Source organism: Triticum aestivum, chromosome 6D, assembly GCF_018294505.1.
Source record: "Triticum aestivum cultivar Chinese Spring chromosome 6D, IWGSC CS RefSeq v2.1, whole genome shotgun sequence".
Classification (NCBI taxonomy): Eukaryota; Viridiplantae; Streptophyta; class Magnoliopsida; order Poales; family Poaceae; genus Triticum; species Triticum aestivum.
In genome coordinates, this window is record NC_057811.1 from 85,402,026 (window position 1) to 85,546,204 (window position 144,179).

General features: G+C 43.4%; 1 long non-coding RNA gene, 5 other non-coding genes and 5 pseudogenes across 6 annotated transcripts; all 11 read right to left on the reverse strand.

Annotated features, from left to right (window-relative positions):
- Window positions 1-39,871: 39,871 nt before the first annotated feature.
- LOC123146509 (uncharacterized) lies at window positions 39,872-39,954 on the reverse strand (annotated as a pseudogene).
- Window positions 39,955-63,688: 23,734 nt separating this feature from the next.
- On the reverse strand, window positions 63,689-67,354 carry LOC123143737 (uncharacterized; annotated as a pseudogene).
- An 8,894-nt stretch (window positions 67,355-76,248) lies between these two features.
- Window positions 76,249-76,331, reverse strand: LOC123146513 (uncharacterized; annotated as a pseudogene).
- A 100-nt stretch (window positions 76,332-76,431) lies between these two features.
- On the reverse strand, window positions 76,432-76,528 carry LOC123146519 (small nucleolar RNA SNORD96 family). Its single transcript, XR_006472774.1, has one exon. It is a non-coding gene; the product is annotated as a small nucleolar RNA SNORD96 family (small nucleolar RNA).
- A 273-nt stretch (window positions 76,529-76,801) lies between these two features.
- LOC123146493 (small nucleolar RNA SNORD14) lies at window positions 76,802-76,921 on the reverse strand. The gene has a single exon (XR_006472756.1). It is a non-coding gene; the product is annotated as a small nucleolar RNA SNORD14 (small nucleolar RNA).
- An 80-nt stretch (window positions 76,922-77,001) lies between these two features.
- Window positions 77,002-77,122, reverse strand: LOC123146492 (small nucleolar RNA SNORD14). Its single transcript, XR_006472755.1, has one exon. It is a non-coding gene; the product is annotated as a small nucleolar RNA SNORD14 (small nucleolar RNA).
- An 11,599-nt stretch (window positions 77,123-88,721) lies between these two features.
- On the reverse strand, window positions 88,722-90,691 carry LOC123141184 (uncharacterized). The gene is made up of 3 exons (XR_006470196.1): window positions 90,516-90,691; window positions 89,942-90,079; window positions 88,722-89,333 (listed from the first exon to the last, which is right to left on the reverse strand). It is a non-coding gene; the product is annotated as an uncharacterized lncRNA (long non-coding RNA).
- Window positions 90,692-96,657: 5,966 nt separating this feature from the next.
- LOC123146514 (uncharacterized) lies at window positions 96,658-96,740 on the reverse strand (annotated as a pseudogene).
- A 103-nt stretch (window positions 96,741-96,843) lies between these two features.
- LOC123146518 (uncharacterized) lies at window positions 96,844-96,941 on the reverse strand (annotated as a pseudogene).
- A 271-nt stretch (window positions 96,942-97,212) lies between these two features.
- On the reverse strand, window positions 97,213-97,332 carry LOC123146495 (small nucleolar RNA SNORD14). Its single transcript, XR_006472757.1, has one exon. It is a non-coding gene; the product is annotated as a small nucleolar RNA SNORD14 (small nucleolar RNA).
- An 80-nt stretch (window positions 97,333-97,412) lies between these two features.
- LOC123146490 (small nucleolar RNA SNORD14) lies at window positions 97,413-97,533 on the reverse strand. Its single transcript, XR_006472753.1, has one exon. It is a non-coding gene; the product is annotated as a small nucleolar RNA SNORD14 (small nucleolar RNA).
- Between the last annotated feature and the right edge of the window lie 46,646 nt (window positions 97,534-144,179).

Consider the following 144,179-nt stretch of genomic DNA (forward strand, 5'->3'; position numbering starts at 1 on the left):
GCTTAAAAGCAAGTTCACATACTCAACTATCTTGTAGTCTCCTATAATTGCTAACACTCACGAAATACTTGTGGTTATGGAGTTTCAGCCGGACACTGAGAAAGATAGGGGCTTATTGTGTTGCCTCCCAACGTATTCACCTTTAGGTGATGTCAACAATAATAACCCATGCTAACTTACATCCAATTGGATATATATATCATGATCTTTCAAACACGAGGAGCTTGCCAAAGGATAAAATGAAAAGGGAAAGGTGAAGATCACCTTGACTCAAGCATAAAGCAAAAACATAAAGTAAAAGATAGGCCCTTCGCAGAGGGAAGCAGAGGTTGCCATGCGCTTTTATGGTTGGATGCACAAAATCTTAATGCAAAAGAACGTCACTTTATATTGCCACTTGTGATATGAACCTTTATTATGTAGTCCGTCGCTTTTATTTCTTCCATATCACAAGATCGTATAAAGCTTATTTCTCCCACACCAATCAATCATACATATTTAGAGAGCAATTTTTATTGCTTTGCACCGATGACAACTTACTTGAAGGATCTTACTCAATCCATAGGTAGGTATGGTGGACTCTCATGGCAAAACTGGTTTAAGGGTTTTTGGAAGCACAAGTAGTATCTCTACTTGGTGCTGAGAATTTGGCTAGCATGAGGGGGAAAGGCAAGCTCAACATGTTTGGAAGGTCAATGACAATATACTTTAACTGAGATGTGAGAAAACATAAACCATTACGTTGTCTTCCTTGTCCAACGTCAACTCTTTTAGCATGTCATACTTAATGAGTGCTCCCAATCATAAAAGGTGTCCAAGATAATATATTTATATGTGAACCTCTCTTTCCTTATCACTTCCTATTAATTGCAACGATGACCAAAACTATGTTTATCAACTCTCAACAACTTTTATGCCTCATACTTTCTATGTGTGAAGTCATTGCTTTCCATAAGATCAATATGAACTATTTTATTCTTTTTATTCACTCAAGATCATGGCAAAAATAATCAAGCCCTTTACTCAACACTAATCTTTATTATATAGCTCACGGACTCGATTACATAGAGGGATCATAAAGCAAAACTAAAAACTATATCATGCCATAAACTTTATTCTACTAGATCAAAATACTACTAATAGGATCGAACTAAGAAAAACGGTAAAGATAGGAGATGTGGTTGTGATACGATACCGGGGCACCTCCCCCAAGCTTGGCAGTTGCCAAGGGGAGTGCCCATACCCATGTGATTATGTCTCCTTCTTTGTTGTTGGTGTAATGTTCTTGGCGATGATTCCTCTTAGGATACGGTTCTCTTCCTCGAGCTTATTGACTTGCTGCTTGAGGTCCATTATTTCCTTACGAAGCTTTCCTATGACGGGTAAAGCTCCTTGCACCCAAGGGTGTTGCATAGCTGCGGGAGAACAAGTGACACTCCTCTTCATATTTTCATAAGAAAGAAATCTAACATTGGAAGGGATAACTGAGTTTGGAATAGCTGAGCTCTGTAGTTCCCCCATCGCAAACCCAGCTCGGAAGCGAGAAGTGACTTCTTGATCCTCCATGGCATCTACTCTCATCAAGTCAGCCTCCATCTCCTCCTCCGTTGCTGGCCCAAAGAGGTCATCTTCGCTGTTCGCCCTTGGTTTCGGTGCCGGATTAGATACCCGGCTCTCCCCGACTGACTCTTGAGAAGACATCTTGATCTGATCTGCAGCAGCAATAGCTCAAAACGAAAACAGAGGAAATTTGCATGATACGGGAGTCAAAACCTTCGGGAGAATATATAATGAATTTTTACCGACCAAAATACGTAGCGTGCAAGAAAACAGAGTCCGGAGGGCACACGAGGTGCTCACGAGGTAGGGGGCGCGCCCAGGGGGGTAGGGCACGCCCTCCACCCTCGTGGAGCCCTCGTGTCCTTCCCGGACTGCTACTTATTTTTCTATTTTTCTAAATATTCCAAAACGGAGAAATATTGCCTTAAAAATTGTTTTTGAGTCGGTTTACTTACCGTACCACATACCTATTCCTTTTCAGAGTCTGAAACGTTCCGGAAAGTGTCTCTTATGTATTCCTCCGGGGTTACGGTATCAATAACATTGGTTTCAACATTTATAGGATTACCTGAGATATAGTGTTTGATTCTTTGACCGTTTACCACCTTCGGATTTGTGCCTTCGAAGTTGTTGATTTTTATGGCACCGGAACAATAGACCTCCTCGATAACGTAAGGGCCTTCCCATATAGAGAGAAGTTTTCCTGCAAAAAATCTTAAACGGGAGTTGTATAGCACTACATAATCACCTACATTGAACTCACGCTTTTGTATCCTTTTGTCATGCCATCTTTTAACTTTTTCTTTAAATAACTTGGCATTTTCATAGGCTTGGGTTCTCCATTCATCAAGATATCTAATGTCAAATAACCTCTTCTCACCGGCAAGTTTGAAATCATAGTTGAGCTCTTTAATAGCCCAGTAAGCCTCATGCTCTAGTTCGAGAGGTAAGTGACATGCTTTTCCATAAACCATTTTATACGGAGACATACCCATAGGATTTTTATATGTAGTTTTATAGGCCCATAATGCATCATCAAGTTTCTTAGACCAATTCTTTCTAGACCTATTGACAGTCTTTTGCAAAATTAATTTGAGTTCTCTATTACTCAATTCTACTTGACCACTAGACTGTGGGTGATAAGGGGATGCAATTCTATGATTAACATCATACTTAGCAAGCATTTTTCGGAAAGCACCATGAATAAAATGTGAACCACCATCAGTCATTAAATACCTAGGGACTCCAAACCTCGGAAAAATAACTTCTTTAAGCATCTTAATAGAGGTGTTATGATCAGCACTACTAGTTGGAATAGCTTCTACCCACTTAGTAACGTAATCAACAGCAACTAAAATATGTGTATATCCATTAGAGGCAGGAAAAGGTCCCATATAATCAAAGCCCCAAACATCAAATGGTTCGATAACAAGTGAATAGTTCATAGGCATTTCTTGACGTCTACTAATATTACCAATTCTTTGACATTCATCACAAGACAAGACAAACTTACGGGCATCCTTGAAGAGAGTAGGCCAATAAAAGCCAGATTGCAATACCTTATGTGCAGTTCTGTCTCCAGCGTGGTGTCCTCCGTAAGCTTCGGAGTGACACTTACGTAGGATCTATTCCTGTTCATGCTCAGGTACACAACGTCTAATAACACCATCTACTCCTTCTTTATAAAGATGTGGGTCATCCCAAAATTAATGTCTCAAATCATAGAAAAACTTTTTCTTTTGCTGGTATGTGAAACTAGGGGGTATAAATTTAGCAACAATGTAATTAGCATAATCAGCATACCATGGAGTACTACGAGAAGTATTTATGACATTTAATTGCTCATCAGGAAAGCTATCATCAATAGGTAGTGGGTCATCAAGACCATTTTCTAACCTAGACAAGTTGTCTGCAACGGGGTTCTCAGCTCCCTTTCTATCAACAATATGCAAATCAAATTCTTGTAGAAAGAGAACCCATCTAATAAGTCTAGGTTTAGAATCTTTCTTTTCCATAAGATATTTAATAGTAGCATGATCAGTGTGGATAGTTACTTTAGAATCAACAATATAAGGTCTGAACTTATCACATGCAAATACAACTGCTAAAAATTCCTTTTCAGTAGTAGCATCTTTGAGCATTGTCTAGAGTCTTACTAGCATAATGGATAACATTTAATTTCTTATCAACTCTTTGCCCTAGAACAGCACCTACAACATAATCACTAGCATCACACATGATTTCAAAGGGTAAATTCCAATCAGGTGGTTGAACAATAGGTGCGGAGATCAATGCTTTCTTAAGTATTTCAAATGCTTCTACACAATCATCATCAAAGACAAATGGTATATCTTTTTGTAATAAATTAGTCAGAGGCCGAGAAATTTTTGAGAAGTCCTTAATGAACCTCCTATAGAATCCGGCATGACCAAGGAAACTTCTTATACCTTTGATGTCCTTGGGACATGGCATCTTTTCAATAGCATCAACCTTGGCTTTGTCAACTTCAATACCTCTTTCAGAAACTTTATGCCCCAAGACAATACCTTCATTAACCATAAAGTGGCACTTTTCCCAATTCAATACAAGATTAGTTTCTTCACATCTCTGCAAAACTCGATCAAGATTGCTCAAGCAATCATCAAAAGAGGATCCATAGACGGAAAAGTCGTCCATGAAAACCTCACAAATCTTTTCACAAAAGTCAGAGAATATAGCCATCATGCATCTTTGAAAGGTAGCAGGTGCATTACATAAACCAAAAGGCATACGTCTATAAGCAAAAGTACCAAAAGGGCATGTAAAAGTAGTCTTTTATTGATCCTTAGCTGACACAGGTATTTAAGAGAAACCAGAATAACCATCTAGAAAGCAATAATGTGTATGTTTGCATAATCTCTCTAGCATTTGATCAATAAAAGGTAAGGGGTAATGATCTTTCTTAGTAGCTTTATTTAATTTGCGGAAATCAATTACCATCCTATAATCTGTAATAATTCTTTGCGGGATCAATTCATCTTTATCATTTGGAACAACAGTAATACCTCCCTTCTTAGGGACATAATGGACAGGACTTACCCACTGACTGTCAGCAACGGGATAAATTATACCTGCCTCCAGAAGCTTGAGTATTTCTTTTCTTACCACTTCTTTCATTTTAGGATTCAGACGTCATTGAGGATCACGAACTAGTTTGGCATCTGCTTCCAAATTTATTTTATGTTGACATAGAGTGGGACTAATGCCCTTAAGATCATCAAGAGTATATCCAATAGCAGCACGGTGCTTCTTCAGAGTTTTCAATAATCTTTCTTCTTCATGCTCTGAAAGGTTAGCACTAATAATAACAGTATATATTTTCTTTTCATCAAGATAAGCATACTTAAGATTATCAGGCAACGGCTTAAGCTCAAACACGGGATCACCCTTGGGTGGAGGAGGATCCCCTAGGATTTCAACAGGCAGATTGTGTTTCAGAATAGGTTCCTGTTTAAAGAATACTTCATCTATTTCCCTTCTTTCATTCATAAACATATCATTTTCATGGTCTAGCAAATAATGTTCTAGAGGATCACTAGGAGGTACGGCAATAGAAGCAAGACCAATAATTTCATCCTTACTAGGCAATTCTTCTTCACGATGTTGTTTACTAAATTTAGAGAAATTAAACTCATGAATCATATCATCCAAGCCAACAGTAACAACATTCTTTTCGCAATCTATCTTAGCACTGACAGTATTCAAGAAGGGTCTACCAAATATAATTGGACAAAAGCTATCTTGTGGGGAACAAAGAACAAGAAAATCAGCAGGATATTTAGTTTTCCCACACAAGACTTCAACATCTCTAACAATTCCCACTGGTGATATAGTATCTCTATTGGCAAGTTTAATTGTAACATCAATATCTTCTATCTCAGCGGGTGCAATTTCATGCTTAATTTCCTCGTATAAAGTATGTGGTATAACACTAGCACTAGCACCCATATCACATAAGCCATGATAACAATGGTCTCCTATTTTAACAGAAATAACAGGCACGCCTACCACAGGTCTATGTTTATCTTCAACACAAGGTTTAGCAATTCTAGCAGTTTCACCACTAAATTGAATAACATGCCCATCAATATTATCAGACAAGAGATCTTTAACAATAGCAATATTAGGTTCTACTTTAACTTGCTCAGGAGGTGTATAAGTTCTAATATTGCTTTTACAAACCACAATTGAATCTTTAGCATGATCCTTCATTCTAACAGGAAAGGGTGGTTTTTCAACATAAGAAGTAGGAACAATAGGATCATTATAAGTGACAGTCTTTTCTTCAACTTTAATAGGTGCAGCTACTTTTACTTCTATGGGAGGATGATATTTAAACCACTTCTCCTTGGGGAGATCAACATAAGTAGCAAAAGATTCACAGAAAGAAGCTACTATCTCAGAGTCAAGTCCATATTTAGTGCTAAACTTACGGAAAATATCGGTATCCATAAAAGATTTAACACAATCAAACTTAGGTGTCATACCTGACTCCTTACCTTCGTCGAGGTCCCAATCTTCAGAGTTGCATTTAATTCTATCCAATAAATCCCATTTAAATTCAATAGTCTTCATCATAAAAGAGCCAGCACAAGAAGTATCGAGCATGGTTTGATTATTGTGAGAAAGCCGAGCATAAAAACTTTGAATAATTATTTCTCGTGGGAGCTCATGATTGGGGAATGAATATAACATTGATTTAAGCCTCCCCCAAGCTTGAGCGATGCTTTCTCCTTCACGAGGCCAAAAATTATATATATAATTGCGATCACGATGAACAAGATGCATAGGGTAATACTTTTTATGAAATTTCCAATTTCAATCTTTTATAGTTCCATGATCTCGTATCATCACATAGCCTATACCATGTCAATGCGTCTCCCTTCAAAGATAAAGGGAAGGCCTTCTTCTTATTAACATCATCGGGCATACCTGCAAGCTTAAATAATCCACAAACTTCATCCACATATATTAAGTTCTCATCAGGATGCTTTGTTCCATCTCCTGTAAAAGGATTAGCTAGCAGTTTTTCTATCATACCCGTAGGAAATTCAAAAGGAGTTTCATTTTCAATAGGTTCAGTAGGTTGAGGAGCAACTCTTTGCTCTACTGGACAGGGTGAAGATACCCCGAACAAGCCCCTCAGAGGATTACTTTCCATAGTAACAAGTGACAGTAAATTTCAGCACACTATATAAATTTTTCCTTACCAAATTCCACCTACCAAAGGCGCTTCACTCCCCGGCAACGGCGCCAGAAAAGAGTCTTGATGACCCACAAGTATAGGGGATCTATCGTAGTCCTTTCGATAAGTAAGAGTGTCGAACCCAACGAGGAGCAGAAGGAAATGATAAGCGGTTTTCAGCAAGGTATTCTCTGCAAGTACTGAAATAAGTGGTAACAGATAGTTTTGTGATAAGATAATTTGTAACGAGCAACAAGTAACAAAAGTAAATAAAGTGCAGCAAGGTGGCCCAATCCTTTTTGTAGCAAAGGACAAGCCTGGACAAACTCTTATAACAGGAAAAGCGCTCCCGAGGACACATTGGGAATATCATCAAGCTAGTTTTCATCACGTTCATATGATTCGCGTTCAGTACTTTGATAATTTGATATGTGGGTGGACCGGTGCTTGGGTGCTGTTCTTACTTGAACAAACATCCCACTTATGATTAACCTCTATTGCAAGCGTCCGCAACTACAACAAAAGTATTAAGGTAAACCTAACCATAGCATGAAACATATGGATCCAAATCAGCCCCTTACGAAGCAACGCATAAACTAGGGTTTAAGCTTCTGTCACTCTAGCAACCCATCATCTACTTATTACTTCCCAATGCCTTCCTCTAGGCCCAAATAATGGTGAAGTGTCATGTAGTCGACGTTCACATGACACCACTAGAGGAAAAGACAACATACATCTCATCAAAATATCGAACGAATACCAAATTCACATGACTACTAATAGCAAGACTTCTCCCATGTCCTCAGGAACAAACGTAATTACTCACAAAGCATATTCATGTTCATAATCAGAGGGGTATTAATATGCATAAAGGATCTGAACATATGATCTTCCACCAAATAAACCAACTAGCATCAACTACAAGGAGTAATCAACACTACTAGCAACCTACTAGTACCAATCCCGGACTTGGAGACAAGAATTGGACACAAGAGATGAACTAGGGTTTTGAGAGGAGATGGTGCTGGTGAAGATGTTGATGGAGATTGCCCTCTCCCGATGAGAGGAGCGTTGGTAATGATGATGGCGATGATCTCCCCCTCCCGGAGGGAAGTGTCCCCGGCAGCACAGCTCTGCCGGAGCCCTAGATTGGTTCCGCCAAGGTTCCGCCTCGTGGCGGCGGAGTTTCATCCCGAGAGGTTGCTTCTTATTTTTTTCTGGACGAAAGACTCCATATAGCAGAAGTGGGGCATCGGAGAGCCACCAGGGGGCCCACGAGGTAGGGGGAGCGCCCTAGGGGGGCGCCCCCACCCTCGTGGACAGGGTGTGGGCCCCCTGGCCTTCATCTCTGGCGAGGATTTTTATTATTTATTGTAAGATATTCCATGGAGTTTCAGGACTTTTGGAGTTACGCGGAATAGGCCTCTAATATTTGCTCCTTTTCCAGCCAAAATTCCAGCTGCCGGCATTCCCCTCTTCATGGTAAACCTTGTAAAATAAGAGAGAATAGCCATAAGTATTGATATATAATGTGTAATAACAGCCCATAATGCAATAAATATCAATATAAAAGCATGATGCAAAATGGACGTATCAGCATGCAGTATCAATTGCCTCAATCCAGAAACGACGAGGCGCCTTTTATTCATCAAGCATAGTGCGAGCCATCTCAACAAGAGTCCTGTTCTTGCGCTCCACGACGCCATTCTGCTGAGGAGCATAAGGAGCAGATAACTCATGAGTAATACCAAGTTCATCAAGATAGTCATCAAGACCAGAATTCTTGAACTCAGTTCCATTGTCACTTCTGATGTGCTTGATCTTCACACCAAAGTTGGTTGAAGCCCTCGAGGAAAATCGTTTGAAGACTTCCCGCACCTCATGTTTGTAAGTGACAATATGCACCCATGTGTAACGAGAGTAATCATCAACAATAACAAAGCCATATTGAGATGCATCATTTGTAACTGCAGAATAATGGTTAGGACCAAAGAGATCCATATGAAGCAATTCAAATGGTCGAGTGGTAGTCATGATAGTCTTCGCTGGATGTTTGACCTTGGTCATTTTCCCAGCTTCGCAGGCTCCGCATAAGTGATCCTTGAGGAATTTGACATTCTCAATGCCAATGACATGCTTCTTCTTCGCGAGCGTGTGTGGATTCCTCATGCCAGCATGACCAAGTCGTCGATGCCATAGCCAGCCTTCTGAAGCTTTCTCAAGTAGACATACATCTGGTTGAGGTCCTGTAGAGAAATCAACAATATACAAGTCTCCTCTCCTAAAGCCTTCGAAGACTTTGGAATTGTCATCTTCCATCATCACAACACAATGATACTTGCCAAAGACAACAACCATATCAAGATCACAAAGCATTGAGACAGACATGAGGTTGTATCCTAAGGACTCGACAAGCATGACTTTGTCCATGTGTCGATCCTTTGATATCGCAACCTTACCTAGACCCAATACCTGACTTTTGCCTTTGTCAGCGAAGATGATATGCTTCAGATGCGATGGAGATAAGGGAACATCCATCAATAGATTCTTGTCACCAGTCATGTGGTTTGTACATCCACTATCAAGGACCCACTCATTGGCTTTGGGTTGATCATCCTGCAGATGAATTAGTGCAGCTTACGAACTCATATACTTCATCAGTGAAGAATATGGCATCAATTTCATCAGATCAATTTCATCAAGCAATAGAACAGATAAAACAGTATGAGGACGTGAGAAATGAAAGTTCATTTCTTCATGATTAGCCTGCGTCCTTTCAGGCATTTTCAGGTCTCCAGCAAATTCTTCAGACGTTTAAGCACGTCTGGAGACCTGACCCTGAATAAGAGATTAGTTATTTTTCTTCACCACCCACATCTGAAGGGGTGGCAAAGAGTTCATCACTATGCGAGCTCCATATGAGAAAGGTGGCATAGAAGCCAGTCCACTTCGTTTCACATAAGAGGAGTTAGGGTAAGCATATGAATAAGCATAGAAATTCTTCGAGAACTTATGAACATAATGATTAGAAGAATAATGCTCATATTCATAGCCCTTAGCTCTTCCCTGCGAAACAGAAGGATTAGCACGATGATGATCATATGAGGACTTTGGTCCTTTTGAGGAATTTGATCCACATGAGGAATTTGGTCCGTATGAGGACTTGGATCCATATGAAGAATTTGGTCCATATGAAGACTTTGATCTGGGGTTCCTATTCTTCACAGGTGGTGTCATGATGACATTCACCTGAAGACTTTCAAGGCCCCTTTTGGGAACCCAGATTTTCTTCACAGGGGAACCGTTCCTGCAGTTAGTGCCAACATATCTAGCAAATACTTCACCATTCTAATTTTTGAACAGTTTATAGTTGGAGTCAAATGACTCATAAGAAGAATGAGGAGATTCACATGTAAAGCCAGATAAAGTAGATGGATCTACTGGAGGTCCCTTTGCAGAAACCCATGAGGTTTTGGGGTACTACTCAGGCTTCCAATATGTTCCATCAGCATTGATTTTCCTCTCAAAGGCAATACCCTCTTTCCTAGGGTTCCTGTTGAGGATATGCTTTTAAGCACATCACAAAGAGTCTGATGCCCTTTGAGGCTTTTGTACATGCCTGTCATGTACAATTCCTTCAGCCCTACATCATCAGTGATACTAGCAATGTCCTCAGGTGAGGAATTAGTGATAGCAGAGACAGGTGAAGAATTTGTAGCATTAGAAGCATTTGAACATTCAGGTGAAGAATTAGCAGATTCACGTTCAATGCACTTCAAACATGGAGGAATGAATTCTTCCTGGGTAGCGCTGATATGTTGAGCAAGTAATGAATCGCACTCCTTCTGAAGATCTTCGTAACTCTCCCTTAGCTTTTCAAGATCTTGCTTTCTTTGAAGAAATTCATAAGAAAGCTTCTCATGATCAGATAAGAGAGTGTTATGATGACCTTGAAGGTTGTCAAACCTAGATTGAAGTCTCTAAAGATTTTCAGTCAAGGTTTTAGTGCGATCCATTTCTTCACCCAACATATCATCACTTTTTTCTACCATGTTTTGAACCTTTTCAAAAGCCTTTTGTTGTTTCACAGCAATCTTAGCAAGTTTAGAGTAGCTAGGCTTGAGGTTTTCATCAGATTCATCCTCACTAGATTCAGAGGAGGGGTATTTGAGTACCTTGGCACCCTTTGCCATGAAGCAATAGGTGGGAGCGTAGTCATCATTGCCTTCATCAGCCTTGTTGGTGAAGCCATTTTCTTCAGAGTTGAAGATAGACTTGCTGACGAATGCAGTAGTGAGAGCTAGGCTCACCACACCAGACTCGGACTCCTCAGATGCCTTCTCTGTTGGGGAACGTAGCAGAAATTCAAAATTTTCTACGCATCACCAAGATCAATCTATGGAGTAATCTAGAAACGAGGGAAGGGGAATGCATCTACATACCATTATAGATCGCGATGCGGAAGCGTTGCAAGAACGCGGATGAAGGAGTCGTACTCGTAGCGATTCAGATCGCGGTTGATTCCGATCTAAGCGTCGAACCACGGCGCCTTCGCGTTCAACACACGTGCAGCCCGGTGACGTCTCCCACGCCTTGATCCAACAAGGCGAGAGGGAGAGGTTGGGGAAGACTCCATCCAGCAGCAGCACGACGGCGTGGTGGTGATGGAGGAGCGTGGCAATCCCGCAGGGCTTCGCCAAGCACCGCGGGAGAGGAGGAGAAGGGAGAGGGGTAGGGCTGCACCGAAAGAGAGACGTTCTCGTGTGTCTTGGGCAGCCCAAACCTCAACTATATATAGGGGGGAGGGGGCTGCGCCCCCTCTAGGGTTCCCACCCCAAGAGGAGGCGGCCAGCCCTAGATCCCATCCAAGGGGGGGGGGCCAAGGGGAGGAGAGGGGGGCGCCACCAGGGTGGGCCTCAAGGCCCATCTGGACCTAGGGTTTGCCCCCTCCCACTCTCCCATGCGCTTGGGCCTTGGTGGGGGGCGCACCAGCCCACCTGGGGCTGGTCCCCTCCCACACTTGGCCCACGCAGCCTTCTGGCTCTGGTGGCCCCACTTGGTGGACCCCCGGGACCCTCCCGGTGGTCCCGGTACATTACCGATATCACCCGAAACTTTTCCGATGACCAAAACAGGACTTCCCATATATAAATCTTTACCTCTGGACCATTCCGGAACTCCTCGTGACGTCCGGGATCTCATCCGGGACTCCGAACAACATTCGGTAACCACGTACAAACTTTCCCTATAACCCTAGCGTCATTGAACCTTAAGTGTGTAGACCCTACGGGTTCGGGAACCATGCAGACATGACCGAGACGTTCTCCGGTCAATAACCAACAGCGGGATCTGGATACCCATGTTGGCTCCCACATGTTCCACGATGATCTCATCGGATGAACCACGATGTCGGGGATTCAATCAATCCCGTATTCAATTCCCTTTGTCTATCGGTATGTTACTTGCCCGAGATTCGATCGTCGGTATCCCTATACCTTCTTCAATCTCGTTACCGGCAAGTCTCTTTACTCGTTCCGTAACTCACATCATCCCGTGATCAACTCTTTGGTCACACTGTGCACATTATGATGATGTCCTACCGAGTGGGCCCAGAGATACCTCTCCGTTTACACGGAGTGACAAATCCCAGTCTCGATTCGTGCCAACCCAACAGACACTTTCGGAGATACCTGTAGTGCACCTTTATGGCCACCCAGTTATGTTGTGACATTTGGTACACCCAAAGCATTCCTACGGTATCCGGGAGTTGCACAATCTCATGGTCTAAGGAACTGATACTTGACATTAGAAAAGCTCTGAGCAAACGAACTACGCGATCTGTGCTAGGCTTAGGATTGGGTCTTGTCCATCACATCATTCTCCTAATGATGTGATCCCGTTATCAACGACATCCAATGTCCATGGTCAGGAAACCGTAACCATCTATTGATCAACGAGCTAGTCAACTAGAGGCTTACTAGGGACATGGTGTTGTCTATGTATCCACACATGTATCTGAGTTTCCTATCAATACAATTCTAGCATGGATAATAAACGATTATCGTGAACAAGGAAATATAATAATAACCAATTTATTATTGCCTCTAGGGCATATTTCCAACAGTCTCCCACTTGCACTAGAGTCAATAATCTAGTTCACATCACCATGTGATTAACACTCACTGGTCACATCACCATGTGACCAACATCTAAAGAGTTTACTAGAGTCCACAATCTAGTTCACATCACTATGTGATTAACACTCAATGTGTTCTGGTTTGATCATGTTATGCTTGTGAGAGAGGTTATTAGTCAACGGGTCTGAACCTTTCAGAACCGTGTGCTTTACGAATATCTATGTCATCTTGTGGATGCTACCACACGCTATTTGGAGCCATTTCAAATAATTGCTCTACTATACGAATCCGGTTTACTACTCAGAGTCATCCGGATTAGTGTCAAAGTTCGCATCGACGTAACCCTTTATGACGAACTCCTTTTCACCTCCATAATCGAGAAAATTCCTTAGTCCACTAGATACTAAGGATAAGTTCGACCGCTGTCATGTGATACATTCCCGGATCACTATTGTACCCTTGACCAACTCATGGCAAGGCACACTTCATGTGCGGTACACAGCATAGCATACTGTAGAGCCTACGTCTAAAGCATAGGGGACGACCTTCGTCCTTTCTCTCTCTTCTGCTGTGGTCAGGTCTTGAGTCTTACTCAATACTCACACCTTGTAACACAACCAAGAACTCCTTCTTTGCTGATCTATTTTGAACTCTTTCAAAATCATGTCAAGGTGTGCGTTCTTTGAAAGTATCATCAGGCGTCTTGATCTATCTCTATAGATCTTGATGCCCAATATGTAAGCAGCTTTATCCAGGTCTTCCTTTGAAAAACTCCTTTCAAACAACCCTTTATGCTTTCCAGAAATTTTACATCATTTCGGATCAACAATATGTCATTCACATATACTTATCAGAAATGTTGTAGCGCTCCCACTCACTTTATTGTAAATACAAGTTTCTAACAAACTTTGTATAAACCCAAAAACTTTGATCACTCCATCAAAGCATATATTCTGACTCCGAGATGCTTGCTCTAGTCCTTGGAAGGATCGCTGGAGCTAGCATACCTTTTAGCATCCTTAGGATCGACAAAACCCTTCTGATTGTATCACATACAACCTTTCCTTACGAAAACTGGTAAGGAAACTTGTTTTGACATCCATCTGCCAGATTTCATAAATGCAGCTAATGCTAACATGATTCCGGCGGACTTCAGCATCGCTACGGATGAGAAAATCTCATCGTAGTCAACTCCTTGAACTTGTGAAAATACTCTTTGCCACAAGTCGAGCTTCATAGACGGCAACATTACCGTCCACGTCCGTCTTCTTCTTAAAGATCCATTTATCTCGGATTTCATGGCTTCTAACCATTTGTCGGATATGGGCCCACCGTCGCTTCTCCACAGCTCATAGGTTCATCGTTGTCCAACAACATGACTTCCAAGACAGGATCTCGTACCACTCTGAAGTAGCACGCATCCTCGTCGTCCTACGAGGTTTGGTAGTGACTTGATCCGAAGTTTCATGATCACTATCATAAGCTTCCACTTCAACTGGTGTAGGTGCCACAGGAACAACTTCCTGTGCCCTGCTACACACTAGTTGAAGTGACGGTTCAATAACCTTATCAAGTCTCCACCATCCTCCCACTCAATTCTTTCGAGAGAAACTTTTCCTCGAGAAAGAACCTGTTTCTAGAAGCAATTACTTTTGCTTCCAGATCTGAAATAGGAGGTATGCCCAACTGTTTTGTGTTGGGGAACGTAGCAGAAATTCAAAATTTTCTACGCATCACCAAGATCAATCTATGGAGTAATCTAGCAACGAGGGGAAGGGGAGTGCATCTACATACCCTTGTAGATAGCGATGCGGAAGCGTTGCAAGAACGCGGATGAGGGAGTCGTACTCGTAGCGATTCAGATCGCGGTTGATTCCGATCTAAGCACCGAAGAACGGTGCCTCCGCGTTCAACACACGTGCAGCCCGGTGACGTCTCCCACGCCTTGATCCAGCAAGGAGAGAGGGAGAGGTTGGGGAAGACTCCATCCAGCAGCAACACGACGGCGTGGTGGTGATGGAGGAGCGTGGCAATCCCGCAGGGCTTCGCCAAGCACCGCGGGAGAAGAGGAGGAGGGAGAGGGGTAGGGCTGCACCGAAAGAGAGATGTTCTCGTGTATCTTGGGCAGCCCAAACCTCAACTATATATAGGGGGGGAGGGGGCTGCGCCCCCCTTAGGGTTTCCATCCCCAAGAGGAGGCGGCCAGCCCTAGATCCCATCAAGGGGGGCGGCCAAGGGGAGGAGAGGGAGGGCGCCCCACTAGATGGGCCCTAAGGCCCATCTGGACCTAGGGTTTGCCCCCTCCCACTCTCCCATGCGCCTTGGGCCTTGGTGGGGGGGCGCACCAGCCCACCTGGGGCTGGTCCCCTCCCACACTTGGCCCACGCAGCCTTCTGGGGCTGGTGGCCCCACTTGGTGGACCCCCGGGACCCTCCCGGTGGTCCCGGTACATTACCGATTTCACCCAAAACTTTTCCGGTGACCAAAACAGGACTTCCCATATATAAATCTTTACCTCCGGACCATTCCGGAACTCCTCGTGACGTCCGGGATCTCATCCGGGACTCCGAACAACATTCGGTAACCACGTACATACTTTCCCTATAACCCTAGCGTCATCGAACCTTAAGCGTGTAGACCCTACGGGTTCGGGAACCATGCAGACATGACCGAGACGTTCTCCGGTCAATAACCAACAGCGGGATCTGGATACCCATGTTGGCTCCCACATGTTCCACGATGATCTCATCGGATGAACCACGATGTCGGGGATTCAATCAATCCCGTATGCAATTCCCTTTGTCTAACGGTATGTTACTTGCCCGAGATTCGATCGTCGGTATCCCTATACCTTGTTCAATCTCGTTACCGGCAAGTCTCTTTACTCGTTCCGTAACTCACATCATCCCGTGATCAACTCCTTGGTCACATTGTGCACATTATGATGATGTCCTACCGAGTGGGCCCAGAGATACCTCTCCGTTTACACGGAGTGACAAATCCCAGTCTCGATTCGTGCCAACCCAACAGACACTTTCGGAGATACCCGTAGTGCACCTTTATAGCCACCCAGTTACGTTGTGACGTTTGGCACACCCAAAGCATTCCTACGGTATCCGGGAGTTGCACAATCTCATGGTCTAAGGAAATGATACTTGACATTAGAAAAGCTCTGAGCAAACGAACTACACGATCTTGTGCTAGGCTTAGGATTGGGTCTTGTCCATCACATCATTCTCCTAATGATGTGATCCCGTTATCAACGACATCCAATGTCCATGGTCAGGAAACCGTAACCATCTATTGATCAACGAGCTAGTCAACTAGAGGCTTACTAGGGACATGGTGTTGTCTATGTATCCACACATGTATCTGAGTTTCCTATCAATACAATTCTAGCATGGATAATAAACGATTATCATGAACAAGGAAATATAATAATAACCAATTTATTATTGCCTCTAGGGCATATTTCTAACAGTCTCCCACTTGCACTAGAGTCAATAATCTAGTCCACATCACCATGTGATTAACAGTCATAGGTCACATCACCATGTGACCAACATCCAAAGAGTTCACTAGAGTCAACAATCTAGTTCACATCACTATGTGATTAACACTCAATGAGTTCTGGTTTGATCATGTTATGCTTGTGAGAGAGGTTATTAGTCAACGGGTCTGAACCTTTCAGATCCGTGTGTGCTTTACGAATATCTATGTCATCTTTGTGGATGCTACCACGCGCTACTTGGAGCCATTTCAAGTAATTGCTCTACTATACGAATCCGGTTTACTACTCAGAGTCATCCGGATTAGTGTCAAAGTTCGCATCGACGTAACCCTTTACGACGAACTCCTTTTCACCTCCATAATCGAGAAAATTCCTTAGTCCACTAGGTACTAAGGATAAGTTCGACCGCTGTCATGTGATCCATTCCCGGATCACTATTGTAACCCTTGACCAACTCATGGCAAGGCACACTTCATGTGCGGTACACAGCATAGCATACTGTAGAGCCTACGTCTAAAGCATAGGGGACGACCTTCGTCCTTTCTCTCTCTTCTGTTGTGGTCAGGTCTTGAGTCTTACTCAATACTCACACCTTGTAACACAGCCAAGAACTCCTTCTTTGCTGATCTATTTTGAAATCTTTCAAAATCATGTCAAGGTGTGTGTTCTTTGAAAGTATCATCGGGCGTCTTGATCTATCTCTATAGATCTTGATGCCCAATATGTAAGTAGCTTTTATCCAGGTCTTCCTTTGAAAAACTCCTTTCAAACAACCCTTTATGCTTTCCAGAAATTTTACATCATTTCGGATCAACAATATGTCATTCACATATACTTATTAGAAATGTTGTAGCGCTCCCACTCACTTTATTGTAAATACAAGTTTCTAACAAACTTTGTATAAACCCAAAAACTTTGATCACTCCATCAAAGTGTATATTCTGACTCCGAGATGCTTGCTCTAATCCATGGAAGGATCGCTGGAGCTAGCATACCTTTTAGCATCCTTAGGATCGACAACAACTTTCTGATTGTATCACATACAACCTTTCCTTACGAAAACTGGTAAGGAAACTTGTTTTGACATCCATCTGCCAGATTTCACAAATGCAGCTAATGCTAACATGATTCCGACGGACTTAAGCACCGCTACGGATGAGAAAATCTCATCGTAGTCAACTCCTTGAACTTGTGGAAATACTCTTTGCCACAAGTCGAGCTTCATAGACGGTAACATTACCGTCCATGTCCGTCTTCTTCTTAAAGATCCATTTACCTCAACAGCCTTACGACCATCAAGTAGTACTCTCAAAGTCTATACTTTGTTTTCATACATGGATCCTCTCGGATTTTATGGCTTCTAACCATTTGTCGGAATATGGGCCCACCATCGCTTCTCCATAGCTCGTAGGTTCAGTATTGTCCAACAACATGATATCTCAGACAGGATCACGTACCACTCTGAAGTAGCACGCATCCTCGTCGTCCTACGAGGTTTGGTAGTGACTTGATCCGAAGTTTCATGATCACTATCATAAGCTTCCACTTCAATTGGTGTAGGTGCCACAGGAACAACTTCCTGTGCCCTGCTACACACTAGTTGAAGTGACGGTTCAATAACCTTATCAAGTCTCCACCATCCTCCCACTCAATTCTTTCGAGAGAAACTTTTCCTCGAGAAAGGACTCGTTTCTAGAAACAATTACTTTTGCTTCCAGATCTGAAATAGGAGGTATACCCAACTGTTTTGGGTTTCTATGAAGATGTATTTATCCGCTTTGGGTTCGAGCTTATCAGCTTGAAACTTTTTCACATAAGCTGCGCAACCCCAAACTTTTAAGAAACGACAACTTAGGTTTCTCTAAACGGTGTCGTCTCAACGGAATTGCATGTTGCCCCTTTTAAAGTGAATGCGGTTGTCTCTAATGCCTAACCCATAAACGATAGTGGTAATTCGATAAGAGACATCATGTTATGCACCATATCCAATAGGGTGCAGTTATGATGTTCGGACACACCATCACACTATGGTGTTCCAGGCGGTATTAATTGTGAAACACTTTCCACAATGTCTTAATTGTGTGCCAAACTCGTAACTCAGATACTCATCTCTATGATCATATCACAGACATTTTATCCTCTTGTCACGACGATCTTCAACTTCACTCTGAAATTACTTGAACCTTTCAATAATTCAGACTTGTGTTCCATCAAGTAAATACACTCAGCATCTACTCAAATCATCTGTGAAGTTAGAACTTAACGATATCCACTGCATGCCTCAGCACTCATTGGACTGCACACATCAAAATGTATTACATCCAACAAGTTGCTCTCTTGTTCCATCTTACTGAAAACGAGGCTTTTCAGTCATCTTGCCCATGTGGTATGATTTGCATGTCTCAAGTGATTCAAAATCAAGTGAGTCCAAACGATCCATCTGCATGGAAATTCTTCATGCATATATACCAATAGACATGGTTCGCATGTCTCAATCTTTTCAAAAACGAGCGAGTCCAAAGATCCATCTACATGGAGCTTCTTCATGCGTTTTATACCAATATGACTCAAGTGGCAGTGCCACAAGTATGTGGCACTATCATTACTATCTTATATCTTTTGGCATGAACATGTGTATCACTACGATCGAGATTCATTTTAGGTGCAAGACCATTGAAGGTATTATTCAAATAAACAGAGTAACCATTATTCTCCTTAAATGAATAACCGTATTGCGATAAACATAATCCAATCATGCTCAACGCAAACACCAAATCTCGATGGTAGAGGGAGCATGCGATGTTTGATCACATCAACCTTGGAAACATTTCCAACACATATCGTCATCTCACCTTTAGCTAGTCTCCGTTTATTCCGCAGCTTTTATTTCGAGTTACTAACACTTAGCAACCGAACCGGTATCTAATACCCTGGTGCTGCTAGGAGTACTAGTAAAGTACACATTCATATGACATATATCCAATATACTTCTGTCGACCTTGTCTGCCTTCTCATCTACCAAGTATCTAGGGTAGTACTACTTTAGTGACCGTTCCCCTCATTAAGAAGCACTTAGTCTCGGGTTTGGGTTCAACCTTGGGATTCTTTCACTAGAGCAGCAAATGACTTGCTGTTTCATGAAGTATCCCTTTTGCCCTTCTAGACTAGTGGTTTTACTAACCATCAACAATTGATGCTCCTTCTTGATTTCTACTCTCGCGGTGTCAAACATCGCGAATAGCTCAAGGATCATCATAACTATCCCTGATATGTTATAGTTCATCACGAAGCTCTACTAGCTTGGTGGCAGTGACTATGGAGAACCATCACTATCTCATCTGGGAGATTAACTCCCACTCGATTCAAGCGATTGTGGTACTCAGACAATCTGAGCACATGCTCAACGATTGAGCTTTTCTCCCTTAGTTTGCAGGCTTAAGAAACTTGTCAGAGGTCTCATACCTCTTGACGTGGGCACTAGTCTGAAATCCCAATTTCAGTCTTCGGAACATCTCATATGTTCTGCGACGTTTCAAAAACCGTCTTTGGTGCCACAATTCTAAACCGTTATCATTACTCACTGAACTATCACGTAGTCATCAAAACGTGTATGTCAGATGTTTCACAACATCTACAGACGACGCTGAGGTTCAGCACACCGAGCGGTGCATTAAGGACATAAGCCTTCTGTGCAGCAATGAGGACAATCCTCGGTTTACGGACCCAGTCCGCATAATTGCTACTACCAACTTTCAACTAAATTTTCTCTAGGAACGTATCTTAAATAGTAGAACTAAAGCGTATGACATAATTTGCAAAGATCTTTTGACTATGTTCATGATAATTGAGTTCATCTGATTAATGAACTCCCACTCAGATAGACATCCCTCTAGTCATCTAAGTGATACATGATCCGAGTCAAACTAGGCCGTGTCCGATCATCACGTGAGACGGACTAGTCATCATCGGTGAACATCTCCATGTTGATCGTATCTCCTATACGACTCATGTTCGACCTTTCGGTCTCTTGTGTTCCGAGGCCATGTATGTACATGCTAGGCTCGTCAAGTCAACCTAAGTGTTTTGCATGTGTTCCGAGGCCATGTCTGTACATGCTAGGCTCGTCAACACCCGTTGTATTCGAACGTTAGAATCTATCACACCCGATCATCACGTGGTGCTTCGAAACAACGAACCTTCGCAACGGTGCACAGTTAGGGGGAACACCTCTCTTGAAATTTCATAAGGGATCATCTTACTTACTACCGTCGTTCTAAGCAAATAAGATGCATAACATGATAAACATCACATGCAATCAAATAGTGACATGATATGGCCAATATCATTTTGCTCCTTTGATCTCCATCTTCGGGGCACCATGATCATCTTTGTCACCGGCATGACACCATGATCTCCATCATCATGATCTCCATCATTGTGTCTTCTTGAAGTTGTCACGCCAACGGTTACTTCTACTTCTATGGCTAACGCGCTTAGCAATAAAGTAAAGTAACTTACATGGCGTTATTCAATGACACGCAGGTCATACAAAAATAAAGACAACTCCTATGGCTCCTGCCGGTTGTCATACTCATCGACATGCAAGTCGTGATTCCTATTACAAGAATATGATCAATCTCATACATCACATATATCATTCATCACATCTTCTGGCCATATCACATCACATAGCACATGCTGCAAAACAAGTTAGACGTCCTCTAATTGTTGTTGCAAATTTTTACGTGGCTTGTATAGGTTTCTAGCAAGAACGTTTCTTACCTACGTAAAACCACAACGTGATATGCCAATTTCTATTTACCCTTCATAAGGACCCTTTTCATCGAATCCGTTCCGACTAAAGTGGGAGAGACAGACACCCGCTAGCCACCTTATGCAACTAGTGCATGTCAGTCGGTGGAACCTGTCTCACGTAAGTGTACGTGTAAGGTCGGTCCGGGCCGCTTCATCCCAGAATGCCGCCGAAACAAGATAAGACTAGTAGCGGCAAGAAGAATTGACAACATCGATGCCCACAACTACTTTGTGTTCTACTCGTGCATAGAAACTACGCATAGACCTAGCTCATGATGCCACTGTTGGGGAACGTAGCAGAAATTCAAAATTTTCTACGCATCACCAAGATCAATCTATGGAGTAATCTAGCAACGAGGGGAAGGGGAGTGCATCTACATACCCTTGTAGATCGCGATGCGGAAGCGTTGCAAGAACGCGGATGAGGGAGTCGTACTCGTAGCGATTCAGATCGCGGTTGATTCCGATCTAAGCACCGAAGAACGGTGCCTCCGCGTTCAACACACGTGCAGCCCGGTGACGTCTCCCATGCCTTGATCCAGCAAGGAGAGAGGGAGAGGTTGGGGAAGACTCCATCCAGCAGCAACACGACGGCGTGGTGGTGATGGAGGAGCGTGGCAATCCCGCAGGGCTTCGCCAAGCACCGCGGGAGAGGAGGAGGAGGGAGAGGGGTAGGGCTGCACCGAAAGAGAGATGTTCTCGTGTCTCTTGGGCAGCCCAAACCTCAACTATATATAGGGGGGAGGGGGCTGCGCCCCCCTTAGGGTTTCCACCCCCAAGAGGAGGCGGCCAGCCCTAGATCCCATCAAGGGGGGCGGCCAAGGGGAGGAGAGGGGGGCGCCCCACTAGATGGGCCCTAAGGTTTGCCCCCTCCCACTCTCCCATGCGCCTTGGGCCTTGGTGGGGGGGCGCACCAGCCCACCTGGGGCTGGTCCCCTCCCACACTTGGCCCACGCAGCCTTCTGGGGCTGGTGGCCCCACTTGGTGGACCCCCGGGACCCTCCCGGTGGTCCCGGTACATTACCGATTTCACCCAAAACTTTTCCGGTGACCAAAACAGGACTTCCCATATATAAATCTTTACCTCCGGACCATTCCGGAACTCCTCGTGACGTCCGGGATCTCATCCGGGACTCCGAACAACATTCGGTAACCACGTACATACTTTCCCTATAACCCTAGCGTCATCGAACCTTAAGCGTGTAGACCCTACGGGTTCGGGAACCATGCAGACATGACCGAGACGTTCTCCGGTCAATAACCAACAGCGGGATCTGGATACCCATGTTGGCTCCCACATGTTCCACGATGATCTCATCGGATGAACCACGATGTCGGGGATTCAATCAATCCCGTATGCAATTCCCTTTGTCTAACGGTATGTTACTTGCCCGAGATTCGATCGTCGGTATCCCTATACCTTGTTCAATCTCGTTACCGGCGAGTCTCTTTACTCGTTCCGTAACTCACATCATCCCGTGATCAACTCCTTGGTCACATTGTGCACATTATGATGATGTCCTACCGAGTGGGCCCAGAGATACCTCTCCGTTTACACGGAGTGACAAATCCCAGTCTCGATTCGTGCCAACCCAACAGACACTTTCGGAGATACCCGTAGTGCACCTTTATAGTCACCCAGTTACGTTGTGACGTTTGGCACACCCAAAGCATTCCTACGGTATCCGGGAGTTGCACAATCTCATGGTCTAAGGAAATGATACTTGACATTAGAAAAGCTCTGAGCAAACGAACTACACGATCTTGTGCTAGGCTTAGGATTGGGTCTTGTCCATCACATCATTCTCCTAATGATGTGATCCCGTTATCAACGACATCCAATGTCCATGGTCAGGAAACCGTAACCATCTATTGATCAACGAGCTAGTCAACTAGAGGCTTACTAGGGACATGGTGTTGTCTATGTATCCACACATGTATCTGAGTTTCCTATCAATACAATTCTAGCATGGATAATAAACGATTATCATGAACAAGGAAATATAATAATAACCAATTTATTATTGCCTCTAGGGCATATTTCTAACATTTTGGGTATTCTATGAAGATGCATTTATCCGCTTTGGGTTCGAGCTTATCAGCCTGAAACTTTTTCACATATGCGTCGCAGCCCCAAACTTTTAAGAAACGACAACTTAGGTTTCTCTAAACGGTGTCGTCTCAACGGAATTGCGTGGTGCCCCTTTTAAAGTGAATGCGGTTGTCTCTAATGCCTAACCGATAAACGATAGTGGTAATTTGATAAGGAACATCATGGTATGCACCATATCCAATAGGGTGCAGCTATGATGTCCGGACACACCATCACACTGTGGTGTTCCAGGCGGTATTAATTGTGAAACACTTTCCACAATGTCTTAATTGTGTGCCAAACTCGTAACTCAGATATCTCTATGATCATATCATAGACATTTTATCCTCTTGTCACGACGATCTTCAACTTCACTCTGAAATTACTTGAACCTTTCAATAATTCAGACTTGTGTTTCATCAAGTAAATATTCTCAGCATCTACTCAAATCATCTGTGAAGTAAGAACATATCGATATCCACTGCGTGCCTCAGCACTCATTGGACTGCACACATCAAATGTATTACTTCCAACAAGTTGCTCTCTTGTTCCATCTTACTGAAAACGAGGCCTTTCAGTCATCTTGCCCATGTGGTATGATTTTCATGTCTCAAGTGATTCAAAATCAAGTGAGTCCAAATGATCCATCTGCATGGAGTTTCTTCATGCATATATACCAATAGACATGGTTCGCATGTCTCAATCTTTTCAAAAACGAGTGAGTCCAAAGATCCATCTACATGGAGCTTCTTCATGCGTTCTATACCAATATGACTCAAATGGCAGTGCCACAAGTATGTGGTACTATCATCACTATTTTATATCTTTTGGCACGAACATGTGTATCACTGCGATCGAGATTCATTTTAGGTGCAAGACCATTGAAGGTATTATTGAAATAAACAGAGTAACCATTATTCTCCTTAAATGAATAACCGTATTGCGATAAACATAATCCAATCATGTTTATGCTCAACGCAAACACCAAATAACAATTATTTAGGTCTAACACCAATCTCGATGGTACAGGGAGCATGCGATGCTTGATCACATCAACCTTGGAAACACTTCCAACACATATCGTCATCTCACCTTTCGCTAGTCTCCGTTTATTCCGCAGCTTTTATTTCGAGTTACTAACACTTAGCAACCGAACCGGTATCTAATACCCTGGTGCTGCTAGGAGTACTAGTAAAGTACACATTCATATAACGTATATCCAATATACTTCTGTCGACCTTGCCTGCCTTCTCATCTACCAAGTATCTAGGGTAGCTCTGCTTCAGTGACCGTTCCCCTCATTACAGAAGCACTTAGTCTCGGGTTTGGGTTCAATCTTGGGATTCTTCACTAGAGCAGCAAACGATTTGCTGTTTCATGAAGTATCCCTTTTGTCCTTGCCCTTCTAGAAACTAGTGGTTTTACTAACCATCAACAATTGATGCTCCTTCTTGATTTCTACTTTCGCGGTGTCAAACATCGCGAACAGCTCAAGGATCATCATAACTATCTGTTGGGAATCGTAGCATAATTTTAAAATTTTCCTACGCTCACCAAGATGCATCTATGGAGTATACTAGCAACAAGGGGAAAGGAGTGCATCTACATACCCTTGTAGATCGCGAGCGGAAGCGTTCCAATGAACGTGGATGACGGAGTCGTACTCGCCGTGATCCAAATCACCGATGACCGAGTGCCGAACGGACGGCACCTCCGCGTTCAACACATGTACGGTGCAGCGACGTCTCCTCCTTCTTGATCCAGCAAGGGGGGAGGAGAGGATGATGGAGATCCAGCAGCACGACGGCGTGGTGGTGGATGTAGCGGGTCTCGGCAGGGCTTCGTCGAGCTTCTGCGAGAGAGAGAGGTGTTGCAGGGGGAGAGGGAGGCGCCCAAGGCTGTGTATTTGCTGCCCTCCCTCCCCCCCTTTATATAGGCCCCCTGGGGGGGAGGCCCTGGAGATGGGATCTCAAGGGGGGGCGGCGGCCAAAGGGGGGAAGGGGGTGCCTTGCCCCCCAAGGCAAGTGGGAAGCCCCCCCTAGGGTTCCCAACCCTAGGCGCATGGGGGGAGGCCCATGGGGGGCGCCCAGCCCACTAGGGGCTGGTTCCCTTCCCACTTCAGCCCATGGGGCCCTTCGGGATAGGTGACCCCACCCGGTGGACCCCCGGGACCCTTCCGGTGGTCCCGGTACAATACCGGTAACCCCCGAAACTTTCCCGGTGGCCGAAACATGACTTCCTATATATAATTCTTCACCTCCGGACCATTCCGGAACCTCTCGCGACGTCCGGGATCTCATCCGGGACTCCGAACAACTTTCGGGTTTCCGCATACACATATCTCTACAACCCTAGCGTCACCGAACCTTAAGTGTGTAGACCCTACGGGTTCGGGAGACATGCAGACATGACCGAGACGCCTCTCCGGTCAATAACCAACAGCAGGATCTGGATACCCATGTTGGCTCCCACATGTTCCACGATGATCTCATCAGATGAACCACGGTGTCGAGGATTCAATCAATCCCGTACGCAATTCCCTTTGTCAATCGGTATGTTACTTGCCAGAGATTCGATCGTCGGTATCCCAATACCTTGTTCAATCTCGTTACCGGCAAGTCTCTTTACTCGTACCGCAATGCATGATCCCGTGACTAACGCCTTAGTCACATAGAGCTCATTATGATGATGCATTACCGAGTGGGCCCAGAGATACCTCTCCGTCACACGGAGTGACAAATCCCAGTCTCGATCCGTGCCAACCCAACAGACACTTTCGGAGATACCCGTAGTGCACCTTTATAGTCACCCAGTTACGTTGTGACGTTTGGCACACCCAAAGCACTCCTACGGTATCCGGGAGTTGCACGATCTCATGGTCTAAGGAAAAGATACTTGACATTGGAAAAGCTCTAGCAAACGAAACTACACGATCTTTTATGCTATGCTTAGGATTGGGTCTTGTCCATCACATCATTCTCCTAATGATGTGATCCCGTTATCAATGACATCCAATGTCCATAGTCAGGAAACCATGACTATCTGTTGATCAACGAGCTAGTCAACTAGAGGCTTACTAGGGACACGTTGTGGTCTATGTATTCACACATGTATTACGATTTCCGGACAATACAATTATAGCATGAACAATAGACAATTACCATGAACAAAGAAATATAATAATAACCATTTATTATTGCCTCTAGGGCATATTTCCAACAGTCTCCCACTTGCACTAGAGTCAATAATCTAGTTACATTGTGATGAATCGAACACCCATTGCGTCCTGGTGTTGATCATGTTTTGCTCTAGGGAGAGGTTTAGTCAACGGATCTGCTACATTCAGGTCCGTATGTACTTTACAAATATCTATGTCTCCATTTTGAACACTTTCACGAATGGAGTTGAAGCGACGCTTGATATGCCTGGTCTTCCTGTGAAACCTGGGCTCCTTCGCAAGGGCAATAGCTCCAGTGTTGTCACAGAAGAGAGTCATCGGGCCCGACGCATTGGGAATTACCCCTAGGTCAGTAATGAACTCCTTCATCCAGACTGCTTCCTGTGCTGCCTCCGAGGCTGCCATGTACTCCGCTTCACATGTAGATCCCGCCACGATGCTTTGCTTGCAACTGCACCAGCTTACTGCTCCTCCATTCAAAATATACACGTATCCGGTCTGTGACTTCGAGTCATCCAGATCTGTGTCGAAGCTAGCGTCGACGTAACCCTTTACGACGAGCTCTTCGTCACCTCCATAAACGAGAAACATATCCTTAGTCCTTTTCAGGTACTTCAGGATATTCTTGACCGCTGTCCAGTGTTCCATGCCGGGATTACTTTGGTACCTTCCTACCAAACTTACGGCAAGGTTTACATCACGCCTGGTACACAGCATGGCATACATAATAGACCCTATGGCCGAGGCATAGGGGATGACACTCATCTTTTCTATATCTTCTGCCGTGGTCGGGCATTGAGCCGTGCTCAATTGCACACCTTGCAATACAGGCAAGAACCCCTTCTTGGACTGATCCATATTGAACTTCTTCAATATCTTGTCAAGGTATGTACTCTGTGAAAGACCAATGAGGCGTCTTGATCTATCTCTATAGATCTTGATGCCTAATATATAAGCAGCTTCTCCAAGGTCCTTCATTGAAAAACACTTATTCAAATAGGCCTTTATACTTTCCAAGAATTCTATATCATTTCCCATCAATAATATGTCATCCACATATAATATGAGAAATGCTACAGAGCTCCCACTCACTTTCTTGTAAACACAGGCTTCTCCATAAGTCTGTGTAAACCCAAACGCTTTGATCATCTCATCAAAGCGAATGTTCCAACTCCGAGATGCTTGCACCAGCCCATAGATTGAGCGCTGGAGCTTGCATACTTTGTTAGCATTCTTAGGATCGACAAAACCTTCGGCTGCATCATATACAACTCTTCCTTAAGGAAGCCGTTAAGGAATGCCGTTTTGACGTCCATCTGCCATATCTCATAATCATAGTATGCGGCAATTGCTAACATGATTCGGACGGACTTCAGCTTCGCTACGGGTGAGAAAGTCTCATCGTAGTCAACCCCTTGAACTTGTCGATAACCCTTAGCGACAAGTCGAGCTTTGTAGATGGTCACATTACCATCCGCGCCTGTCTTCTTCTTAAAGATCCATTTGTTTTCTATGGCTCGCCGATCATCGGGCAAGTCAGTCAAAGTCCATACTTCGTTTTCATACATGGATCCTATCTCGGATTTCATGGCTTCAAGCCATTTGTCGGAATCCAGGGCCCGCCATCGCTTCTTCATAGTTCGAAGGTTCACCGTTGTCTAACAACATGATTTCCAAGACAGGGTTGCCGTACCACTCTATTGCGGAACGTGTCCTTGTGGACCTACGAAGTTCAGTAGTAACTTGATCCGAAGCTTCATGATCATCATCATTAACTTCCTCCCCAGTCGGTGTAGGCACCACAGGAACATCTTCCCGCGCTGCGCTACTTTCCGGTTCGGAAGGGGTGACTATCACCTCATCAAGTTCCACTTTCCTCCCACTCAATTCTTTCGAGAGAAACTCCTTCTCCAGAAAGGACCCGTTCTTGGCAACGAAGATCTTGCCTTCGGATCTGAGGTAGAAGGTATACCCAATAGTTTCCTTAGGGTATCCTATGAAGACGCATTTTTCCAACTTGGGTTCGAGCTTTTCAGGTTGAAGTTTCTTGACATAAGCATCGCATCCCCAAACTTTTAGAAACAACAGCTTAGGTTTCTTCCCAAACCATAATTCATACGGTGTCGTCTCAACGGATTTCGACGGAGCCCTATTTAAAGTGAATGCGGCAGTCTCTAAAGCATAGCCCCAAAATGAGAGCGGTAAATCGGTAAGAGACATCATAGATCGCACCATATCCAATAGAGTGCGATTACGATGTTCGGACACACCATTTCTCTGAGGTGTTCCAGGCGGCGTGAGTTGTGAAACTATTCCACATTTCCTTAAGTGTGCACCAAACTCGTGACTTAAATATTCTCCACCACGATTTGATCGTAAGAATTTTATTTTCCTGTCACGTTGATTCTCAACTTCACTCTGAAATTCCTTGAACTTTTCAAAGGTTTCAGACTTGTGTTTCATTAGGTAGACATACCCATATCTACTTAAGTCATCAGTGAGAGTGAGAACATAACGATATCCTCCGCGAGCCTCAACACTCATTGGACCGCACACATCGGTATGTATGATTTCCAATAAGTTGGTTGCTCACTCCATTGTTCCGGAGAACGGAGTCTTGATCATCTTACCCATGAGGCATGGTTCGCACGTGTCAAATGATTCGTAATCAAGAGACTCCAAAAGTCCATCTGCATGGAGCTTCTTCATGCGCTTGACACCAATGTGACCAAGGCGGCAGTGCCACAAGTATGTGGGACTATCGTTATCAACTTTACATCTTTTGGTATTCACACTATGAACATGTGTAACATCACGTTCGAGATTCATCAAAAATAAACCATTGACCAGCGGGGCATGACCATAAAACATATCTCTCAAATAAATAGAACAACCATTATTCTCGGATTTAAATGAGTAGCCATCTCGAATTAAACGAGATCCAGATACAATGTTCATGCTCAAAGCTGGCACTAAATAACAATTATTAAGGTTTAAAACTAATCCCGTAGGTAGATGCAGAGGTAGCGTGCCGACGGCGATCACATCGACCTTGGAACCATTCCCGACGCGCATCGTCACCTCGTCCTTCGCCAGTCTCCGTTTATTCCGTAGTTCCTGTTTTGAGTTACAAATATGAGCAACTGCACCGGTATCAAATACCCAGGAGCTACTACGAGTACTGGTAAGGTACACATCAATTACATGTATATCACATATACCTTTGGTGTTGCCGGCCTTCTTCTTGTCCGCTAAGTATTTGGGGCAGTTCCGCTTCCAGTGACCACTTCCCTTGCAATAAAAGCACTCAGTTTCAGGCTTGGGTCCATTCTTTGACTTCTTCCCACTAACTGGTTTACCAGGCGCGGCAACTCCCTTGCCGTCCTTCTTGAAGTTCTTCTTACCCTTGCCCTTCTTGAACTTAGTGGTTTTATTCACCATCAACACTTGATGTTCTTTTCTGATCTCCCCTTCCGCTGATTTCAGCATTGAATATACCTCAGGAATGGTCTTTTCCATCCCCTGCATATTGTAGTTCATCACAAAGCTCTTGTAGCTTGGTGGAAGCGACTGAAGGATTCTGTCAATGACCGCATCATCCGGGAGATTAACTCCCAGCTGAGACAAGGGGTTGTGCAACCCAGACATTCTGAGTATGTGCTCACTAACAGAACTATTCTCCTCCATTTTACAGCTGAAGAACTTGTCGGAGACATCATATCTTTCGACCCGGGCATGAGCTTGAAAAACCAGTTTCAGCTCCTCGAACATCTCATATGCTCCATGTTTCTCAAAACGCTTTTGGAGACCCGGTTCTAAGCTGTAAAGCATGCCGCACTGAACGAGGGAGTAATCATCAGCACGTGATTGCCAAGCGTTCATAACGTCTTGGTTCTCTAGGATTGGTGCATCACCTAGCGGTGCTTCTAAGACATAATCTTTCTTGGCTACTATGAGGATGATCCTCAGGTTCTGGACCCAGTCCGTATAGTTGCTGCCATCATCTTTCAGCTTGGTTTTCTCTAGGAACGCGTTGAAATTGAGGACAACGTTGGCCATTAGATCTACAAGACATAGTGTAAAGATTTTAGACTAAGTTCATGATAATTAAGTTCATCTAATCAAATTATTTAATGAACTCCCACTCAGATAGACATCCCTCTAGTCATCTAAGTGTTACATGATCCGAGTTTAACTAGGCCATGTCCGATCATCACGTGAGACGGACTAGTCAAGATCGGTGAACATCTCCATGTTGATCGTATCTTCTATACGACTCATGCTCGACCTTTCGGTCCTCCGTGTTCCGAGGCCATGTCTGTACATGCTAGGCTCGTCAAGTCAACCTAAGTGTATTGCGTGTGTTCCGAGGCCATGTCTGTACATGCTAGGCTCGTCAACACCCGTTGTATTCGAACGTTAGAATCTATCACACCCGATCATCACGTGGTGCTTCGAAACAACGAACCTTCGCAACGGTGCACAGTTAGGGTGAACACTTTTCTTGAAATTATCATAAGGGATCATCTTACTTACTACCGTCGTTCTAAGCAAATAAGATGCAAAAACATGATAAACATCACATGCAATCAAATAGTGACATGATATGGCCAATATCATTATGCTCCTTTGATCTCCATCTTCGGGGCACCATGATCATCTTCGTCACCGGCATGACACCATGATCTCCATCATTGTGTCTTCATGAAGTCGTCACGCCAACGGTTACTTCTACTTCTATGGCTAACGCGTTTAGCAACAAAGTAAAGTAGATTACATGGCGTTATTCAATGACACGCAGGTCATACAAAATAATAAAGACAACTCCTATGGCTCCTGCCGGTTGTCATACTCATCGACATGCAAGTCGTGATTCCTATTACAAGAATATGATCAATCTAATACATCACATATATCATTCATCACATGTTCTGGCCATATCACATCACATAGCACTTGCTGCAAAAACAAGTTAGACGTCCTCTAATTGTTGTTGCAAGTTTTTTACGTGGTTTGTAGGTTTCTAGCAAGAACATTTCTTACCTACGTATGACCACAACGTGATTTGCCAATTTCTATTTACCCTTCATAAGGACCCTTTTCATCGAATCCGTTCCGACTAAAGTAGGAGAGACAGACACCCGCTAGCCACCTTATGCATCTAGTGCATGTCAGTCGGTGGAACCTGTCTCACGTAAGCGTACGTGTAAGGTCGGTCCGGGCCGCTTCATCCTACAATGCCGCCGAAACAAGAAACGACTAGTAGCGGCAAGAAGAATTGGCAACATCAACGCCCACAACTTCTTTGTGTTCTACTCGTGCATAGTAACTACGCATAGGCCTGGCTCATGATGCCACTGTTGGGAATCGTAGCATAATTTTGAAATTTTCCTACGCTCACCAAGATGCATCTATGGAGTATACTAGCAACGAGGGGAAAGGAGTGCATCTACATACCCTTGTCGATCGCGAGCGGAAGCGTTCCAATGAACGTGGATGACGGAGTCGTACTCGCCGTGATCCAAATCACCGATGACCGAGTGCCGAACGGACGGCACCTCCGCGTTCAACACACATACGGTGCAGCGACGTCTCCTCCTTCTTGATCCAGCAAGGGGGAAGGAGAGGTTGATGGAGATCCAGCAGCACGACAGCGTGGTGGTGGATGTAGCAGGTCTCGGCAGGGCTTCGCCGAGCTTGCGCGAGAGAGAGAGGTGTTGCAGGGGGAGAGGGAGGCGCCCAAGGCTGTGTATTTGCTGCCCTCCCTCCCCCCCCTTTATATAGGCCCCCTGGGGGGCGCCGGCCCTGGAGATGGGATCTCAAGGGGGGCGGCGGCCAAAGGGGGGAAGGGGGTGCCTTGCCCCCCAAGGCAAGTGGGAAGCCCCCCCTCCTAGGGTTCCCAACCCTAGGCGCATGGGGGGAGGCCCATGGGGGGCGCCCAGCCCACTAGGGGCTGGTTCCCTTCCCACTTCAGCCCATGGGGCCCTCCGGATAGGTGGCCCCACCCGGTGGACCCCCGGGACCCTTCCGGTGGTCCCGGTACAATACCGGTAACCCCCGAAACTTTCCCGGTGGCCGAAACATGACTTCCTATATATAATTCTTCACCTCCGGACCATTCCGGAACCTCTCGCGACGTCCGGGATCTCATCCGGGACTCCGAACAACTTTCGGGTTTCCGCATACACATATCTCTAGAACCCTAGCGTCACCGAACCTTAAGTGTGTAGACCCTACGGGTTCGGGAGACATGCAGACATGACCGAGACGCCTCTCCGGTCAATAACCAACAGCGGGATCTGGATACCTATGTTGGCTCCCACATGTTCCACGATGATCTCATCAGATGAACCACGGTGTCGAGGATTCAATCAATCCCGTATGCAATTCCCTTTGTCAATCGGTATGTTACTTGCCAGAGATTCGATCGTCGGTATCCCAATACCTTGTTCAATCTCGTTACCGGCAAGTCTCTTTACTCGTACCGCAATGCATGATCCCGTGACTAACGCCTTAGTCACATAGAGCTCATTATGATGATGCATTACCGAGTGGGCCCAGAGATACCTCTCCGTCACACGGAGTGACAAATCCCAGTCTCGATCCGTGCCAACCCAACAGACACTTTCGGAGATACCCGTAGTGCACCTTTATAGTCACCCAGTTACGTTGTGACGTTTGGCACACCCAAAGCACTCCTACGGTATCCGGGAGTTGCACGATCTCATGGTCTAAGGAAAAGATACTTGACATTTGGAAAAGCTCTAGCAAACGAAACTACACGATCTTTTATGCTAAGCTTAGGATTGGGTCTTTGTCCATCACATCATTCTCCTAATGATGTGATCCCGTTATCAATGACATCCAATGTCCATAGTCAGGAAACCATGACTATCTGTTGATCAACGAGCTAGTCAACTAGAGGCTTACTAGGGACACGTTGTGGTCTATGCATTCACACATGTATTACGATTTCCGGACAATACAATTATAGCATGAACAATAGACAATTACCATGAACAAAGAAATATAATAATAACCATTTATTATTGCCTCTAGGGCATATTTCCAACAGTATCCCTGATATATTATAGTTCATCACGAAGCTCTACTAGCTTGGTGGCAGTGACTATGGAGAACCATCACTATCTCATCTGGAAGATTAACTCCCACTCGATTCAAGCGATTGTGGCACTCAGACAATCTGAGCACATGCTCAACGATTGAGCTTTTCTCCCTTAGCTTGCAGGCTTAAGAAACTTGTCAGAGGTCTCATACCTCTTGACGTGGGCACTAGTCTGAAATCTCAATTTCAGTCTTCGGAACATCTCATATGTTCTACGACATTTCAAAACCATCTTTGGTGCCACAATTCTAAACCGTTAGCATTACGCACTGAACTATCACGTAGTCATCAAAACGTGTATGTCAGATGTTTCGCAACATCTACAGACGACGCTGAGGTTCAGCACACCGAGCGGTGCATTAAGGACATAAGCCTTCTGTGCAGCAATGAGGACTATCCTCAGTTTACGGACCCAGTCCGCATAATTGCTACTACCAACTTTCAACTAAATTTTTCTCTAGGAACGTATCTTAAATAGTAGAACTAAAGCGTATGACATAATTTGCAAAGACATTTTTGACTATGTTCATGATAATGAAGTTCATCTGATTATGAACTCCCACTCAGATAGACATCCCTCTAGTCATCTAAGTGTTACATGATCCGAGTCAAACTAGGCCGTGTCCGATCATCACGTGAGACGGACTAGTCATCATCGGTGAACATCTCCATGTTGATCGTATCTACTATACGACTCATATTCGACCTTTCGGTCTCTTGTGTTCCGAGGCCATGTCTGTACATGCTAGGCTCGTCAAGTCAACCTAAGTGTTTTGCATGTGTTCCGAGGCCATGTCTGTACATGCTAGGCTCGTCAACACCCGTTGTATTCGAACGTTAGAATCTATCACACCCGATCATCACGTGGTGCTTCGAAACAACGAACCTTCGCAACGGTGCACAGTTAGGGGGAACACTTTCTTGAAATTATTATAAGGGATCATCTTACTTACTACCGTCGTTCTAAGCAAATAAGATGCATAACATGATAAACATCACATGCAATCAAATAGTGACATGATATGGCCAATATCATTTTGCTCCTTTGATCTCCATCTTTGGGGCACCATGATCATCTTTGTCACCGGCATGACACCATGATCTCCATCATTGTGTCTTCATGAAGTTGTCACGCCAACGATTACTTCTACTTCTATGGCTAATGCTCTTAGCAATAAAGTAAAGTAATTTACATGGCGTTATTCAATGACACGCAGGTCATACAAAAAATAAAGACAACTCCTATGGCTCCTGCCAGTTGTCATACTGATCGACATGCAAGTCGTGATTCCTATTACAAGAATATGATCAATCTCATACATCACATATATCATTCATCACATCTTCTGGCCATATCACATCACATAGCACCATCTACAAAAACAAGTTAGACGTCCTCTAATTGTTGTTGCAATTTTTTACGTGGCTTGTATAGGTTTCTAGCAAGAACGTTTCTTACCTACGTAAAACCACAATGTGATATGCCAATTTCTATTTACCCTTCATAAGGACCCTTTTCATCGAATCCGTTCCGACTAAAGTGGGAGAGACAGACACCCGCTAGCCACCTTATGCAACTAGTGCATGTCAGTCGGTGGAACCTGTCTCACGTAAGCGTACGTGTAAGGTCGGTCCGGGCCGCTTCATCCCACAATGTCGCCGAAACAAGATAAGACTAGTAGCGGCAAGAAGAATTGGCAACATCTACGCCCACAACTACTTTGTGTTCTACTCGTGCATAGAAACTACGCATAGACCTAGCTCATGATGCCACTGTTGGGGAACGTAGCAGAAATTCAAAATTTTCTACGCATCACCAAGATCAATCTATGGAGTAATCTAGCAACGAGGGAAGGGGAGTGCATCTACATACCATTGTAGATCGCGATGCGGAAGCGTTGCAAGAACGCGGATGAAGGAGTCATACTCGTAGCGATTCAGATCGCGGTTGATTCCGATCTAAGCGCCGAACCACGGCGCCTCCGCGTTCAACACACGTGCAGCCCGGTGACGTCTCCCACGCCTTGATCCAGCAAGGAGAGAGGGAGAGGTTGGGGAAGACTCCATCCAGCAGCAGCACGACGGCGTGGTAGTGATGGACGAGCGTGGCAATCCCGCAGGGCTTCGCCAAGCACCGCGGGAGAGGAGGAGAAGGGAGAGGGTTAGGGCTGCGCCGAAAGAGAGACGTTCTCGTGTGTCTTGGGCAGCCCAAAGCTCAACTATATATATGGGGGGGAGGGGGCTGCGCCCCCTCTAGGGTTCCCACCCTAGCGTCATCGAACCTTAAGTGTGTAGACCCTACGGGTTCGGGAACCATGCAGACATGACCGAGACGTTCTCCGGTCAATAACCAACAGCGGGATCTGGATACCCATGTTGGCTCCCACATGTTCCACGATGATCTCATTGTATGAACCACGATGTCGGGGATTCAATCAATCCCGTATTCAGTTCCCTTTGTCTATCGGTATGTTACTTGCCCGAGATTCGATCATCGGTATCCCTATACCTTGTTCAATCTCGTTATCGGCAAGTCTCTTTACTCGTTCCGTAACTCACATCATCCCGTGATCAACTCTTTGGTCACATTGTGCACATTATGATGATGTCCTACCGAGTGGGCCCAGAGATACCTCTCCGTTTACACGGAGTGACAAATCCCAGTCTCGATTCGTGCCAACCCAACAGACACTTTCGGAGATACCTGTAGTGCACCTTTATGGCCACCCAGTTACGTTGTGACGTTTGGTACACCCAAAGCATTCCTACGGTATCCGGGATTTGCACAATCTCATGGTCTAAGGAACTGATACTTGACATTAGAAAAGCTCTAAGCAAACGAACTACGCGATCTTGTGCTAGGCTTAGGATTGGGTCTTGTCCATCACATCATTCTCCTAATGATGTGATCCCGTTATCAACGACATCCAATGTCCATGGTCAGGAAACCGTAACCATCTATTGATCAACGAGCTAGTCAACTAGAGGCTTACTAGGGACATGGTGTTGTCTATGTATCCACACATGTATCTGAGTTTCCTATCAATACAATTCTAGCATGGATAATAAACGATTATCGTGAACAAGGAAATATAATAATAACCAATTTATTATTGCCTCTAGGGCATATTTCCAACATTCTCTTCCTCATGTTCCTTAGATTCAGCCTCAGAGTCCATTTCCTTGCCAATGAATGCTCGAGCCTTCTTGGAGCTGCTCTTCTTGTGAGATGAAGACTTTGAGGATTTTGATGATGAAGACTTTGAAGATTTCTTCTTCTTCTTCTCATCATTAGAACTGTAATCCTTGTATTTCTTCTTCTTTGATTCCTTTTCCCACTGAGGACAATCTTGAATGTAGTGACCAGGTTTCTTGCATTTGTGGCATAGCCTCTTCTTGTAGTCACTGGATGAGGAATCATTACTCCTTGTGGATTTTCCAAAGTGACCACGTCTTGAGAACTTCTGAAATTTCTTCACTAGCAGTGCTAGTTCCTGGCTCAGTTCTTCAGGATCACCAAGGCTGCTACCAAAGTCTTCATCTTCAGACTCAGAGACTGCCTTGGCCTTCAGGGCACGTGATCTGCCATAGCTCGAACCATAGAGATCTCTCTTCTCAGCAAGCTGGAACTCATGAGTATTTAGCCTCTCGAGGATATCCGTGGGATCAAGTGACTTGTAATCTCCACGTTCTTGTATCATCAGTGCCAGAGTATCAAATGAGGAATCAAGCGATCTCAGCAACTTGTTCACCACCTCATGGTCGGTGATGTCAGTGGCACCGAGTGCTTGAAGCTCATTTGAGATGTCAGTGAGGCGATCGAAGGTTTGCTGAACATTTTCATTGTCGAGTCTTTTGAAGCGGTTGAAGAGATTGCGAAGAACGTCAACTCGAGAGCCACGTTGAGTTGAGACTCCTTCATTGACCTTGGACAGCCTATCCCAGATAAGCTTAGCAGTTTCCAAAGCACTCACTCTTCCATACTGCCCTTTGCTCAGATGGCCACATATGATGTTCTTCGCTTGGGAATTGAGTTGCTTGAATCTCTTCACATCAGTAGCGTTTAGTGAAGGTGAGACTGAGGGAACACCATTTTCCACAACATACCAGAGATCGCTATCAATTGCCTCAAGATGCATTTGCATCTTATTCTTCCAGTAGGGGTAGTCTGTCCCATCGAAGGTAGGACACCCAGCAGAGACCTTGATCATACATGCGGTCGACATAACTAAAACTCCAGGCGGTTAAACCAAAATCACACAGAACAAGGGAGTACCTTGCTCTGATACCAATTGAAAGTGCGTTATATCGACTAGAGGGGGGTGAATAGGCGATTTTTATGAATTCTTCACTGAGGAATTTCAGGGTGAGGAAATTCCTAAGCGAAGAACTACTTGCAGCGGAATAAGTACTCAGATGCATACATGGTAGGACATAAACATTATCATCATGATGAAATGAAAGCAAACACAGAGTACAGAAAGCGTAAACACAGGATAGCACAGGATGAAGAAAAACAGACTGAAGAAATTGAACTGAGGAAATTGAGAAAGTCTTCAGTCAAAGTCTTCAAAACAGATATGAACAAGCACACAACAACTGTAATGAGGAAATGAAAGAGTTGAGGAAATAGAACCAGTAGGCTTGGTGAAGACAATGATTTGGTAGACCAGTTCCAACTGATGTGACAGTTGTACGTCTGGTTGGAGCGGCTAGGTATTTAAACCTGAGGACACACAGTCCCGGACACACAGTCCTCACCGTATTCTCCTTGAGCTAAGGTCACACAGACCTTGCCCAATCACTCGTGGTAAGTCTTCAGGTGACTTCCAAACCTTCACAAACTCGGTCACTCGGCGATCCACAATTTCCTCTTGGATGCTCTAGACCATGATGCCTAACCGTCTGGAAGATGCACAGTCTTCGAAGGTAACAAGCGTCGGATCCACGCAGGATCAATCTCTTCGGTGATGCTCAATCACTTTGGGTTTGTAGGTGTTTGGGTTTGGGTTTCCTCACTTGATAATTTTCGCTCAAAGTCCTCGGAGGATGGGATGCTCTCAAATGACAAGTGTCGGTTTCTCTCGGAGCAGCCAACCAGCTAGTGGTTGTAGGGGGCGGCTATTTATAGCCTAGGGAGCAGCCCGACATGATAAGACATAAATGCCCTTTAGTGATATGACCGTTAGGTGGGGTAGATATTTTGGGACAGCTGGCGCGTAGCACAGCAACGGTCGGATATTTGAGGCTCAATTTCCTCAGGGCTATCATGTTCCTCACTATGTAGGCAATCCGCACTGGCGAATTCCTAACTCCTCAGTCAGAACAAATTCCTCAGCAACCAGAAGAACTTCGTCTCTGTCACTGAAGAAATTGACTGAACTGTATGAGATTTCCAATGGCTTCACTCGAAGGGATTGGTAGGTGTAGGATTTTGAGTTGAGCATCACATGGAAATTTTTCCTTAGTATTTCCTCGACCCCCTTTAACAGTACGGTGTTTCCTATGACACAAGAAAGAGAAAATGAAACTATGAAAACAAAAGTCTTCACGCTTCATGTTCCTTGAATGAATGCCAAGTCTTCAAGGTCACACCAATTTCTTCACTTTCAAAGTCTTCAGAAAGTCTTCAGAAATACAAAGTCTTCAGTCGAAGATATTCATTTTTAGGGGTCGACTTTCTCTGTAAATATCAAACTCCTCATAGATTAATAGACCTGTGTACACTCACAAACGCATCAGTCCCTTAACCTATAAGTCTTCAATACACCAAAATCACTAAGGGGCACTAGATGCACTTACAAAGGGATTTGCAGAAGCAACACAATGGATAGAAATTGGCAAGGTTGTCACAAAGAAATCTTTCAAGCCCACGGCGCTGTTTGAGACGCTCGAGTTTGTAGGGAGGCAGGGGACAACGTGTTCATCTTCTAGATGTTCCAATTGGGGGATTGGAAGAAAGTTGTTGTGGCCAAATCTGCAGACCACGATTCTAGTTCCTGTTGGTTTAACGATTGACCTGATATGATCAGGTCCATTATCTGTAATGAACTATGAATGAATGAGAAGGAGCTGCCCATTTCTCAAAAAAAAAAACTCACGACGATGCCACCGCTTGACACATCATCTTCGATTGACCAATACATATGAAAGAACTATGGATTGTGCAAGTGAAGAATAAACAAAGAATAGAAGACACATGAACTAACACTCAAAAACTGTTGAATTTGTACTCAGGATTGCAGAATGACACATAGCAACCAATCAGTCCCGAAAGATGGTATGATTAACAGCTTTTTCATCACCGGACAAAGAGGGACACTGTCGGCGTTCTGGGAATGGGGGTCCCCAGACTTGCCTGCCTGCGGCCTGCAGCATGGCTCAACCAGTGGCCCAGTGCGGCCCGTCTTCACCAACCAAACACTCAAGACCCTCGCGAGGGGCCAAGCCTCACGGGGCGGACGACGCAAGGCCTCCTCAGGAGTGGCCTCACCAGGCAGGCTCGTGAGAAGGCGGAGAGATCAAGGCAAGGGGTACCTCGCGAGGTGCCCGTGACGCAAGCCATGCCGATCAAGACCAGGCGGGCGCCAGGCAGGCGCCAGCCCGCGCAGTGTCCTCGTTTCCTCTTTGGTGCAAAGGGGGCAAGCGCAGGCGCGGAGTACCGAGGCATCAGGCAAAGGTTTCCTTATCGGTGCAACGAGACCAAGACCAGCAGGACGGCAGGACAGAGGTCACCGTGGAGCCCAAGACGGCGTCACCACCAGTGCCTTTGGCAGGTGAAGACCACCTTTAGTTAGGATAGCTTGTACTAGCTGTCCCCCTTCAAAATGGCCGTTGTTGGATCCCTTCCTGCTCAATATTTGGGAAGGGGACCAGGGCCTCTATAAATAGGGCTAGCCACCACAGTAGAAGGCAAGGAATCTATTGGCAACTAATCTAGAGGCATCTGATCCAGAGAGACGGATCAATTCCTCCCCCAAGCACACCACCAAGCACAAGAACACCTCTCCTCGCGAGGCTGTTCTTCCCCTGTACTGTTCATCATCAACCCAAGAGACAATCCACCACCACACACAGGAGTAGGGTATTACACCACAACGGTGGCCCGAACCTGTATAAATCTTGTGTCTCTTGTGTTGTTCATCGATCTAGCTTAGGGATCATGGCAAGGCTAAGGCGTGTTTCGGTAGGGAGAGATCTTCGTGCACACCCCAGTGTTCGAACCTTAAGGGTTTTGCCGGAACCCGTTATCCGACATTTGGCGCGCCAGGTAGGGGTGCGCCGAAATCTTCTTTCCGCTGATCTGCGTCCCATCTCTTCGTCACATCCATGGCAGATGCTCGCCGAGCCCACGCCGAGCACCGAGCTGCTCTCGCCGCCCGCGTCACCCAGACGGCTCCCGTCGGTGGGCCTCCTCGTCGTTCTCCGTCGCCTGCCGCCAACGCCGCCACCGGCCCGGCGGGGAATGATACGTCTCCAACGTATCTATAATTTATGAAGTATTCATGCTATTATATTATCCATCTTGGATGTTTTATGGGCTTTACTATGCACTTTTATATTATTTTTGGGACTAACCTATTGACCCAGAGCCCAGTGCCAGTTCCTGTTTTTTCCCTTGTTTCAGTATTTCGAAGAAAAGGAATATCAAACGGAGTCGAAACGGAATGAAACCTTCTGGAGAAGTTACTTTGGAAGGAAAGCAACCTGATAGACTTGGAGTACAAGCCAGGGGAGCATCGAGGGAGCCACGAGATAGGGGGGGCGCCCACCCCCCTGGGCGCGCCCTACCCTCTCGTGGGCCCCTCGAGGCTCCCCCGACCGACTTCTTTCGCCTATATAAGCCTATGTACCCTAAAAACATTAGAACAGAAGATAGATCGGGAGTTCCGCCGCCGCAAGCCTCTATAGCCACCGCAAACCTCTCGGGAGCCCGTTTCGGCACCCTGCCGGAGGGGGAACCCATCACCGGTGGCCATCTTCATCATCCCGGCGCTCTCCATGACGAGGAGGGAGTAGTTCACCCTCGGGGCTGAGGGTATGTACCAGTAGCTATGTGTTTGATCTCTCTCTCTCTCTCTCTCTCGTGTTCTCTCTATGGCACGACCTTGATGTATCGCGAGCTTTGCTATTATAGTTGGATCTTATGATGTTTCTCCCCCTCTACTCTCTTGTGATGAATTGAGTTTTCCTCTTGAAGTTGTCTTGTCGGATTGAGTCTTTAATGATTTGAGAACACTTGATGTATGTCTTGCCGTGCGTATCTGTGGTGACAATGGGATATCACGTGCCACTTGATGTATGTTTTGGTGATCAACTTGCGGGTTCCGCCCATGAACCTATGCATAGGGGTTGGCACACGTTTTCGTCTTGACTCTCCGGTAGAAACTTTGGGGCACTCTTTGAAGTACTTTGTGTTGGTTGAATAGATGAATCTGAGATTGTGTGATGCATATCGTATAATCATGCCCACGGATACTTGAGGTGATAATGGAGTATCTAGGTAACATTAGGGTTTTGGTTGATTTGTGTCTTAAGGTGTTATTCTAGTACGAACTCTTGAATAGATTGATCCAAAAGAATAACTTTGAGGTGGTTTAGTACCCTACCATAATCTCTTCGTTTGTTCTCCGCTATTAGTGGCTTTGGAGTGACTCTTTGTTGCATGTTGAGGGATTGTTATATGATCTATCTATGTTATTATTGTTGAGAGAACTTGCACTAGTGAAAGTATGAACCCTAGGCCTTGTTTCCTACCATTGCAATACCATTTAAGCTCACTTTTATCATTAGTTACCTTGCTGTTTTTATATTTTTAGATTACAAAAACCTATATCTACCATCCATATTGCACTTGTATCACCATCTCTTTGCCGAACTAGTGCACCTATACAATTTACCATTGTATTGGGTGTGTTGGGGACACAAGAGACTCTTTGTTATTTGGTTGCAGGGTTGCTTGAGAGAGACCATCTTCATCCTATGCCTCCCACGGATTGATAAACCTTAGGTCATCCACTTGAGGGAAATTTGCTACTGTCCTACAAACCTCTGCACTTGGAGGCCCAACAACACCTACAAGAAGAAGGTTGTGTAGTAGACATCAAGCTCTTTTCTGGCGCCGTTGCCGGGGAGGTGAGTGCTTGAAGGTATATCTTTAGATCTTGCAATCGAATCTTTTTGTTTCTTGTTTTATCACTAGTTTAGTTTATAAAAGAAAACTACAAAAAATGGAGTTAAGTTTGTCTCATACGCTTCGTCTTTTTAATATCTTTCGTGAGTTCGATGAAAAAGAAAATTGTGCTCAAGTGCTAGAAGAAGAAATATATAGAATGTTTGATACTAAATCCTTGAATGATGAGCATGATTGCAATGTTGTTAGTATGAACTCGTTGAATATCCATAGTACTAATGATGATTGCACTAGTTATGATGAAAATGTCTCCTATAAGCATGTCAATTTTTGTGGAGAGCATTGGGTTTGCATAGATACACCAATTAGAGAAGATAGATATTGCAAGAGGCATAAGCATGTAGAAACTAGATTGTTACAAGAAAGGCTAGATAAGAGTGCTGAAAAATTATATTTCCTTGGCCGTACTTGTGAACTTTGCAATGAAAGTGGTCATTTACATCTCCGATGCAATTTGTTTCATGATCGAATCGTGTCCAAAAATTGTGATGATTTGATTTCCCTTGCACATTATAATGAACTTAGTTTTCTTATGGGTTATGAAGAAATGAATCGTTTAACTAAACACCTTCCAGAATTTGCCCATTATAAACTTCTTGATTTTGATCTAGAGACGATTTATATGTTTTGTGTGGAGAATTGCATTGAAAATCCTTATATTGCCAATTACCTAAAGAAAAGAAAGCAAATAGAAGATGATGAGAATACTAATGAAAGGGAAGAGACTTCCCAATATCCTCCTATTATTTCTTATGATGAATCAGGTAACGAGGAGGAGCTTTCTATTCAACCAATCTCGTCAATAAGGAGCTCAAAGAGGAAGGTTGCACCCACACATAATGTGAAGAAGAAAAAGAAAAGAAGGAACAACAAAGGTAGAAAGGTATGCCTCCCAAATGATGTTGCTCCTACTACTCATTATGATGATGATAATTGCTATACTATTGGTGCTATCAATATTTTTTAATGATGAGAGTGACTATGCTTATGATATGAAAGAGCCAAAGCTTGGGGAAGCTATGTTTGATGAGGATGACATATTTGAGAATATATTTGCTGAAATTAATGTTTGTCCCAAGCTTGGGGATGCTACGTTTAATGAAGATAATATTTTTAGCATCCCAAGTTTTGATATGCAAAGTTGTTATGATAATAGCATGCCTCTTACCTATGGTGATTATATTGATGAAAGTGGGTTTGGAAGAGTATCAACTTTAGGGAGTAGTGACCCCACTATTTTGGAGGATGTTGAATTTTATTGTGATGAATATGAAAGTGGATTTGGAAGAGTGTCAACTTTATTTAGTGATTCCACTACCTTGGAAGATGTTTCAATTGATTATGATGAGAACAAAGTTGCTACTTATGATGATTATTGTGATGAAACTTATGCTATAAAAAGTAGTGATGATTATATTTATAAAACTTGTCATGATTATGATTACCCTTTTTCTGAACATCACTCTTTTAATGTGGAAACAATTTTTAGTGTTCAAGTCTCTTATGATACTCCCACTATTCCGAATGAGAAGAATTTTGCTTATGTGGAGAGTAGTAAATTTTCTATGCAAGTAGATCATGAAAATAATGCTTTAGGTGCTGGTTATATTGTTGAATTCATTCATGATGCTACTGAAAATTATTATGAGGGAGGAACATATGCTTGTAGGAATTGCAATAATATCAAGTTTCCTCTCTGTGTGCTTAAAATTTTGAAGTTATGCTTGTTTTGCCTTCCTATGCTAGTTGATTATTGTTCCCATAAGTTGTTTGCTCACAAAATCCCTATGCATAGTAAGTGGGTTAGACATAAATGTGCTAGTCATATTCTTCATGATGCTCTCTTTATGTTTCAATTCCTATCTTTTATGTGAGCATCATTGAAATCATCATGCCTAGCTAGGGGCGTTAAACGTTAGCGCTTGTTGGGAGGCAACCCAATTTTATTTTAGTTTCTTGCTTTTTGGTTCTGTTTAGTAATAAATAATCCATCTAGCTTCTGTTTAGATGTGGTTTTGTGTTTTAATTAGCGTTTGTGCCAAGTAGAACCTTTGGGAAGACTTGGGTGAAGTCTTTATGATCATGCTGTAAAAAACAGAAACTTTAGCGCTCACGAGATTAGCTTAAACTTTTTACTGGAGAGTGCTATTTAGTTGATTATTTTTGCAGATGATTACTATACAAATTCCTCAGGTCCACCAATTTATTTTAGAATTTTTGGAGTTCCAGAAGTTTGCGTTAGTTACAGATTACTACAGACTGTTCTGTTTTTGACAGATTCTGTTTTTCGTGTGTTGTTTCCTTATTTTGATGAATCTATGGCTAGTAAAATAGTTTATAAACCATAGAGAAGTTGGAATAAAGTAGTTTTAACACCAATATAAATAAATAATTAGTTCATTACAGTACCTTGAAGTAGTGTTTTCTTTTCTTTCGCTAACGGAGCTCACGAGTTTTCTGTTAAGTTTTGTGTTGTGAAGTTTTCAAGTTTTGGGTAATGATTCGATGGACTATGGAATAAGGAGTGGCAAGAGCCTAAGCTTGGGGATGCCCAAGGCACCCCAAGGTAATATTCAAGGACAACCAAGAGCCTAAGCTTGGGGATGCCCCGGATGGCATCCCCTCTTTCGTCTTCGTTCATCGGTAACTTTACTTGGAGCTATATTTTTATTCACCACATGATATGTGTTTTGCTTGGAGCGTCATTTTATTTTGTTAGTATTTGATTTATGTTATTTAGAATAATGTTTTGCATCTATATTTTCAATAAAAATGTCAAGGATAGCCTTTACCATGCTTATTTTGCTAGTATACATGTTGCTGTTTGAAAACAGAAAGTTTACCGCTGTTGCAAAAATTCCTTAGAAAAGTCAGAATGTGATAAAATGTTGAAACCTTTTGCATAATAAGCTATGATAAATTTACTACAGTGGTAATTTTATTTTATAATTTTTGGAGTTAGGGAAGTATGATGAATCTTGCATTCTTTACAGACCATACTGTTTTGGCAGATTGCTGTTATGGTTGCATTGTTTGCATATGTTTGCTTGTTTAATGATTCTATTTGAGGATAGGAGTGTTAAATATGCAGAGGCATTTAGTATGAAATGTTGAATAATAATTTTTGTGATTTGTTACAGTAGAGTATGATAAGGTTTTTGCATTGGTTTATACTAACTTATCTCACGAGTTCTTGTTGAGTTTGGTGTGTATGAAGCTTTTGAGATTTAGGAAACCGAGACATAAAAGGAATTAAGGAGACACAAAAGCTCAAGATTGGGGATGCCCAAGGCACCCCAAGATAATATTTCAAGAAGTCTCAAGCATCTAAGCTTGGGGATGCCCCGGTAGGCATCCCACCTTTCTTCTTCAACAATGATTGGTTAGTATCGGTTGAGCCTAGGTTTTTGCTTATTCACATGAGTTGTGCTATCCTTGCAATGTCATTTTATTTTGTTTTGCTTGCTGTTTGAATAAAATACCAAGATCTGAAATTCTTAAATGAGAGAGAATCTTCACATAGTTACATAATTATTTAACTACTCATTGATCTTCACATAGGAAGACAACGTAATGGGTTATGTTTTCTCACATCTCAGTTAAAGTTTATTGTCATGGATCATTCAAACATGTTGAGCTTGCCTTTCCCCCTCATGCTAGCCAAAATTCCTTGCACCAAGTAGAGATACTACTTGTGCTTCCAAATATCCTTAAACCCAGTTTCTGCCATGAGTGTCCACCATACCTACCTATGGATTGAGTAAGATCCTTCAAGTAAGTTGTCATCGGTGCAAGCAATAAAAATTGCTCTCTAAATATGTATGATCTTTTGGTGTGAAGAAAATAGCTTTATACGATCTTGTTATGGAAGCAATAAAAGCGACGGACTGCATAATAAAGGTCCATATACAAGTGGCAATATAAAGTGATGTTCATTCGCATTAAGATTTTGTGCATCCAACCCTAAAAGCGCATGACAACCTCTGCTTCCCTCTATGAAGGGCCTATCTTTTACTTTATGCAAGAGTCAAGGTGATCTTCACCTTTCCCTTTTTCATTTTATCCTTTGGCAAGCACCTCGTGTTGGAGAGATCCTGATATATATATATATCCAATTGGATGTAAGTTAGCATGAACTATTATTGTTGACATCACCCAAAGGTGAACACGTTGGGAGGCAACACTATAAGCCCCTATCTTTCTCAGTGTCCGATTGAAACTCCATAACCATTAGTATTGCGTGAGTGTTAGCAATTGTAGAAGACTATATGATAGTTGAGTATGTGGAGTTTGCTATTCCTGAAAATAAGATGAATTGCAATTGTTTAATGACCGAGAATGAAGTTTGCTAGTTTTCAAGAAAGTTTATGGTCTATGCTTTGACATGTGAATTGCTTGTTACTTTATCGTGAGAAGTTTTATGAGATGAACTACTGTTATGACATATTATCATGCTAGAAAAGGTGATTGAAATTATCATTGATCAAACTTGTGCACCTTCTAGCATTCACACTTCATAAATTCTTTCTTTTATCATTTACCTACTCGAGGACGAGCAGGAATTAAGCTTGGGGATGCTGATACGTCTCCAATGTATCTATAATTTATGAAGTATTCATGCTATTATATTATCCATCTTGGATGTTTTATGGGCTTTACTATGCACTTTTATATTATTTTTGGGACTAACCTATTGACCCAGAGCCCAGTGCCAGTTCCTGTTTTTTCCCTTGTTTCAGTATTTCGAAGAAAAGGAATATCAAACGGAGTCGAAACGGAATGAAACCTTCTGGAGAAGTTATTTTTGGAAGGAAAGCAACCTGATAGACTTGGAGTACAAGCCAGGGGAGCATCGAGGGAGCCACAAGATAGGGGGGCGTGCCCACCCCCCTGGGCGCGCCCTACCCTCTCGTGGGCCCCTCGAGGCTCCCCCGACCGACTTCTTTCGCCTATATAAGCCTACGTACCCTAAAAACATCAGAACAGAAGATAGATCGGGAGTTCCGCCGCCGCAAGCCTCTGTAGCCACCGCAAACCTCTCGGGAGCCCGTTTCGGCACCCTGCCGGAGGGGGAACCCATCACCGGTGGCCATCTTCATCATCCCGGCGCTCTCCATGACGAGGAGGGAGTAGTTCACCTTCGGGGCTGAGGGTATGTACCAGTAGCTATGTGTTTGATCTCTCTCTCGTGTTCTCTCTATGGCACAACCTTGATGTATCGCGAGCTTTGCTATTATAGTTGGATCTTATGATGTTTCTCCCCCTCTACTCTCTTGTGATGAATTGAGTTTTCCTCTTGAAGTTGTCTTGTCGGATTGAGTCTTTAATGATTTGAGAACACTTGATGTATGTCTTGCCGTGCGTATCTGTGGTGACAATGGGATATCACGTGCCACTTGATGTATGTTTTGGTGATCAACTTGCGGGTTCCGCCCATGAACTTATGCATAGGGGTTGGCACACGTTTTTGTCTTGACTCTCCGGTAGAAACTTTGGGGCACTCTTTGAAGTACTTTGTGTTGGTTGAATAGATGAATCTGAGATTGTGTGATGCATATCGTATAATCATGCCCACGGATACTTGAGGTGACAATGGAGTATCTAGGTGACATTAGGGTTTTGGTTGATTTGTGTCTTAAGGTGTTATTCTAGTACGAACTCTTGAATAGATTGATCCGAAAGAATAACTTTGAGGTGGTTTCGTACCCTACCATAATCTCTTCGTTTGTTCTCTGCTATTAGTGGCTTTGGACTGACTCTTTGTTGCATGTTGAGGGATTGTTATATGATCTATCTATGTTATTATTGTTGAGAGAACTTGCACTAGTGAAAGTATGAACCCTAGGCCTTGTTTCCTACCATTGCAATACCGTTTACGCTCACTTTTATCATTAGTTACCTTGCTGTTTTTATATTTTCAGATTACAAAAACCTATATCTACCATCCATATTGCACTTGTATCACCATCTCTTTGCCGAACTAGTGCACCTATACAATTTACCATTGTATTGGGTGTGTTGGGGACACAAGAGACTCTTTGTTATTTGGTTGCAGGGTTGCTTGAGAGAGACCATCTTCATCCTACGCCTCCCACGGATAGATAAACCTTAGGTCATCCACTTGAGGGAAATTTGCTACTGTCCTACAAACCTCTGCACTTGGAGGCCCAACAACGTCTACAAGAAGAAGGTTGTGTAATAGACATCAAGCTCTTTTCTGGCGCCGTTGCGGGGGAGGTGAGTGCTTGAAGGTATATCTTTAGATCTTGCAATCGAATCTTTTTGTTTCTTGTTTTATCACTAGTTTAGTTTATAAAAGAAAACTACAAAGAAATCCCCCGGCCCCAAGAAGGCGCCCACGTGCTCCCTGCACCAGCACGACAAGACCGCGTCCCGGCACGGCAAGACCGTGTGCTACCCCTGGCGGTAGCGCGCGGGTACCATCAGGAGCAAGCTCCGCATCAGCAAAGGGCTCCGGTGACCACAGCAGGTTGCTGCGCCTTCACCACCGAGCTGCGTAGCGTCGCCTGGCTGGGCAAGTTCAAGCCGGACCTGCCTCCTCGCTACGACGGCTGCCGACCCCGCGGAGTTCCTGCAGCTCTACGAGCTGAGCATCGAGGCGGCCAATGGAGACGAGAAGGTCATGGCGAACTGGTTTCCCATGGCGCTCAAGGATGGTGCCCGCACCTGGCTCCTGAACCTGCCTCCCGGCTCGATCTCCTCCCGGGACGAGATGCGTAGCCGCTTCATCGCCAACTTCCAGGGCACTCGTGATCGTCCCCCGTTCGCGGGTGACCTGCGCCGCATCAAGCAGCAGCCTGGAGAGACCCTGCAGAAATATATCCAGCACTTCAACAGCGCCCGCCTCAAGATCCCCAAGGTGACGGACGAGGCCATCATCTCAGCGTTCTCTGATGGCGTCCGCGACGTCAAGATGAAGAAGGAGCTCACCATCCACGAGGAGTTGTGCACATCCCTGGAGCTGTTCAACCTAGCGACCAAGTGCGCAAGAGCCGAGGAAGGACGCCTCTCCCTCCTAGAGCTTCCAGCTGCTGACCCAGAAGAGAAGAAGGCCAAGGCCAAGGACGTGAAGCGCAAAGGAGCAGTCGTGCTTGCAGCAGAACCAAACACGAAGCACGGCAGGGACCAGCCGGAGTCGTCCAAGGGCAGTCGGCCGTTCTGCGCCTACCACAACCTCCACACCCACAACACCAACGAATGCCAAGAGCTCAGGGCCGTTCGAGAATGACGCTTCGGTCGACGCCCCGAGCGCAATGACCGGGGCTACGACCGAGGCGGAGGGCGATGGGACGACCGTGGCCCTCGCCAGGAGTGGCGTGACCGACCTCGTGAGGATCGCTGGCAGGACCAGCCTCGCGAGGGCGCCTGGAGGGATCAGCCTCGCGAGGACTGCCCACAGGGCAACGCGGACCTTCCTCCTCTGCTGCCACCAAGAAGGAATGACGACCACCACCAGGACGAGGGGGCTGGGGGCTTCCAGGAGCCACGTGCTATCACTTGCATCTTGGGCGGAGCTCAGGCCCTAGCCTCTCAGCGCATCTTCAAGCAGTTTGCTCGCGAGGTGAATGCAATCCTCCCCAGGCTTGAGGCCACGCGCCCGCTCAAGTGGTCCAAGTGCGCCATCACCTTCAGCTCAGTAGATCAACTTAAGTGTGCGGCTACTGCTGGCGTTCTCCCGATGCTTTGTTCCCCAGTCATCAGCAACGTGCAAATCACCAGGACCCTCATTGATGGCGGCGCAGGGCTTAACGTCCTGTCCGTGGAGATGTTTGACAACCTTCAAATGCCATATGATCAACTTCAGCCTACCAAGCCTTTCTCAGGAGTTACTGACGGCTCCACCACCTCGACAGGGCAGGTCCGCCTCCCTGTCACCTTCGGACAGCGCAACAACTACCGCACCGAGCTCATCAACTTCGACATCACCCACATCCACCTGCCATACAATGCCATCCTCGGGTATCCAGCCCTGGCCAAGTTCATGGCGGTGACCCACCATGGCTACAACGTCCTCACGATGCCAGGAAGCAGCGGGATCATCACTGTCTCCTACGAGAAAAGAGATGTGGTATGCTCCCTGGAGTGTGCCTTCCAAGCTGCATCAATCAAGGACCCGGACAACAAGGGCGAGAACCCTCCTAAGGCAGTCCCCAAGAAGAAGAAGCAATCTCTCAGCACAAGGCCTCAGGAGGTTGGCATCTCAGGTGGTGCCGCATCAGGATCCGCGCCCGTGCAAGGGGCGCCTCCTTCCATCGCATAGGAAGGCGCGCCCGTGCAAGGGGCGCCTCCTTCCATCGCATAGGAAGGCGCGCCCGGCGCCCTCCTCGGGCAGGGCTCGGGGGCTCTCTTCTGGAGGGCCTCGGACTTTGCCAACATCACGAGGGAGGCGCTCGGGCACCACTTGGAGGCGTGCTTCGCAGCACGTTTCCCTCAGGAAGGCACAGGGCGTGGAAAGCCCAACCCTCAGGAGTTCATCACCAAGACCACTCAGGAGCTTCAGGAAGCAAGAGCCATACGCGGCGATCGCCGTTTGCCTGGCGTGACTCCCCATCCAGGCGAGGATGGTGGGCTGCGCGTCTGCATCGACGTCCCAGGGCTCAACCGAGCCGCATCTCAGGAGCGCCTCTGGCCTTCGCGCGTGGGACGCTGCGAGGGTCCGCCGCACAGCTACGTTTGCATGCCTTTCGGCCTGCCGAACGCAGCTGCTACCCACCAGCGTCATCTGCGGAGCATTCTGGTGGCTCGGGAGGCCAAGCATCACGCGGTCCTAGCGGAGATGGAGATGGTCCTCGAGGAACCGCCTGGACCCCCAGAGCTGAAGGAAATATGCCCTAGAGGCAATAATAAAGTTATTATTTATTTCCTTATTTCATGATAAATGTTTATTATTCATGCTAGAATTGTATTAACCGAAAACATAATACATGTGTGAATACATAGACAAACATAGTGTCACTAGTATGCCTCTACTTGACTAGCTCATTGAATCAAAGATGGTTAAGTTTCCTAGCCATAGACATGAGTTGTCATTTGATTAACGGGATCACATCATTAGAGAATGATGTGATTGACTTGACCCATTCCGTTAGCTTAGCACTCGATCGTTTAGTATGTTGCTATTGCTTTCTTCATGACTTATACATGTTCCTATGACTATGAGATTATGCAACTCCCGTTTACCGGAGGAACACTTTGTGTGCTACCAAACGTCACAATGTAACTGGGTGATTATAAAGGTGCTCTACAGGTGTCTCCGAAGGTACTTGTTGGGTTGGCGTATTTCGAGATTAGGATTTGTCACTCCGATTGTCAGAGAGGTATCTCTGGGCCCACTCGGTAATGCACATCACTTAAGCCTTGCAAGCATTATAACTAATGAGTTAGTTGCGGGATGATGTATTACGGAACGAGTAAAGAGACTTGCCGGTAACGAGATCGAACTAGGTATTGAGATACCGACGATCGAATCTCGGGCAAGTAACATACCGATGACAAAGGAAACAACGTATGTTGTTATGCGGTCTGACCGATAAAGATCTTCGTAGAATATGTGGGAGCCAATATGAGCATCCAGGTTCCGCTATTAGTTATTGACCGGAGACTTGTCTCGGTCATGTCTACATAGTTCTCGAACCCGTAGGGTCCGCACGCTTAAAGTTCGATGACGGTTATATTATGAGTTTATGTGTTTTGATGTACCGAAGGAGTTCGGAGTCCCCGATGAGATCGGGGACATGACAAGGAGTCTCGAAATGGCCGAGACGTAAAGATCGATATATTGGACGACTATATTCGGACTTCGGAAAGGTTCCGAGTGATTCGGGTATTTATTGGAGTACCGGAGAGTTACGGGAATTCGCCGGGGAGAAGTATTGGGCCTTATTGGGCCATACGGGAATAGAGGAGAGAGGCCAAAAGGAAGGAGGCGCGCACCCCCCCCCCCTCTGATCCGAATTGGACAAGGGGTGCAGCCCCCTTTTCCTTCTTCCTCTCCCCCTCTTTCCTTCTCTCCTACTCCAACAAGGGAAGGAGGAGTCCTACTCCCGGTGGGAGTAGGACTCCCCCCTTGGCGCGCCCTCCTCCTAGGCCGGCCGCCTCCCCCCCCCCCTTGCTCCTTTATATACGGGGGCAGGGGCACCCCATAGACACAACAATTGATCGTTTGATCTTTTAGCCGTGTGCGGTGCCCTCCTCCACCATAGTCCACCTCGATAATACTGTAGCGGTGCTTAGGCGAAGCCCTGCGTCGGTAGAACATCATCATCGTCACCACGCCGTCGTGCTGACGGAACTCTCCCTCAAAGCTCGGCTGGATCGGAGTTCGAGGGACGTCATCGAGCTGAACGTGTGCTGAACTCGGAGGTGCCGTGCGTTCGGTACTTGATCGGTCGGATCGTGAAGACGTACGACTACATCAACCGCGTCGTGCTAACGCTTCCGCTTTCGGTCTACGAGGGTACGTGGACACACTCTCCCCTCTCGTTGCTATGCATCACCATGATCTTGCGTGTGCGTAGGAAATTTTTGAAATTACTACGTTCCCCAACAGTGGCATCCGAGCCTGGTTTTATGCGTAGATGTTATATGCACGAGTAGAACACAAGTGAGTTGTGGGCGATACAAGTCATACTGCTTACCAGCATGTCATACTTTGGTTCGGTGGTATTGTTGAATGAAGCGGCCCGGACCGACATTATGCGTACGCTTACACGAGACTGGTTCTACCGACGTGCTTTGCACACAGGTGGCTGGCGGGTGTCAGTTTCTCCAACTTTAGTTGAACCGAGTATGGCTACGCCCGGTCCTTGCGAAGGTTAAAACAGCACCAACTTGACAAACTATCGTTGTGGTTTTGATGCGTAGGTAAGAACGGTTCTTGCTAAGCCCAGTAGCAGCCACGTAAAACTTGCAACAACAAAGTAGAGGACGTCTAACTTGTTTTTGCAGGGCATGTTGTGATGTGATATGGTCAAGACATGATGCTATATTTTATTGTATGAGATGATCATGTTTTGTAACCGAGTTATCGGCAACTGGCAGGAGCCATATGGTTGTCGCTTTATTGTATGCAATGCAATCGCCCTGTAATGCTTTACTTTATCACTAAGCGGTAGCGATAGTCGTAGAAGCATAAGATTGGCGAGACGACAACGATGCTACGATGGAGATCAAGGTGTCGCGCCAGTGACGATGGTGATCATGACGGTGCTTCGGAGATGGAGATCACAAGCACAAGATGATGATGGCCATATCATATCACTTTTATTGATTGCATGTGACGTTTATCTTTTATGCATCTTATCTTGCTTTGATTGACGGTAGCATTATAAGATGATCTCTCACTAAATTATCAAAGTATAAGTGTTCTCCCTGAGTATGCACCGTTGCGAAAGTTCTTCGTGCTGAGACACCACGTGATGATCGGGTGTGATAGGCTCTACGTTCAAATACAATGGGTGCAAAACAGTTGCACACGCAGAATACTCAGGTTAAACTTGACGAGTCTAGCATATAACAGATATGGCCTCGGAACACGAAGATCGAAAGGTCGAGCGTGAATCATATAGTAGATATGATCAACATAGTGATGTTCACCATTGAAACTACTCCATCTCACGTGATGATCGGACATGGTTTAGTTAATTTGGGTCACGTGATCACTTAGAGGATTAGAGAGATGTCTATCTAAGTGGGAGTTCTTAAGTAATATGATTAATTGAACTTAAATTTATCATGAACTTAGTCTTGGTAGTATTTTGCAAATTATGTTGTAGATCAATAGCTCGCGTTGTTGCTTTCATATGTTTATTTTGATATGTTCCTAGAGAAACCTGTGTTGAAAGATGTTAGTAGCAATAATGCGGATTGGATCCGTGATCTGAGGATTGTCCTCATTGCTGCACAGAAGAATTATGTCCTTGATGCACCGCTAGGTGACAGACCTATTGCAGGAGTAGATGCAGACGTTATGAACGTTTGGCTAGCTCAATATGATGACTACTTGATAATTTAGTGCACCATGCTTAACGGCTTAGAATCGGGACTTCAAAGACGTTTTTGAACGTCATGGACCATATGAGATGTTCCAGGAGTTGAAGTTAATATTTCAAGCAAATACCCGAGTTGAGAGATATGAAGTCTCCAACAAAGTCTATAGCTAAAAGATGGAGGAGAATTGCTCAACTAGTGAGCATGTGCTCAGATTGTCTGGGTACTACAATCACTTGAATCAAGTGGGAGTTAATCTTCCAGATAAGATAGTGGTTGACAGAGTTCTCTAGTCACCATCACCAAGTTAGTAGAACTTCGTGATGAACTATAGTATGCAAAGGATGACGAAAACGATTCCCGAGCTCTTCGCGATGTTGAAATCAGCGAAGGTAGAAATCAAGAAAAACATCAAGTGTTGATGGTTGACAAGACCACTAGTTTCAAGAAAAAGGGTAAAGGGAAGAAAGGGAACTTCAAGAAGAACGGCAAGTAAGTTGCTACTCAAGTGAAGAAGCCCAAATCTGGACCTAAGCCTGAGACTAAGTGCTTCTACTACAAAGGGACTGGTCACTGGAAGCGGAAACTACCCCAAGTAATTGGCAGATAAGAAGGATGGCAAAGTGAACAAAGGTATATTTGATATACATGTTATTGATGTGTACTTTACTAGTGTTTATAGCGACCCCTCAGTATTTGATACTAGTTCAGTTGCTAAGATTAGTAACTCGAAACGGGAGTTGCAGAATGAACAGAGACTAGTTAAGGGTGAAGTGACGATGTGTGTTGGAAGTGGTTCCAAGATTGATATGATCATCATCGCACACTCCCTATACTTTCGGGATTAGTGTGGAACCTAAATAAGTGTTATTTGGTGTTTGCGTTGAGCATGAATATGATTTTATCATGTTTATTGCAATACGGTTATTCATTTAAGTTAGAGAATAATTGTTGTACATGAATAAAACCTTATATGGTTACACACCCAATGAAAATGGTTCATTGGATCTCGATCGTAGTGATACACATATTCATAATATTGAAGCCAAAAGATGCAAAGTTAATAATGATAGTGCAACTTATTTGTGGCACTGCCGTTTAGGTCATATTGGTGTAAAGCGCATGAAGAAACTCCATGCTGATGGGCTTTTTGAATCACTTGATGCTTGTGAACCATGCCTCTTGGGCAAGATGACTAAAACGCCGTTCTCCAGAACAATGGAGCGAGCAACAGAGTTGTTGGAAATCATACATACTGATGTATGTGGACCGATGAATATTGAGGCTCGCAGCGGGTATCATTATTTTCTGACCTTCACAGATGATTTGAGCAGATATGGGTATATCTACTTGATGAAACATAAGTCTGAAACATTTGAAAAGTTTATATAATTTCAGAGTGAAGTAGAAAATCATCGTAACAAGAAAATAAAAGTTTCTACGATATGATCGCAGAGGTAAAATATTTGAGTTACGAGTTTGGTCTTCAGTTAAAACAACGTGAAATAGTTTCACTACTCACGCCACCTGGAACACCACAGTGTAATGGTGTGTCCGAACGTCGTAACCGTACTTTATTAGATATGGTGCGATCTATGATGTCTCTTACTGATCTACCACTATCGTTTTGGGGTTATGCATTAGAGACAGCTGCATTCACGTTAAATAGGGCACCATCAAAATCCGTTGAGATGACGCCTTATGAACTGTGGTTTGGCAAGAAACCAAAGTTGTCGTTTCTTAAAGTTTGGGACTGCGATGCTTATGTGAAAAAGTTTCAACTTGATAAGCTCGAACCCAAATCGGAGAAGTGCGTCTTCATAGAATACCCAAAGGAAACTATTGGGTACACCTTCTATCACAGATCCGAAAGCAAGATATTCGTTGCTAAGATGGATCCTTTCTAGAGAAGGAGTTTCTCTCGAATGAAGTGAGTGGGAGGAAAGTAGAACTTGATGAGGTAATTGTACCTGCTCCCTTATTGGAAAGTAGTTCATCACAGAAATTTGTTCTTGTGACTCCTACACCAATTAGTGAGGAAGCTAATGATGATGATCATGTAACTTCAGATCAAGTTACTACCGAACCTCGTAGGTCAACCAGAATGAAATCCGCACCAGAGTGGTACGGTAATCCTGTTCTGGAGGTCATGTTACTTGACCATGACGAACCTACGAACTATGAGGAAGCGATGATGAGCCCGGATTCCGCAAAAAGGCTTGAGGCCATGAAATCTGAGATAGGATCCATGTATGAGAACAAAGTATGGACTTTGATTGACTTGCCCAATGATCGGCGAGCCATTGAAATTAAATGGATCTTCAAAAGGAAGACGGACGCTGATAGTAGTGTTACTATCTACAAAGCTAGAACTGTCACAAAAAGTTTTCGACAAGTTCAAGGTGTTGACTACGATGAGAGTTAATCACTCGTATCTATGCTTAAGTCTGTCCGAATCATGTTAGCAACTGCCGCATTTTATGAAATCTGGCAAATGGATAAACAAAACTGCATTCCTTAATGGATTTATTAAAGAAGAGTTGTATATGATGCAACCAGAAGGTTTTGTCAATCCTAAAGGTGCTAACAAAATATGCAAGCTCCAGCGATCCATCTATGGACTGGTGCAAGCATCTCGGAGTTGGAATATACGCTTTGATAAGTTGATCAAAGCATATAGTTTTATACAGACTTGCGGTGAAGCCTGTATTTATAAGAAAGTGAGTGGGAGCACTACAGCATTTCTGATAAGTATATGTGAATGACATATTGTTGATCGGAAATAATGTAGAATTATTCTGCAAAGCATAAAGGAGTATTTGAAAGGAGTTTTTCAAAGAAGTACCTCGGTGAAGCTGCTTACATATTGAGCATCAAGATCTATAGAGATAGATCAAGACGCTTGATAAGTTTTTTCAATGAGTACCTACCTTGAAAAGATTTTGAAGTAGTTCAAAATGGAACAGTCAAAGAAAGAGTTTCTTGCCTGTGTTACAAGGTGTGAAATTGAGTAAGACTCAAAGCCCGACCACGACAGAAGATAAAAAGAGAATGAAAGTCATTCCCTATGCCTCGGCCATAGGTTCTATAAAGTATGCCATGCTGTGTACCAGATCTATTGCATACCCTACCACTGAGTTTGGCAAGGGAGTACAATAGTGATCTAGGAGTAGATCACTGGACAACGGTCAAAATTATCCTTAGTGGAATAAGGATATGTTTCTCGATTATGGAAGTGACAAAAGGTTCGTCGTAAAGGGTTACGTCGATGCAAGTTTTGACAGTAATCTAGATAACTCTAAGTCTCGGTCTAGATACATATTGAAAGTCAGAGCAATTAGCTAGAGTAGCTCCGTGCAGAGCATTGTAGACATAGAAATTTGCAAAATACTTATGGATCTGAATTTGGCAGACCCATTGACTAAACTTCTCTCACAAGCAAAACATGATCACACCTTAGTACTCTTTGGGTGTTAAATCACATAAACGATGTGAACTAGATTACTGACTCTAGTAAACCCTTTGAGTGTTGGTCACATAGCGATGTGAACTATGGGTGTTAATCACATGGTGATGTGAACTATTGTTGTTAAATCACATGGCGATGTGAGCTAGATTATTGACTCTAGTGCAAGTGGGAGACTGAAGGAAATATGCCCTAGAGGCAATAATAAAGTTATTATTTATTTCCTTATTTCATGATAAATGTTTATTATTCATGCTAGAATTGTATTAACCGGAAACATAATACATGTGTGAATACATAGACAAACATAGTGTCACTAGTATGCCTCTACTTGACTAGCTCGTTGAATCAAAGATGGTTAAGTTTCCTAGCCATAGACATGAGTTGTCATTTGATTAACGGGATCACATCATTAGAGAATGATGTGATTGACTTGACCCATTCCGTTAGCTTAGCACTCGATCGTTTAGTATGTTGCTATTGCTTTCTTCATGACTTATACATGTTCCTATGACTATGAGATTATGCAACTCCCGTTTACCGGAGGAACACTTTGTGTGCTACCAAACGTCACAACGTAACTGGGTGATTATAAAGGTGCTCTACAGGTGTCTCCGAAGGTACTTGTTGGGTTGGCGTATTTCGAGATTAGGATTTGTCAATCCGATTGTCGGAGAGGTATCTCTGGGCCCACTCGGTAATGCACATCACTTAAGCCTTGCAAGCATTATAACTAATGAGTTAGTTGCGGGATGATGTATTACGGAACGAGTAAAGAGACTTGCCGGTAACGAGATTGAACTAGGTATTGAGATACCGACGATCGAATCTCGGGCAAGTAACATACCGATGACAAAGGAAACAACGTATGTTGTTATGCGGTCTGACCGATAAAGATCTTCGTAGAATATGTGGGAGCCAATATGAGCATCCAGGTTCCGCTATTGGTTGTTGACCGGAGACGTGTCTCGGTCATGTCTACATAGTTCTCGAACCCGTACGGTCCGCACGCTTAAAGTTCGATGACGGTTATATTATGAGTTTATGTGTTTTGATGTACCGAAGGAGTTCGGAGTCCCGGATGAGATCGGGGACATGACGAGGAGTCTCGAAATGGCCGAGACGTAAAGATCGATATATTGGACGACTATATTCGGACTTCGGAAAGGTTCCGAGTGATTCGGGTATTTATCGGAGTACCGGAGAGTTACGGGAATTCGCCGAGGAGAAGTATTGGGCCTTATTGGGCCATACGGGAATAGAGGAGAGAGGCCAAAAGGAAGGAGGCGCGCACCCCCCCCCCCTCTGGTCCGAATTGGACAAGGGGTGCAGCCCCCTTTTCCTTCTTCCTCTCCCCCTCTTTCCTTCTCTCCTACTCCAACAAGGGAAGGAGGAGTCCTACTCCCGGTGGGAGTAGGACTCCCCCCTTGGCGCGCCCTCCTCCTAGGCCGGCCGCCTCCCCCCCCCCCCCCTTGCTCCTTTATATACGGGGGCAGGGGCACCCCATAGACACAACAATTGATCGTTTGATCTTTTAGCCGTGTGCGGTGCCCCCCTCCACCGTAGTCCACCTCGATAATACTGTAGCGGTGCTTAGGCGAAGCCCTGCGTCGGTAGAACATCATCATCGTCACCATGCCATCGTGCTGACAGAACTCTCCCTCAAAGCTCGGCTGGATCGGAGTTCGAGGGACGTCATCGAGCTGAACGTGTGTTGAACTCGGAGGTGCCGTGTGTTCAGTACTTGATCGGTCGGATCGTGAAGACGTACGACTACATCAACTGCGTCGTGCTAACGCTTCCGCTTTCGGTCTACGAGGGTACGTGGACACACTCTCCCCTGTCGTTGCTATGCATCACCATGATCTTGCGTGTGGGTAGGAAATTTTTGAAATTACTACGTTCTCCAACAGTGTTTCTTGTTTGGACAAAGATAATTACGAATGTTATTTTGGACATGGCAAATGTGCCATATGGTTGAATAATGCTTATGTGGGTGATGCTTTACTACATGATGAGCTTTATTTGTTATCACTTCGTGAAAAAGTTTATTCCGTTTGCAATGTGAAAGAACATGTTTCCGCGTCGAATAAAGAACAAAAGAAAAGAAGAAGAACATTCGACTCATCGAAATTATGGCACTGTCGTTTGGGCCATATTTCGAAAGGGAGAATAGAATTATTAGTCAAAAGTGAAATTCTACCTCCGTTAGAATTCTCAGACTTAGAACAATGCATAGATTGTGTTAAAGGAAAGTACGTAAAACAAATCAAAAAGGTGCAATCCATAGCACAGGCACACTAGAAATCGTCCACACTGATATTTGTGGACCATTTTCGGTGAAAAGTGTGGATGGATATGACTCGTTCATAACATTCACAGATGACTACTCTCGCTATGGATATATTTATCCAATCAAAGAGAGATCTGAAGCGTTGGATAAATTTAAAATATTCAAAGCTGAAGTTGAAAATCAGCATGATAAAAGAATAAAGATAGTAAGGTCCGACTGTGGGGGAGAGAGAGATCTGAAGCGTTGGATAAATTTAAAATATTCAAAGCTGAAGTTGAAAATCAGCATGATAAAAGAATAAAGATAGTAAGGTCCGACTGTGGGGGAGAGTACTACGGTTCGGTACACTCCATATGGCCAAGTCCCTGGACCTTTTGCAAAGTTCTTGCAGGAGAGTGGCATAGTAGCCCAGTATTCAATGCCGGGTGAGCCTCAGCAAAATGGAGTAGCTGAAAGGCGCAACCGTACACTTATGGATATGGTGTGCAGTATGATGAGTTATTCCAACTTGCCATTGGGATTATGGATGGAGGTGCTTAAAACCGCCATTCACATTATTAATAGAGTACCAAGCAAGTCGGTGCCCAAAACACCGTACGAGCTATGGACAGGAAGGCTGCCATCCCTACAACACTTTAGGGTGTGGGGGTGCCCTGCTGAGGCCAAAATGTTTAATCCAAACATTGCAAAGTTAGATCCCAAAACAGTGAGTTGCCACTTCATTGGCTATCCAGACAGATCAAAGGGTTTTCGTTTCTACTGCCCAGACAGATATACAAAGTTTGTAGAAACAAGACATGCAATCTTCTTAAAGGACGAAATGATGAGGGGGAGCTTGGTAGCTCAGAAAATTGATCTTGAAGAGAAGAGGGTACATGCACCTAATCCGATGATTCAGGAGCCATTTTTCTCACTACTTGTTGCAACTCCACTCATGACAACTATGGGGGTAGACCCGGAACCTATCCATCAGGAGCCGACTGAACCCGTTGTTGAGCATGAAAGGGAGGTGCAGCAGCAAATTTTAGAAGAAGTGCCAGAAGTTGAGGCACAGAATGTGCCAAAAATTGAGGCCCTTAGAAGGTCTACAAGACACAAAAAGTCAGCTATTTCTACTGATTATAAAGTTTATAACACGGAAATAGTTCATACAGAAAAAGATCCCACCTCATATGAAGAAGCCATGAGAAGCCCTCATTCATCGAAGTGGATGAAGGCAATGGAAGACGAGATGAAATCGATGAGTTCCAAAGATGTTTGGGACTTAAAGGAAATTCCTAAAGGAGCCAAAACAGTAGGCTGCAAATGGGTCTGCAAAATAAAGTATGACTCTAAAAGGAATGTAGAAAGGTATAAAGCAAGACTTGTGGCAAAAGGATTTACACAAAGAGAAGGGATAGATTACAATGAGACATTTTCTCCGGTCTCATGTAAGGATTCTTTCAGAATCATAATGGCATTAGTTGCTCATTTTAATTTAGAGTTACATCAAATGGATGTAAAGACGGCATTTCTCAACGGGGATTTAAAAGAAAATGTCTACATGAAACAACCCAAAGGTTTTATCATGGAAGGCAAGGAAAATATGGGATGCCGTCTGAAGAAATCCATTTATGGATTAAAGCAAGCCTCTAGACAGTGGTATCTAAAGTTTAATCAAACGATTAAAAGTTTTGGATTTAAAGAAAATATTGAGGATAATTGCATTTATGCAAAGTTTAAAAATGGGAAATATATTTTCCTAATCTTGTATGTGGATGATATCCTGCTTGCTAGCAGTGATGTTAGTCTACTACAAGAAACAAAGAAATTCCTATCCTCAAATTTTGACATAACAGATCTTGATGAAGCATCATATGTTTTGGGCATAGAAATTCATCGAGATAGGTACAATGGAGTCTTAGGACTATCGCAGAAAGCATATTTAGAAAAGGTCCTTAAAAGGTATAATATGCATGCGAGTAAAGCCACACCTGCTCCTATAGTCAAGGGCGGTAGTTTTGGGAAATTCCAATGTCCCAAGAACCAGTACGAGATCGATCAAATGAAAGGAGTACCATATGCTTCGGCAGTTGGCAGGTTACAGTATGCACAAGTGTGCACTCGCCCTGACTTAGCTTTTATCACCGGGATACTCGATAGATATCAAGAGAATCCAGGCATAGAGCACTGGAAGATGGTAAAGAAAGCATTGCGTTATGCACAAGGCACGAAGGACTACATGCTAATATACAGGAGAAGTGATTCCCTAGAGATAAAAGGGTATTCAGACGCAGATTTTGCGGGGGACAAAGATGATAAAAAATCGACGTCAGGATATGTATTCACCCTCGCTGGGGGAGCTATTTCGTGGAAAAGCTCAAAGCAGTCGATAGTTGCATCATCCACGATGTATGCAGAATTCATAGCATGCTTCGAAGCCACGGGGCAGGCGATATGGCTAAAGAAATTTGTACCCGACTTGAAAGTGGTAGATTGTACTCACAAACCACTAAAGATGTAATGTGATAACCAACCCGCAGTATTCTATGCTCACAACAACAAGTCGAGTAATGCTGCCAAAACAATAGAGATAAGGTATTATGTTGTGAAAGATAAAATCCAGGATCAAACTATAAGTCTCGAGCATATAAGGACAAAAGACATGCTTGCGGATCCGCTAACGAAAGACTTACCCCCCCCCCCAATGTGTTCAAGGAACACTTAGCCGGCATGGGTTTAAGGGAAAGCCTTATGATTCCTGCATAGGACCAAAAGGAACAGATTTTGTTTCTGAACATAACATATGTTGTAGCTGTATGATTCTATCGGCAATTAAGCTGTGACGATGAAACATGCTCTATGTACCAATATGTGACGAAACAAATAAACTAGAAAGTATAAAGTTAAAAGTAAAGTTGAGATCAAGGAGGAGAATGTTAGGTTGATCTCTCTCCCGTTCGAACCCAACGGGTCGAACGGGCCCCTGACTCGCGCCCTGGTCGGGGGCGCCCAACCAAACCATGGTTGGTGGGCCTCTGTGACCTGTGCTATATAAACAGAGGTGGGGACCGGGACACGACTTACGAGGTTAATCGCTGCCACAATCCCCACCTACAATCCCTACCGATCTAGGGTTAGCGCAGTGCTCACGGGAAGCTCCACCGCCGCCATCCGCTCTCTGCCATCACCGACCAACTTCACCATGGCCGGCACTGGATCGAGCTCATCTGGACAAGGAGAAGGTAGGTTCACCGGAATGATCTAACGGTCCCGATCCAAAGCATTCTATCATGTGCAGCACCTTGACCTCCTTGTCGTGCGAAAACCGCACCTTGACAGCCAGTATCTTCAAACTTGGCAGCATGGCGCCATCTTTCATAGTCATCCCAGCCTGCCATTGAGGCAAATTGAACATCAGAAAATGATTTGGTTGCACAATCACGTAACGAATTTAGGTGCAGATCACGAAAGTTGCAAGATGCAGTTACCCTGATGACAGTGCCGCCAATCTCGAGCGTGTGGAGCTGGAAGTCTAAGAACCCGAGCACCTCCAGCTTGGATGCGTGGACAATCTTGACAGGCCTCCTCCGCCCGGAAAAGCTTTCGAAGAGCAGGCGCTCCAGGCAGGGGGCATCGTCAACAATGATTATATCAAAGGTGCATACCCATTCCAACACCACACGGAGGCTGCGGGACTTGATGCGGAGGCATGAAGGGTAGTTGTACGAGAGGGCAAAGGAGAGGATCTTCAGTTCAGGGCAGTGTGTGAGCAAGGCGTTGAACTTCTTGTCTTCGACCATGGAGTGGAAAAGGCCGAGCTCGTGGCGGTTTGGGAAGGCGGGCCGGCGAGCGATGGGAATGTCCGGGAAGTTCCAGACGCCTATGTAGAGGCGGCTGAGGGAGGCACATCTGAGGATATCTTCAGGGAGCGGCATGTTGATCGGCCAGGGGCGGTTGTAGAGGATGAGGTCCTCGATCTTCTTGGCGGCGAGGCTGGCGACCAGGCGCTGGAGTGCGTACTCCTGCTCGTAGAAGGAGGTGCGGGTGACGCGCACCGCTCGGATGGGGCCAGGGTGAGCGGCCACGCAGAGCGAGATGCCGCGCACGGCATCGAAGACGCTGTGCCCTTCGGCGGCCTTGAAGTGGGCGTCGTCGCCGCCCACACGCAGCGGCAGCGCCAGCGGGTCGAGAGGACCATGGTGCGCGCGGCTTCCTTGGTGGGGAGGCGGGACATGATGTTGGAGAGCAGGTTGCGCGGGAGGCGGCTGAAGTGGTCCTGGCCATCACCATCCTGCGCTGCTGGAAAGACAGTAGGCCCGTCGGCGCCATCGTCCTCTGAGTCGGAGGAGGTGAGGGAGAAGTGGTCGTCATCGGAGTCGGAGGAGTCGTCGGCCTCGGGCGCGGGGACCAAGGGTGGGGGAGGCAGGAGATGATCAGGCTGACGATGCAGCCCATGCCGTCCTGCGCGGACGGACCCTCCAGTGCCATGTTGTTGAACTGCTCCTCGATGTCGGCGTAGTTCATAAATTCTCCTCCTCCTCCACGTGCGGCAGCGGCCATGGTGGACGTGGCGGCAACCGGCAGAGACCGGCTAGGATTTTGTCAGGGTTCTGCGAGGCGAGCAAGCCTGAAGAAATGGGACTGGTTATCTAAACCAATTTGCTAACAAGATAGTACTCCATCAAGATAATTTTGCATAGATTCTGCAGGGCCAAAGAAAATCTCAAGTGCAGAAACTTAGATTCTGCAGGGCACAAGAGATTCAGAATCTGCAAGCCGTTCTGCATGGCTAAGGGAAGGGATGACCTGAACTTCTCTTCCCTGAATGTAGCACCTGAACATGCCCAAATCTACCTGGCCATCTGGGCCTTTTAAGCTTACCAAAGAGAAAGAAAATATATCCATCTAAGACTTCCATTTGCACAGAACAAAAAGCGCACTCCCAATCCTCAGAAGTTCGACAAAGTAAAACATGACATTAGATTTTACTCTGGTAGCAATCTGAAAACACAAAAGAAGGTAAAGAAACAGAAGAAGAAAAGTGGTTATGTCACAGCAGATACTATGCTAGAGAGAGTTCCGAAGTGAGGACGAGTTAGCATGGTTCTTTTAGTTTCGTGTACCATGTCTTAAGCTGCCACTATTCGACATGCTCAGTGCAGTTTACTGAACAAGATGTTTAATATCAATCTGAGAATTAGACATTTAATATACAAAACTTGGAAGAGATGGTAACACATCCCAAACTCCAAAGCAGAAAAGTTTCTTTCACCAAAATTAAGCTTGGGCATGAATCAATGTAAAATGCTTGCTTCTTTTGAGTACTCCCTCCAACTGTACACACAAGGTAAAAATACGTTTTCTATGCAACTACCATCAACATTTGCAAAATTTTATTTATACCATCCATTATTACAAGTAACAGCTTTGTGACCAAGATAATACAAGAACAGAGGCTACAAAGGAAAGCTGGCCAGGATATAAACTTCACCTCAACAAAGGACATGTGGTAGTATATACTTTACCTTGGCATGCACTACTGCTACTAAGATATATCAAACAGACTAGACATTGATGTTTTTTTTTAACAGAAACAAGAAACAAATTCTAGTTAGCTACTTCCTTGAGAGCACATTAGTACAGGCAAAAGAGGCACACTTCAGGGCCATCAAAGGGCACAGCCTGTTTGATGCACAACCCATCAAACTCTTAACTTCTATACCATAGAAACTGAGAGAGAATGAGTTTAGGCTGCTGTTGCATGCTCTCTGCAACAGAACTAGTAGTAGCAACTAAAACAAAGTCATTAGTGAAAAAATAGCACATCTTTAGCATGAACTGAAAGTAGTGAGTGTTAGTTTCGTTCTAGGCATATTAACAACATGTTCAAAGTTGTTTGAGCGGGAATATAATTGAATCTGCCTGATATTTGGCAGAACAGCAATAAATTGAAAGCTTATTAAATAAAACAATTGTAGTGTCAACAACACCAGACAATCTTTCTAAAGAGACACTGGTCCGAGTGTATTTAGCTTTTGAAGGACAATTTTTTTGAAAAAAGTATCCGATCCTCCAGTATCTAGAACTAATTAAATTACGGCCCTTAAAGATAGAACAGAACAGCAACGCTTATTTGCACCACATGTTAATATTAGAACATGGTATCTTCTATCAATAATACACAGTTGCTGCATATCGATCGCTAGGTTATCTACCATGGACAGTTCAGTGTACAAAGGCTTGAGCACAAAGTTCAATGCCGAAACAGACTAAAGTTTTATAATAAAGTAATGAGGTTCAATTCAACACAAGTCAAAGGACTGACCACTAGATTTTGTTTTTGAACCAAAGACCGTAGAACAATCGTTCTACGGTAAGACCACTAGATTCATGTGAGCACACAATTTTAAAATCAGCACAACTGCAAAACCTACACATCGACAGCCACCAGTGAATCACATTGTGAATTCAATGAACTTGCAGTTGAAAAAAAGAAAGATTGGCTGCCTAGGAGTAGTTTTTCCTGCAGGTCGTTAGTGTTACTAAAATTGCAGCCCGCTCCGGCAGCCTAGATGCAGCGACGAAGGGAGCAGGAGCATGGGTAGAAGCTGAGGTCGGGAGGATAGAACTTGGGAGGAGCCCAGGAGCTCGTCGGTGTCGGTGCAGCGTCGTGCTCGCGGGAGGCAGCCATGGTGGGAGGAGGCAAGAAAACCTAGGGGAAAGGAGGGGAGGGGAGGAACCCCCTGGGGGGGGGGGGGGGGAGGCAGGCAGCCGTAGGAGGACGCCTGTTAGGGAACTAGATGTCTCTCTCGATTACAAGCCCGAATTACAGTAGCTAGCCCTGGTTACAAGCACGAACTGGGATACAGGAAGAGGGAAGCGAGAGGAAGAAGAAGAGAGCCGCCGCCGCCGGGTTCGTGATCCTCTGCGGATGCCTCGTCTGTCCCTTGGCCCTCGTACTTGTAGTCGTTGTTGTAACGGGCCGGCTGGGCCCAGCCCTTCACTAACAGCCCAACATAGCAAGGGGGCTGACATCCCCTCCCCCTTAACAGCCGGCCCGACAGATGTTGGACACTCGAAGAACGATACGTTTAAATATCTTCGGGACCGAGTCTGGGAAAAGATCAAAGGATGGATGGAGAAGTTACTGTCTTCTGCTGGCAAGGAAGTTTTAATTAAATCCATAGCACAAGTGATCCCCGTGTATTCGATGCCGTGTTTCAGATTGCCAAGGGGTCTTTCTGACAGTATCACTTCGATTATTCGACAGTTTTGGTGGGGTTCTAAGCAAGGGAAGAGGAAACCTAGCTGGGTAGCATGGGATATCTTAACCATGCCGAAGCAATTGGGAGGCCTGGGTTTCCGAGACTTGGAAATTTTCAACCTTGCATTGTTAGCAAGGCAGGCGTGGCGCACACTCACAGATGACACATCTCTCAGCGCTCGAATCCTCAAGGCGGTGTACTTCCCGGAATGCTCTCTACTTCAAGCTGAACTTGGAGCACACCCTTCTCAGATATGGAGGGCGATATTGGATGGGCGCGATATCCTAGCACAAGGTGTGGTGCGCAGAATAGGAGATGGTGAATCAACGGAAATATGGCAACACAACTGGCTTCCTCGGGACAGTTTCAAGCGCCCTATAACATCTCTGGTCCCAAATCCTCCTGAGAGACTGGCACAGCTCATCGATGGTACTTCTGCTTGCTGGAACGAGGGCTTGGTTCGAATGGTGTTCACTCATTTTGACGCCGAGGCAATTCTGAAAATCCCGCTGTGTACGCGCCGAGTCGAGGATTTCTAGGCGTGGCATCATGATCCTAGAGGAAGATTCAGTGTTCGGTCTGCCTATCACATGATCCTCAAGACAAAGCACAGCAGAGAGGCATGGCTAAATGAGGAGGGCGGGACTTCACATGAGTTCAGCGAATCCAACAACTAGTCTATGATCTGGCACATCCAAGTCTCCTCAAAGCTTAAGATGTTTCTATGGCGTTTAGCCAGGCAGTCAATGCCAACAGGAACTGTTTTGGAGCACCGTCACATGGCAACAGAAAATACTTGCCTACTCTGCGGAGCCGTGGACACATGGAAGCATGCTCTGATCTCATGTCCCATGTCTGCAAGTGTATGGGCGCTGGCCCCCGAAGAGTTGGTGTATCATATGCTAGAGCGGGGAGAGGAGAACCCGAAGGATTGGCTGTTTGCAATTCATGAAATATTATCTAAGGAGCTATTTGATCGCTTGGTGGTCTCACTATGGGCGATATGGGGAGTCAGGAGGAAGGCCATACATGAGAACATCTATCAATCACCCCATTCGGTGAGTAGTTTCATATCTTGTTACTTGGGTGAGCTGCAGCTGGTAAATGCCAAGAACCCTGGCGTGATGGTGCATAGAACCGAGAACCCAAAGAGGTGGATACCCCCGACTGGGGGCAATGCTAAGATGAATGTTGACGCAGCTGTGTCTAGGCAGGGATACGGGTCGATTGGGGTGATATGCAGAGACCAAACAGGTATGTTCATCGGTGCCTCCACTTTTGGTTTCAGACACATTATAGACCCACCGACTCTCGAAGCTCTAGCAATCAGAGAAGCACTGGCACTGGCGGATGATCTATATTTGCGGCGGATTGAAGTGGCATCGGATTGCAAAGTGGTAGTGGAGGATCTGCAGAAGGATAATTCGGCGAGCTACGGTGCAATTGTACATGAAATAATAGCCCATTCCTCATCTTTTGATTTTTGTAGTTTTAGACATGATTTTAGGAGCTCCAACTATGAAGCTCACAACTTAGCGAGGCATGCTTTATCTCTCGGTGGTGGCCACCGTGTTTGGTTAGGCCATCCCGGGAACCTACCTTCCGTCCCTGTAAACATTGTGACGAATTAATAAAGCCTCGCGACGTTGTCTAAAAAAACAGCCGGCTTGCCCTCAAGCCGGTAGCGGGTATCTGGGGACGGGAGAGCGTGCACGATGCATGCATCGTGTGTTGCTTCTTCGCCGACTCAAGGACCCTGCATGATCCAGTTGCCGACATCCCTCCCTCCGTGAGACTCGGCTTGACCCCAAGCCGACATCGCCGAGGATCGCCTGGGTCCCATGGTGCTCGATGTTCCTGGGCTTGGTTGGAGCCGCGACGGTAGCCGAAGTCAAGGTAGACTGCAATGATGGGGAGGTAGTACTTGCGGCCGATGAAAATCCCGTCGAAGAACGTGGTGATGGCGTAGTCGTGGCTAACACCGCCGCGGTCGAAGCCGAGGTAGCACTTGTGGTGGGTGGAGCTTTGCGCAAAGATGGCAGCGACGGTGATGACACCCGTCCCTTCTTGAAAATGCCCTTGAGTCGATTGGAGTCCAAGCAGTCGATGCAGTGAAATGCTGCTCATGTGGATGAGGAAACAGACAACTAAGATGATGATACACATCCCTCCTGCAAAGACCTCCCGACGAGCCAATTCCAGTGACAAACGCAATGCGAGCCCTCCAGGATCCCAAGAACCGCCCCGTTGGTGGAGCGGAGAAGCTGAATAGAGTTTAAACAGGAAGCAGATGTTGTTGTAGGCATCAAGTTGCATGTTGAAAATGTCCAGCAGACACGCCAGGAATAGCACAAGCTCATACGACACATGCTGTACTGGAAGTTCTCTAGTTAGACTATTGCTGGTAGCATTGCAGTCTGCTACTCCGAATCGACCATCCGGTCCAGATGCTTGCCAAACAACCTTGCTGTTTTTACTGCTCCCATACTTCTCTAACCATTTGCCAAATAAGCCCGAGGTAGTGCACACACACTTGCACTGAGTGTTACCAATCTGTACGCTTGCATAAGTGGGAATCACCCAGGGCTGCACTGAAGCATCTACAGATATAGCAGGAGTACCTAGACTTGCCATTTGTCCAAAATACGCACCAGGTGGTCTCTGATTGAAAGAGAGTAGCAAACCTCGGTCGTGATAAGTTCTCTGCTCACACTTGTGAACAACAACAGCATAAGTTTCATCCAATTTCCTATATGCTCGAGCATCTTGGAAAAGTGCCCATACTAATGGATTTTTGTCCTTTGATGCTCTCTTTTCTGTAGGTAGCCCGATCAATAGTATCCAATCTGGTGTACGTTTGAAGAAGCAGCACTGAAAATTGGTCAGTATGGCAAGCTGAAGTTTGGTTCTTGAACCACCATCTAATTGTTCAGGTTTGCATTCTCTAGCAAAACGCCCACTCCCCTTCAATTGCTCTTGGCTAAAAAATTGCCAGTGCATTGGCACGCTCATTACCCTTGGATAGAGCTGACCACACATGCAGTGCTCGAACCCCACATGTACTGTTCGGCAATTGCATGAAAAAGATGCCCATTTTATCTTCAGCTGGGTGGTGTCTTGATTGAACTCGAACAGTGGCCATGGTTTTGGTCGTAGCTTGGTTCCATGATAACTCTGCAGCTCAGTTGAAACAAGGAACCTACGGGTACAAGAAGTTTGTCGAGCTTGAGCATGAAACTCATAGTATGACTGCAAAGAATATATAACTGGCACCCGTTCTGCATCAGTGAATTTCACAGTGTCTTTTTGTTGCATGAGCTGCTGACTCGGAGTAGGAAGAGATCTTGGCACCAGAGGGATCCAACAAATAACCTTCTCTAAAAGAAATGTTCTCTGCTGCGCACTTTGCAGACACCACCAGGATTCTCTCATGATATGTAGATCACTAGAACCAGGAGCACTAAATTTAAATTCCCCTTTTGGTAGTTCAAACAAGACCTGTACTGCTCTGTAGTTGCCTGAACATGTATTGAAGGTTCCACTGCTGTCTTGCTTAAACTCTTCGGACTAGTTGATGGCCACATGAGCAACCTTGGATCATCAGGTATATGGTGCCAAATTTCATCAGCTTGCAAATTGAAAGTCTCTTCTATGGAAATCAGCTCACAAGAAACTGAATATGGCTCATGCGGATAGCCTGCATCCAAATCTGACTTGAACGACGGCCACGGTCTAGGCCTGAACAGGAGTGCCATGTGTTTGACCCTCACTCGTGTAGGTGACGGCCATGGTTGCCATTGTAGTTCATCCGCTTGCAATTCTTCTATGGGCAACACATATGCGATGATGTCCTTGGTGCCATTGCCCAACATAGATGGCTGGTCGGGGAAGGTGTTGACAATGGCCGTGGGCGATGAAGGAGTAACGGCTAGGTGGAGCACTGACTTGAAATGGTTGGTGTCGCGAGGGAAGCATTTCATCGAACACCCGGTCAGCGTCGGTGCAGCAAGGTCGTTGGGGACGATGAGGGCGACGCGGTGGTCCACCTTGTTCGTCGCTCGGGTGGAGGTGTTGACAGAGAGGGCATTGAGCTCCTGCACGCCGGCCTTGGGGTCGATGTCGGTGGTGGTCTTCACGGGAGAAACGACCTCGGCACTAGAGGGAGTGTTGGTGCCGATGGGGGCCGTTGCCTGCACCGGAGCGAGCTGCTTGACTGCTTGGTGGATGGGGTCGACCGTTGGCTCGAGGTGCACGGCGGTGGCGACGCCATGGACCTCACCGACACTGTTGGTGGTGTCGACCTTGGTCGAGCACTCCGTCGAACATGTGATGGGCACCATCGCGATGCACACCGGGGCTGCATCATGGGCGACCGGGGGGATCTCCTGGGCCTTGGTGGTGGAGCTGGGGACGTCGGGGGCGGGCGCCGACGAGGCATGCGTCGTGGTTGAGGCCGCCGGATCGACAAGCGGGCTGGCCATGGGAGGGTCACCCACCCGTGCAAGCCCCAACACTGAGCTCACCTCCTCCGCCTGAGCGCATAATCGCTTGAGATACCACAACAGCTGCTCATTGGCAGACATTGCATCCCACTCTGGTGGTTTGACAGACGGCATGGCGTCGTCGCCGGTGGAATTGAGAGAAAAATTGGGGGAAATTGAGTGGGAAGGGTGGTGCCTGGCTCTGTATACCAGATGTTAAGGAAACTAGATGTCTCTCGATTACAAGCCCGAATTACAGTAGCTAGCCATGGTTACAAGCACGAACTGGGATACAGGAAGAGGAAAGCGAGAGGAAGAAGAAGAGAGCCGCCGCCGCCGGGTTCGTGATCCTCCGCGGATGCCTCGTCTGTCCCTTGGCCCTCGTACTTGTAGTCGCTGTTGTAACGGGCCGGCTGGGCCCAGCCCTTCACTAACAGCCCAACATAGCAAGGGGGCTGACAACGCCGGCGTCGAGGAGGCTGCCGGCGGCGGCGCGTTCTTCCTCCGTCTCTTGCTTCCCCGAGCTCGACGGGCCCTCCTAAACGAGAGCTCATGTTCGACGCTCGTTAGCGTCAAACAGGGGAGTTTTCGCTGAAGGTTTCGCGCAAGCGGGCCGGCCCATTCCTAGGAGTCGAGGGAACATAATAAAAACGGAAAAAATACCATCGTATGATGGAGTCGAGCTGTCGACCTCACCCTGGATAACAGCGTTGCCAACCACTGCATCAAGGGACTGGGCAAGTCTTTAATAACGGCGCCACCCTTGAAGTGCTATCTGCACCAGCATATCGATTTTTAATCTTCCTTAAAAAATAATAATGTTTTTTTGAACAAATTTCAATACTAGAATTTAAAACGTATTTTTTAAAAACGTGAAAATTATTCAAACATGAATACAATTATGAATTCAAACATTTATTGCTTCTTTTATGTACGATAAACAAATTTTAGCTATATATTGAACTTTTTGTAATATACGCTGAACAAATTTTAACTGCACATTGAACATTTTTGTCATAAACACCGAACAATACTTTAAACGCATTGAACTTTTTTGTGATATATGATGAACAACTTTTAAAAATACATTGAACATTTTGTGTAATATACGCTGAACAATTTGAACTACACATTGAAAATTTTTGTGATCTACGCTAAACAAAATGTAAATATATGTTGAATAATTTTGTGATATACGATGAACAATTTTTTGAATTGTGAACAATTTTTTAAAAAGTGAACCAAATTTGAAACTATGAACAATTTTTGAAATCATGAGCAAAATGAAAATGTTTTTGAAAACAAAGGATAAAATAAAAACGAAAAAGGATAAATAAAAGGAAAGAAATAGAAGCAGAAACAGAAAAAAAACACAACAAAAAAGAAAAAAGGAAAACGGAGAAAACCAGAAAACCGGCAAAAACGAAGAAAAAAAATTGGTTGAAGGATCCTTCTAGAAGGTTCCCAACACCATTTTGCCTGCTTTGACGCTGGAATTGGGCCGGCCCGTTTCGCGGTGCGCTCTCGAGCGCTTCAGCGGAAGTGCAGTATCTGGACGCTCGCGGGCGTCAAATAGGAAACGCCCTCCTAAACGCGCACCCCCGCACCTCCCGCACGCGATTTTAGCCAAGCCCATGTGCGAGCTGGGGTGCCCCTCTTTGTTTTCATTTCTTCTTCTTTTTTTTGCTTTTATTTTTTGCTTCTTTATAAAAAATTCGGGATTGCAAAAAATATTCACGAATTTAGATAAAATGTCATGTATTTAAAAAACTCAGGTTTCAAAAAATGTTCATGAATTTGAAAAATGCTCCCGGATTTCAAAAACATTGAAAATGGTCCGAATTTCAAAATAAATTCACATTTGAAAAATATTCATGAATTCAAAAAATGTTTCACGTACACAAAAAAGTTCTCTGAATGAAAAATATTCACGAATTGAAAAAATGTTCATGAACTTCAAAAAATTGTTCCCAGATTTCAAAGAATGTTTATCGATTCAATAACTGTTCATCAATTTAAAAAATTCTCACGAATTTCAATTTTCCCCCTAATTTAAAAAATGTTCGTAATTTAAAATATATTCATCTACTTCAAAAAATTATTAATTTAAAAAAATTCTCCCGAAATTTAAAACTGTCCATGAGTTCAAAAAATATTTCGGATTCCAAAATTATTCTCCAATCTAAAAAATATTCCGACTTTAAAATGAAAAATAAAATAGAAGAAAAACAAAAGCGAAAGGAAAACATATAAAAAAGAAAAAGAGTGAGAGAAAGGCACGTGATTTCGGCAAACCCATGTGCGAGCTGGGGCGCCCCTGCTTTTTTTTCTTTCTTCTTGTTTTTTCTGCTTTTGTTTTTTCGCTTCTTTAACAAAATTGGGATTGCCAAAAAAATCACGAATTTAGGTAAAATTTCATATATTTCAACATAATGTTACAAATTTCGGAAAAACTCACAAATTTTAGAAAGAAAATCAGGTTTCGAAAAAATTCATGAATTTGAATAATGCTCCCAGATTTCAAAAACATTAACAAATAGTTCAAAATTTTAAAATTGGTCCGAATTACAAAAAATATTCACATTTGAAAAATATTCATGAATTCAAAAATTGTTTCACGTATGCCAAAAAATGTTCTCTGATTAAAAAATATTCACGAATCGAGAAAATGTTCGTGAATTTAAAAATATTGTTCCAATATTTTAAAGGATGTTTGTCAATTCAAAAATTGTTCACCAATTTGAGAAATTGCTGACGAATTTCGAAATTTCCCCCAAATTTCAAAAATGTTCGTCGATTAAAAATATATTCATGTATATAAAAAAATTCATAAATTTCTCCCAAAATTAAAAAAAATCATGAATTCAAACAATATTTGGAATTCCAAAATTATTCCCCAATCTAGAAAACGAATTTTAAATGAAATAGAAGAAAAAACAAAAGCGAAAAAAACCGAAAGGAAAAATATATAAAAAAGAAAAAAGGCGAGAGAAAGGCGTGTGAAAACCCGAATATGGGTCGGCCCATATCTGCGCAGCTAGGGGGTGCGCATTTGTAGGGTATTCCCTGACCTACTCGGGAAATAGGAGCCACCCTCCTCGAGGGTTGTGACTCGCGTGGATTGAAAAGGATTCACGCGGATCACGGGGCTAGGTCGTCTAATCCCTGCGTACCAAATGGGTTGACGAGGTTTTCATGGGTTTCTGGGCCACGCGGGGGTTCTCATCATATTGTTGTGAACTTGTTGACAAAGGGTTTTTTCAACAAAAAAAAACTTGTGGACAAAGGGAAAAACAATTCCCCATGAAGTTACCCTCTCGTTTGTACTCCAAAGGCAATCACCATCATAGTGAGGGTTTCTAATCATTTCCACCATATGACTTCGTCGGTGATCTGCAGGAGAATAACTTCGAGATGGCATCGCAGAGCTCCTCCTCCGGGGGAGTGAGGGGAGAGGTCTCCCTTGAGGATATGCTACACATTTGGATCTCCTAGATGGAACTAGATGACGTCGTCGTGAGAGAAGAAACGACGGGATTTGCAGAAGCAATACAATGGCTAGAAATTGGTGAGGTTGTCACAAAGAAATCTTTCAAGCCCGCGGCGTTGTTTGAGACGCTCGAGTTTGTAGGGAGGCAGGGGACAACGTGTTCATCTTCTAGATGTTCCGCTTGGGGCCAAATCCGCAGACCACGATTCTAGTTCCTGTTGGTTTAACGATTGTCCTGATATGATCAGGTCCATTAACTGTAAGAATGAATGAGAAGGAGCTGCCCATTTCTTAAAACAACACGACGATGCCACCGCTTGACAAATCATCTTCGATTGACCAATATGTACGAAAGAACTAGGGATTGTGCAAGTGAAGAATAAAGAATGGAAGACACATGAACTAACACTCAAAAACTGTTGAATTTGTACTCACGATTGCAGAATGACACATAGCAACCAGTCAGTCCCGAAAGATGGTATGATTAACAGGTTTTTCATCACCGGACAAACATGAACACAAACATCCAGGTCTCTAAAATTTCAACATAGGTCAAATATAAGCCATACAATGTAAAACTTTTATATTTTGAAGGAAATCTGGAGGGCATGGTGTCTGAATTACAGATTAGACATCATGGCACATAGGAGACACCAATCAATCCCGAAAGATGGTGTGTTTTGTTCTTTCTTTTGATCACTTTCCAGCCAATTAACTAGACATAATATTGAGGAAAAACATAAAACAACATTATTCAAGAACAAAAGGAAAGCAGATGAGAACCAAAGACCAAAACATAAAGAGAAAGAAGATGAGACTCATATATGCCCCGAGACATCCAAGGAAGGATCAAACAACATTAGCTCTCAAGCCTGGCTGGGCGAAGCAAATGCAAATGTTTTGAGAAACAAGCCCTAAATAATCATCACAGGGCACACATTGCAAATGGAACTAAAGCAAATATATATATGTCCAGGATTGGATCAGGCATCCAAGGAATGATCAAACAACATTAGCTCTCAAGCCCGGCTGCGCGAAAGCTCTTAGGCGGCAACTACGAATGTTCGAGAAACAAACCTTGATTTTATCATCATTCGTAATGCAGGAGCATATTGAACATAGTATGTTTAGAGTGCTGGAGCTCATTGAGAAACACAATATTGACCGGGAAAGATAACAAGGCTCAGATATCCAAGGAAGGAATTAGCAACATCAGCTCTCAAGCCTGGCAAGGCGAAAGCTCTTAGACGACAACTACAAATGTTTTGAGAAACTAGCCTTAAATTTATCAACATTGCCATACTTTTCCAGTAGCAAATTGACTAACTCGGATGAAGTCCTAGGTTCCTATCAATGCGTAAATGCTAATTTTTGGCCCACCTATAGATCCCCTGGTAAATGCTTGTAGCTACCAGAGAAGGACCATCAGACCCAACACTACAAAAAAAGACACATCCGTGACACTTTGGGCTGAACGAATTTTTTTCCGGTCATGCTTATGACACTTCTATGACGATAATTGTGACAAAACCCGGTATCATCATAGGTGTGGTGGGCTCCTACTTCTTTGACAAAAAATCATGACAGAGAATGGGCTTTTTGTCGTGAGCGGGCCGGAGACGCAGTTGCATGACATTCTTTGGGCTGTCCATGATGGAAAAACCATGGTAGAAGTGAGGGCAAAAAAAATATTGGGGAGTTCCCTGTTACGGTGGGTGGTTGGGGCCGAGCGATGCGCATTTCTCTCGTACACGTACGCGTGTGGGTGCGAGTGTTGGGCTCTAGCTGAACTCGAGCGAGGCGTTCGCCTACTGAACTCGAGCGGTTGCACTGCAGGCTACGCGTTACTTAACCCGAGCGATCGATCGATCTGGCTGTTAACTGAACCCGATCGAGCGATTCCTTCGCTACTGCTGCTAACTGAAGCCGATTGAACCTGCTGCCTCTTGATGAACAGTGAGCGTTGTTGGGGATTGGATGAACAGTTCTCGATGGGGGTTGGATGAACAGGATCCCGTGGTAGTAGAGGTTGTTGCCGCTGGATGAACAGGACCCCGATTGAGCCGGTTGGGGGTGGATGAACAGGACCCCGTGGAGGGCTGGATGGACAGGACCCCCGTGGAGGACTGGTTGAACAGTAGCCGGTGGAGGGCTGGATGAATAGTAGCCCGTGGAGGGGTGGTTGAACAGGACCCCGTGGAGAGGGCTGGTTGAACAGTAGCCGGTGGAGGAGCGGTGGAGGCTGGATGAACATGAGCCCGTGGATGAACAGTAGCTGGTGGAGGCACGAGGGGAGACGCCGTGGATGAATAGTCGCAGGTGGAGGCTGGAGGAGGTCGACGGTAGATGAACAGTAGCCCGTGGAGTCCCGTTTTGCGGTACGCCACACCCCTCCCGATGAACAGGACCCCGTTTCGACCGTAGCGCTCCAACACAAGTTCGTTTCCTCCATTTTGCGGTACGCCACACCCCTCACGATTAACAGGACCCCGTTTCGACTGTAGGAGGTTGAAGAGAAGTCCGTTTTCTCCGTTTTACGGTACGCCACACCCCTCCCGGTGAACAAGATCCCGTTTTGACCATAGGCGGTCGAACACAAGGCCGTTTCCTCTGTTCTGCGGTACGCCAGGCCTCGTTTCGGCTGTTCTGTCCAAGCCGGTTGGCTCCCGATGAACACGACACATTCAGTTGCCTCCCGACAAACACGACGACGCAGTTTCTCTGTTCCGACCCAGCCATGTACACGAGCCCTGGCCGTACGTCTGTGCGAGTAGGCGTTCGAGACCCCGCCCGTATGTACGTACGTGGTCGTATTTACTTTCTTGCACCCTGGTTGTACGTATGTGTACATGCTACATGCGCGCCTCTACTACGACACGTGCCCTTCCTTACTCGGCCACGGTTAATCGTTGCAGCCCGCAGACAGACCGATCGATCAATATGTATGTACACGTTCGCGACCAAAATGACAATGCTACGTACGCTTCGACCAGATGGGTCCCGACTGCCAGGGAGGAGAAGGAGTCACTTCCTTGCGTGCGAAGATGTAGCTGGTGGGTTCTAGCAGTCAGGGGGGAAACATTTTTTTCACGAAATACGGTGGCCCGTCCGGTGGGTCCCTACTGTCAGGTGGAGGAATCATTATTTTTCGCGTAATAAGGTGGCACTTCCTTGCTGCGCCCGTGGACCCAGCTGTCAGCCTCTCCACGTATAGTACTTTTCCGATGGAAGTCGTTCCTTGAACACATTGACCACGCCATGCCGAGAGCACCAGGGCAGTGGATGACGGCGAGGCCTAGGAATGGGACGACGCGGAGCCGGGAAAGACGCGGCAGTGGATACCCACACAGAGGGGAGTACGAGGGTTCACTGGTTCGGCTGCGGTGTGATGCTGTCGTCGCCGCAGAATAACAGGGGTGTACACTACTGCAGGATGCTGCTAACGCGACACTACGATCAGAGACCCTTTGATGAAACTGTGTGCGATGCCGTAATCGCAAACAGTAGTGTAAAAAAACGTCAAAAAAGGTGCAAAACGTTTGCGATGGAGGATGCATCAAACACGTTTCAGGTTTTAGTTGCTTGTGTGATTCAGGGCATACGGTTCAGTTAAATTAACCATTTTCGATGAGGAGAAACAAAAGAAACGGACAGCCAGATGAAGGTGTGTGCGATGTACAGCATACGGTTCATTCGGATGAACTGTTTGTGATTAGGCAACACAAAAGAAACGGTCAGATGAAGGTATGTGCGATATACGACACGCGGTTCACTCGAGCGAATTGTTTACGTTGACACAAGAGAACAGAAATGATTCAACTTATCAAGACGTGTGTGTTGTGCGATGGGATTGCATACAGAACAACAACATATAGAATAATCGCAGCGCCCCCTTATATAGGGCCCGATGGATGTTGCCGAACCGGCCCAATGAGGAGAAAGAAATGCCGCGCCGCACCTTATCCCCAACTTCCCCGATCTCGCCGCCGGCCCGCCCTGCCCAGCACGCCGCCCGCTTGCCGTCCCCGACGCGCCGCCGCCCGTGCACCTTCCCCGGCGCGCCGCCGGCCCGCCTTCCCCAGCTCGCCGCTGTCCCCACCTCCCTCCGGCGGCAGAAGCGCTGCCGCCCCCATCTCCCTCCCCGGCAGACGCACCTCCGCCCTCAGCTCCCTCCCCGACAGACGCGCCGTCGTGACTCCACCTCCTGGCTGGGCCGCCGCGAGCCTCCACCTCCCGGCTTCCCGGCGCCGCCCCGTTTGCCTCCTCCCGTGGCCCCGCTCAATCCAGCCCCGCCGGCTTCCCCGTGCGAGCCAACCAGGCCAGACGGCCACCCCCGCAAGCACTTGGCCTCGGTGTTTGCTTGGTGGAGACTAGGAGCAGCGACAGAGACGCCGCCCCGAGGCGGAATCCCTGCGTCCGCTTGGTTCCGTCCACGGCAGCACATCACCTCTCCCCGTCATCCACCTGCCAAGTTCATGTCGACAGGTGACCTCTCTCCGAACGCGCACTGACCTTCCTCCTCCTGTCGCTTCCAACTCCCATCTTAGATGATTGAACTCTGTCGCATGGAGTAGTAGAACTGCCGGCGTGTCCTGCTCCCATTCCATATTTGTGCGCCTTGGCTTCTAGCGGTGCCACGATGAGAACCAACTCATCATATTTTGCAGGGTACTGGTGAAGTTCAGAATGAATGTGGATTAAGGTTCAGGATGTGCAGTATTTGTTTAGTACATTCAGAGTGTTTTTTCCCTGTTTTTCATTTCTTAGCTTCTTCATAGATTATTAGAAAATTTCCGTGACCAACATTCCATCATCTGAAGCTTATAGTCTCATGTGCGTACTAAAAAAACACATTTTGATCAGTATACTCTGCATCCGTGTGAAATTATATGAAAAGGGATGAACGGTTTGGCTGTATTACCGGTTCAAGTTGATTTCTCCCTGCAGATACTTCAATTTGTTTTCCCAAGTATTCAGTTCTCTACATATTTTTTATGATGATGCATCTCCCTGGATCAGTGCCAGACTTTACAAACACGGATGCTTTCAAAAATAACAAATAACATGTTTTGATATAGCATGGTGTCAGTTTCTTAGACAGCCATCTCAATTTCTCTGGCAGTACACCCCTCCCCCTGCACCTACAGCCTCTGCTGCTACTTCTTCACCTTCGTTATAGCTAGCTTATGGTGCTTTGTTTCCTTCCCCCGCAACTTCCATTTCAACCGTTGAAGCTGCAGATGGTGCACGACATGCAGCAGTGTCGCCCCAACAGGCATGCAACACCGACGACGGCAGGGTGTGGCGTGCGTCTGTCCGGCATGCTGGGCGTGGTGCCGAGGGGGCTGCAGTTTGAATTGGGTGGGGGTTAAAGTTCAGGTAATGCTATTGTCTGGTGGCAAAGGACCATGCATGCTGTTTTGTTACTGAAAAAACGCGTGACGAAAAGGAACAAGATTTTTTCAATGAACTTCTACTCTTATTCTTTTCCCCTTCGGCTTTCTCTGGCATGGTTGTGTGCATGCGTGTTATGTGCGTGAGTACGCTACAACAATTTTCGTAAAAGAAGCATTTTCAATTGGGCAAAAATAGTTGATGGTAGTCGAAGTTCAGACATTTGTATTGGCGACGTTCAGTAATTATAGAATGAGAAGTAGTGCCCTTCTTGAGGAGCAGTGTAGTGCTCGACAATGGCCATGAAGAGCTAAGTGTTGACTCTGTGCAGATATCTATATGGGGCGCATACCCTGTGTTTGCTAAAATGCCACCATGAACAAGAATACTGCTTCCATCAGTTTCGAGTACGTGTGGTCCTCTGTTTTTTATTCTAACGAGAAATTCTTGATGTGTTCTATTTGCAATGTATTTCCTTAGTTCACTACTCGTTTCTTGTAGTGGGGCGTCCACTTATGATGTTCCACGAAAACATTTCTAAAGCTATCTACTAGTGCACCTCCTTCCCCCATCCTGTTAGCTGCTACTGCACATTGAACCTGCTTGACATCGCGGCTCCTTGCTAGCTGCTGTTGGTGTGTGTGAAACGTACAAAAATGTTTGGTGTTATGCTTTGGTAGAAACCTTTCTAATCAGTCAAGTTTAGCACAGATTTCAGGTCAAGGGAGAGTTTGTAAGACAGTATGAGCCATTTTCAGTTTAATTAGAAGTACAACACCGCAGAATTTTAGTTCAACGAGTTGTTGGATTTTGCCCTTTTGGGGTCTTCGCACTACACTTGGCCACTTAAAAATTCATACATATGTGGGCAAAGTTATATATTCCTATCATGTGTACGTGGTGCAAACAGTAGTTAAACTAGGATATATCCTGCTGATGTACTTCATAGTTTGTGCCAGAAAACTATAAATTTTATGTTTTCTGGTTGGAAAAGGGGCGCTCTCTGTGTGCTTGGAAAAGGGGCGCTTTCAGATTTTCCCGTATACTAAAGAATAAAGTCAAGAAGTTCAATTTAAAAACCGGAGTAGTTCAATGTATATAATGAAACTCAGGTTCTCTCGTGAACAGAGAATAAAACCAAGAAGTTCAATTTGAGAAATGGAGCAGTTTGATTTTTTTTTTGAAAAATCGTATTTTTCTGGTTACTAGAGAATAAAACTAATAAGTTCAATTCGAAATAATGAAGAAGTTTGATGTTTCTAACGAAACACCATTTTTCACATTTCTAAAAAATACACAAAGAAGTTCTAATAAAACAGTAAGAGCGGTTCGATGTCTATAAAAACTCGGATTTTTTTCCATTACTAAAGCGAAACAGAGAGAAGTTCAAATTGATAACCGCCGGAAGTTCACGTACTGCATGGTCTGCATTTTCGTATCAGAAAAGAAGAATAAAAGGCAAATTCTAACTATTTTGTTGCTCGAAGTTCAAGTGACCTACCCGAGAAAGTTCAAAAATTCTTGTGAGAGAGGTTCACCATGTCTTTGCATGTTCAAAAACACACACAAAAATGTTGTTTTGGTGTCTTAAAATAACCAATTTTTAAAAGTTAGATTTTCCTCGTTTCTAAAAAATAAGAGAGAAGGCCAACTCAAAATAACACAGTAGTTCAAAAAAAGTATATAAAAAAGGATTTTTAAAAAAAACTACAAATTTTGAAATAACCGACAAGGTCAAAAAAACATAGAAGTTCAAATTTGAAAACCCTAGAAGTTCAATTTGAAATAACCGAGAAGATCAAAAAACCTAGAAGTTCAAATTTTAAAAACCTAGAAAATTGCTTGCTTATTTAAAACCATATTTTTTCTAAGAAGTTCAAAGTAAAAAAGAGAGGTTCAAAGGTTAAAAACTTAGATGTTTTCTCATTACTAAATAATAAAATGAAGAAGTTAAAATTAAAAAATAAGGAAAAACTAAAAAAGTTTTAAAAGACTTAGTAGTTCAAAAAATTATTTAAAGAAAACATTTTCCATGTTTCCAAAAGAAATTAGAGGTTCAAATTTCACAAACATAGAGGTTCAATATTTATTACAGAACCAAGAAAATCAAATTAAAATTACAAAGAACTTCAACTTTTTAATAATAAAGGGGTTATATAAAATCCTAGAGGTTTGAATTTAAATAACCGAGAAGTTCAATTTTTAGTACAAAACCAAGATGCAAGTTAAAAAATCTAAAAATAAGAAGTTCAAATTAAAAAGATGAAGAAGTTCAATGCTTGTTACAAACCCAAAAGGTCATTAAAAAAAGCATCTCAAAGAATTTTATAAAAAAAGATTTTCTCTATTAAAATAAACCTAGAAGCTCAAATTTAAAAACGGAGCGGCTCAAGGTCTATCAAAAAGTAGGATTTTTTCCGTCACTAAAAGAAATAAACCAGGAAGTCCATATTAAAAAGATGGAGAAGTTCGATGATTATAGAAAACTCAGATTTTCCTCGTTATTAAAGAATGGAAACAAGAAGTTCAAAAATAAAATAACAAGAAGTTCAACTATTAAAAATAGAGCGCTTCAAAATTCATAAAAAAGATTAAGAAAATCAGATTAAAAATTGATAAAAAAAACTCAAAATATTTTCACGTAACCGAGAGAAGATCTGGTTGATAACTGCCAGAAGTTCATGTACTACACGGTGTGCTTTTTGTATTAAAAAAGAATAAAAAAGGCAAAGGCTAAAAGTTTTGTTGTTATAAGTTCAAGTCCTTCGTCGGAGAAAGTTAAAAAAATATTGTGAGAGATGTTTGTACAAAAGGAATATCATTTGTGTAACACTGACGAATGGATGAGAAAATTACAAATGAAAATACGTCACAGAAGTTCAACTGAAAATAATAGGAAGTTCAACTACTACAGTGGATGAATTTCAGATGAAAAACTATTAAAATCATCGCGGGTATGAAAAAATGATCAACACGGGAAAGTTGCGTTTTCACAGCAGCTTTCCATTGGTATATCACTTGCTCAATTCCGGTGAGTGTTCCGGTGACTGGATGGAGAGCTACGGGCAAAAAAAACACATGAAAAACAGAGGGAAGTTCAAGTAGACATGCCGAGAAGTTCAGGTTCTTCACGCGGTGCATTTTTTAAGAATCTGTTTCGCGATAAAGGCAAAACAAAGGATCCCGTCATTTTTGAAATTCCTTGGAAACGTCTATGAATCAGAGGAAACCATCAACATGAAAAAGTTTCGTATTTTCCTTAGATTTTCAACGGTATATTATTTGCCCCATTCGATAAAGTTTGTAGAAATTACGGCGAAAATACGTTTTTAGCCATTTTAAAATTGACTTAAAACCATAAAGGATTGGGAGAAATAATAGATACAAAAAAGTTTCACATTTCCTCAAGCTTTCCAACGCCACATCGTTTGCTGCATTCGGACATACGGTTAAAAAATTCGCTCGAAAATACAAATTTGCTAGAACTTGTATTGTTTTCCAAATTTCTTTTAAACCATTTAAAATTAGAAAAAACTTTCAACATGAAAAAGTAGTGCATTTTCATAAGCTTTCCAACGCCATATCATTTGCCTCAATTGGATTAGCGGTTTAGAAATGCCATCGAAAATACGAACTCGGATGTTCGGTTTGCGAAATTTTACGATTTTCCAAATTACTCTTTAACCATAAGGAATTAGAGAAAACTTTCAACATGTGGAAGGAGCGGTTTTGCAGCAGCTTTCCAACGCTATATTATTTGCGTCATTCCGATAAACGGTTTAGAAATGCGATAAAAAATACGATTCACATTTTTTGTATGAAGGAAAAACGGTTTTCAAAACTGCTCTTAAACCGCTTATATTTTGCCAAAAATTCAACTTGGGTCATGATACTGGTGTCCATAGCTTTTCAACGATATATCGCAAGCCCCATTTGGACACGTTTTAGCTGAAGTTCAACCTTGTACTCGGGGAAGGTCAGACGCGTTACTCGGGAAGTTCATGTTGTGATCAGAAAATTATTCTGATCCCGTGATCCGAATAGTGTTTATATATATATATATATAATATAAACACTATATATATATATATATATATATATATATATATATAATATTCTGATCACAACCTGAACTGCGTGAGTAACGCGCTTGAACGAATCCGACCTTCGGGCTATCTTCGCAACCGTGTCTCCCCGCGCGAATTATTCTAGTTAGTTGTGTTCTATATGATGTTAGTGTAATCTAGAAATGTTTTTTAGCAACTAAATATCCGTTTTAAATAAAAATCTCGCTCGTTGACGGATTTTGCTCTCTGGTTGTGATGAAATTGCGTTTTTTGCAATTTTACTACCTGAGTTGTTCGACCTGAACTTCTCCCAGTGCTAGGTTGAACTTCCGCCAACATTGCCTAAATGGGGCTTGCGATATACCGTTGGACAGCTATGGACACCAGTATCATGACCCAAGTTAATTTTTTGGCAAAATGTAAGCGGTTTAAGAGCAGTTTTGAAAACCGTTTTTTCTTCATACAAAAAACGTGAATCGTATTTTCGATCGCATTTCTAAACTGTTCATCGGAATGAGGAAAATAATATGGCATTGAAAAGCTGCTGTAAAACCGCTCCTTCCACATGTTGAAAGTTTTCTCTAATTCCTTATGCTTAAAGAGTAAGGTGGAAAATCGTAAACTTTCGCAAACCGAACAGCTGAGTTAGTATTTTTGATGGCATTTCTAAACGGCTAATCCAATTGAGGCAAATGATATGGCGTTGGAAAGCTTATGAAAATGCGCTACTTTCTCTTGTTGAAAGTTTTTTCTAATTTTGAACAGTTTAAAAGTAATGTAGAAAACGGTACAAGTTCCACCGAGTTCATATTTTCGAGCTAATTTTTTAACTTTACGTCCGAATGCAGCAAATGATATGGCGTTGGAAAGCTTGTGGAGATGCAAAACTTTTTGGTATATATTATTTCTCTCAATTCATTACGGTTTTATGTCAATTTTGAAAATGGCTAAAAACGTATTTTCGCTGTAGTTTTTACAACTTTTATCGGAATGGGGCAAGCAATATATCGTTGAAAAGCTACGGAAAATGCGAAACTTTTTCAATTTTGATAGTTTTCTCTGGTTCCTGGCCGTTTTCAAGTAATTTCGAAAACGGCTGGATCATTCATTCTGCCTTTATTGTGAAACAGATTCGTCGAAAATGCATCGCGTGAAGAACCTGAACTTCTCGGCATGTTTACTTGAACTTCACTCTATTTTTCACGTGCATTTTTTGCTCGTAGCTCTCGATCCACTGCTCGTAGCTCTCCATCCACTCACCGGAATTGAGCAAGTGATATACCGATGGAAAGCTGCTATAAACACGCAACTTTCCCGTGTTGATCATTTTTTCATACTCGTGATGATTTTAAAAGTTTTTTATTTGAAATTCATTCATCGTAGTAGTTGAACTTCCTGCTGTTTTCACGTTGAACTTCTGTGACGTATTCTCGTTTGTAATTTTCTCATCCATTCGTTAGTGTTACACAAATGATATTCCTTTTGTAGAAACCTCTCTCACAATAATTTTTTTAACTTTCTCCGACCGAGGACTTGAACTTACACAAATGATATTCCTGCCGTTTTGAAGTAAATTAGAAAATGACGAGATCATGATTTCCGCCTTCATCGTGAATGGAAAAGCACTGCGTGAAGTAGTTGAACTTCTCGGGCATGTCTATTTGAACTTCACTCTGTTTTTGACGTGTTGTTTTTTGCACTGCTTGAAGTAGTTGAACTTCTGGGGCATGTCTGTTTGAACTTCACTCTGTTTCACTTTCTTGTATTTTTCTTATATGAAATACACACCATGTAGTACGTGAACTTCCGGTTGTTATCACTTTGAACTTCTCTCTGGTTTGAGATAGTTATTTTAAAACACAAAAGAACATATTTTTATGTATTTTGGACATCTAAATACACGGTAAACCTCTCTCACAAGAATTTTTTGGACTTTTCCTCGCCGAGCACTTGAACTTCTAGCAACTTTTTTTTCATTTATGGGTTGTTGTTTTTTTCGTTTATGGGTTGTTTTTAAAAGTGCAAACAATGGTGTTGTGTTTTTTTATTTTTTGAACAGGTAAATCCTAGGTTTTAATAAACTCCGAACTTCTCTGTTATTTCATTTTGAACTTCACCTTTTTATATTTTGAGTAAAGAATAGTATTTGATTTTTATACAGAAATACAAGGTGAACCTCTCTCGTAAGATTTTTTGAACTTCTCCGGACATAGCACTTGAATTTCTGTCACGTATTTTTGTTCAACATCTCTCACAAGAATTTTTGAACTTTCTCGGGCCGAGCACTTGAACTTCTAGCAACAAAACTTTTAGCCTTTGCTTTTCCATTCTTTTTTTTCATACAAATGCACACCGTGTAGTACTTGAACTTCTGGCAGTTATCAATCTGAACTTCTCTCGGTTATGCGAAAATATCTAAGTTTTTTATAGACATTGAACCACACTACCTTTTTTATTTGAACTTCATTGTGTATTTTTTTAGAAATTTCAAAATTGGAGGTTTTTTAGCAACATCGAACTTCTTCGTTATTTGGAATTGAACTTATTGGTTTTATTCTTTAGTAACTAGAAAAATCCAATTTTTCAAATAAACATCTAACCGCTCACTTTTTTAAATTTGAATATCTAAATATTTAAAAAAAGGGGGAAATCCATGTTTACAAACTTTTTATACTGCTCGATTTTTTTAATTTGACTTTCTTGGTTTTGGAATAAACATTTTGTGAACTTCTATGTTATTTAAATTTGAACTTCTCTATTTTTTAGTAAAATATAGAAACACCATTTTTTATAAACTTTTTGAAGTGCTCGATTTTTTATTTTTGAACTTCTCGGATTATTCTATTGTAACGGGGAAAATCACAAGGTTGTAATAAACATCAAACCACTCTGTTATTTAATTTGAACTTCTATTTTTTTAGGAACCGGGAAAATTTGTTATTTAGTTTTTCCGAACTGGTTAGTTATTTTAATTTTAACTTCTTTGTTATTTTTTTCAATAATAACAGAAAAACATTTCTTATAAACATCGAACCGTTCTGCTTTTTTATGTGAACTTCTAGGTTTCTTTGAAATGTGAATAATCTGATTATTTTAAAAAGAATATCAAACCAGTTTGTTATTTTAACTTGAACTTCTAGATTTTTTTAAACAGGAAAACCAAATTATTTAGCACTTGATCCCCTTTTTTGTCACTAGCAAAGTGTTCATTTAGATACTATTGTCTTGTAGGTATTAACACAAGCACCTTGTGTACTGTGAAGGACATCCATGCACAAGGCACTCGAATCAGAATAGTAATAAAATAATTTGGATGCAAATCAAGTGAAAAAATAAATGGTTGATAGATAAGGTCATGCGTCCATTACCCACAATGAAATAGTACTAATGAGTACAAAGTAATTTCACAAATCTGTACCATAGCATGGATCTCCCGTGGATATGTTTAGTGGTAGTACTCAGTGAAGAATGCATAACAAAAACTGTAAAAAGAGATTAACAGTGGTTAAGTGACAAAGATGCAAGCTTTTTCCATGATTGCACTGCATGTTCAGAGATTTTTCACCAGCAGTGTGCTGCTGTTGAACCTTTGGCATTCCTTATATAAATGAGCTTGAACCCCTGGAAACTTGTGAGATATGAACGCATCTCTCGAAATCCATCGACTGGTTAAGAACAATTCCTGGGATCCTCCCACATGGTGCATAAAAGTTGGCCTTCAATCTCAATAATAATATTATAGGAATCCTTCTTCAATCACCATCAACATGGTTAGCCCTGTAGGTCACCTACCAATTTAAGATTCTGAACATACTAGCTTAGGCAATATGTGCACGAGCTACTGAAGAAACTGAAGATTGTTGGCAAACAACATAAGGCAGTAAAGGTTGTTCTTGAACTTCTCGGTTTTTTTATTCTGAACTTGCGATTTATTTACTTTTTGCAGGGTGCAGTGCGACTGCGGGTGCTAGGAGGCCGGGCTTCGCTCCCTCAGGTAGCTGCGTCCTCCACTGCTTAGGACAGCAAGCAGGGGAGGAAGGAGGGACGGACCTGAAGCAAGCACCAGTAAGTTTTTGAATATAGTGGACATCCTACTTATAAGCTCAGGAAAAAAAACATCAGACTATGTACGTCACAGTGCAAAGCAAAGGAAAATCAAAGTGAACGCTTAGTTACAAAAGTTTCCTTACAAGCATTAACGCCAAAGCGAGGAAATAGCTACAGACTCACGTAGCAAAAGGGCAAAACACACGGGAACATAAGCAGTTTACACTGACCTTTTGTATGTTCACTATGTGCAAAAAGAACAGAAAAATTAAAGTAAGTTCTCATAAGCATAAAACAAACAGGTAGAGGGCACACTATCAATTGGGGAAATTTCTGAATCTTCTGTACACAATCTTGAACAAAGAATGAATTACTGATTTTTATAGTACAAACTTCTGAATCTTATTCTGGCACATTAGCACCTGTACATACTTGAGATTTAGGAGAGAACGAACGAGTTGAACAAAGAATTAATTTTCACGTACAAATTTCCATATCTTCTGTATATACTTGAACAAACAAGACAGCAAAAAGACAGAGAGCATAACACCAGCATTTATATGTGAGATTTAGGAAAATGAACTAGAAAAAGACAGAGGCAGATTACAGACGCGGTGACAGAGGGCTGCTGGATGGCATATAAGGCGGAAGAGGATGTGCATGCCTCTAGCTCCCGCCGGCCGGGACGTCGCGTTGACTGTGGTGCAAAAGCTCGGCCTCCTCATGCCGTCTTTAGTAAATACATGAACCTGCGTGGCAATTATATTTGAACTTCTTTGCACAGATTTGTTGCTTCTTTGAACATGCACATAGTTTCAAAAACCAAAACCATAACAGAGTGAGAGAAAAAGATAGTACGGTCCATCAGGAACTAGTATAAACATGTACATACATTTATAATGAAAAGTGCATCGCTATCTGAACAAGAAAATTCCGAATTTATATAGAAAAAATCTCTGAACTTTTCTTCCTTAGTTATGTCTGAACTTCAATTCCAAAAAAAGAACATAACAAGACAATTGGATCCATGCGGGCAGGCGTATGTGCTCTTCAATTTTTGTAGTAGGCTGCCAGCGAACGGCCTACTGATGCAACGTAGAACGGTTGCGGGTGGTGTTGGCAAACTGATCGGTCAGAATGAAAATGAGATGGGGAGACGAGCGAGGGAGGGGTCGGGGCACTGACCTGGAGTTGCCGGCGCGGGAGCCCACCTTGGCCTTCATCATGCCGCAGTCAACTAGCAGCAACAACCACCGATTCAAATGATAAGGACCCCGAGAAGCGCTTCATGGTCAGCTACAGGATTTGGCACACGACATGGGGCTAAGTTGGGATGACGACGACAGGTGCTGGGGCCTACAGGTACACAAACTGGACAGGAAGAAGTATAGCTGAACTTCAGACATCAAAATCACTTAGAGAACAATAAAACACTGGAAAGGGTGAACAAATCGATGTTTTGATTTGGATACAGTTTTAGGACAGGGGGAGGAAACAATTTCAGACATCAAACGAGGTCACCTGTGCATGGCTCCTCGAAGCGGAGAAAGTTGCAAGGTGTGGCAGGCGCTCACACAGGCGGACGTGCACGGCCTGAGGCGGAGAAGTTGAACGGCCTGGATGCTACGGCGCCGGCGGTGGGTGGTGGCGCCGGCAATAGGGGCAAGGAATCCGGCGAGCTCACGACCCCTGCCATGGCGTCCATCAGGCGTAGAGGAAGATGGAAGGAGATGGGGGAGGCCGGCGCTCGGTGGCTGCGGCGGGGCCGTCGCCAGGGCTGATCGAGGGGGACGGCGACGACCGGTAGGTGGTGCCGTCGTGCGCGGCAGCGTGTGCAGGACGATGGCGCCCAGATTTGGAGAAGAGTTGCGGCCGCTTTTCTGGTTGGAGGCGGGGGTGCAGCGCGTCGCCGCCGGTTGGGCGCGGGGAGCGGCGGCAGCGCCGGTTGGGCGCGGGGAGCGGCCGCGTCGCCGGTTGGATCGGGGTGTGGGTTTTTTTTCGGGAGGATCTGTATATAGGCGTGTGTGTGTCTCTCTATATATGTGTGTAAAATGTTTGGGGCACCTAGCTGGTTTTTCATTAATGCCTCGTGGATTCAAACTCATTAAATTTTGCATGCAAGATTTTCCATATGTGATACTAGCATGCATGCATTTGTTTCCAAACAATACATCCATCCATAACTTCCCTTGCATGCATGATCGTCCTTTGATTCTGTCCAAAATAAATATATATACCTTAATAGAGACGACATGCTTGATATAACCAAGGTATGGTAGATGGAAATGATATACCAAAGAAATATACAAAATCAAAGGGCATACGTATGGAGAACTGATGGAGATACATGGTACATTGGGCTCAAATGATATACGTAGGTGTGACATACTCTCCACTATCTATGAAGAACTGATGGAGATATACATGATGTTGGGCTCGATGAAAAAAAATACCTACATATGTCTGGTCTCATACTGTGGGTATATAATACCTGTAATTTTCTTAAATGTCTTAAACATCTGTGGGTATATGATACCTTCAATTTTAAAAATATTTACATTGAGTCACAAGTTTTTGTATGGACGTTATATTCTATTCCCGCAAAAAATGGACGTTATATCCTAATTACTAGATAGCCATTTTTGTATGATATATTCATCGTACGTATCACATACTCTCTACTGTGTATAAAGAACTGATGGTCATATCATTTTTTATTTATTGTGTTGTTTAATAATTTCTAGGCATGTCGATAGTTTTGCTAGTTTTCTTGTTATATCATTTTTTTTATATTTTAAATATGGCAACTGTTCTTTATATATTTTAAATATGTCACACTTATTTACTTTTATAATGTAAAATGCATTGGATATGACATACCCACAATATTTTAAAATATTTGTGGGTATTCGATTCCTTGGAATGCTTTTCTAAAGTGACAAAAAAACGCATTGCATTTTTATACCATAGTTTTCTAATAGGTATCTGATAATAAAAGCGGAAATGTTTCAGCCACGAGACAACTGTGGGTATGTGAAATTTATGGATATGCATGAGATATTTGGTCTAATATGTGAACTATGAATTATTCTCCTTAAACACATCATTACCATTTTGTTTAAATTAGATAGTATTGAAAAAATACATCCCACATAACGGTACCATATACCTCCTATTAATACACGCACGAAAAAAAATCCATATACCTAAGAACATGAATGTATACAAATCATGAGGCATTTATTTTTGATTTCTCTCTCCTATTTCTATTAATGACTCCAAATATGCAACGTCACCATGCATGTTATTCTCTTTTCTTTTTCAATTGTTCTCATGCATGGTGTGCATGAGCCTTATTTATGGTATCCAATTAACGATTAATGCATTAATACACATAGCCGTTGCAATAGCACACATCTAAATGCAATCGAACGGTGGAAAGGCAAGGAGCCTGGGCACCTAGGTGTCCCAAACTGCCGTCTTATATATATATATATATATATATATATATATATATATATATATATATATATATATATATATATATAAATGCATCCTACTACCGGGTGTAGTTACACCATTTCTTATATACTACTATGTGGTAGTATATACTCTACTTTATTATTTTTAGTATATTTATATATTATATTTAAGATACTTCAAAGTAAATTATATGGAAAAATTGCAAGTGAACCCATAGTTTTATTGTATTTGTGAAATATGTACATATTTGTACGCGAAATGGAGTATGCACAAAATATGGTACATACTACCAAAAAAGTAGTATGTATACTACCTAAGCATTCTTATATACTACATACTACGCGTACATACTCTTCGATGTGATAGATACTACCTAGAACGTATGAAACAGAAGTGGGTGTAACTACACCCGGTAGTAGAAAAGATTTGTCCTATATATCTATATATATACACACACACCCACTTATAAAGACATGTTTGCATAACCAAATTAAACATCCACTTACATAGGTGGCTACTACAACCATGGCATTTGCAAACACCAAAGTAAACTATTACATGCATAATTACAAAGGTGGCTATTACACACATGACATTCCCACACACCAATAAAGTAAATTATATGTTACATGCATGATTAACTAGCATAAATGATCATCTGATCATCATCTTCTTCTCGTGACACTTGCTCTGCTTGTGGCTCGATCCGGGCTCGTCGATTTGGGTAACGAGGCACTTCCTCATGTCAACGATCCGCCTGTGCATCTCGTAGCATGTGTACACGCTCTTGGCCACAAACATGAGGTGAGGTTCATCCAGTTGCCGCATCCAGGCCCTGTGCCAGGATACTGGACTTGTTCTCTGGGCATCCTGCTTCATCTTTTCGTAGTAGGGGTCGATGACGGCCGAGGTGAGTTCAACCAGGGAGTCCTTCTTAGTGCTACCCCAGACTGTGTAGTGGTCACGGATTTCGACAAGGTTCTTGCAGGCCAAGCCCGTAACACTGAGCGCTTTTACATCGTTGGTGGTATCCACCGTGGCGAACTTGTAGTCAGTGCTGTTGACAAACCAGTTGAAACGGTCGCAAGGCTCTGTGGCCATGCAGTACTGGTAGATGAGGACATGATGGCGCACGCACAATTGAGCGACGGCAACCTTCTAATCTATGCCGGGACGACCGGCGGTGTACTGAAGGTCGATGCCGACCACCTTGTACTTGTCTCCAGCAAGCAACTGCTCAATGCGGTTGATGTAGTCATCCACCATGGCCGAGTCGATGGTGTACAGAAAAAATGAAAATGTTTTTGAAAACAAAGGATAAAATAAAAACGAAAAAGGATAAATAAAAGGAAAGAAATAGAAGCAGAAACAGAAAAAAGCACAACAAAAAAGAAAAAGGAAAACGGAGAAAACCAGAAAACCGGCAAAAGGAAAAAAATAAAAAAAATCGGTTGAGGGATCCTTCTAGAAGGTTCCCAAAACCATTTTGCCTACTTTGACGCTGGAATATGGCCGGCCCGTTTCGCGATGCGCTCTCGAGCACTTCAGCGGAAGTGCAGTATCTGGACGCTCGTGGGCGTCAAATAGGAAACTCCCTCCTAAACGCGCACCCCCGCACCTCCCGCACGCGATGTTGGCCAAGCCCATGTGCGAGCTGGGGTGCCCCTCTTTGTTTTCATTTCTTCTTGTTTTTTTCTGCTTTTCTTTTTTGCTTCTTTATAAAAAATTTGGGATTGCAAAAAATATTCACGAATTTAGATAAAATGTCATGTATTTAAAAAACTCAGGTTCAAAAAATGTTCATGAATTTGAAAAATGCTCCCGGATTTGAAAAACATTAAAAATAGTTCAAAATTTTGAAAAATGGTTCGAATTTCAAAATAAATTCACATTTGAAAAATATTCATGAATTCAAAAAATGTTTCACGTACACAAAAAAGTTCTCTGAATGAAAAATATTCACGAATTGAAAAAATGTTCATGAATTTCAAATTTTTTTCCCCAGATTTCAAAGAATGTTTGTCGATTCAATAACTGTTCATCAATTTAAAAAATGCTCATGAATTTCAATTTCCCCCCTAACTTAAAAAATGTTCGTCTATTTCAAAAAATCATTAATTTTAAAAAATTCTCCCGAAATTTAAAACTGTCCATGAGTTCAAAAAATATTTCGGATGCCAAAATTATTCTCCAATCTAAAAAATATTTGGACTTTAAAATGAAAAATAAAATAGAAGAAAAAACAAAAGCGAAAGGAAAAACATATAAAACAGAAAAAGAGTGAGAGAAAGGCAAGTGATTTCGGCAAACCAATGTGCGAGCTGGGGTGCCCCTGTTTTTTTTTCATTTCTTCTTGTTTTTTCTGCTTTTGTTTTTTTCGCTTCTTTAAAAATTTGGGATTGCCAAGTGCAAAATATTGTTCAGCTGGAGACATTAACAAATAGTTCAAAATTTTAAAATTGGTCCAAATTACAAAAAATATTCACATTTGAAAAATATTCATGAATTCAAAAATTGTTTCACGTATGCCAAAAAATGTTCTCTGATTAAAAAATATTCACGAATTGAGAAAATGTTCGTGAATTTCAAAATATTGTTCCAATATTTCAAAGGATGTTTGTCAATTCAAAAAATGTTCACCACTTTTAGAAAATGCTGACGAATTTCGAAATTCCCCCAAATTTCAAAAACGTTCGCCGATTAAAAATATATTCATGTATATAAAAAAATTCATAAATTTCTCCCAAAATTAAAAAAATCATGAATTTGAAAAATATTTGGAATTCCAAAATTATTCCCCAATCTAGAAAACGAATTTTAAATGAATAAGGAAATAGAAGAAAAAACAAAAGCGAAAAAAACAAAAGGAAAAACACATAAAAAGGAAAAAATCCGAGAGAAAGGCGTGTGAAAACCCGAATATGGGTCGGCCCATATCTGCGCAGCTAGGGGGTGTGCATTTGTAGGGTATTCCCTGACCTACTCGGGAAATAGGAGCCACCCTCCTTGAGGGTTGTGACTCGCGTGGATTGAAAAGGATTCACGCGGATCACGGGGCTAGGTCGTCTAATCCCTGCGTACCAAATGGGCTGACGAGGTTTTCATGGGTTTCTGGGCCACGCGGGGGTTCTCATCATATTGTTGTGAACTTGTTGACAAAGGGTTTTTTCAACAAAAAAACTTGTGGATCCCTTAAAAAAACTTGTGGACAAAGGGAAAAACAATTCCCCGTGAAGTTACCCTCTCGTTTGTACTCCAAGGGCGATCACCATCATAGTGAGGGTTTCTGATCATTTCCACCATATGACTTCATCGGCGATCTGCAGGAGAATAACTTTGAGATGGCGTCGCAGAGCTCCTCCTTCGGGGGAGTGAGGGGAGAGGTCTCCCTTGAGGATATGCTACACATTTGGATCTCCTAGATGGAACTAGATGACGTCGTCGTGAGAGAAGAAACGAAGGGATTTGCAGAAGCAACACAATGGCTAAAAATTGGCGAGGTTGTCACAAAGAAATCTTTCAAGCCCGCGGCGTTGTTTGAGACGCTCGAGTTTGTAGGGAGGCAGGGGACAACGTGTTCATCTTCTAGATGTTCCGCTTGGGGCCAAATCCGCAGACCACGATTCTAGTTCCTGTTGGTTTAACGATTGTCCTGATATGATCAGGTCCATTATCTGTAATGAATGAATGAGAAGGAGCTGCCCATTTCTTAAAAAAACACGACGATGCCACCGCTTGACACATCATCTTCGATTGACCAATATGTACGAAAGAACTAGGGATTGTGCAAGTGAAGAATAAAGAATGGAAGACACGTGAACTAACACTCAAAAACTGTTGAATTTGTACTCAGGATTGTAGAATGACAGATAGCAACCAGTCAGTCCCGAAAGATGGTATGATTAACAGGTTTTTCATCACCGGACAAACATGAACACAAACATCCAGGTCTCTAAATTTTTTTCAACATAGATCAAATCTAAGCCATACAATGTAAAACTTTTATATTTTGAAGGAAATCTGGAGGGCATGGCGTCTGAATTGCAGATTAGACATCATGGCACATACGAGCACAACAATCAATCCCGAAAGATGGTGTGTTTTGTTCTTTCTTTTGATCACTTTCCAGCCAATTAACTAGAGATAATATTGAGGAAAAACATAAAACAACATTATTCAAGAAGAAAAGGAAAGCAGATGAGAACCGAAGACCAAAACATAAAGAGAAAGAAGATGAGACTCATATATGCCCCGAGACATCCAAGGATGGATCAAACAACATTAGCTCTCAAGCCTGGCTGGGCGAAGCAAATGCAAATGTTTTGAGAAACAAGCCTTAAATAATCATCACAGGGCACACATTGCAAATGGAACTAAAGCAAATATATATGTCGAGCATTGGATCAGGCATCCAAGGAATGATCAAACAACATTAGCTCTCAAGCCCGGCTGCGCGAAAGCTCTTAGGCGGCAACTACGAATGTTCGAGAAACAAACCTTGATTTTATCATCATTCGTAATGCAGGAGCATATTGAACATAATATGTTTAGAGTGCTGGAGCTCATTGAGAAACACAATATTGACTGGGAAAGATAACAAGGCTCAGATATCCAAGGAAGGAATTAGCAACATCAGCTCTCAAGCCTGGCAAGGCGAAAGCTCTTAGGCGGCAACTACAAATGTTTTGAGAAACTAGCCTTAAATTTATCAACATTGCCATACTTTTTCAGTAGCAAATTGACTAACTCGGATGAAGTCCTAGGTTCCTATCAATGCGTAAATGATGATTTTTGGCCCACTTATAGATCCCCTAGTAAATGCTTGTAGCTACCAGAGAAGGACCATCAGACCCAACACTACAAAAAAAGACACATTCATGACACTTTGGGCTGAACGAATTTTTTTCCGGTCATGCTTATGACACTTCTATGACGATAATTGTGACAAAACCCGGTATCATCATAGGTGTGATGGGCTCCTACTTCTTTGACAAAAAATCATGACAGAAAATGGGCTTTTCATCGTGGGCGGGCCGGAGACGCAGCTACATGACATTCTTTGGGCTGTCCATGATGGAAAAAACATGGTAGAAGCGAGGGCGAAGAAAATATTGGGGAGTTCCCGGTTACGGTGGGTGGTTGGGGCCGAGCGATGCGCGTTTCTCTCATACACGTACACGCGTGGGTGCGAGCGCTGGGCTCTAGCTGAACTCGAGCGAGGCGTTCGTCTACTGAACCCGAGCGATTGCATTGCAGGCTACGCGTTACTGAACCCGAGCGATCGATCGATCTGGCTGTTAACTGAACTCGATCGAGCGATTCCTTCGCTACTGCTGCTAACTGAAGCCGATTGAATCTGCTGCCTCTTGATGAACAGTGAGCGTTGTTGGGGGTTGGATGAACAGTTCTCGGTGGGGGTTGGGTGAACAGGACCCCGTGGTAGTAGAGGCTGTTGCCGCTGGATGAACAGGACCCCGATCGAGCCGGTTGGGGGTGGATGAACAGGACCCCGTGGAGGGCTGGATGAACAGGACCCCGTGGAGGGCTGGTTGAACAGTAGCCGGTGGAGGGTTGGATGAACAGTAGCCCGTGGAGGGGTGGTTGAATAGGACCTCGTGGAGAGGGCTGGTTGAACAGTAGCCGGTGGAGGAGCGGTGGAGGCTGGATGAACAGGAGCCCGTGGATGAACAGTAGATGGTGGAGGCACTAGGGGAGACGCCGTGGATGAACAGTCGCAGGTGGAGGCTGGAGGAGGTCGACGGTGGATGAACAGTAGCCCGTGGAGTCCCGTTTTGCGGTACGCCACACCCCTCCCGATGAACAGGACCCCGGTTTCGACCGTAACGCTCCAACACAAGTCCGTTTCCTCCATTTTGCGGTACGCCACACCCCTCCTGATCAACAGGACCCTGTTTCGACCGTAGGAGGTCGAAGAGAAGTATGTTTCCTCCGTTTTGCGGTACGCCACACCCCTCCCGGTGAACAAGATCCCGTTTCAACCATAGGCGGTCGAACACAAGGCCGTTTCCTCCGTTCTGCGGTACGCCAGGCCTCGTTTCGCTGTTCCGTCCAAGCCGGTTGGCTCCCGATGAACACGACGCATTCAGTTGCCTCCCGATGAACACGACGACGCTGTTTCTCCGTTCTGACCCAGCCATGTACACGAGCTCTGGCCGTACGTCTGTGCGAGTAGGCGTTCGAGACCCCGCCCGTATGTACGTACGTGGCCGTATTTATTTTGTTGCACCCTGGTTGTACGTACGTGTACATGCTACGTGCGCGCCTCTACTACGACACGTGCCCTTCCTTACTCGGCCACGGTTCATCGTTGCAGCCTGCAGACAGACCGATCGATCAATATGTACGTACACATTCGCGAGCAGAATGACAATGTTACGTACGCTTCGACCAGGTGGGCCCCGACTGTCAGGGAGGAGAAGGAGGCAATTCCTTGCGTGCGAAGATGTAGCTGGTGGGTCCTAGCAGTCAGGGGGGAAACATTTTTTTCGCGAAATACGGTGGCCCGTCCGGTGGGTCCCTACTGTCAGGTGGAGGAATCATTATTTTGCTCGTAATAAGGTGGCACTTCCTTGCTGCGGCCGTGGACCCAGCTGTCAGCCTCTCCACATACAGTACTCTTCCGATGGAAGTCGTTCCTTGAACACATTGACCACGCCGTGCCGAGAGCACCAGGGCGGTGGATGACGGCGAGGCCTAGGAATGGGACGACGCGGAGCCGGGGAAGACGCGGCAGTGGATGCCCACACGGAGGGGAGTACGACGGTTCACTGGTTCGGCTGCGGTGTGAGGCTGTCGTCGCCGTAGAATAACAGGGGGTGTGCACTACTGCAGGATGCTGCTAACACGACACTACGATCAGAGATCCTTTGACGAAACTGTGTGCGATGCCATAATCGCAAACAGTGGTGTAAAAAAACGTCAAAAAAGGTGCAAAATGTTTGCGATGGAGGATGCATCAAACACGGTTCAGATTTTAGTTGCGTGTGTGATCCAGGGCATACAGTTCAGTTAAATTAACCATTTTTGATGAGGAGGAACAAAAGAAACGGGCAGCCAGATGAAGGTGTGTGCGATGTACAGCATACGATTCACTCGGATGAACTGTTTGTGATTAGGCAACACAAAAGAAATGGTCAACCAGATGAAGGTGTGTGCGATATACGACACGCGGTTCACTCGGGCGAACTGTTTGCATTGACACAAGAGAACAGAAACGGTTCAACTTAACAAGACGTGTGTGTTGTGCGATGGGATTTCATACAGAACAACAACAACACACACACACACACACACACACTTATAAGGACATGCTTGCATAACCAAATTAAACATCCACTTACATAGGTGGCTACTACAACCATGGCATTTGCACACACCAAAGTAAACTATTACATGCATAATTACATAGGTGGCTACTACACACATGACATTTCCACACACCAATAAAGTAAATTATATATTACATGTATGATTAACTAGCATAAACGATCATCTGATCATCATCTACTTCTTGTGACACTTGCTCTGCTTGTGGCTTGAGTCGGGCTCGTCGATTTGGGTAACGAGGCACTTCCTCATGTCAACGATCCGCCTGTGCATCTCGTAGCATGTGTACACGCTCTTGGCCGCAAACCTGGGGTGTGGTTCATCCAGTTGCCGCATCCAGGCCCTGTGCCAGGATACATGACTTGTTCTCTGGGCATCCTGCTTCATCTTTTCGTAGTAGGGGTCGATGATGGCCGAGGCGAGTTCGACCAGGGAGTCCTTCTTCGTGCTACCCCAGACAGTGTAGTGGTCACGGATTTCGACAAGGTTCTTGCAGGCCAAGCCCGTAACACTGAGCGCTTTTACATCGTTGGTGGTATCCACTGTGGCGAACTTGTAGTCAGTGCTGTTGACAAACCAGTTGAAACGGTCGCAAGGCTTTGTGGCCATGCAGTAGTGGTAGATGAGGACATGATGGCGCATGCACAATTGGGCGACGACAACCTTCTGATCTATGCCGGGACGACCGGCGGTGTACTGGAGGTCGATGCCGACCACCTTGTACTTGTCTCCAGCAAGCAACTGCTCAAAGCACTAAATATGGACTTGACTCTGAGATAGTCGCTACTTTATGTGAATCCTTTGCTACTCATGTTGATCTCCCTAAGGTGAAGTGGTTTAAATATAATCCTCCCATTGAAGTAAAAGTAGTTGCACCTATTAAAGTTGAAGAAAAGACTATCACTTATAATGATCCTGTCGTTCCTACTGCTTACATTGAGAAACCACCTTTCCCTGTTAGAATAAAGGATCATGCTAAAGCTTCAACTGTGGTCAACAAAAGCAATATTAGTACACCCAAACCCCCTGAGCAAATTAAAGTTGAACCTATAGTATTGCTATGGTTAAAGATCTCTTAGCTGATAATATTGATGGGCATGTTATTTACTTCTGGAATGAAGCTCCTAGAATTGCTAGACCTGATGCTAAAAATAAACATAGACCTGTTGTAGGCATGCCTGCTATTTCTGTTAAAATAGGAGATCATTGTTATCATGGCTTATGTGATATGGGTGCTAGTGCAAGTGCAATACCTCATTCCTTATACAAAGAAATTATGCATGATATTGCACCTGCTGAGTTAGAGGAAATTGATGTTACAATTAAGCTTGACAATAGAGACACTATTTCAGATGTTGAAGTCTTGTGTGGGAAAGTTAAATATCCTGCTGATTTTCTTGTTCTTGGTTCCCCACAAGATGACTTCTGTCCCATCATATTTGGTAGACCCTTCTTGAATACTGTCAATGCTAGGATAGACTGTGAAAAGGATGTTGTTACTATTGGTTTGGGGGATATGTCTCATGAGTTTAACTTTGCTAAATTTCGTAGACAACCTCGTGATGAGGAATTGCCTAGTAAAGATGAAATTATTGGTCTTGCCTCTATTGCCGTGCCTCCTAATGATCCTTTAGAACAATATTTGCTCGACCATGAAAATGATATGTTTATGAATGAAAGGAGGAAAATAGATGAAGTATTCTTTAAACAGGGGCCTATTTTGAAACACAACTTGCCTGTTGAAATCCTAGGGGATCCTCCTCCACCCAAGGGTGATCCCGTGTTTGAGCTTAAACCATTACCTGATACTCTTAAATATGCTTAACTTGATGAGAAAAAGATATATCCTATTATTATTAGTGCTAACCTTTCAGAGCATGAAGAAAAGAAATTATTGAAAACTCTGAAGAAGCACCGTGCTTCTATTGGATATACTCTTGATGATATTAAGGGCATTAGTCCCACTCTATGCCAACACAAAATAAAATTGGAGAAAGACGCTAAACCAGTTGTTGATCACCAACGACGGTTAAATCCTAAGATGAAAGAAGTGGTAAGGAAAGAAATACTAAAGCTTCTGGAGGCAGGTATAATTTATCCCGTTGCTGATAGTCAGTGGGTAAGTCCTGTTGTAACACCCCAAAATTTTTATTTGGTTTTATTAATTTTCTGTTTATGGGAAGGAGGTTATTTTTTTTAAACCTCTCCTTCTCAAAAACCTTTAAGGCAAGTATTTTATGTTTCTTTCTCAACTTTTACTTTGGTCTTGAGGGCTTTTTCATTTTTGTGTTGACTCAACACAACTATTTTCTTTGGGAAAGTTTTTGAAATCCTTTCTTTTCAAAATAACCCTATGGCTTATGGATTGATCCTTCCCCTTTCAAAAATTATCTCTTGCCATGACCTAGGTTGTAATCTCCCTCCCAAGAGCCATATTACCACTTTGTGTCAAGTCTAGCTTCAAATCCAGCAAGTTAAACTCCCCCTTGGATTTATTTCCATTTATTTCAAATCAAAAATCTTTTCTGTCTTCTATTTTGGCCCTTAGAGATTTACAAAGGAACCACTAGAATTCCTTTGAGTTTTGATTCCAAACAAGTTTCCCTGGCTAGTCCTTAGAACCCTCAACCAAGATCCATGAAGATCCACTGGTCCACAGTTCAAAATTTGCTTGCTGCAAGTTTGGACCAGATTTGTGATTTTTGGTGAAATTCATTATCTTTCTTCTCCAAAAATTCCGAGAAAAATCATGAGGCCTCCATATGCATCAAGAGACCTCTCCACCAAAGATCAACTCCAGAAAAATTTCCCACATGCCAGAATCATTTCGTCGAACAACTGGCGTGCACTGTTACTGTCAAGTTCAGAGTTTCAGTGATCAGTTTCAGTCGTAAGTGTCGTTTTCTTCAGAACCTCACGTCGATCTCGCCAGTAACTGCAGTGGAGCCTTGCTCCCTGTTCCCCCTTCTTATCCACCACGCCGCACGGTCGCCTGGACGGTTGCGAGCGTCGGCGGTGAGCTGGCAGAGGTGCATCACCTCCGTGAGCGGCGGCAGCAGCACTTGCTACGGCTGCCAGAGAGGCGCAGCGAGGGACGGCGCCGTCCAGCACCGCCCAAACCACCAGAAGCCTCCGCGTGGCCGTCCCCTTCCCTGTGCGTGCTGAAAAGCCGTCGTCGTAGCCTGAGTGGCGCAGGGCGCGCCCACTGTCGCCGACGAGCCCGTGAGGCCGTTCCGTCGAGGGCTGGAGTATCGCCCAAGTCCGACCGAGATTAATTGTGAAACGGAGTCAGTGAACCAATCCGCTGCTGCCTCGTCCCCTTAAACCCTGGTCCGACCACTGCCCCGCCGTAATCGCCCGCCGGAGATATCATGTTCACGGCAACCGCCTCGAATCGGCTATAAAAGGAGGCCCTGAGCTCGACCTCGACCAAGCACCATCACTCCACCTCACCAGAACCACGCCCAGCCACTGGGGAGACCTCGGGGAGGCCTTCTTCCCCGACTCCGGCAGCCCTGACCCGCTTCGGGACCCGGCAAGATTTGCTCAAGTGCGTGCACCCCCGCCTCTCTAAGCATGCCAGTAGCCTCCTAGTGCAACCACTTCTCTAACCCGCGCCCTAATTTGAAGGTTGCAGCTCCCGTCGGAGAGTATCATCCTCGCCCGAACCACCGTCCGCCGGAGTTGAGGCCACCGTCGACGTGGTGCTCGCCGACGACCAAGTCCACCACCCACCGACGCGGAAGGACACCGTGAACCCTTAGGTACCCTCCGATCCCCTTGCCTCGCCGTGGATCAACGCCGGCGACCACCGCGAGCCTCGGCGCCGGCGAGCTCTGTTTCAAAGTTTGAACCTGACGGGTGGGACCCCCTCGTCAGCCCATCTCTTCTTATTCGAACCGTTTTCTGAAAGCGCCTTCGGGCAAAGTACGTTTTCCTTCTGGGCTGGCGTATTTCTAAGCGAAACGTTTCTGTTTTTATAAACTAGCCCCTGGAAACTTTCTGTTTCATTACAGATGAGTCCCTGGACTAAAACCTTAATAACTTTTAAACAAAAGATAATTTTGAGTTGATTCTTTTTCTGTCATCTTTGTTTTTCTGTCTAGTTTTTTTAATATTTATTTGAAAAATATTTGGAACAACTTTTATGCACACTCGGTATTTACGTTAATATGCGATTTCTTTATACCGTAGATACCGGAGCAGGTGACGGAACCGCGAACTTCGCCGAGCTAGACTCCAACTACTCCGAACCAGGCAAGCATGTTTGAACCTTTGATATGATGAGTGTTTTGCATGTTGCTTGTATAGTTAGTGCATGGCATGTTTATATGAGCATCAGTGAGTGTTATATTGCATGCAAGGCAACTACCAGTATGATTCGAATCTTGATGTGATCTTTTGATGGGTGATAACACAATCATGTGGTGACATGAAAGGTGTTAAGATGGTATTGTTGAAGCATGCCAGTCTTATGTCAATCGTTAGGCTCCCGTGTTAATGTGGATCAAGCCACATTACCGTCTGTTCCCTTTTGTGCTACCACATGTTTTCTGCAAAGAATACGGTTTAGTAAGCTGCAAACCTCTTTCCTCGTACACACCAAAGAGAGGGGCCGGGATGAGGGTTCCATGGCCTTGGATTAAAGCCAGTCATCCGGTCAGGGGGCATGGGTGTTTCCGGTTGGGACCGAGAGGGGGGCACCCCTTAGAGCGCGCGATATAATTTTGATCCCATGCTACGCGAGGTTGTAGCCTCCCCGTCTTAAGGTTTTTCTTGAACGTTGCCTAGGGTGATTCCTGGCAACGGGATGTGGAATGGGTGTGTACTGGTTAGATGTGTTTCTCCTAAAATACCGTAAACGGAACTAGTCCCTTGTGACTACTGAAATCCGTTGGCTGTGGTTAAAAGTACAACTCTGCAGAGTCAAAACCTTCCGAGTAATCGTGTCCATGGTCAAGGATCTTGGTCAACATATCCATATCAGTATCAGTATCAGTCTCAACGTCTGTCTCAGCGTCAGTCTCTGGGTCAGTCTCAGTGAAAATCTCCGGCAAACAAACATGAGTGGTAAACCAGGTTGAATGTTATTCCTGTGGATAGACTAACCAGTTTATTATTACGTACATGTGTACTTCCTTGAGATGATTTAAATTCATGAGCTACTTGAATTCGAATAATGAAACATAAGCCCTTTATGTGATGTCGCTCAGACGTCCGACTGTGGCACCCTTGTTATTTACTTTTGATATAAGCCCTTTATGTGATGTCGCTCAGACGTCCGACTGTGGCACCCTTGTTATTTACTTTTGATATAAGCCCTTTATGTGATGTCTCTCAGACGTCCGACTGTGGCACCCTTGTTATTTACTTTTGATATAAGCCCTTTATGTGATGTCGCTCAGACGTCCGATTGTGGCACTCTTGTTATTTACTTTTGATATAAGCCCTTTATGTGATGTCGCTCAGACGTCCGACTGTGGCACTCTTGTTATTTACTTTTGATATGAGCCCTTTATGTGATGTCGCTCAGACGTCCGACTGTGGCACTCTTGTTATTTACTTTTGATATAAGCCCTTTATGTGATGTCGCTCAGACGTCCGACTATGGCACTCTTGTTATTTACTTTTGATATAAGCCCTTTATGTGATGTCGCTCAGACGTCCGACTGTGGCACTCTTGTTATTTACTTTTGATATAAGCCCTTTATGTGACGTCGCTCAGACGTCCGACTGTGGCACACACTGTCATTTATATTCCAATATAAGCCCTTTATGTGGTGTCGCCCTGACGCCCGACTGCGGCATTGTTAATTTATTTCTACCCTTCGAGGCATCGCTTCAGACACCCAATCGGTTTTCAGTTATTTCATTGGGATTTCGGGAGGACTACCGCCTGACTTCCTTTTTCCTTATCATGCAGTGCAATTTTATTATCTGAGTGCGCATCACTAATCTGCTCATGTGCATCATGTTTGCATTTGTTATATCTCATGTCCAAACTGTCTTGCGAGTACTTTCATAGTACTCACCTGGCTTGTTGATTTGGCCAGATGTTGACGAAGGCGATCTCATGGATGAAGAGTTCGATAGCGAGTCCGACGCCTAGAGGAGTCCCAGTCAGTCCCGTGCGATCCTGAAATTGGTCACTTGTATTATATACGCTTCCGCTACCCAGAATAAAAGTCCTCGAGCCTCACTCCGACGCTCGATGAGTTGTAAGATTTAGGAGTCATGTCACCCACTTCACTGTGACATATCCACCACCACCTTTATTACGAGTCAGTAGTTATGCCACCATACCCTTGTGTCATATCCGCCTTTATGTATAATATCGGCATGCTTGTAATAAATTGTTGAGCAGCCTCAGCTCAACCCTGTATAATATCTAGTACTTCTGGATTTCTGTATCAAGGATTTGTCTACCAGTAAGAAGGATTCTTCTATACTGGTCCGATAAAAGGGTCGGTTTCTCAATAAATGTTTTATTGGAAAACCGGTCCTGACAAACTTGGTATCAGAGCCAGGCTGACTGTAGGAAGCCACTAGGTGCGATCGCTAATCGGTTATTAGCGTTTTTGGTGCTTTTCAACTTTTTGCAAGTGTAGCGATTTTCTGTTAGTCATCATAAATTTATGACTTGACTATCCAGAATTTTTGTCTACTTTTATAGATGGCTGGCGACGACTGCGAGTCACAGGTGTTCGCCAATGTGCCTGAGGGGTTTATCAAGCTTCTCGTCTCCATCACCAAGCTCGCGATCGGGCCATCGACTCGTCCAGAGTTCACACTCTACCAGCACAAGATCAGCGACAACGTGTCTATGCACTAGACCGTGGTGCAATTCAAGGGAGGACGTTCTGCGTCTCGCCACTTCCGTTTTGTGGGAAGGGCCGTGCCTACGGAGAGGCATGCCATGCAGATGGCTGCCCGTGAGGCGATAGCTCGTCTTCGGGATGTTCTTCCTACGATGAAGACTCGTCGCTACCGCTACCTCCCATGCCATGTGCCATATACTTGTCACTATGCATTCGCTTGACCTAGGAGAGAGAGAGATGAGGCTATTGAGATGCTTGTTGAATATCTCAAAGCTCTTGAGGCAGCTTTTGACAACCTCGTGGACGACCTTGTGGCTGCCCGTATGGACTCAGTTCAGGGCTGTTCCACCAACAGGAGGGAGCTTCTCCATACGGCACCACCACTGACTTTCGTCTCGTCCTCAGCATCCTATGCACCTACCATTTTAGCCACCGCTCGCCGCCTGCCTACTACTGAGGAGTTTGACCAAGTCATTGCTCCTACTCCAATCAGAGCTGCACCACCTGCCGCACCCGCACCAACTCCTCAACACAGTGCTTCGCTCCTGGAGCCTATTAGTGAGGAGGAGGTTGAGTCTCCTGCACCACTGGGTCTTACCCTCGGCAAGTCGAAGGAAATTTTCACCATCTCCGACTGAGTGTGACTGGCAGCCGTGCGATGTCCCAGCTTGTATGATATGTTTATATGTATATAGGTTTGGTGAGAAGTAGTTTGCGTGCGCATCATGTAGGAACTCGGAGAAGTGCACTAGCCTAAATAACATGTCAGGAATGTGTACGCGCATCCTGAGTGATGTATTGTATAATTACGACTCGCGTGTAAGATATGTACTGAGCAGTCCTTCTCCATGCGCAAACAAGTATTTTTCTTGAAAATTCTGGGAGTCTTTTAAATTCTGCCTTTACAAAATTATTCTTTTTGCCACTTGATTTTTCTCATGAGTTTTTGCAAAAATACCCCAGAGTGGAAAATGCCTCGTCCCTGGACTCGTTCCATGCCTAGTCCGCCGGAAGAAAATTATGGTACCCAGACGAGCAACAACTTCACACAGGGGCAGTCAAGTCAGGAAGGCAGTGAAGCAGCATTTTCTCAAGTATGCCGCCTTTATGAGCAAAGCCAGCAGCAGCACCAAGAAATGATGAATCATGTTATCAATATGGGAAATCACCGTGAACCATACCAGCCGCATTCCAAATTATCTGAACTACAAAAGACACGTCGCCCAACGTTCGCCCACACTGATAGGCCGCTTGAGGCCGATGATTGGCTTCGAGACATTGAAAGGAAATTAATTATTGCACAGTGCTCGGACCGTGAGAAGGTACTCTATGCACCTCACTACCTCACTGGAGCAGCTGCATCATGGTGGGAGAATTTTCTACACATGCACCCCAATGAAAATAACATCACCTGGGAAGAATTTAAAGAAGGTTTTCGTGGGGCGCACATTCCCAGAAGCATTATGAAGATCAAGAAAAGGGAGTTTGATGACCTCAAGCAGAGAAGCATGACAGTGACTGAGTACAATAGTCAGTTTACTCAATTATCTCGTTATGCCAACGAAGAACATATGACTGAAAATAAAAAGATGGAAATTTTTTTTGGACGGTCTAGCACCAGCACTTAAATGCCAGCTGGTCGTACACACCTTTCCAGATTTCAAAAAACTTGTGGACAAGGCTATTACATTGGAAAATGAACGCCGCAGCTTGGAGGATATTCGCAAGCGCAAAAGGGACAAGACTACTCATGCTCGCAACAACCGGAGCAAGACTGATTTTCAGAAAAATGGAGCGAACAAATCCACGACCAATGTCCCAAGCCCAACCAAATATTTTCATGCAAGGGACAAGGATTTTACGTATCGCCCAGGTGTTACTTGCTATGCTTGTGGAGAGGGAGGACACTCTGCCAAACAGTGCCCAAAACCAAGGAACTCGGCCCCAAGCCGAACCACGGTGGAAATAATCCAGCTCCCAAGCGTAATAACTTCAACCCCAATAACAATCACAAGAAGGGTCACCTGAACCATGTGACCAAGGAGGAAGCACAGAATGCCCCAGATATCGTACTCGGTACGTTCCTTGTCAACACAATACCTGCCACGGTTTTGTTTGATTCTGGAGCTTCTCACTCGTTCATTTCAAAGAGTATTGTTTTGCAACATGATTTTTCGATACTTCCTTTGGAAAAATCCATGATCATCAAGTCCCCCGGGAATAAGCAAATCACTCAGAGTTACTGCCAAGGTGTGATTATAGAGTTTGAAAGACTAGAGTTCCAGGCGAATCTCATCGTGTTGGAAAATAAAGGACTGGATGTTATCCTAGGAATGGACTGGTTAACCACCAACAAGGGATTTATCGACTGCTTCAATCGAAATGTAATTCTCACTCATCATCACGGCAAGACAATAAAAGTTGCAGCTCAAGAAAGACCAAGGTCACGACAACCAAAGTTGAACAAGGTGGACATTTCAGAGTTAAGAAAAGTTCCAGTGGTGTGCGAGTTCCCTGACGTATTTCCCGAAGAACTACCAGGCATGCCACCAGACCGGGAAATAGAGTTCAGCATTGAACTGGCACCTAGAACCACCCCCATTTACAAGAAACCTTATAGAATGGCACCCTCCGAGTTGGTAGAATTAAAGAAGCAAATAAAAGAATTACTGGACAAAGGATTTATACGAGCCAGCTCCTCACCTTGGGGTTCACCAGTATTATTTGCAAAGAAAAAGGATGGGACACTAAGATTATGTATTGACTATCGAGCACTCAACATGGTCACCATCAAAAACAAATATCCGATGCCACGGATTAATGATTTATTTGACCAGCTCGCACAAGCCAAGGTTTTCTCAAAAATTGATTTAAGATCGGGGTATCATCAATTAAAGGTACGAACAGAAGATATCCCTAAGACAGCATTCACCTCCAGATACGGATTATATGAGTTCACTGTAATGCCGTTTGGACTGACAAACGCCCCCGCATATTTTGTCCACCTCATGAACAAAGTGTTTATGAAATTTATGGACAAATTTGTTGTGGTGTTCATTGATGATATTCTGGTATACTCTAAGACACCAGAAGAACATACTGAACATCTCCGAATTGTACTGGGAGAATTAAGGAAACATAAATTATACGCCAAATTCAGCAAATGCGAATTTTGGCTAATACAGGTTGGTTTCCTAGGCCATGTATTGACCCAAGAAGGTGTTGCCGTGGACCCGGAAAAGGTCAAGGCCGTACTTGGCTGGAAACCACCGGCCAACGTAACAGATGTACGAAGTTTCCTAGGAATGGCTGGATATTACCGAAGGTTTATTGAGGGATTCTCCACCATAGCAAAACCAATGACACAATTGCTCAAGAAGGACAAGAAATTTGTATGGACTGAAGTGTGCGAGAAAAGTTTCCAAGAGCTCAAAAGGAAATTAACAACAGCACCGGTATTGGTTGTGCCGGACATACACAAAAGTTTTGAAGTGTATTGTGACGCATCCCGGAAAGGCCTCGGGTGCGTATTGATGCAGGACGGCAAAGTCGTCACATATGCTTCCAGGCAACTACGAAAGCACAAAGAAAATTATCCTACTCATGACTTGGAGTTGGCAGCAGTCATCCATGCACTCAAGGAGTGGAGGCACTTTTTGCTTGGGAATCATTGTGAAATATATACAGATCATAAAAGCCTCAAATATATTTTCACACAACCAGAACTCAATTTACGGCAACGACGCTGGTTGGAATTAGTCAAAGATTATGATGTCGGCATTCACTACCATCCAGGAAAAGCAAATGTAGTGGCAAATGCTCTTAGTCGAAACCCCAGCTCGGGCAACGACAGTCTACATAACTTGAGGCCTGAATTTCAGCAGGAGTTTGCCAAACTCAACTTGGTGATGGTCACTGAGGGCAACGTGTCAAATCTAGAAATACAACCCACCCTAATCGAGCAGATTAAGAAAGCTCAGCATGGACATCCCAGCATCAAAGGCATAAAGAGGAAAGTGAGTCTGGGCAAAGCTTTAGAATTCGTCGTAGACGATGAGGGAATATTATGGTACGGAGACAGACTTTGTGTACCAAATATAGAGGACCTCAGACAGCAAATTCTAGCCGAAGGCCACACCGCTCCATATTCAATCCACCCTGGAGGAACCAAAATGTATAAGGACATTCAGGAAAATTTTTGGTGGCACGGTATGAAGAGAGATATAGCCACATTCGTTGCATGTTGTGATTCGTGTCAGCGCATTAAAGCTGAGCACCAAAAGCCAGCAGGGCTATTACAGCCAAACAAGATACCTGAGTGGAAATGGGACGAAATTGGAATGGATTTTATTGTCAGGCTACCTCGGTCACAACATGGGAATGATGCCATATGGGTCATCACAGATAGATTAACCAAGGTAGCACATTTCATTCCCGTAAAGACAACCTACTCCACTCAGAAGCTTGCCAAACTTTATCTCTCCCGTATAGTTTGTCTGCATGGAGTCCCAAGGACTATAATATCCGACCGGGGCACTCAATTCGTCTCTAGATTTTGGGATCAGTTACAACAAGCTCTGGGAGCCCAACTAGCATTCAGTACAGCGTACCACCCCTAGACTGATGGACAAACTGAACGCGTGAACCAAATCCTAGAGGACATGCTGAGAGCATGTGTTCTCACCTATGGAACCAGTTGGGAAGAAAGCTTGCCATATGCCGAGTTCGCTTACAACAACAGCTACCAAGCCAGTCTACAAATGGCACCTTTTGAAGATTTGTACGGGCGGAGATGTCGTACCCCATTAAATTGGTCAGAAACAGGTGACAGTCGTATCTTCGGCCCAGACATGCTCAAGGAAGCCGAGGAGAAAGTTAGACAAATCAGGGACCGACTCAAGACAGCCCAAAGCCGACAAAAGAGCTATTACGATCGAAAACATCGTGGAGTCAGCTTTGAACCCGGTGAATATGTGTATCTACGAGTATCTCCTATGAGGGGCCTGCAACGGTTCAAAGTCAAAGGAAAGCTAGCCCCAAGATTTATTGGACCCTTCTGTGTGGTTGCACGAAGAGGCACAGTAGCCTACCAGCTAGACCTACCCAAAGAGCTGTCAGACGTCCACGACGTGTTCCATGTCTCACAATTAAGGAAATGTGTAAGCAACCCGGAGAAGCATGTATCTCATGAGAGCATTGACGTGCAACCAGACCTCACCTACAGGGAGCGGCCAATAAAAATATTGGAGGAGTCCGAAAGGAGGACCTGTCAGAAAACAATTAAGTTTTTCAAGGTTCAGTGGAGCAATCACGCCGAGGATGAAGCAACATGGGAAAGAGAGGATTTTCTTCAAGCAGAGTACCCACACCTATTTGAGGATCAGCTGAAATCTCGGGGACGAGATTTTTCCTAAGGGGGTAGGTGTTGTAACACCCCAAAAAATTTATTTGGTTTTATTAATTGTCTGTTTATGGGAAGGAGGTTATTTAATTTTTTTTAAACCTCTCCTTCTCAAAAACCTTTAAGGCAAGTATTTTATGTTTCTTTCTCAACTTTTACTTTGGTCTTGAGGGCTTTTTCATTTTTGTGTTGACTCAACACAACTATTTTCTTTGGGAAAGTTTTTGAAATCCTTTCTTTTAAAAATAACCCTATGGCTTATGGATTGATCCTTCCCCTTTCAAAAATTATCTCTTGCCATGACCTAGGTTGTAATCTCCCTCCCAAGAGCCATCTTACCACTTTGTGTCAAGTCTAGCTTCAAATCCAGCAAGTTAAACTCCCCCTTGGATTTATTTCCATTTATTTCAAATCAAAAATCTTTTCTGTCTTCTATTTTGGCCCTTAGAGATTTACAAAGGAACCACTAGAATTCCTTTGAGTTTTGATTCCAAACAAGTTTCCCTGGCTAGTCCTTAGAACCCTCAACCAAGATCCATGAAGATCCACTGGTCCACAGTTCAAAATTTGCTTGCTGCAAGTTTGGACCAGATTTGTGATTTTTGGTGAAATTCATTATCTTTCTTCTCCAAAAATTCCGAGAAAAATCATGAGGCCTCCAGATGCATCAAGAGACCTCTCCACCAAAGATCAACTCCAGAAAAATTTCCCACATGCCAGAATCATTTCGTCGAACAACTGGCGTGCACTGTTACTGTCAAGTTCAGAGTTTCAGTGATCAGTTTCAGTCGTAAGTGTCGTTTTCTTCAGAACCTCACGTCGATCTCGCCAGTAACTGCAGTGGCGCCTTGCTCCCTGTTCCCCCTTCTTATCCACTGTGCCGCACGGTCGCCTGGACGGTTGCGAGCGTCGGCGATGAGCTGGCAGAGGTGCATCACCTCCGTGAGCGGCGGCAGCAGCACTTGCTACGGCTGCCAGAGAGGCGCAGCGAGGGATGACGCCGTCCAGCACCACCCAAACCACCAGAAGCCTCCGCGTGGCCGTCCCCTTCCCTGTGCGTGCGGCAGAGCCGTCGCCGTAGCCTGAGTGGCGCAGAGCGCGCCCACTGTCGCCGACGAGCCCGTGAGGCCATTCCGTCGAGGGCTGGAGTATCGCCCAAGTCCGACCGAGATTAATTGTGAAACGGAGTCAGTGAACCAATCTGCTGCTGCCCCCCTTAAACCCTGGTCCGACCACTGCCCCGCCGTAATTGCCCGCCGGAGATATCACGTTCACGGCAACCGCCTCGAATCGGCTATAAAAGGAGGCCCCGAGCTCGACCTCGACCAAGCACCATCACTCCACCTCACCAGAACCACGCCCAGCCACTGGGGAGACCTCGGGGAGGCCTTCTTCCCTGACTCCGGCCGCCCTGACCCGCTTCGGGACCCGGCAAGATTTGCTCAAGTGCGTGCACCCCCGCCTCTCTAAGCATGCTAGTAGCCTCCTAGTGCAACCACTTCTCTAACCCGCGCCCTAATTTGAAGGTTGCAGCTCCTGTCGGAGAGTATCATCCTCGCCCGAACCACCGTCCGCCGGAGTTGAGGCCACCGTCGACGTGGTGCTCGCCGACGACCAAGTCCACCACCCACCGACGTGGAAGGACACCGTGAACCCGTAGGTACCCTCCGATCCCCCTGCCTCGCCGTGGATCAACGCCGGCGACCACCGCGAGCCTCGGCGCCGGCGAGCTCTGTTTCAATGTTTGAACCTGACGGGTGGGACCCCCTCGTCAGCCTCTTCTCTTCTTATTTGAATCGTTTTCTGAAAGCGCCTTCGGGCAAAGTACGTTTTCCTTCTGGGCTGGCGTATTTCTAACCGAAACGTTTCTGTTTTTATAAACTAGCCCCTGGAAACTTTCTGTTTCATTACAAATGAGTCCCTGGACTAAAACCTTAATAACTTTTAAACAAAAGATAATTTTGAGTTGATTCTTTTTCTGTCATCTTTGTTTTTCTGTCTAGGTTTTTTAATATTTATTTGAAAAATATTTGGAACAACTTTTATGCACACTCGGTATTTACGTTAGTATGCGATTTCTTTATACCGTAGATACCGGAGGAGGTGACGGAACCGCGAACTTCGCCGAGCTAGACTCCGACTACTCCGAACCAGGCAAGCATGTTTGAACCTTTGATATGATGAGTGTTTTGCATGTTGCTTGTATAGTTAGTGCATGGCATGTTTATATGAGCATCAGTGAGTGTTATATTGCATGCAAGGCAACTACCAGTATGATTCGAATCTTGATGTGATCTTTTGATGGGTGATAACACAATCATGTGGTGACATGAAAGGTGTTAAGATGGTATTGTTGAAGCATGCCAGTCTTATGTCAATCATTAGGCTCCCGTGTTAATGTGGATCAAGCCACGTTACCGTCTGTTCCCTTTTGTGCTACCACATGTTTTCTGCAAAGAATACAGTTTAGTAAGCTGCAAACCTCTTTCCTCGTACACACCAAAGAGAGGGGCCGGGATGAGGGTTCCATGGCCCTGGATTAAAGCCAGTCATCCGGTCAGGGGGCATGGGTGTTTTCGGTTGGGACCGAGAGGGGGGCACCCCTTAGAGCGCGCGATATAAATTTGATCCCATGCTACGCGAGGTTGTAGCCTCCCCGTCTTAAGGTTTTTCTTGAATGTTGCCTAGGGTGATTCCTGGCAACGGGATGTGGAATGGGTGTGTACTGGTTAGATGTGTTTCTCCTAAAATACCGTAAATGGAACTAGTCCCTTGTGACTACTGAAATCCGTTGGCTGTGGTTAAAAGTACAACTCTGCAGAGTCAAAACCTTCCGACTAATCGTGTCCATGGTCAAGGATCTTGGTCAACATATCCATATCAGTATCAGTATCAGTCTCAACGTCTGTCTCAGCGTCAGTCTCTGTGTCAGTCTCAGTGAAAATCTCCGGGGAACAAACATGAGTGGTAAACCAGGTTGAATGTTATTCCTGTGGATAGACTAACCAGTTTATTATTACGTACATGTGTACTTCCTTGAGATGATTTAAATTCATGAGCTACTTGAATTCGAATAATGAAACATAAGCCCTTTATGTGATGTCGCTCAGACGTCCGACTGTGGCACCCTTGTTATTTACTTTTGATATAAGCCCTTTATGTGATGTCGCTCAGACGTCCGACTGTGGCACCCTTGTTATTTACTTTTGATATAAGCCCTTTATGTGATGTCGCTCAGACGTCCGACTGTGGCACCCTTGTTATTTACTTTTGATATAAGCCCTTTATGTGATGTCGCTCAGACGTCCGACTGTGGCACTCTTGTTATTTACTTTTGATATAAGCCCTTTATGTGATGTCACTCAAACGTCCGACTGTGGCACTCTTGTTATTTACTTTTGATATGAGCCCTTTATGTGATGTCGCTCAGACGTCCGACTGTGGCACTCTTGTTATTTACTTTTGATATAAGCCCTTTATGTGATGTCGCTCAGACGTCCGACTATGGCACTCTTGTTATTTACTTTTGATATAAGCCCTTTATGTGATGTCGCTCAGACGTCCGACTGTGGCACTCTTGTTATTTACTTTTGATATAAGCCCTTTATGTGACGTTGCTCAGACGTCCGACTGTGGCACGCACTGTCATTTATATTCCAATATAAGCCCTTTATGTGGTGTCGCCCTGACGCCCGACTGCAGCATTGTTAATTTATTTCTACCCTTTGAGGCGTCGCTTCAGACACCCGATCGGTTTTCAGTTATTTCATTGGGATTTCGGGAGGACTACCGCCTGACTTCCTTTTTCCTTATCATGCAGTGCAATTTTATTATCTGAGTGCGCATCACTAATCTGCTCATGTGCATCATGTTTGCATTTGTTATATCTCATGTCCAAACTGTCTTGCGAGTACTTTCATAGTACTCACCTGGCTTGTTGATTTGGCCAGATGTTGACGAAGGCGATCTCATGGATGAAGAGTTCGATAGCGAGTCCGACGCCTAGAGGAGTCCCAGTCAGTCCCGTGCGATCCTGGAACTGGTCACTTGTATTATATACGCTTCCGCTACCCAGAATAAAAGTCCTCGAGCCTCACTCCGACGCTCGATGAGTTGTAAGATTTAGGAGTCATGTCACCCACTTCACTGTGACATGTCCACCACCACCTTTATTATGAGTCAGTAGTTATGCCACCATACCCTTGTGTCATATCCGCCTTTATGTATAATATCGGCGTGCTTGTAATAAATTGTTGAGCAGCCTCAGCTCAACCCTGTATAATATCTAGTACTTCTGGATTTCTGTATCAAGGATTTGTCTACCAGTAAGAAGGATTCTTCTATACTGGTCCGATAAAAGGGTCGGTTTCTCAATAAATGTTTTATTGGAAAACCGGTCCTGACACCTGTCCATTGTGTCCCTAAGAAGGGAGGTATTACCGTTGTTCCTAATGATAAAGATGAATTGATCCCATAGAGAATTGTTACAGGTTATAGAATGGTAATTGATTTCCGTAAATTAAATAAAGCTACTAAAAAGGATCATTACCCTTTACCTTTTATCGATCAAATGCTAGAAAGATTATCCAAACATACGCATTTTTGCTTTCTAGATGGTTATTCTGGTTACTCTCAAATACCTGAGTCAAAAGAGGATCAAGAAAAGACCACTTTTACTTGCCCTTTCGGTACCTTTGCTTATAGACGTATGCCTTTTGGTTTATGTAACGCACCCGCTACCTTTCAAAGATGCATGATGGCTATACTCTCTGATTTTTGTGAAAAGATTGTTGAGGTTTTCATGGATGATTTCTCCATATATGGAACTTCTTTTGATGATTGCTTGAGCAACCTTGATCGAGTTTTGCAGAGATGTGAAGAAACTAACCTTGTCTTGAATTGGGAGAAGTGCCACTTTATGGTTAATGAAGGTATTGTTTTGGGGCATAAAATTTCTGAAATAGGTATTGAAAGTTGACAAAGCTAAAGTTGATGCTATTGAAAAGATGCCGTGTCCCAAGGACATTAAAGGTATAAGAAGTTTCCTTGGTCATGCCGGTTTTTATAGGAGGTTCATTAATGACTTCTCTAAAATCTCCAGGCCTCTGACTAATCTCTTACAAAAAGATATTCCTTTTGTCTTTGATGATGATTGTGTAGAAGCATTTGAAATACTTAAGAAAGCATTGATTTCTGCACCTATTGTTCAGCCACCTGATTGGAATTTACCCTTTGAAATTATGTGTGATGCTAGTGATTATGCTGTAGGTGCTATTCTAGGACAAAGAGTTGATAAGAAATTAAATGTTATCCAATATGCTAGTAAAACTCTAGACAATGCCCAGAGAAATTATGCTACTACCGAAAAAGAATTTTTAGCAGTTGTATTTGCTTGTGATAAGTTCAGACCTTATATTGTTGATTCTAAAGTAACTGTTCACACTGATCATGCTGCTATTAAATACCTTATGGAAAAGAAAGATGCTAGACCTAGACTTATTAGATGGGTTCTCTTGCTACAAGAATTTGATTTGCATATTATCGATAGAAAGGGAGCTGAGAACCCCGTTGCAGACAACTTGTCTAGGTTAGAGAATGTTCTTGATGACCCACTACCTATTGATGACAGCTTTCCTGATGAACAATTAGCTATCATAAATGCTTCTTGCACTGCTCCATGGTATGCTGATTATGCTAATTATATTGTTGCTAAATTTATACCACCTAGTTTCACATGCCAGCAAAAGAAAAAGTTTTTCTATGATTTAAGACATTACTTCTGGGATGACCCACACCTTTATAAAGAAGGAGTAGATGGTGTTATGAGACATTGTATACCTGAGCATGAACAGGAACAGATCCTACGCAAGTGTCACTCTGAAGCTTATGGAGGACACCACGCTGGAGATAGAACTGCGCATTGATACGTCTCCAACGTATCTATAATTTATGAAGTATTCATGCTATTATGTTATCCATCTTGGATGTTTTATGGGCTTTACTATGCACTTTTATATTACTTTTGGGACTAACCTATTAACCGGAGGCCCAGCCCATATTGCTGTTTTATTGCCTGTTTCAGTATTTCGAAGAAAAGGAATATCAAACGGAGTCGAAACGGAACGAAATCAACTAGAGAAGTTATTTTTGGAAGGACAGCTATCGGAAAAGCTTGGAGTGCACGTTAGGAAAGAAGGGAGGTGCCCACGAGTGTGGGGGCGCGCCCACCCCCTAGGGCACGCCCCCTGCCTCGTGGCCCCCCCTTCGGTCCACCGACGTACTTCTTTCACCCATATATACCTACGTATCCTAAAACTTCCAGAACGGAGAATAGATTTGGAGTTCCGCCGCCGCAAGCCTCTGTAGCCACCAAAAACCTCTCGGGACCCTGTTCCAGCACCCTGCCGGAGGGGGAACCCTCACCGGTGGCCGTCTTCATCATCCCGGCGCTCTCCATGACGAGGAGGGAGTAGTTCACCCTCGGGGGTGAGGTATGTACTAGTAGCTATGTGTTTGATCTCTCTCTCTCTCTCTCTCTCTCGTGTTCTTGATTTGGCACGATCTTGATGTATCGCGAGCTTTGCTATTATAGTTGGATCTTATGTTTCTTCTCCCCCTCTACTCTCTTGTAATGGATTGAGTTTTCCCCTTGAAGTAATCTTATCAGATTGAGTCTTTAAAGATTTGAGAACACTTGATGTATGTCTTGTCGTGCGTATCTGTGATGACAATGGGATATCACGTGATTCACTTGATGTATGTTTTGGTGATCAACTTGCGGGTTCCGCCCATGAACCTATGCATAGGGGTTGGCACACGTTTTCGTCGTGATTCTCCGGTAGAAACTTTGGGGCACTCTTTGAGGTTCTATGTGTTGGTTGAATAGATGAATCTGAGATTGTGTGATGCATATCGTACAATCATACCCACGGATACTTGAGGTGACATTGGAGTATCTAGGTGACATTAGGGTTTTGGTTGATTTGTGTCTTAAGGTGTTATTCTAGTACGAACTCTAGGGCTGTTTGTGACACTTATAGGAATAGCCCAACGGATTGATTGGAAAGAATAACTTTGAGGTGGTTTCGTACCCTACCATAATCTCTTCGTTTGTTCTCCGCTATTAGTGACTTTGGAGTGACTCTTTGTTGCATGTTGAGGGATAGTTATATGATCCAACTATGTTATTATTGTTGAGAGAACTTGCACTAGTGAAAGTATGAACCCTAGGCCTTGTTTCCTATCATTGCAATACCGTTTACGCTCACTTTTATTATTAGTTACCTTGCTGTTTTTATAATTTCAGATTACAAAAACCTTATTCTACTATCCATATTGCACTTGTATCACCATCTCTTCGCCGAACTAGTGCACCTATACAATTTACCATTGTATTGGGTGTGTTGGGGACACAAGAGACTCTTTGTTATTTGGTTGCAGGGTTGTTTGAGAGAGACCATCTTCATCCTACGCCTCCCACGGATTGATAAACCTTAGGTCATCCACTTGAGGGAAATTTGCTACTGTCCTACAAACCTGTGCACTTGCAGGTCCAACAACGTCTACAAGAAGAAGGTTGCGTAGTAGACATCAAGCTCTTTTCTGGCGCCGTTGCCGGGGAGGCTAGGTAAGTGAAGGTATGATCTTGCAATCGAATCTTTTTGTTTCTTGTTTTAGCACTAGTTTAGTTTATAAAAGAAAACTACACAAAAAAATGGAGTTAAGTTTGTCTCATACGCTTCGTCTTTTTAATATCTTTCATGAGTATGATGGAAAGGAAAATTGTGCCAAAGTACTAGAAGAAGAATTACATAGAATGCTTGGCATAAAATATGTGAATTATGAGCATGATTGCAATGTTGTTAGTATGAATTCTTTGAATAACCATGATGCTAATGATATTCAAAGCCACAAGCTTGCGGATGCTATGTTTGATGAATATGATATTTTTAGTCCCCCAAGTTTTGATGTGCAATATTATTATGATGAAAGCATGCCTCCTATCTATGATGATTATTGTGATGACACGTATGCTATAAAGAATAATGATAACCATGAGACTTGTCATGTTGATCTTAATTGTTTTGTTGAGTTTGCTCCCACTACTATTGATGAGAATAAATTTGCTTATGTGGAGAGTAATAAAAATTATATGCTTGTAGATCATGAAAAGAATGCTTTAGGTGCTGGTTATATTGTTGAATTCATTCATGATGATACTGAAAATTATTATGAGGGAGGAACATATGCTTGTAGGAATTGCAATAATATCAAGTTTCCTCTCTATGTGCTTAAAGTTTTGAAGTTATGCTTGTTTTGCCTTCCTATGCTAGTTGATTATTGTTCCCATAAGTTGTTTGCTCACAAAATCCCTATGCATAGTAAGTGGGTTAGACTTAAATGTGCTAGTAATATTCTTCATGATGCTCTCTTTATGTTTCAATTCTTATCTTTAATGTGAGCATCATTGAAATCATAATGCCTAGCTAGGGGCGTTAAATGATAGCGCTTGTTGGGAGGCAACCCAATTTTATTTTAGTTTCTTGCTTTTTGCTTCTGTTTGGGAATAAATAATCCATCTAGCTTCTGTTTAGATGTGGTTTTATGTTTTAATTAGTGTTTGTGCCAAGTAGAACCTTTGGGAAGACTTGGGTGAAGTCTTTATGATCATGCTGTAAAAAACAGAAACTTTAGCGCTCACGAGATTAGCTTCAACTTTTTACTGGAGAGTGCTATTTAGTTGATTCTTTTTGCAGATGATTACTAGACAAATTCCTCAGGTCCACCAATTTATTTTAGAATTTTTGGAGTTCCAGAAGTTTGCGTTAGTTACAGATTACTACAGACTGTTCTGTTTTTGACAGATTCTGTTTTTCTTGTGTTGTTTGCTTATTTTGATGAATCTATGGCTAGTAAAATAGTTTATAAACCATAGAGAAGTTGGAACACAGTAGGTTTAACACCAATATAAATAAAGAATGAGTTCATTACAGTTCCATGAAGTGGTGTTTTGTTTTCTTTCGCTAACGGAGCTCACGAGTTTTCTGTTGAGTTTTGTGTTGTGAAGTTTTCAAGTTTTGGGTAAAGATTCGATGGACTATGGAATAAGGAGTGGCAAGAGCCTAAGCTTGGGGATGCCCCGGATGGCATCCCCTCTTTCGTCTTCGTCCATCGGTAACTTTACTTGGAGCTATATTTTTATTCACCACATGATATGTGTTTTGCTTGGAGCGTCATTTCTTTTGTTAATATTTGCTTGCTGTTATTTAGAATAATTTTTTGCATATTTATTTTCAATAAAAATGTCAAGGATAGCCTTTACCATGCTTATTTTGCTAGTATACATGTTGCTGTTTGAAAACAGAAAGTTTACCGCTGTTGCAAAAATTCCTTACAAAAGTCAGAATGTGATAAAATGTTGAAACTTTTTGCATTTTGAGCTCTGATAAATCTTCTACAGCGTAGTATTTTTCTCATAATTTTTGGAGTTAGGGAAGTATGATGAATCTTGCATTCTTTACAGACTGTACTGTTTTGGCAGATTGCTGTTATGTTTGCATTGTTTGCATAAGTTTGCTTGTTTAATGATTCTATTTGAGGATAGGAGTATTAAATATGCAGAGGCCTTTAGTATGCAATGTTGAATAATAATCTTAGTGATTTGTTACAGTAGAAAATGATAAGGTTTTGCATTGGTTTATACTAACCTATCTCACGAGTTCTTGTTGAGTTTGGTGTGGATGAAGCTTTTGATAAAAAGAGAAACCATGATATGAGAGGAATTAAGGAGACACAAAAGCTCAAGCTTGGGGATGCCCAAGGCACCCCAAGATAATATTTCAAGAAGTCTCAAGCATCTAAGCTTGGGGATGCCCCGGTAGGCATCCCACCTTTCTTCTTCAACAATTATCGGTTAGTATCGGTTGAGCCTAAGTTTTTGCTTCTTCACATGCGTCGTGCTATCCTTGCAATGTCATTTTATTTTGGTTTGCTTGCTGTTTGAATAAAATATCAAGATCTGAAATTCTTAAATGAGAGAGAGTCTTCACATAGTCACATAATTATTTAGCTACTCATTGATCTTCACTTATATCTTTTTGGAGTAGTTTGTCATTTACTCGTGTGCTTCACTTATATCCTATGGGTAAATTGTTGAATGAGTTGATTGTCATAAATCTGAAATTAGATATGTCTCATTTGCTTATCCCATGGGAGTAATTACTTTACATCTAAGAAGTAGAGGTTGTAAATTTATTGAAGGTTAGCAAGCATTGTATTGGTCATTTGAACAATTCATGAAAGAATATTGAAGGAAGAGAGATTTCATATATAAATATACTATCTTGGACATCTTTTATAATTGTGAGCACTCATTAAGTATGACATGCTAAAGAGTAGATGTTGGACAAGGAAGACAATGTAATGGGTTATGTTTTCTCACATCTCAGTTAAAGTATATTGTCATGGATCATTCAAACATGTTGAGCTTGCCTTTCCCCCTCATGCTAGCCAAATTCCTTGCACCAAGTAGAGATACTACTTGTGCTTCCAAATATCCTTAAACCCAGTTTTGCCACCAGAGTTCACCATACCTACCTATATGCGGTATTTACCTGCCGTTCCAAGTAAATTTGCATGTGCCAAACTCTAAACCTTCAAATAATAATCTGTTTTGTATGCCCGAATCGCTCATGTAGCGACTAGGGGCTGTCAGTATCTTCCATGCTATGTGGGTTATTCTCAAGAGGAGTGGACTCCGCTCCTCATTCACGAGAAAGGGCCGGTAACCGGGATGCCCAGTCCCATGATCAAAAGATCAAAATCAAATCAATATAATTAAACAAAACTCCCCCAGGGCTGTTGTTAGTTGGAGGCACTCGTTGTTTCGAGCAAGCCATGGATTGATGCTTGTTGGTGGTGGGGGAGTAAAAACTTTTACCATTCTGTTTGGGAACCGCCTATAATGTATGTAGTATGGAATATATTGGGAACTCTTGGTTGTTATGTTGACAATGAGATCATACCTCTCAAAATTATTTTCATCTCTATTTTAAAATCGAGCTCTGGCACCTCTGCAAATCCATGCTTCCCTCTGCGAAGGGCCTATCTTTTACTTTTATGCAAGAGTCAAGGTGATCTTCACCTTTCCCTTTTTCATTTTATCCTTTGGCAAGCACCTCGTGTTGGAAAGATCCTGATATATATATCCAATTGGATGTAAGTTAGCATGAACTATTATTGTTGACATCACCCAAAGGTGAATACGTTGGGAGGCAACACTATAAGCCCCTATCTTTCTCAGTGTTCGATTGAAACTCCATAACCATTAGTATTGCGTGGGTGTTAGCAATTGTAGAAGACTATATGATAGTTGAGTATGTGGAGTTTTCAATTCCTGAAAATAAGATGAATTGCAATTGTTTAATGACCGAGAATGAAGTTTGCTAGTTTTCAAGAAAGTTTATGGTCTATGCTTTGACGTGTGAATTGCTTGTTACTTATTAGTGAGAAGTTTTATGAGATGAACTACTGTTCTGACATATAATTATGCTAGAAAAGGTGATTGAAATTATCATTGATCAAACTTGTGCACCTACTAGCATTCACACTTCATAAATTCTTTCTTTTATCATTTACCTACTCGAGGACGAGCAGGAATTAAGCTTGGGGATGCTGATACGTCTCCAACGTATCTATAATTTATGAAGTATTCATGCTATTATATTATCCATCTTGGATGTTTTATGGGCTTTACTATGCACTTTTATATTACTTTTGGGACTAACCTATTAACCGGAGGCCCAACCCATATTGCTGTTTTATTGCCTGTTTCAGTATTTCGAAGAAGAGGAATATCAAACGGAGTCGAAACGGAACGAAATCAACTGGAGAAGTTATTTTTGGAAGGAAAGCTATCGGAAAAGCTTGGAGTGCACGTCAGGAAAGAAGGGAGGTGCCCACGAGTGTGGGGGGCGCGCCCACCCCCCTAGGGCGCGCCCCCTGCCTCTTGGCCCCCCCTTCGGTCCACCGACGTACTTCTTTCACCCATATATACCTACGTATCCTAAAACTTCCAGAACGGAGAATAGATTTGGAGTTCCGCCGCCGCAAGCCTCTGTAGCCACCAAAAACCTCTCGGGACCCTGTTCCGGCACCCTGCCGGAGGGGGAACCCTCACCGGTGGCCGTCTTCATCATCCCGGCGCTCTCCATGACGAGGAGGGAGTAGTTCACCCTCGGGGGTGAGGGTATGTACTAGTAGCTATGTGTTTGATCTCTCTCTCTCTCGTGTTCTTGATTTGGCACGATCTTGATGTATCGCGAGCTTTGCTATTATAGTTGGATCTTATGTTTCTTCTCCCCCTCTACTCTCTTGTAATGGATTGAGTTTTCCCCTTGAAGTAATCTTATCAGATTGAGTCTTTAAAGATTTGAGAACACTTGATGTATGTCTTGTCGTGCGTATCTGTGGTGACAATGGGATATCACGTGATTCACTTGATGTATGTTTTGGTGATCAACTTGCGGGTTCCGCCCATGAACCTATGCATAGGGGTTGGCACACGTTTTCGTCGTGATTCTCCGGTAGAAACTTTGGGGCACTCTTTGAGGTTCTATGTGTTGGTTGAATAGATGAATCTGAGATTGTGTGATGCATATCGTACAATCATACCCACGGATACTTGAGGTGACATTGGAGTATCTAGGTGACATTAGGGTTTTGGTTGATTTGTGTCTTAAGGTGTTATTCTAGTACGAACTCTAGGGCTGTTTGTGACACTTATAGGAATAGCCCAACGGATTGATTGGAAAGAATAACTTTGAGGTGGTTTCGTACCCTACCATAATCTCTTCGTTTGTTCTCCGCTATTAGTGACTTTGGAGTGACTCTTTGTTGCATGTTGAGGGATAGTTATATGATCCAACTATGTTATTATTGTTGAGAGAACTTGCACTAGTGAAAGTATGAACCCTAGGCCTTGTTTCCTATCATTGCAATACCGTTTACGCTCACTTTTATTATTAGTTACCTTGCTATTTTTATAATTTCAGATTACAAAAACCTTATTCTACTATCCATATTGCACTTGTATCACCATCTCTTCGCCGAACTAGTGCACCTATACAATATACCATTGTATTGGGTGTGTTGGGGACACAAGAGACTCTTTGTTATTTGGTTGCAGGGTTGTTTGAGAGAGACCATCTTCATCCTATGCCTCCCACGGATTGATAAACCTTAGGTCATCCACTTGAGGGAAATTTGCTGCTGTCCTACAAACCTGTGCACTTGCAGGCCCAAAAACATCTACAAGAAGAAGGTTGTGTAGTAGACATCACGCATAAGGTATTGCAATCCGGTTTTTATTGGCCTACTCTCTTCAAAGATGCTCGTAAGTTTGTCTTATCTTGTGATGAATGTTAAGGAATTGGTAATATTAGTAGACGTCAAGAAATGCCTATGAATTATTCACTTGTTATTGAACCATTTGATGTTTGGGGCTTTGATTATATGGGACCGTTTCCTTCCTCTAATGGGTATACACATATTTTAGTTGCTGTTGATTACGCTACTAAGTGGGTAGAAGCTATTCCAACTAGTAGTGCTGATCATAACGCCTCTATTAAGATGCTTAAAGAAGTTATTTTTCCGAGGTTTGGAGTCCCTAGATATTTAATAATTAATGGTGGTTCACATTTTATTCATGGTGCTTTTCGTAAAATGCTTGCTAAGTATGATGTTAATCATAGAATTGCATCTCCATATCACCCACAGTCTAGTGGTCAAGTAGAATTGAGTAATAGAGAGCTCAAATTAATTTTGCAAAAGACTGTTAATAGATCTAGAAAGAATTGGTCCAAGAAACTTGATGATGCATTATGGGCCTATAGAACTGCATATAAAAATCCTATGGGTATGTCTCCGTATAAAATGGTTTATGGAAAAGCATGTCACTTACCTCTCAAACTAGAACATAAGGCATATTGGGCCATTAAAGAGCTCAATTATGATTTCAAACTTGTCGGTGAGAAGAGGCTATTTGACATTAGCTCACTTGATGAATGGAGAACTCAAGCCTATGAGAATGCCAAACTATTTAAAGAAAAATTTAAAAGATGGCATGACAAAAGGATACAAAAGCGTGAGTTTAATGTAGGTGATCATGTGTTGCTATTCAACTCTTGTTTAAGATTTTTTGCAGGAAAACTTCTCTCCAAATGGGAAGGTTCTTACGTTATCGAGGAGGTCTATCGTTCCGGTGCCATAAAAATCAACAACTTTGAAGGCACAAATCCGAAGGTGGTGAACGGTCAAAGAATCAAACATTATATCTCAGGTAATCCTATAAATGTTGAAACTAATGTTATTGAAACCGTAACCCCGGAGGAATACATAAGGGACACTTTCCAGAACGTTTCAGATTCCGAAAAGGAATAGGTATGTGGTACGGTAATTAAACCGACTCCAAAACAGTTGTAATGGCAATTTTTCTCCGTTTTGGAATATTTAAGAAAATAGGAAAATAAGAAGTAGTCCGGGAAGGACACGAGGCTTCCACGAGGGTGGAGGGCGCGCCCCCTGCCTCGTGGGCACCTCGTGTTCCCTCAGACTCTGTTTTCTTGCACGATACTTCTTTTGGTCGGTAAAAGTTCATTATATAATCTCCCGAAGGTTTTGACTACCGTACCACGCAAATATCCTTTGTTTTTGTTTCGAGCTGTTTCTGCCGCAGATTAGAGCAAGATGTCTTCTCTAGAATCAGTCGGGGAGAGCCGGGTGTCTAATCCGACACCGGGACCAAGAGAAAATAGTGATGCTGACCACTTTGGGCCATCAATGGAGGAAGAGATGGAGGCTGACTTGAAAAGAATAGATGCCATGGAGGAGGATCAAGAAGTTACTTCCAGTTTTGAGCCGGATTCACGATGGGGGAACTACAAAGCTCAGCCATTCCAACCTCGGTCATCCCTTCCAATGTTAAATTTCTCTCTTATGAAAATATGAAAAAGAGTGTTACTTGTTCTCCCGCAGCTATGCAACATCCATGGGTTAAAGGAGCTTTAACCGTCACGGGTAAGCTCCGTAAGGAAATAATATCCTGAGGGGCATCATCGCCAAGAATATCACATCACCACCTCCGAAGAAAGAGACATAATCACATGGGTATGGGCACTCCCCTTGGCAACTGCCAAGCTTGGGGGAGGTGCCCCGATATCGTATCGCCATCACACTCCTATCTTTACCGTTTTCTTAGTTCGATCCTTTTTGCATTATCTTGATCTAGTAGAATAAAGTTTCAGTATGATTTATCTTTGAGTTTTGCTTTATGATCCTTCTATGTAATCGAGTCCGTGAGCTATATATATAATAAAGATTAGTGTTGAGTCAAGGGCTTGATTATCTTGGTGTGATCTTGAGAGAAAAGAGAAAGAATAAATAGAAGTAAAGAGATCATATTGATCTTATGGAGAGTAATGACTTCACATATAAATAGTATGATGAATAAAAGTTGTTGAGAGTTGACAAACATAGTATTGGCCATCGTTGCAATTAATAGGAAGTAATAAAGAAAGAGAGGTTTTCACATATAAATATATATCTTGGACATCTTTTATGATTGTGAGCACTCATTAAAATATGACATGCTAAAGAGTTGATGTTGGACAAGGAAGACAACGTAATGGGTTATGTTTTCTTATATCTGAAATAAAGTATATTGTCATGGATCATCCAACCTGTTGAGCTTGCCTTTCCCTCTCATGCTAGCCAATTTTTTTGCACCAAGTAGAGATACTACTTGTGCTTCCGAATACCCTTAAAACCAGTTTTGCCATGAGTGTCCACCATATCTACCTATGGATTGAGTAAGATCCTTCAAGTAAGTTTTCATGTGGCATGCAATAAAAATTGTTCTCTAAATATGTATGATTTATTAGTGTGGAGAAAATAAACTTTATACGATCTTGTGATATGGAAGCAATAAAAGTGATAGACTGCATAATAAAGGTCCATATCACAAGTGGCAATATAAAGTGACGTTCTTTTGCATTAAGATTTCGTGCATCCAACCATAAAAGCACATGACAACCTCTGCTCCCCTCTGCGAAGGGCCTATCTTTTACTTTTGTCTTTTACCTTATACAAGAGTCATGGTGATCTTCACCTTTCCTTTTTACATTTTATCCTTTGGCAAGCACCTTGTGTTGGAAAGATCCTGATATATATATATCCAATTGGATGTAAGTTAGCATGAATTATTATTGTTGACATTACCCTTGAGGTAAAAGGTTGGGAGGCAACACTATAAGCCCCTATCTTTCTCTGTGTCCGATTAAGACTCCATAACCATAAGTATTGCGTGAGTGTTAGCAATTGTGAAAGACTAAATGATAGTTGAGTATGTGGACTTGCTGAAAATCTCTTATATTGACTCTTTCCGATGTTATGATAAATTGCAATTGCTTCAATGACCGAGATCATAGTTTGTTAGTTCTCAATGGAGTTTCTAATTCATACTTGACATTGTGAATAGATTATTACTTGAGCATAAGAAATCATATGACAGTATCCATATACGTTGCTGTTATAAGAATGATCATGATGCCCTCATGTCCGTATTTTATTTTATCGACACCTCTATCTCTAAACATGTGGACATATTTATCGTTATCGGCTTCCGCTTGAGGACAAGCGAGGTCTAAGCTTGGGGGAGTTGATACATCCATTTTGCATCATGCTTTTATATCGATATACATTGCATTATGGGTTGTTATTACACGTTATGTCACAATACTTATGCCTATTCTCTTTTATTTTAGAAGGTTTACATGAAGAGGGAGAATGCCGGCAGCTGGAATTCTGGACTGGAAAAGGAGAAAATATTAGAGACCTATTCTACGCAACTCCAAAAGTCCCGAAACTCCACGGAAGTTATTTTTGGAATTAATAAAAAATACCGAGCGAAGAAAGTACCAGAGGGGGGCCACCCACCATCCACGAGGGTGGGGGGCGCGCCCTACCTCCCTGGGCGCGCCCCCCTGCCTCGTGGGCCCCCTGGCAGGCCTCCGGTGCCCATCTTCTGCTATATGAAGTCTTTTACCCTGGAAAAAAAATCATAAACAAGCTTTCGGGAAGAAACTCCACCGCCACGAGGCGGAACCTTGGCGGAACCAATCTAGGGCTCCGGCAGAGCTGTTCTGCCGGGGAAACTTCCCTCCGGGAGGGGGAAATCATCGCCATCGTCATCACCAACTATCCTCTCTTCGGGAGGGGGTCAATCTCCATCAACATCTTCACCAGCACCATCTCATCTCAAACCCTAGTTCATCTCTTGTATCCAATCTTTGTCCCAAAGCCTTAGATTGGTACCTGTGGGTTGCTAGTAGCACTACTACAAAAACAGCTATAGCCAATATGGACACTAATGGCGCATTGTACATGTGGTGCGCCATTACTAAATACTAATGGCGCACCATGTGTTGGTGCGCCATTAGTGCGCAAATACTAATGGCGCACCACATCCACGGTGCGCCATTAGTAAATATTTTTTAAATTTTTTTCAAAACTACTAATGGCGCACCGTGGGATGGTGCGCCATTACTAGTTGAACTACAACTAGTAATGGCGCACCATCCCACGGTGCGCCATTAGTAATTATGTTTCAATTTTTTTTTCAATTTTTTTATTTTTATTTTTAAACTACTAATGGCGCACCGTGGGACGGTGCGCCATTACTAGTTCAACTACTAATGGCGCACCACTCCCACGGTGCGCCACTACTAGTTGAAACTAGTAATGGCGCACCACTCACAGGTGCGCCATTAGTAATTTTGTTACAAATTTTGTTTCAATTTTTTTGAAAAACTACTAATGGCGCACGGTTGGGGTGGTGCGCCATTAGTAGTTGAACTACTAATGGCGCACCACCCCCACGGTGCGCCATTAGTAACTTGGCCCATTCCACCGAATGCACCCCCCGGTGGACCGCCTTTTCAGTTTAAAAAAATAAAAGAAAATGATGGAAATGTCAAAAAAATAAAATAAAATAAGTTTCCCATGTGATATGTGGTCTAGTTGTTGGGAAAATTAACAAATATGAATTTCGACTTTATTTGCAAAATCTCTCTGGAATTTCTTAAAATGGGCATAACTTTTGCATACAAACTCGGATGAAAAAGTTTTTTATATGAAAAATCATCTACTCGAAAAATTACATCCGAATTTAACCAGGGGAACCTCGTTAAACATTTTCAAAATCCTCAAAAACCTAACAGAAAAAAAGATACGGGGCTTTCAAGATCTAGAGGCAAAAAAATTCAAACTTACTAGTGGCGCACCGTTTGCTAGGTGCGGCACTAGTAACAGAAAAAAATATTGGTTTTGAATTTTTTTGGATTTTTTTTTCAAAAAATGATTCGTAATATGACAGGGAAGTTTGAAATATTTTTCAAAATTTCATCATACTCATGAATATGAACAAAGTCCTAGACATCAACAAGGTTTAATAGGATTGATATGATAGATATATCAACAAGTGGCTGTTAAGTGAGGTGGTGCTGGGGTTGGATAGAACTGCGAAGTTAAGCGTTCTCGGGCTGGAGTAGTGTGAGGATGGGTGACCTTCCGGGAAGTTTGACCACTTAGTGCCATTTGACTTGAGATTAAGCCATAGTGACCCGAGATTAAGAAAAAATTTCAAAAAAATTTCTGAAAAAAAATTGAAATTTTTTTTTGAATTTTTTTTGAAATTTTTTGAAAAAATATTTGAAAAAAATGTTACTAATGGCTCACTTCTATGTGGTGCGCCATTACTAAGTCAGATAGAAATGGCGCACAGTGGCCTATACTAATGGCGCACCAGTGGTGCGCCATTAGTAAAAAATACTAGTGGCGTGGTACTAGTGGCGCACCAGTAGTGCGCCATTAGTAGGCAAAACTGGTGCGCCACTAGTAGGCCTTTTTCTAGTAGTGTAGTGTTGATTACTCCTTGTAGTTGATGCTAGTTGATTTATTTGGTGGAAAATCATATGTTCAGATCCTTTATGCATATTAATACCCCTCTGATTATGAACATGAATATGATTTGTGAGTAGTTACGTTTGTTCCTGAGGACATGGGAGAAGTCTTGCTATAAGTAGTCATGTGAATTTGGTATTCGTTCGATATTTTGATGAGATGTATGTTGTCTTTCCTCTAGTGGTGTTATGTGAACGTCGACTACATGACACTTCACCATTGTTTGGGCCTAGAGGAAGGCATTGGGAAGTAATAAGTAGATGATGGGTTGCTAGAGTCACACAAGCTTAAACCCTAGTTTATGAGTTGCTTCGTAAGGGGATGATTTGGATCCATATGTTCCATGCTATGGTTAGGTTTACCTTAATACTTCTTTTGTAGTTGCGGATGCTTGCAATAGGGGTTAATCATAAGTGGGATACTTGTCCAAGAAAGGGCAGTACCCAAGCACCGGTCCACCCACATACCAAATTATCAAAGTAACAAATGCGAATCATGTGAGCGTGATGAAAACTAGCTTGACGATAATTCCCATGTGTCCTTGGGAGCGTTTTCCTTCATATAAGAGTTTGTCCAGGCTTGTCCTTTGCTACAAAAAGGATTGGGCCATCTTGCTGCACCTTATTTACTTTCATTACTAGTTGCCCGTTACAAATTACCTTATCACAAACCTATCTGTTACCGATAATTTCAATGCTTCCAGAGAATACCTTACTGAAAACTGCTTGTCATTTCCTTCTGCTCCTCGTTGGGTTCGACACTCTTACTTATCGAAAGGACTACGATAGATCCCCTATACTTGTGGGTCATCAATGAAGCTGCTCAAGATCAGCGATGCCTCGATTGACAAGGCGACCGGCCTCATCAAGCAACTCATGGGTGACAATGTGAAGCTCCTCAAGTTGGTCGCCGAGAAGGAGGAGGAGGCCGCAATGCCTCGGAGATGACGCGAAAGTGGTTGTCGAGGAACTGATGGGTGGCTTGAGGAAGCTCCGGATCAAGCACGAGCAGGAGGTGGAGGAATCCATGGCTGCTTTCAAGCAAAGTCATGAGGAATTGAAGAAGGAGCTGGAGGATTTCACCGCCTGGCGATCCATCGACGAGTAGAGACAGTAGCGACCCAGATCGTTGTCTGCAATTTCCTTCTTGTCTTGCCCCCGTGTCTTCCGGGCTTTGCCGCATGTGGCTTTTTAAATTATCCGGAATATGTAAGACAATTATTATCTGCGCCATTGTAAATTTGTCGTCGTATTATCCGTTGCCATTATATTTGTGGTCGCATTATCCGTTACCCTATGTGGCAATTTATATTAGGGCAGAATACGAGTTGAAAACATGAACAAAGAAAATGCTGCCATGGGATCACAAGCAAACACCCTCCGTGCAGGTGCTTTAATTAACCCATTAATGGAGAAGTTGTGAGCGAGGCAGGCGGCCGCTGGTGCATGGAGGTCAAAGAGCTTGCTTCCCGGTGAGCCCGGGCGGCCTTGCTGCTCGCACGTATCCCGTCGAGCCTGCGGGGTGGACAGGATGCACACGTCCCGTCGAGGCTGCGCGGCGGACTGCTCGCACACGTCGCGTCGAGCCTGCACGGCGGACTTGTCGCGCTCGTCCCGTCTAATCAAACAGCTGCACGCACGCCATCGAGTATGGTTAAATTTCGACACGGTTAATTTAATACAACCGTTTGCGATATTAACATGTCAGCTTTTTGTTTCAAAAAGGACTTCGTTGGCTACTAATGTGTGCGCCTCTTCTCAAACTGGACTATTTTTTTACCACGACATATATGTGCCATGTCATGAAACCATGCCAAGTTTCATGTTTTTTGGGTGACTTTTTGATTTACTGGGATTTAAAAACCGAGATTCTCAATGTTTCAGGACGACGACAAGTTTGTAATTCATTCTCATTCCTTAAATGAGACCTAAACATGCACCCAATGACACATGTACGATTTCCCACCCATTTTGCTTCACTGGAGCATGTGCTTGTAGTTCAAATTTCAATTATGGACTACGTACATTAAATGCGTAGAAAACTTAGTAATTAGTATTATATATACAATGGCCAAACGAACCCTGAACAATTTCAAATTTCAGCCTGACACTCCTGTTATTCTATGTTGCCTGTAGAAAACAAAGTTCAAGGCGAGAAGAGGCAGCGATTATCGTTTCGCCCACAAGAGGGGCATGCTTCCCTACCGGAACCACGAGGGTTGCGACAGGCTCCGGTTTGTAAAAGGCTTGTAATATAGCTTCGCCCAAATTGGACAATTATATGTACCATGTAGTGACACCATGCCAAGTTTCATGATTTCCTGGTGAGTTTTGGATTTACAGAGATTTAAAAACCGAGATTCGCAATGTTTGTGGCCAAGCCAGGATGGCGAGACGGTTGAATTCGTTCCATGGGACCTAAACATGCACCCCAAGCAAACATGTACGTTTTTTCTAGCCATTTTGGTGCACTGGAGCATGTATTTGTAGTTCGGATTTGAATTATGGACATTAAATGCCTAGAAAACTCAATTAATGAATAAAAAAGGTCAAATGAACCCTGAATAATTTCAAAGTTCAGCGAGAATCTCCCGTTATTCCATGTCGCGTGTAGAGGAAAATACGAGGCTAGAAGAGGGAGTGATTATCGTTTGGCCCACAAGGGGACACATTTCCCTATCGAAACGACGAGGGTTCTTGCGACAGGCTCTGGTTTGTAAGAGGGTTGTAATAAAGCTTGACACAAATTGGCAATGTTTTTACCACGACATATATGTGCCATGACGTGACACCATGCCACCTTTGATGACTTTCTGGTGAGTTTTGGATTTATGGGGACTTAAAAAATGAGATTCAAAATGTTTGAGGACGAGGCAGGACACCGGTACGGTTGTAATTTGTTCCCATTCCTGGCATGGGACCTAAACATGCACCCAAGGACACATGTATAATTTTTCTAGCCATTTTGGTGAACTAGAGCATGTACTTGTAGTTCAGATTTGAATTATGGACATTAAATGCCTAGGAAACTCAATTAGTGTATAAAAAGGCCAAACGAACCCTAAATAAGTTTAAATTTCAGCACGGATATCATGTCGTTCCATGTTGCCCGTGGAAGAAAATACAAGGAGAAAAGAGACAGTGATTACTTTTTGCCCACAAGGGGAACACATTTCCCTATCAGAACCATGAGGCTTCTTTGAGAGAAGCTCCGGTTTTTGTAAGAGGTTTGTAATAAAGCTTGGCCCAAATTGGACAATGTTTTTACCACGACATATATGTGCCATGACGTGACACCATGCCACCTTTGATGACTTTCTGGTGAGTTTAGGATTTACGGGGATTTAAAAATCGAGATTCCAAATGTTTGAGGACGAGCCAGGACACGAGGACGGTCGTAATTCGTTCCCATTCCTGGCATGGGACCTAAACATGCACCCAAGGACACACGTACAAATTTTCTAGCCATTTGGTGAACTGGAGCATGTATTTGAAGTTCAGATTTGAATTATGGACATTAAATGCCTAGGAAACTCAATTAGTGTATAAAAAGGCCAAACGAACCCTGAATAAGTTTAAATTTCAGCACGGATATCCTCTTGTTCCATGTTGCCCATAGAAGAAAATACAAGACGAAAAGAGGCAGTGATTATGTTTCGCCCACAAGGGGGACACGTTTCCCTATCGGAACCACGAGACTTCTTAGAGAGAAGCTCCGGTTTGTAAGAGGCTTGTAATAAAACTTGCGCCACAATGGACGAAAAAAATTCCTCGACATATAAGTGCCATGTCGTGGCACCATGCCAGGTTTCACGATTTTCAGCTTAGTTTTAGATTTACGGGGATTTAAAAACCGAGATTCTTCTCACGAAATGTTTTCAAATAGCACACGGTTCACTCACAAAGGCCGATATTCAATGGAAACTTCGTGGAAACCATATTTTAAAGTTTCATAAAAATCTAAAAAAATGTGGGATGTTAAGAAGGTGATGTTTTACTGCGACACAAGATTTCAAGTTCAAAAACATTACAAGATGTGAGCTATGAAAAAGACAAATTCAGCCCTGAATAGTGACATTACTATTCGACACTATTCAATGCTGATTTTGTCTTTTTGATAGCTAACATCTCGTAATGTGTTTCAACTTGAAATTTTTTGTGGCAATAAAACATCATCCTCTTAACAACCCGCATTTTTTCAATTTTTTTTGAAACTTCAAAACATCTTTTTCTTGTGGTTTTCACCGGTTTCCACCGAATGTTGGTTTCCGTATGATATTCTTCCCCCCACCCCCTGCTGCGCATGCGATCTGAGTCATGCGTTTGGATTGGCCAGAACCCAAACCCCACGGATCATACGTGTGCACCGTTGGATGCTCCCAGATCGAACGGCAACCCTGAGCCCATTCGACAACACATGCAGTACATGGGTAAGCACTGTGCGCATGTGTCGCGTAGCTCACGCTTCCTTCTCTACTAGGTTTTATTCAAAACAGGCTACCGTTTCTCGCCACTCCTCTCAACGGTTTCCCAGCTCTTCTCCCATCGTTTTCCCACTAGCAGTGTCAGTGCTTGATGTCTACTACGCAACCTTCTTCTTGTAGACGTTGTTGGGCCTCCAAGTGCAGAGGTTTGTAGGACAGTAGCAAATTTCCCTCAAGTGGATGACCTAAGGTTTATCAATCCGTGGGAGGCGTAGGATGAAGATGGTCTCTCTCAAACAACCCTGCAACCAAATAACAAAGAGTCTCTTGTGTCCCCAAGACACCCAATACAATGGTAAATTGTATAGGTGCACTAGTTCGGCGAAGAGATGGTGATACAAGTGCAATATGGATGGTAGATAAAGGTATTTGTAATCTAAAAATATAAAAACAGCAAGGTAACTAATGATAAAAGTGAGCGTAAATGGTATTGCAATGGTAGGAAACAAGCCCTAAGGTTCATACTTTCACTAGTGCAAGTTCTCTCAACAATAATAACATAATTGGGTCATATAACTATCCCTCAACATGCAACTAAGAGTCACTCCAAAGCCACTAATAGCAGAGAACAAACGAAGAGATTATGGTAGGGTACGAAACCACCTCAAAGTTATTCTTTCTGCTCAATCTATTCAAGAGTCCGTAGTAAAATAACACGAAGCTATTCTTTCCGTTCAATCTATCATAGAGTTCGTACTAGAATAACACCTTAAGACACAAATCAACCAAAACCCTAATGTCACCTAGATACTCCATTGTCACCTCAAGTATCCGTGGGCACGATTATACGATATGCATCACACAATCTCAGATTCATCTATTCAACCAACACAAAGTACTTCAAAGAGTGCCCCAAAGTTTCTACCGGAGAGTCAAGACGAAAACGTGTGCCAACCCCTATGCATAGGTTCATGGGCGGAACCCGCAAGTTGATCACCAAAACATGCATCAAGTGGATCACGTGAATATCCCATTGTCACCACAGATAAACACGACAAGACATACATCAAGTGTTCTCAAAATCCTTAAGGACTCAATCCGATAAGATAACTTCAAAGGGAAAACTCAATCCATTACAAGAGAGTAGAGGGGGGAGAAACATCATAAGATCCAACTATAATAGCAAAGCTCGCGATACATTAAGATCGTGCCAAATCAAGAACACGAGAGAGAGAGAGAGATCAAACACATAGCCACTGGTACATACCCTCAGCCCCGAGGGTGAACTACTCCCTCCTCGTCATGGAGAGCGCCGGGATGATGAAGATGGCCACCGGTGATGGATTCCCCCTCCGGCAGGGTGCCGGAACAGGCTCCCGAGAGGTTTTTGGTGGCTACAGAGGCTTGCGGCGGCGTAACTCCCGATCTATCTTCGTCTCTGATGTTTTTAGGGTATATGGGAATATATAGGCGAAAGAAGTTGGTCGGGGGAGCCACAAGGGGCCCACGAGACAGGGGGCGCGCCCAGGGGGGTGGGCGCGCCCTCCTATCTCCTGGCCTCCTCGAAGCTTCCCTGGCTTGTACTCCAAGTCTCCCGGATCATGTTCATTCCAAAAATCATGCTCCCGAAGGTTTCATTCCGTTTGGACTCCGTTTGATATTCCTTTTCTTCGAAATACTGAAACAGGCAATAAAACAACAATATGGGCTGGGCCTCTGGTTAGTAGGTTAGTCCCAAAAGTAGTATAAAAGTGTATAATAAAGCCCGTAATCATTCAAAATAGATAATAAAATAGCATGAATACTTCATAAATTATAGATACGTTGGAGACGTATCAGGAGCCCCAAGCTTAATTCCTACTCGTCCTCGAGTAGGTAAATGATGAAAGAAAGAATTTATGAAGTGTGAATGCTAGCAGGTGCACAAGTTTGATCAATGATAATTTCAATCACCTTTTCTAGCATCATTATATGTCATAACAGTAGTTCATCTCATAAAACTTCTCAAGATCAAGTAACAAGCTATTCACATGTTAAAGCATAGATCATAAACTTTCTTGAAAACTAGCAAACTTCATTCTCAGTCATCAAACAATTACAATTCATCTTATTTTCAGGAAGGGTCTATGTCAGAGCTTTAATTTAGCAAACTCCACATACTCAACTATCATATAGTCTTCTACAATTGCTAATACTCACGCAATACTTATGGTTATGGAGTTTTAATCGGACACTGAGAAAGATAGGGGCTTATAGCGTTGCCTCCCAACGTATTCACCTTTGGGTGATGTCAACAATAATAGTTCATGCTAACTTACATCCAATTGGATATATATATATATTAGGATCTTTCCAACACGAGGTGCTTGCCAAAGGATAAAATGAAAAAGGGAAAGGTGAAGATCACCTTGACTCTTGCATAAAAGTAAAAGATAGGCCCTTCGCAGAGGGAAGCAGGGATTTGCAGAGGTGCCAGAGCTCGATTTTAAAATAGAGATGAAAATAATTTTGAGAGGTATGATCTCATTGTCAACATAACAACCAAGAGTTCCCAATATCTTCCATACTACATACATTATAGGCGGTTCCCAAACAGAATGGTAAAAGTTTTTACTCCCCCTCCACTAACAATCATCAATCCATGGCTTTCCCGAAACAACGGGTGCCTCCAACTAACATCAAACCTGGGGGAGTTTTGTTTGCAATTATTTTTGATTTGATTTTGATCTTTTGATCATGGGACTGGGCATCCCGGTTACCAGCCATTTTCTCGTGAATGACGAGCGGAGTCCACTCATCGTGAGAATAACCCACCTAGCATGGAAGATACTGACAGCCCCTAGTCGCTACATGAGCGATTCGGGCATACAAAACAGATTATTATTTGAAGGTTTAGAGTTTGGCACATGCAAATTTACTTGGAACGGCAGGTAAATACCGCATATAGGTAGGTATGGTGGACACTCATGGCAAAAACTGGGTTTAAGGATATTTGGAAGCACAAGTAGTATCTCTACTTGGTGTAAGGAATTTTGGCTAGCATGAGGGGAAAGGCAAGCTCAACATGTTTGAATGATCCATGACAATATACTTTAACTGAGATGTGAGAAAACATAACCCATTACGTTGTCTTCCTTGTCCAACGTCAACTCTTTAGCATGTCATACTTAATGAGTGCTCACAATTATAAAAGATGTCTAAGATAGTATATTTATATGTGAAATTTCTCTTCCTTCGATATTATTTCATGAATTATTCAAATGACCAATACAATGCTTTCTAACCTTCAATAAATTTACAACCTCTACTTCTTAGATGTGAAGTCATTACTCCCCATGGGATAAGCAAATGAAACATATATAATTTCAGATTTATGACATTCAACTCATTCAACCATTTACTCATAGGATATAAGTGAAGCACACGAGTAAATGACAAACTACTCCAAAAAGATATAAGTGAAGATCAATGAGTAGCTAAATAATTATGTAACTATGTGAAGAATCTCTCTCATTTAAGAATTTCATATCTTGGTATTTTATTCAAACAGCGAGCAAAGCAAAATAAAATGACATTGCAAGGATAGCACAACTCATGTGAAGAAACAAAAACTTAGGCTCAACCGATACTAACCGACAATTGTTGAAGAAGAAAGGTGGGATGCCTACCGGGGCATCCCCATGCTTAGATGCTTGAGACTTCTTGAAATATTATCTTGGGGTGCCTTGGGCATCCCCAAGCTTGAACTTTTGTGTCTCCTTAATTCCTTTTATATCTCTGTTTCTCTATTTCTCAAAAACTTCATCCACATAAAACTCAACAAGAACTCGTGAGATAGGTTAGTATAAACCAATGCAAAACCTTATCATTTTCTACTGTAACAAATCACTAAAATTATTATTCAACATTGCATACTAAATGCCTCTGCATATTTAATTCTCCTATCCTCAAATAGAATCATTAAACAAGCAAACATAAGCAAACGATGCAAACATAACAGCAATCTGCCAAAACAGTACAGTCTGTAAAGAATGCAAGATTCATCATACTTCCCTAAATCCAAAAATTATGAAAGAAAATTCCCACTGTAGTAAATTTATCAGAGCTTATTATGCCAAAGGTTTCGACATTTTATCACATTCTGACTTTTCTAAGGAATTTCTGCAACAGCGGTAAACTTTCTGTTTTGAAACAGCAACATGTATACTTGCAAAATAAGCATGGTAAAAGCTATCCTTGACATTTTTATTGAAACTAAAGATGCAAAACACTATTCTAAATAACAGAAAGCAAATAATAACAAAATAAAATGATGCTCCAAGCAAAACACATATCATGTGGTGAATAAAAATATAGCTCCAAGTAAAGTTACCGATGAACGAAGACGAAAGAGGGGATGCCTTCCGGGGCATCCCCAAGCTTAGGCTCTTGGTTGTCCTTGAATATTACCTTGGGGTGCCTTGGGCATCCCCAAGCTTAGGCTCTTTCCACTCCGTATTCCATAGTCCATCGAATCCTTACCCAAAACTTGAAAACTTCACAACACAAAACTCAACAGAAAACTCGTAAGCTCCGTTAGCGAAAGAAAACAAAACACCACTTCAAGGTACTGTAATGAACTCATTCATTATTTGTATTGGTGTTAAATCTACTGTATTCCAACTTATCTATGGTTTATAAACTATTTTACTAGCCATAGATTCATCAAAATAAGCAAACAACACACGAAAAACAGAATCTGTCAAAAACAGAACAGTCTGTAGTAATCTGTAACTAACGCAAACTTCTGGGACTCAAACAATTCTACCAAAATAGGAAGACCTAGATAATTTGATTATTGATCTGCCTCAATTGGAATCAGTATTTTATCACGTTCTGGTGATTTTAAACAATTGTTTTCGTGGACAGAAAGTTTCTGGAATTTTCAGCAAGATCAAATAACTATCATCCGAGAAGATCCTATAGGTCTTACTTGGCACAAACACTAATTAAAACATAAAACCACATCTAACCACAGGCTAGATGATTTATTTATTAATAAAAAGAACCAAAAAGCAAGAAACTAAAATAAAATTGGGCTGCCTCCCAACAAGCGCCAGCGTTTAACGCCCCTAGCTAGGCATGATGATTTCAATGATGCTCACCTAAAAGATAAGAAGTGAAACATAAAGAGAGCATCACGAAGAATATGACTAGCACATTTAAGTATACCCACTTTCTATGAATAGGGATTTTTTGAACAAACAACTTATTGGAGCAAGAATCATCTAGCATAGGAAGGCAAAACAAGCATAACTTCAAGATTTTAAGCACATAGAGAGGAAACTTGATATTATTGCAATTCCTACAAGCATATGTTCCTCCCTCATGATAATTTTCAGTAGAATCATGAATGAATTCAACAATATAACCAGCACCTAAAGCATTCTTTTCGTGATCTACAATCATAGAAAATTTACTATTCTCCACATAAGCAAAATTCTTCTCATTCGGAATAGTAGTGGGAGCAAACTCAACAAAATAATTATCATGTGAGGCATAATCCAATTGAAAACTAAAATCATGATGACAAGTTTCATGGTTATCATTATTATTAATAGCATACAAGTCATCACAATAATCATCATAGATAGCAACTTTGTTCTCATAACCAATTGGAACCTCTTCCGAAATAGTGGACTCATCACTAAATAAAGTCATGACCTCTCCAAATCCACTTTCATAATTATCACAATAAGCTTCAACACCTCCAAAATAGTGGGATCATTACTTCCTAAAGTTGACACTCTTCCAAACCCACTTCCATCAATATAATCATCATAAATAGGAGGCATGCTATCATCATAATAAATTTGCTCATCAAAACTTGGGGGGCAAAAAATATCATCTTCATCAAACATAGCTTCCCCAAGCTTGTGGCTTTGCATATCATTAGCATCATGGATATTCAAGGAATTAATACTAACAACATTGCAATCATGCTCGTCATTCAAAGATTTAGTGCCAAACATTTTATAGACTTCTTCTTCTAGCACTTGAGCACAATTTTCCTTTTCATCATACTTACGAAAGATATTAAAAAGATGAAGCGTATGAGACAAACTCAATTCCATTTTTTTTTGTAGTTTTCTTTTATAGACTAAACTAGTGATAAAACAAGAAACTAAAAGATTCGATTGCAAGATCTAAAGATATACCTTCAAGCACTCACCTCCCCGACAACGACGCCAGAAAAGAGCTTGATGTCTACTACGCAACCTTCTTCTTGTAGACGTTGTTGGGCCTCCAAGTGCAGAGGTTTGTAGGACAGTAGCAAATTTCCCTCAAGTGGATGACCTAAGGTTTATCAATCCGTGGGAGGCGTTGGATGAAGATGGTCTCTCTCAAACAACCCTGCAACCAAATAACAAAGAGTCTCTTGTGTCCCCAACACACCCAATACAATGGTAAATTGTATAGGTGCACTAGTTCGGCGAAGAGATGGTGATACAACTGCAATATGGATGGTAGATAAAGGTATTTTTAATATGAAAATATAAAAACAGCAAGGTAACTAATGATAAAAGTGAGCGTAAATGGTATTGCAATGGTAGGAAACAAGGCCTAAGGTTCATACTTTCACTAGTGCAAGTTCTCTCAACAATAATAACATAATTGGATCATATAACTATCCCTCAACATGCAACAAAGAGTCACTCCAAAGCCACTAATAGCGGAGAACAAACGAAGAGATTACGGTAGGGTAGGAAACCACCTCAAAGTTATTCTTTCTGCTCAATCTATTCAAGAGTCTGTAGTAAAATAACACGAAGCTATTCTTTCCGTTCAATCTATCATAGAGTTCGTACTAGAATAACACCTTAAGACACAAATCAACCAAAACCCTAATGTCACCTAGATACTCCATTGTCACCTCAAGTATCCATGGGCATGATTATACGATATGCATCACACAATCTCAGATTCATCTATTCAACCAACACAAAGTACTTCAAAGAGTGCCCCAAAGTTTCTACCGGAGAGTCAAGACGAAAACGTGTGCCAACCCCTATGCATAGGTTCATGGGCGGAACCCGCAAGTTGATCACCAAAACATACATCAAGTGGATCACGTGAATATCCCATTGTCACCACAGATAAACACGGCAAGACATACATCAAGTGTTCTCAAATCCTTAAAGGCTCAATCCGATAAGATAACTTCAAAGGGAAAACTCAATCCATTACAAGAGAGTAGAGGGGGGAGAAACATCATAAGATCCAACTATAATAACAAAGCTCACGATACATTAAGATCGTGCCAAATCAAGAACACGAGTGAGAGAGATCAAACACATAGCTACTGGTACATACCCTCAGCCCCGAGGGTGAACTACTCCCTCCTCGTCACGGAGAGTGCCGGGATGATGAAGATGGCCACCGGTGATGGATTCCCCCTCCGGCAGGGTGCCGGAACGGGCTCCTGAGAGGTTTTTGGTGGCTACAGAGGCTTGCGGCGGAGGAACTCCCGATCTATCTTCGTCTCTGAAGTTTTTAGGGTATATGGGAATATATAGGCGAAAGAAGTCGGTCGGGGAAGCCACGAGGGGCCCACGAGACAGGGTGGGCGCGCCCTCCTATCTCCTGGCCTCCTGGAAGCTTCCCTGGCTTGTACTCCAAGTCTCTCGGATCATGTTCGTTCCAAAAAGCACGCTCCCGAAGGTTTCATTCCGTTTGGACTCCGTTTGATATTCCTTTTCTTCGAAATACTGAAACAGGCAATAAAACAACAATATGGGCTGGGCCTCCGGTTAGTAGGTTAGTCCCAAAAGTAATATAAAAGTGTATAATAAAGCCCGTAATCATTCAAAACAGATAATAAAATAGCATGAATGCTTCATAAATTATAGATACGTTGGAGACGTATCAGTGCTCATTGAAGGCTAGTGGCGACACACCAGCCATGTAAAATATCGCACATAGTTCACAAATGTGTGTGATATAGGAGGGAGTAGGTCCCATAGGGTGACCAGCGTGAAACGCCTTAAAGGCAAGGAGGCAATTCTTATCAGCAAGGGTTGGCTTCCCATCCGCTAGCCTAGTCGAATAGAACGCAGAAGTTAAGCGTGCTCAGGCTGGAGTAGTCCAAGGATGGGTGACCGTGTGGGAAGTTGCATATCTCAAGCTTCATTTAAATGCCATGACACGGTCATTATAGAGATATATTATATCTCTATAGTGACCTATCATGGCAATTATATAAACCCTGGGATCCTTGTTTTGCTAATTTGTAGACTATGTTCTTATGGGTTATTTTTTGCTCTTAAAAATTAAAGAATGATTGACTGGACCTGTCATGGCGAGTATATAAACCTACTATG